This window comes from Cydia amplana, chromosome 14 (assembly GCF_948474715.1).
Source record: "Cydia amplana chromosome 14, ilCydAmpl1.1, whole genome shotgun sequence".
In the NCBI taxonomy this organism is placed as follows: Eukaryota; Metazoa; Arthropoda; class Insecta; order Lepidoptera; family Tortricidae; genus Cydia; species Cydia amplana.
This window is the reverse complement of record NC_086082.1, coordinates 14932211-15053727: the sequence shown is the minus strand read 5'-3', so window position 1 is coordinate 15053727 and position 121517 is coordinate 14932211. Positions and strand designations below refer to the sequence as shown.

The 121517-nt window shown below is 37.8% G+C and overlaps 2 protein-coding genes across 2 annotated transcripts; one reads left to right on the top strand and one right to left on the bottom strand.

Annotated features, from left to right (window-relative positions):
- Positions 1–1317: 1317 nt before the first annotated feature.
- LOC134654230 (protein bicaudal C homolog 1) lies at positions 1318–25957 on the bottom strand. Its single transcript, XM_063509700.1, has 22 exons — positions 25694–25957; positions 24841–24982; positions 24724–24767; positions 24581–24650; positions 24076–24155; positions 22847–22909; positions 22274–22423; positions 21257–21370; positions 19808–19933; positions 18667–18885; positions 17662–17830; positions 16175–16253; positions 13168–13316; positions 11612–11755; positions 10947–11032; positions 9689–9791; positions 9197–9289; positions 8146–8279; positions 4857–4973; positions 3302–3452; positions 2176–2295; positions 1318–1436 (listed from the first exon to the last, which is right to left on the bottom strand). Exons 1-22 carry the CDS (start codon positions 25772–25774, stop codon positions 1333–1335), a joined length of 2538 nt encoding a protein of 845 aa, XP_063365770.1. The 5' UTR covers positions 25775–25957; the 3' UTR covers positions 1318–1332.
- Positions 25958–36005: 10048 nt separating this feature from the next.
- Positions 36006–112011, top strand: LOC134654368 (sialin). Its single transcript, XM_063509832.1, has 11 exons — positions 36006–36082; positions 62672–62844; positions 66255–66385; positions 71006–71208; positions 84445–84531; positions 84975–85111; positions 88280–88429; positions 109219–109366; positions 110114–110254; positions 110965–111050; positions 111841–112011. Exons 1-11 carry the CDS (start codon positions 36043–36045, stop codon positions 112009–112011), a joined length of 1467 nt encoding a protein of 488 aa, XP_063365902.1. The 5' UTR covers positions 36006–36042.
- The last annotated feature ends 9506 nt before the right edge of the window (positions 112012–121517 follow it).

The window sequence follows — 121517 nt, the reverse complement described above, 5'->3', positions numbered from 1 at the left end:
CGTCTAAAAATATAAGGAACTCTGAAAGACTAATTAATAATTTAAATGAAGCATTGCTGATCGTACGAAAACTTATGTTAGATATTTTTGGACGTTTTCTTGTGAAATACGCACTGCTTTTACACCCATTTGACGACAATTTATATAAGTAAACTTAGTTTTTCAGTTGCATATATCCGTGGACGTATTTTGAAGCATTTTCGCATTGACCAAAACAATAGACAATGCAACCAATTTTATCGGTGTCCAAGAAAATGCTTGAAAAATACATCCTTTAGAGTCTGGCCTGCCACCGTGACACGGTCTAGTGTAGGATATGTCTATGAGACACCGTCTGCGGACCCCAGGCAGTTTGGGGTTAGGTCTTGTCATTTTGTAAGCACTTTTCTAAACTTAACGTCCAGCGTCAGTCTATAGTATCCAATACTATCAATATCCATACTCACCGGAGTGGAACGAGGGTTATTTTCCTTTATGAATAAAAACTGAGACTATTTTATAACGGAATTACCTACCTTTACCTATTTTTTGCTTTATAATATCAAAAGTTATCTGTATTTAATGATATAGAGCTAAAAATCTACACAAAATTGGCATTATGTGCAGGATCTGCTATGGTTTCAGATTAAAACATTAAGAGTTAACGATGATGAGAGACATTATAAATTGTCGTCCTTTGAGAAATAAATAAACTTTTGACCATTAATAGAGCTTATCTCGTCACAATAAGGTTTACTAATAGTCATTTACTGGTGAAGAGGTCAGTTACCAAGGCATAAATAAAGGAATTTGTAATCAATCCAGTCCATTCAATTTTATTGCTAAGTGAACTGTCTTGATTACTGGCCCCGTGTAAAAGGACTACCATGATCTTGGGGTCGTGATCCTAAATGGCAAAAATGTGTTAAGATGATTATACTAAACACACAAAGAGATATCTTTTAATTAAATACATTTTATCTTATCTTATTACATTTCCCCTTGGGACTAAGCACAAAATCGCGAAAAAAAAAACTAATAGACACCGCGAAGGCCCAAAGTACACGAAACTGGCCCAGAGGTATATTTTTCAGTTTCATACCGGTCCCATGGAAAACCTAGTTCAGAATGAGCATCTTAAACAATTTTGATTGAGATCACGACTCCAAAATCATGCAGTTATTGGTTTCATGTGTAGGCTTAGCGGACTGTCTGGATTACTGGCCCTGTGTGAAAGGGCTATAATGGGAGTGTCTTGGTAGCTGGCCTCGTGTATAGCCCCCTCCAGACTATGTGCGTGAATCGCGGCGCGAACGCGAGTGTGGAGGGGGCTTATGGTCCGTACTGTGTGAGCTACCACTTGTCCTGTGTGAGGACCGTGGTGTTGTATGGCGGGGAGTTGATGAGTTTGCGCTCGGCGCCGGGCGCTTTGAACACGCTCGCTTGTTGTTGCAGCTCTGTTGAATAAATACAATGGATCATATGTCGTAAACGAACTTTAACTAATTTAAACAAAAAAGTGATCACACACACACAAACATCTTTCTGAGAGCAAATGCACGAGTAACTAGAATATATGCACCCCTTCCTTCATTGCATAGGTTACTCATCACTGTAGGTCTCTAGGGAACAACTTGCCCTGTCGCAACCTTTTTCTATCTGCTACCCAGCCCAGGGGGCCAACCGCGAAAACCGAAATTCGCAAATTGCGGGGATCTTTCTCGTTTACTCTAATGAAGGTGTAACAACAGTGACGGAGAAAGATGCTCGAAATTTGCGTACTTCAATTTTCGCGGTTATAGGCCAGTGCAGCGCAGTATCCGGAGCTGAGGGAATTTGGTCAGACCGTCGCATTGGGTTTCTTTCTAAAGCCTGACCAGTAATATATGATATTGTAAAGGCGCTGTTATTCTCATGTATAGGGTGACAGTTCAGTATAGTATGGAAAAATTAGTTCCAGTGAATAAAATCCGCAACATGGCGCGTGATCATATATTCCTGGTCAGGCTTTACCTATGGCGGTTTTAACATTGGATGCGGATTCGCACGCCGCTCTTTAATGCCAGCGGGACATCGCTATACATAGGTATACACATACATAGCATACTTTGGTCGATCACTATCGACTTTTACCAATGATGACCACTTCGATATACCCAGAAGCCCATATGTCATATGTAAGATAAATATATGTACCTGCGATGATTAGCAGCATCTTCCTGCGAGCTCCGAAAGCCGTTACGCCTATCTCCGTGAGGTCCGCCTCGTTTAGCGACGCGAACGTAGACATGTCTAGCTCATGCTTCTTGAATAGATCTGTGGAACAATACATATATATATATCAGGGATCGGAACCGGTTTTTTGCAAAAACATAGAAATAACCATATTTTTCGAATTATTTTATACTCCAAATGTAGCACTCAGTTGTGTTTTTAGGTTACGACTTCGTATTATTAGATTGCCCAATTAGAAATGAAGTAATTAGCAAAGAACGAAAAAATACCGTTTCCGTTCCCATACAAAAAATACCGGTATCCGATCCCTGATATATATATATATATATATATATATATATATATATAGTTGGTCAAACCAAAGTCAGTAAAAAGAACAAAAAAAAAACTATACTGATCCTTTTCTTTTGGGTGCTAGTACTAGTGGAAGCCAAAGATAGTATTATTGTCTCTTTAAAATGAGACAGTCCTTTGACAAACTATATGTATTTTTTTTTCTATGTTTTGGCTTTTGTTAGGTTAGCCAAAGTCAAGTTGTGAAGGTATTAAAAGTTAGGGAAAACTATATGTATTCTTTGGCATAAAATCATCAAGAAATCAAAGAAGCTAAATTAATTTTGACGTCAGCCTCACAAGTTAGAAACGAACTTCCAACTTCATTAACAAATGGCTTTGAGAGTTTTGACGTTCCTTAAGCATGCGTGCCTATTGTATCCGTAGTCCCTTAGGTAGGTACACTTCATCACAAGAACCCTCGTTTATTGGCTCAATTTAAAATATAAATTCTCGGTTTAGGACACAAGATAACAGAGGGCCTACCGCGAATCACGCAAATAGAATTTTCGCTATGTGCTAAGCACTCTTGCATATTCGAGCGATAGAGGCAGAAAACGAAATTTATGTAATAGCTGCCTCACTACAAATACACTTCGTTTGGTGTCTACAATACAACCACATTTGACATATGTGTACCTTGTATACTTATAATAGTTATAATGTTGTAAGTACATGATTGCAATGAATAAATTATTTCAAAACAATTTATGGCCACTACGGTCGTAAAGTAGACAGCCAACAAGGGACTTACCAATGTATTTATGCAGTCCTATCTCGCGAAGCAGCTCATACAATTGCTGGTAACGGCAAGGTTTTCCCGAAGCCTGTGCAGCTTGAGGCGGCGAGGGTTTCTCCACGATGTTGGGGCGCACGAGTTCCGACCTGTTCCAGCCTTTTTCGGGCTGAAAACGGACAACAATTTAAGTCACTTGCACCAACCCACTAACCCGGGGTTAACCGGTTAAATTTAGAGATGCACCGGATATCCGGTTACTATCCGGTATCCGGCCTATCCGGCCATTATTTTAGTATCCGGCCGGACACCGGATAGTGGCCTACTATCCGGCCGGATACCGGATAGTAATATTAACACATTTTGGGGTAAAAAATGGAATCTACAAAACAGTCACGGTCATAATGCTAACGACACAGTAGATAGAAATGAATACGTAACCAATGTCACACAATACACTTATTTGTTTACACAAAAATACGCGCGCGCACTTGTAACTATAAACGAACTTGCTACGTAATGACATAATAAAACTCGTTACGATCCTAGAAATGTGTCCGCGCGAACGTTCACTACGAAACAGGTCGAAAAGTGCACGACGCGCACCTGCAAAACTCAAAATATAGGTATAGTTCCGCTGGCCGAATATCCGGCGGCCGGATACCGGATATTCGGCCAGTGTCCAGGCCGGATATCCGGTATCCGGCCAAATAACTATCCGTTGCATCTCTAGTTAAATTGTTAACCCAGTGTTAAATTGTACTGGTGACCATGGTAACTCCAGGTTTAACCGGTTAACCCTGGGTTAGTGAATGGTGCAAGTGGCCCTTACGGAACGGAATACACACTCGTATTAGACGAGGCGATTAAAGAGAAAAATAGCGAACGTATTTTTTCAACATTTTCACACTCGCTTCCGCTAATCAGTTTGATCTTCACAAGAGTTAGAACCTGCAAGATAAAACTAAGAAATATCACCAAGATACACTCACAACATAGTACAAAGACTCAATGAATTGTTGATTGACAAACATAGAATGGGAAATGTAGGTATCTTATACCTTAAAACGAACAATTCTTGTATATACTTATATATATTTATATATTTCGGGGATCTCGGAAACGGCCCAAACGATTTCGATGAAATTAACTATATTGGTTTTCGGGGGTGCAAAATTGATCTAGCTAGGTGCGCTTTTTCCAAAAGCGCATTTTTGAGTTTTTATATGTTATGTCTCCCAGATATTACTTAATATAAACAGGGCTCGGAACCAGTTTTTTTGTAAAACCCAAAATAGCCCAGTATTTTTTATTATTTTATGCTCTTTACATAGGCATGAATCATGTATATAGGTAACACCTTCGTATTCTTAGATTGTCCCATTAAAAATGAAATAATAAACCAAAGAACGAAAAAGAACGAGATAATACCGGTATTTTTTGTATGAAGAAAAAACCGGTTCCGAGTCTTGAATATAAATTTAGAAATACAACGGTACGCGCCTTGCATAGTCACGCAGATGTTGTATTGTATTCTTTACTTGTAGGTATTAAAGGTATGTATAATACTTACAGTAGTGGCCATCTCTTCCTTCAAATTGATAGGTCCAGGGGAGGTGTGGCTAAAATAGTACCCCGACCAGCGCGGCGTCGGCATTCGGTAGTTGCTACCCACTTTTTCTTGCATGGCCTAAGCAAAAATATACTTATTTAGATCATTAAAAATTATTTAGAAATAATTTTAATAATTTTATTTTTAGAAATAATTTTAATCTTGTAAGATTTTTATTATTGTATGTATGTTAGTTTGTAAGGTATGGGTATCTAATGGGCCTTAGTTGCCTGACAATAAATGATATTTGGATTTTTTTTTATTAATACTCGTATAATCCTAAAGTAATGGTCGTTGGAAAGTTTCCGAAATTGTGAAATTTCCACATGGAAAAATTTCGGTATCTTCTCATATGTGGCTTTCCATTACAAAAGAGTCCTTATGCTTATTGTAAATGAAGCATAAGAATTCTTCTCTAGTGGAAAGACACATATTTTTGTATGGGAATCGAAATTTACCATTTCATAAATGAAAGTTGCATTTGAAGTTGTCCTGAAGTTCCCGAGACCTTTATCAATTTTTAGAAAACTTTCCGTAACTTGCACATCTGTAATCCTAACGGCCATCACAGAAACTTCTAAATTCAGAGGCTAATTAAATGGTCTCTGGTCACAGAAATTCGTCATAAGAACTATTCTATACCTATTTTAATTAATAACAAGCAGAAATGTCTGCGACCGATGCTATAAGCTTAGAATAAATTTAAAAGTGGAAAAATTACCGTCTTGGGCGAGCCCTAGACCCATAATATGGTGGAAAGATTATTAGGCTATGGATGAGGTCTTGGTGGCTCAGATGGCAGACCGCTGGAATATGTAGACCAGCGGTTCTCAATCTTTTTTTTTGACGGAACCCTTTTGGAAAGCGAAATACTTGATGGAACCCTACAATAAAACAATAGTTTTTAGAAGTGTATTTTTTTATTAATAAGCAGGGCCGGATTAAGCATGTCGGGGCCCCTAGGCAGTGCAATGCTCGGGGCCCCCTTAGGCCCTTACAGTCAATTCTGCATACATAATGTTCATTTTTCAGTTCAGGGAAGTAAGTTTGTGGTTTTAATTTCAACCTTCAGGTGTCGGTTGAGCCGATCCGAACATGCCGAGCGATGTCTTTTTCGCTCTTATTGCGTGGACATAAAGCTTTTTCCTATCAGTTTTTGCCGATTCCTTTTTGCGTCAAGTGTGGGGAGAGCCCTTTTTTTCTCAATAGGTAGGTAGTTAAATATTGTGCGAGGCTGAACAGCGATTGTCCGACCATAATACCATACTCCGAGCCACATGCATGATTAAAATTAACGTAATAATGAAGATATTCCATAGGTTTAAATTACTATTCATTCACCAGTCAAGTTAGCATGTAGATACAGGGCCAACCAGAAAAGCAGCAAAAAAACGCGAGCGCAGCGAGCGCGAAATTTTTTGTAAAAAAATGGTAAAAACGTGTTAAAAAGGCCGGGCCGGGCCTAAAAATCCGAAGTTCCCCAGTGAGCAGAGCTTTCATGCGAGGTCAAAGCCGTGCTTCAGGATAAGCTCAGCTAGAGCACAGACGCCAACCAATGTCCATTGTATTAAAAAGCGAGACCGCAGGCCGAGCTTGGCGCAGCGAGGCCAAAGGCTAAGCTGAATAAGAGGAGATTTGGAAGACAAACCAAAAATGGAGGTAAAAAGTGAGGCTGAAGGTCGAGCTCAGCAATCTCCACATTACTTAACAAGCCCGAAGCGTACTTATAACCAGCGCGGTGAGCTTTCATGCGAGGCAAAAGGCCAAGCTTCTGAAATCAATGTTTATATTTGTTAAAAAGCGACGCCGAAGGTCGACCTGTAAGAAAGCAGCGCTCTGATACGAACCAATCGTCAAATGTTACTCGACAATAATATAATGTCTTAAGCAAGAGTTACTCGGAGATGAGGTATTAGGCCCTCGGGAGCCTGAAAATCGAGCTCGATATTACAGACTTTAAATCTATAAAATAACATAATTTATCTACACACATGTCATTAGTGCTCTATAATGCGTTCAGAAACCGTAGGAAATGACAAGCTTTATTACAACCAATTTTACTATGAGAACTTTCTTATCTGTGGTAGTAGGAAAATTTGTACTTTAATGTACGAGTACATAGGTAACGTTATAGATTTTTGTAAGGTTATGAGTTTAAATTTGGAACAGCAGTCAAAACTCAAGTGGGTCTCTATTCTAGTATCCATAGATATTAAAACAGTTATCGATACGAAACGTCAATTTAGTATGTTTTTTTAATATAAACCCATAGAAGGTAGCATCCTATAGAAGTGGTCTACGCGTGCCTCCGTGAGGGACAAAACATATAAATTCGACCAATCATAGCGTCGCATTGCGCCGCTATGATTGGTTGAATTTATTTGTTATGGTGGGCAACAAATGAAGTCGACCAATCACAGTAGTCAATTTACGGTGGGGAATAAAACAAGATGTGAGACTGTGACAAGGACAAACAATAATAGCGCTTTCGCTGCTACTCCTACTGAAAGATACATAAGACTATCCCGTTCTGTCAGTTATCCCCACCACTCATGCCCAATCCAGTTATACTAGATTCATGTATAAACCGCACGATATTTGATCTCGAGTGACATGAGAATAGGGACTTCATTCTTTTGTCTAGGAATTAAAAAAACTACGGATATGTGACATGCGTCAAAAAAGTTTTCATTCACGGCCATTTGACGTACAGTTTATCTTTTAGTTAGTTTTAAGTATGTGTTTAGATAAAGTAGTGTATGTAACTGTACATAATTAGGCATTAAAATACGAGTGTGGGTTTAAGAAACGAACGTTAGTGAGATCACACGAGTCTCATTATGTAGCAGTCACATAAACTACTATTACATAATCATCTAATGATTGTGTATCTGAGAAACTGACATTGGACATGTAAGTAGGTATAAATATTTAGGTACAATAAAAACAATATTTATGAATTTTGGCCATATGAAACAAATATTGTTTTTGGCGCGCGCGGGGCCCCCTAGCCGAGGCGGGGCCCATAGGCAGTTGCCTACTCTGACTTAGGGTTAATCCGGCCCTGTTAATAAGCATAATAATTATGCTTATTTTATTATTCTAAATTATTCTAAATTCTTGCGGAACCCATGCAGGGGTGTCGCGGAACCCTAGGGTTCCGCGGAACACACTTTGAGAATGGCTGATGTAGACAGTAATTTTTCCACTTTTAAATTGATTCTGAGATTATTCTATATTTATTTTGTACCTTGCTAGCTTCGGCCTTCATTTTGCGGTACTCGGTGAGCGGCGACAGTTTGCCGAGTGTCTCGAGGGTTTTCTTCTCGCAGCCTGGCGCGCGGCGCTCCGACAGAGGCAGGTCGGAGATTATGCTCGCTATTTCTGAAAGATAACGGTATAAAATTAACACATTCATTGCCACCCGGCCAAACAAAACATCCGCACCAGAGGGCCGATTTTTGAATTTCGATCGCTCGATTTCGTCACTCGAAAATCGGTGGAAAACGGTGGTATCGACCACTCGTTTTCAATTCTATTAGTAGAATTTATATGCCTAGTAGTGGAGATATTACTGAACGAAATACACTAAATCGAGCGATCGAAATTCAAAAATTGGCCCCCAGGCCACAAACATTTCTTCATATAAAGGTGTTGTACCACGATCCCGACTATCGGGTCGTTCGGCGTGGGAACGAAATCATAAAATACCCGATAGTCGGGTTTTCGGCACTGAACTGAACGTGTTAATATAACATGTCTAGCACAAACACGATCGATACAGTCTCTTTCATAGTTCGTAGCTCTTATAAAACGATGGTTGATCGATATGTCGTTGAAATTGCATGTATAATTACTTAATACGTACATAACGCATGTACGAGTGCTGGAAGATTCTACTTTGACTTGCTCTATTTCTAGTTTTGAAATGAGATGCAAATAGGTCGTATATGACATGCTATTTCAATCAACCTCAGTACTTTACCTGTACCTACCTGGACCTGTATGCACTACCTGTGTAATGTACATACAATAAAGTTATACTACTACTAACTACTACTACTTTTTGTACAGAGTCAGACTGAAATAGTAAGACACGTTCGTACGTTTGCGTGAAAATACGAAGGATAATAATTAATATTATGTATAATTATGCACTACATCTGTAACTAAAAGTGGCCGAAAAATCGATTGCAAGATTTGAAGGTCCATACATACATATGTATATACAAAGAATTTAGGTATATACGGGGTCAAGCTAAATAAAACCGTTTAAAAACATACATATTTGAATTGAATACCTTGTTGAGAGCGATCCGTGTCGGAAGGCGCGGGGCTGTGCCCCTTGCTGATAGGAGACACGGACGGAGACGCGATATTGCTGCCATCGCCACCTGACAACATACATCAATTTTAATCTATTTTACAATTTGCCTACTATTAAAGCTGTAGCTTGGTCATAGAGAAATATAGTAAGACAAGAGTGCTCATTCCATACATCAGTTCAGACTATTAATTTCAGTGTCTACATCTAGCATCGAGTAGCGGAACTATCAGTACTGCTGCTTGACAATAGATGTAGCACCGACCGGAAAATCTTATCTCAACAGCATAAGACTTTCCGGTCGGTGCTACATCTATTGTCAAGTAGCAGTACTGATAGTTCCGCTACTCGATGCTGATAGTTCCGCTACTCGATGCTAGATGCTAATAGTCTTTTTGGTACTAAAACTGATGTATGGAGTGAGCACTCTATGTATTTTTTTCTCTATGGCTTGGTTTGCGCAACTTACCGGAAATGTTCTGCGTATCCAAGGACACGGAGCTTCCGGTGAAGTTGCTCTGGTATCCGCTGCTCGCCTGCGAGCTAGAGTTCAGCAACTGGCTCAGCGTAGTCTGTGGATCAATAAATAAATAAATAATAAAAACCGGCCAAGTGCGAGTCGGACTCGCGCACGGAGGGTTCCGCACCATCAACAAATAATAGAGCAAAACAAGCAAAAAAAACAAGCAAAAAAACGGTCACCCATCCAAGTACTGACCCCGCCCGACGTTGCTTAACTTCGGTCAAAAATCACGTTTGTTGTATGGGAGCCCCACTTAAATCTTTATTTTATTCTGTTTTTAGTATTTGTTGCTATAGCGGCAACAGAAATACATCATCTGTGAAAATTTCAACTGTCTAGCTATCACGGTTCGTGAGATACATCCTGGTGACAGACGGACGGACGGACGGACGGACGGACGGACGGACGGACAACGGAGTCTTAGTAATAGGGTCCCGTTGTCCCCTTTGGGTACGGAACCCTAAAAAAGCATTATATTTCTTACAAAAAAAATTACACACTTAAATAAACCAATTACTACAAAACATTTCTACGTTCTAACATCGCTTTAAAATTTATAATAATATAATAATGTAAGAACTCCTCGCTACTCGAAGGTGTGGATCCATATTATATCCATTAAACTATTGGCTGTGGCTATATTTTTAGGCATGTGGTGGAAACTAGAGGCGATTCCCCAAAATTGTGAAATTTAGACCCTTGGGGCTCAAAAAGTGAACAACTACTGAACAACTTAATAGCTAAACCTTGTTTTTATATTTCAAATAATAAAATGATAGGTCGATTGAATGAATTTGCCCAACCATTTTTAGGGTTCCGTACCCAAAGGGTAAAAACGGGACCCTATTACTAAGACTCCGCTGTCCGTCCGTCCGTCCGTCTGTCACCAGGCTGTATCTCACGAACCGTGATAGCTAGACAGTTGAAATTTTCACAGATGATGTATTTCTGTTGCCGCTATAACAACAAATACTAAAAACAGAATAAAATAAGGATTTAAGTGGGGCTCCCATACAACAAACGTGATTTTTGACCGAAGTTAAGCAACGTCGGGCGGGGTCAGTACTTGGATGGGTGACCGTTTTTTTGCTTGTTTTGCTCTATTTTCTGTTGATGGTGCGGAACCCTCCGTGCGCGAGTCCGACTCGCACTTGGCCGGTTTTTCAATTTAGTTCAACACGGGTTTTGTGTACTAAAAACTTACATGTCTACCCTCTGGCATTTGCTGATATGTGGGTTGCAATATCATTGGTGGCTGCATGCTGCCCATGTCCGGACCGTTTGACATAGCTGCGAATAAAGTTTTATTATCATAATTTAATAAGACTACCTTCTACAATGAATAAACAAGCCCCCCCAAAAAAGGTAGTTGCTAAACCAGCGGTCGGCAATCTGCGGCCGGCCCGTGAACTGTCACTTGCGGCCCGCGAGCCTCCCTGGCAATTTAGTATGTAATATTGACAAACGACAATGTCTGATATAGTCATAAATATTAACAAAAGTACGGCCCGCGTCAACTTCGTGACTGCTAAAATGTTGCCGACCACTGACCTAAACTATCCTATAATGTCAAACGTCTTGCGCGGCATTAAAATGTTTGACGTTGTCAAACTGCGCACTGTACAGTCGCCATCATATATATCGGAGCGGCCAAGGTGTTCACAATATCTGAACACGCACTTTAACGCCTTGATAATAGAGGCGTGTTCAGATATTTGTGAGCACCTTGACCGCTTCGATAAATCTAATGGCGACTGTACAGTTGAAAAGTTGAAATCGCTCGCGGCTTTATACACGTGGGGTATTTTTGAGCTCTAATGGTCAGGCATCTATAGGTTAGTTATTCTAGTTTATTGGTTAGGTACTCACGGTTCCAAGCGTTATTCTTGTACACATTGACCATGTTAGGGTAATGGAACTGCCCGGGCCGGGGTTGAGGGGACGGTATCAGCCAGGTGTTCGGGTAGACTGGTGGAGTGATCGCCACCGGCGACAATGGGCTGGGGTAGCCTCCTGTTAAATTTAAATTTAGATTAGGTACACTAGAGAGGAAAATAATAGAGATATAAATATGTAATCTAAAATCTAGAAAAAAAGTTTAAAAAAAAACTACGCACTGCTTGTCAAAAAAGGCACAGTTAACTGTGTTGTGTACTCGCGAAGTCTGACGTGGATTTTATATGATATTTTGACAGTTTAGTACCATCACGCTCCGCGATTGTTAACACATTTCGGGTTCTAGCTAAATTGGACAATCCATAGTGTAAGTATAGAATAGAACAACCAATTTAGTTAGGACCCTAAATAGCTTAACAATTCCGTTTGGTGACTGTACAAATCTCGCGGCAGCTCTTATCAATCTACCGAGGGTCTTCCTTAGAGAACATGTAAGTACGTGATTAAAAAACCTAAAATTTGCAACGAAAGAATTCGTCCCCAGGATACAACTTGACTAATCTAACACAGCCCTTTTACCGCCAAAGATATCAACCGCTACATAGACGTGGCGTTCAAAGAAAGTGGTGTTGATGGCCAGGCCTTCAGCAATCCCGCTCTTCGCTAACTTTGTTGGCAGGGATCACATGCGGCCCGCGAACCGAACTTTGAAGGTCCTGTACTATTTGAGAATGGTGATTTTCCCGCCCGATAGGAACTATAGGAAGGCAAGCAGATTTGTGTGTAAGTATTGTCACAGAATAAGTAGATAATAGTACTATCGGAAAGGACACTTCTTACAAAACCGAAGTTTGACAGCGATTCAGGGTCGAATTGTGATAGCCTTTTCGGCTATTTAGGGTTGTCAAAATTCAAATCATTATCTTGTCTGTTCTCCGGAGCAATGCTGAGCCGAACGGAGCCGAGTTTGCCCGAAGTCAGGAGTGTCTCCCCACTGGTGTTGTGTGTAGAGATGCACCGGATATCCGGTTACTATCCGGTATCCGGCCTATCCGGCCGTTATTTTAGTATCCGGCCGGATACCGGATAGTGACCTACTATCCGGCCGGATACCGGATAGTAAAATTAACACATTTTGGGGTAAAAAATGGAATCTAAAAAACAGTCACGGTCATAATGCTAACGATACAGTAGATAGAAATGAATACGTAACCAATGTCACACAGTACACTTATTTTTTTACACAAAAATACGCGCGCGCACTTGTAACTATAAACGAACTAACTACGTAATGACATGATAAAACTCGTTACGATCCTAGAAATGTGTCCGCGCGAACGTTCACTACGAAACAGGTCGAAACCTGCACGACGCGCACCTGCAAAACTCAAAATATAGGTATAGTTCCGCCGGCCGAATATCCGGCGGCCGGATACCGGATATTCGGCCAGTGTCCAGGCCGGATATCCGGTATCCGGTATCCGGCCAAACCACTATCCGTTGTATCTCTAGTTGTGTGTCTCTCTTACCAGGGGTGGGTGTCTGGAACATGGGGCTAGCGTAGTTGGTCATCTCGGATAGCTGCAGGTTGTATGGCGAGCACGGGGAGTTGGTGACGGTCGGGTGCGACGGCGAGAACGACGTGTACACGAACGGCATGGATGACAAGGCCGGAATGCTGTATAAAAAAGTTACTATTTGCAAGAAATTATGTCTTTAACATTAAAAATTACAATTCTTAAGAGTTTCGTTGTTAACCAGAAGCTTCTATATTTTTTTGTATACAACGTCGGATGTAAAGTTGTAATTTATCTTCAATAACTTCATTTTTCGATTTTTCGCTTTTGTGATCTGACAGATGGGCCATATGGCAAATTGGCAATCCTTGCACATGCGTTTAATTAAGTCGCTTTTGTCTGGTATTGTTTATATTATGCTGGCCACATACGTAACGATAAATCGTTGCGATAAAACTGTACAGTCCGACTGTGCAGATAAATCGAACCGTGTGTATGACAAATCGTACGATAAATCGTTGATCGGTGGCAGTTGCAAATTATATTAGAAAAATCGTTGTCGATGCGTTTGCACAGTTTTATCGTTGCGTGTGGATGGCGATCGGTCATTTCGGCAGTACTTCATGTAGCTTGCTTGTGTGCGCACGTTCGTTCCTCAAGTAAATAATGAAAAATATAAAAATGAATCCATATTTCTCTTGGTCACGGCATCACGCGTGAACGGCTGGACCAATTTCGCTAATTCTTTTTGTCTTAAAATTGGTCAAGCAGATCTTGTCAGTAGAAAAAGGCGGCAAATTTGAAAAATGTAGGCGCAAAGGGACTTCGTCTCATAGAAAATTTGAATTTCGCGCCTTTTTCTACTGAATAGATTTGCTTTACTGTCTATATGTTAGTTATTGTCAGGAGAAGTTTCTTATAACAGAAAAAAAAATAAGAAAGTTGCGCGGAACATTAGAAAATTTAAGAAAACTTAACTACCATATTAACTTTCATGACATGGATAACATGTTTCTTGCGTGAGCTTCTGCGGAGAACTGACGATCGACGCCGATATCGGAGGCGTGTGGAGGCACTAGGAACGTTCGATTTATCTGCACAGTCGGACTGCACAGTTTAATCGCTACGATTTATAGTTACGTGTGTAGCCGGCATTAGTGATCATGATTCCACTTAGTAGGTATATGTTGCAACTTACAACCTCATTTCGTAGTTTATCATAGAGAACCATCAACGGGATTTTATATATGTCATTTCTGACTTTACATTATTGTCAACGTATATAAATAGTCTATTAAATATATATTAATGCTTAAATAACTAATTTACATCAGTATACTTAGGCAGTACCGCAGTATACAATAGGGTTATAATCCAGCGGAGCGGAGTAAGTAGAATTAGTAGTAGTAAACTCTTTATTGTATACAAAGACATATTGAAAATAACATACAATTAGTAAGAAGTACAAAGGCGAACTTATCCCTTTGAGGGATCTCTTCCAGTTAACCTTTGAGTAGATAGATAGATAGATAGATAGATAGATCATTTATTGATAAAAATATAAAAAGATTTACATGTCATTTTCTTATCCTATAAGTACTATACATTATTATTAATTAGGTACACTGGTAATATCACAAATTACAATAACATGCAATGCGGGTGTTTCCACTACTTAAAATAGGTAATTTATTTAATAATTGTGTAGATGGGTCAGTGACTTGTAGCAGTTAACGAATTCGTCAATACTGTAGCACGCCATGTCCAACAATATCTGCTTTAGTTTTTTCTCGAATATCGAGTCAGAAGTAGCTTTTAACTGTTCGTCTGGAGTATTGTAAAGTTTTATGCCTACTATGTGTAAGGATTTTTTAGACTTTGCTAGACGTCTCGGGGGCACGTATAGGAGGTTGCGTCTACGCGTTACAGTCTGGAGTTTTTGGTGATTAGAGGGGATCCACTCGAGATTGCGTCGTATGTACTTGCATGCTTCGAGTACGTATACAGAAGGTAACGTGAGAATTTTCAGCTGCTTAAACAACTCCTTAGCATGGTAGTCTGAGGGTTTTTTAGCCATTATACGGATTGCACGTTTTTGTAGTTTAAAAACTTTTTCACGTTCCGCACATGTTGCCCATAGGTCCACACCGTAGACTAATATCGAATGAAAGTACCCAAAGTATGCTGTTTTTAGATTGTCTTCAGATACGCTGTGGGTAAGTCTAGACAAGGCAAAACATGCTGAAGAGAGTTTTTTGCAGATTGCTTCTATGTGGGGAGACCATGTTAGACCAGCATCAATTTTGAACCCCAGGTATTTAACCTCACTTACTTGAGGTACAGGCGTGTCATTTATTGTAATATTGAATCGCTCTTTCAAGTTATTTTTGAGTTGGAAGTACATTATGTTTGTTTTTTCGATATTAAGGAGCATGCCATTTGCTGTAAACCAGTCTGTGATATTCTGCATGGTTCGCGAGAGTTTAGATTCTAAATTACTAGAATTTTCTGCAGTGACTATGATGCACGTGTCGTCAGCAAACATAACGTACTCCGCATCGTCGGAGGCGGAGGTGATGTCATTGACAAGAATTAGAAACAGGTTGTTTCCTGTCACCGATCCCTGGGGCACAGCACTGTCACCTATTTCTTCAACATCGGATTTATGCGCTTGAACATACGTGCTTTGTTTCCGCCCGTTTAGAAAGGACTTGATTGTACGAGCGAACGAACCGTTTATACCGTACTGTGACAGCTTCAAGAGAAGGAGTGTGTGGTCTACCATTTCGAAGGCACGCGACAAGTCACAGAAAATTGCTAGATGAGAAGAGAAAGTGAAAAGAGGGTGACAAATGCAGCAAAATGTACAAGGTACCAGAAAGATAAAGGATATAAATACATACGAAATTTATAGGATAGATTAAGTATTGGTTGATTCCCGCACGTCTCCTCTCTTCCAACTTACGTGTACTAAAAGCTTCTGAATGGTAAGCAGACATTAGGCACATAAAATCCTCACCTGTAGGATTCCGGGATCTCTGCTGTGATGACGGACTCCTTACCGCCGAGTAGTTCTCTGCGTGCTTCGTACAGGTCACCTAGCAGAAAATACGATATTGTCAATGACAATAATAATGTTGTTGTAATGATATTTAGTCCCTGGTGCAGACTTAATTATACGGCAAATGCATGATGATGATGGAATTTCCTTTTGCAGAGTTGCTCCTTTTGACTCACAGATTGATTTAGGAAGGGGAGCCAATCGAATTTTTGATGCAAAATTTTGACTTCAGGGGGGGTGCCCCCCGAAATTTGTAAAAAATAAAGTTTTGCTATTTGGTCAAGTTTGGTATCATTTTCGTGTAACTCAAGGATGCTAAATTCATTTTTGATATTTAATTTATATGGTTTCATATAAATAATTTGAAAAAAAAAATAAAAAATGAAAATTTGCTATTTTTTTTCGGAATAAATGCTAAAATTTTCCTTATTTTAATATATACACAAAAAATATAAATTTTATGAAATAGCCCTACTGTTCCTCGTTATAAAAAGTATACACATGGCATATTTATTTCTAAAAAATGTGAAAAAAAAAAAATGTAGACCTACTTTCGTTTCGACCACAAGCTCGACGAAGAGTATACAACGATGTATGTTACAGCTATTAGAATGGGGTGCCATTTTACGGTACCTATGATTCCTGTAGCATAACTAAGCTTGGTTGATTGGTGAGAACAAAACGGTATTTTACCTGCACATCTCTCGATGTCCTTGATGACGACAGACGCGATTCCCTGCTTCGGTTTGCGGCGGATGTTGATGTACACGTTGTATTTGTACATCAGTGTAACAGCACCATCATGATCTAGCCTCTACTGTTTCAGGTACCTATGATTCCTGTAGCATACTAAGCTTGGTGGGAACAAGACGGTATTTTACCTGCACATCTCTCGATGCCCTTGATGACGACAGACGCGATGCCCTGCTTCGGTTTGCGACGGATGTTGATGTACACGTTGTATTTGTGCATCAGTGTAACAGCACCATCATGATCTAGCATCTATTGTTACAGGTACCTATGATTCCTGTAGCATATTAAGCTCGGTGGGAACAATACGGTATTTTACCTGCACATCTCTCGATGCCCTTGATGACGACAGACGCGATGCCCTGCTTCGGTTTGCGGCGGATGTTGATGTACACGTTGTATTTGTGCATCAGTGTAACAGCACCATCATGATCTAGCATCTACTGTTACAGGTACCTATGATTCCTGTAGCATACTAAGCTTGGTGGGAACAAAACGGTATTTTACCTGCACATCTCTCGATGCCCTTGATGACGACAGACGCGATGCCCTGCTTCGGTTTGCGACGGATGTTGATGTACACGTTGTATTTGTGCATCAGTGTAACAGCACCATCATGATCTAGCATCTATTGTTACAGGTACCTATGATTCCTGTAGCATATTAAGCTCGGTGGGAACAAAACGGTATTTTACCTGCACATCTCTCGATGCCCTTGATGACGACAGACGCGATTCCCTGCTTCGGTTTGCGACGGATGTTGATGTACACGTTGTATTTGTGCATCAGTTTGACAGCAGCGTCGGGGTCCAGGCGGCAAGCTTCCTCGGGGACGTCGAATATTACTACCAGCGGGAGGCTTCCCTGTTGAGAAATGAAGGTTATAAAAGAACGTTTTAGCAAATGGAAACATGAAAAAATTGTAAACGGTCAACCATAGTTATAATAACCGGTTGACTGATGTCATTGTGTGACAACTCTACGTACGCGGTAATAGAAGAGTCATGACAAAGTGCGGGTATAGTTGCAAATTCGCGCTAGAAACGTGAACTTAGCTAACAAATGAAAATTTTGGTAAAATTTGAGTGTACCTAATATTACACAGTTGAATTCTGTGTCGGTGTAGTCCCTAGTGTGTTACGTGGAACTGTGCGTGGAACTTAGAGTCTGTGCGGAAAGAGAAAAGTCGTGAAATGTATCGGGCCCAATACATTCCTCGACTCTTCTCCTTCCGAAAAGACTGACACCCTTTTACACCTGCGCTGCCCCAGACTGTCCCTTATTCACTAGGGCCACAGAATTTAAGTAGGTGTTTAATGATTTCACAATGACCTACTTTGACCTTACCTTTAGTGCGGGGTGAGGGTAATCTAAACTCAGCACAAGCTCCTGTCCAGTAATAGTGACGCAACTCTTCTTAATCACAGGTATGTTGGCATCATCAGCGTCAGGGACCATGATTTGTGTGTTGGTTGATTTATGATGACCTTGAGCTTGACATTGACCTTCTATTTGACCTTTACTTACCACAAGCTGCTGCCTCGCCGTGTAAACATCCTTAATCTGTCCAGTAATAGTGACGCAAGTCTTCTTATCTCAGGTATGTCGCGATCATCAGCGTCAGGGAACATGATAAGTGTGTTGCTTTCTTTATGATGACCTTGAGTTTGACCTTGACCTTCTATTTGACCTTTACTTACCACAAGCTGCTGCCTCGCCGTGTAAACATCCTTAATCTGTCCAGTAATAGTGACACAACTCTTCTTAATCACAGGTATATTAGGATCATCAGCATCAGGGAACATGATTTGTGTGTTGGTTCCTTTCATGATGACCTTGAGTTGTTCGGCGCCGAGGCCTACGACCACGCTGTGGTGGATTGGAGAGATTTCTAGCGACATTTGGACATGGGTTTGGCTCTGTAAAAAGGGTATTAACTAAGTATTTATCTAAAAGGCATATTTAGAGACAACGATAATGTGAAGATGGGACATTCCACAGGGTCTAATTTATCGGAGACGCGACGTGTATGGCAACTACACCTACCCCACACTTTTCTTGAATGTCCCATGCCCCATGGGTACATACTAGGCACTTTATTAAAGGCTCATATCGTCATGTGTCAACCAAAAATTAATTTCAACAAAATGTGAAACAAAAATTGTGATTGTCACCTAACAAGCATTCTGAAACGGAAAACAGTTTTTGAAGACCCCTCTTATTTTGGACAGACCTACACAGGACAAATGATGTTGGAAATGTATGGCCTTTTTTTATTTATTTAATAAAATACAGTGTTACTCTTTACTCCTTAAGAAAGGCCAGGTCAAGAGCACCCTAAACCGGCGAGCGTGTATGAGGAATGTTAAGAAAGTAACGGAAGCGAAAGAGGTATCGTAAGATGTCAGGATCGTAGCAAGTGGAAATCCGTGGTCTCTGCCTACCCCTCCGGGAAATAGGCGTGATTATTATGTATGTCTATAATTATATGTATGCACTCTATTTATTTAATCGTATGGCATAAATACAAAAAATAGGCAATTTTGTACAATAATATACAAAAGAAAAAAAAATTTAAAACGAAAATTTAAACGTCAACATTCAGGGTGCTGAGCCAAACAACTGCGTCTGGTGTGAGATGCAGCAGATCTTCTGGTGGCCCTTGGTATGAATGGAGGGGGCCTTGTATGCACTCTTGAATCTATATTCATAGCCCCGCAAAACTCAACAATGAGTTTGACCGAGTGTGGGGTCATCATCAGCCTCTATATAGGTAGTTATGTAACTTAAAGTAACTTATAGTAGGTAATTAATTACTACAATATATGATGGTAACTTTACCGCAAGCTGACCGCACATGTAGTTCATGAGCAGCCCCGTAGCTTCCATGGTGGCCTGAACCTCCCATTGTACTCCCTTTACCACTAGAAGATTTGCGTGGAGCTTGGGACGGTTGCGGAGCATGACCTGGTAAAAAAAAACAACGGGATGCACTCCGGGAGTGCTGGCAGAAGTGAAAACTCAATTACTATTGCAAAATGTCTGCAGCACTATGTATAATTGAGGTTAACGCCATCTAGCGTTATTTCGTCGCATTACTTGAAACCACTAAGCACATCACTGTTAGTACTCGAGTTATATTAATATCAGTTAGATGGAAACTCACTAACAAAATGCATTTAAATGAATAAAGAAAAACTCAAAATGACATTGTAACAGTTTTTTCTGTCCGTCTTACGGTCACGTGATCTGTCGCGTTAACATTTTTTCCCTTGGAGGATATAATCAAACGGAGACGCCATGTCTGTAATTTTCTGTACAAAACAGTCTGCCGATTTTTGCGGGGGAGGGGAACGTCAAATGTATGCGTAACGTAAAAATAGCCATGTCAGATAAACGTCAGTCCATACATTGTGTATGACCGTTGGCCGCCTATTTTCGACAGAGGGGAAAGCCTGTTAATGGCTACTCCGTTTAGTTGTATCCTCCAAGTTTTTTCCCCATCTCAAAAAGTGCACAGCGCCGCTAAAGAAGTTTTCACTTCAAAAAAGTTTTTATTTCGTCACATTTTATCTAATCTAGCCTCGTGTTCTCCCTTTAATATCTCCAATACTAGACATTAAAAGTCTACGAATAGAATTGAAAACGAGTGGTCAATACCACTAGATTTTTAATTAAAACCACAGGGGTTCAGGGGGGCGATTTTTGAATTTCGAGCGCTCGATTTCGTTACTTTAAAATCTGTGGAAAATGGCGAAAATTGAAATACGAGCGATATACATTTTATTTGAGATGAAGGTTCGCAGTCGCTCGCAGGTTGAACATAATAATGGGTTGCAACTTGCAACTACATACGTTAGTACAGTAAGTAAAATATATTGTATACACATATAATATATATTGATATACCCCAAGTTTGTTTTTGAAGAACCCTTTGAACCTTCGATATAGATGCCGTAGGTATTCTTAGAAACTTGAAGCTACATTTCCTTGGGAGTACTTAATTCATAATAATAAAAAATTGCATTAATTTTTTTCACAGGCACTATTTTTCACTCACACACACGAAACACAGCTCATCAGGAATAGGCATTTCATGCAGCTTGTGCGTTTCGTTCTAAGAATCTTTAGTTGTGTAAGAACTAAGAAAGAAAGAGACTGCTATGCCATTATAGTGGAATTCACTCGCCTTAAGGCGGCCATTTTGAAGTTCGACCTGTAGAGGAGAACGGAAGCCAAAGCTGAAAGAAAGACCTTCGCTCTAGCACGGTCAATAAATAGATGAGTTACCTGCACATTATATTGTTCTTGTATCTGCTGCACGTATGGGGAGTTGATGTCGGGCAGCGGCTGAGATGGCGCCACTATCGGCAGCTCGAAACAGAATACCAGTGGAGTCAGCGCCTGATGAAAAAAAACAAAGGTCAATAAATTTGCAATGGGTTGCCATACGATCAACCTTTTATTATATCAAGACCGGGCACTGAAGATATTTGACAAACGAATTTGAACCGTAATTAGCTACTATATGCTACTATTAAGGTTGAGCAAACAAAGCAATATACAAACAAATGGGACCAGTGAGAGGATAGTCGAACGGAGTGTGTCGTAAGTGTAACCTATACATTTTTATTTATTATATAGATGTATATCTTTCATGTGAAAGAAAAGGAGAAACACCGTTAAGTCATCTCTCACTCGGCCCCTTTTTCGCATAAGTGCACGGTCTTGATATAATAAAAGGTCTTTGCATACGATAAATAAAATAAGTTGCAAAGGATATTTTTGTAGGCGCAAAGGATTTTTTCTGCTTTTCCGGAATACCGGACAGGTCATTGGTCCTCAAGACCCAAGTTTTAATATACACAGACATCAACAGTCTGTCCATAAGCCGCCAGGGCGGCGCCACAGGCATGCACTTACCCGAACGCGAGCCCTGGCTCTCTCGACGCGTTCCATATCGCCGGCGATAGAAACTTGGTTGCTCTTCTTGATGGCGCTGGTCCGATTTGAATCCGGGAAGTGGATATAGCAGCCGGTCTCCATCGCTTTACTGTTAGTAACTACGTATATTGATGACTGTACCTATGCTCTACGTGCAGCCCTAAGTGTAAGGCCTGAGTGGACGCTCGAAGCGGAGCGTTCGGCGGGGCGTGCAGCGTGGCGTCGGGCTCACAAGTGATTTGAGCAGCGTGCACTAAGGCCGCTCCTATACGCGTGCATTTGTTTAACATGCACGCCGCACGCCCCGCCCCGCTGCACGCCCAACTCGAGCGTCCACTCAGGCCTTACACTAAGTGTACTTACCCGAACGCGAGCCCTGGCCCTCTCGACGCGCTCCATATCGCCGGCGATAGAAACTTGGTTGCTTTTCTCGATGGCACTGGTCCGATTTGAATCCGGGAAGTGGATATGGCATCCGGTTTCCTCCATCACGCGCTTTATTGTTAGTCCTCCCTGGAAATGGTCCATAATTGAGTAAAAATGTCGCCATGTACCACAACACCTCGTACACCGAGCGTAGAATAGAATCACGCGTACCAGATCCACACATCCACTTTTTCAAACTAGATTGCTATTAGTATTTCACAATGGTACTTAGTATTTCACAGTGTTATATAGGTACTAGTAAAGATTGTTAGTCATTTGAAAGGGACGGGTAGTCTATCACGCGCACGACACTGTGACGGTGCACTCGCTAAGATCACAAATAAATACATGTCCTTTGAAAACAAACTACTCATAGATGAAAGTTTTTACAGGTTATAACACACTCGTTTGTAACAAAAAACACGTCGACATACGTGGGGGAACCCTAGTACGTGATTTTTGGATACGACAAATGGGGGTCAATCCATGAATTAATTATTAATTTATTACCTTTCCGATGATGTGCGAGTGGTCCGTGTAGCTGACGTCGATCTTCATCGTCACACGGTTGCTCTGCCGACAACGTACGTATACATAATTACTAGTAGACTTAATTAATCAGAAAATATGCATATTGAACGTTACAAGACCCCCCACCCCTTCCCCTACTTGGCCCCTGCCGGGCTAGCACATGATTGGCGCGACAGTACCTCGCGGCGAGATAGAATACCCGTCCCTCTTTTATTAACGTAGTTAGAAAAAGACGGGTAGTCTATCTCGCCGCAAGGTAGTGTCGCGCCAATCATGTGCTAGGTATACTGGGAGGAGGAAGACGCGGGCACGGCTAGACCGGCTAGTCAAGCTAGACACTAGAGTCAGGCTAAAGGTGACAGTCCATTTCCAACCGCAGCTGCACTACTGTTCATTTTACTATGGAAATTGACAGTAAAACACTACTAGATAACTAGACAGTACTAGTAGTGCAGCTGCGGTCAGAAATGGAATGTTACCCTAAGCCTCTGCAGCGTATTACTATTTGATAGCACAGAGTCTGCGAGTGCTATTTCAAACGTCATAATTGCATAGAAGTTTGACGTTTATGTTGACACTTCCACGCTCTATGCTTTCAAATACGGTGCAGAGTTAGAGTAAGCTCTTCAACCCCTACCTACGTACCTATTATTTAATTACCTATAACGTGCCTATAACATAACTTACATAACTCTAATGGAATAACTTAATAAATAGGTACACACCTATAAATAACGGCTGCCGTAATGAACTTTTAATAAAGTTTACGAAGTCAACGATGGCTAGTATACGTTGATGACCTTGGAATTAGGACTATCTAACTAACGCCTTCTTAAACAACGACTGACGCGAAACAGTTTGCTAATTGTCAAAAACAATAATAAATCAATACTTACAAATTCCTTTTGCAATTGATGTGTTTACAATTCGCACAGCTTAATATTAGGCTATAGTCGCTAATGTTACTATTTGTTAAATTAAGTACAGTCCTGTACGGCATTACATTAAATATTTATGCTTTCGCAGTATATAAAAGGGCAATTAAATAAATGGACGCTTAGCATACTAGATTATTAACCATTAGATCGACCAACCTGCGAACTGCAATGCAAGTACCTATCAAACATCATCATCAAACATCTATTCAGCAAATTGGCCACAGGGGCACTTTTACTATTAATCACATAGTTAAAATTAAAATAACTTACCCGCGTATCCAGCAACTGCATAATCTTTTCTCTCGCTAATTTCACATCATCGACCCTGCCAGCCACTCTCACATGAGGATCTAAACCACAAATATAGTATCACTATCAGGACAAACAACATTAAGGTTAAATATAGGTACAACAATTATTACCAAAAAAATCACTAAAATTATTATCACGAATTTTTCTAATAAGATTATACAATAATTCATCACTATTCTCTATAGAAACCATGATAACTTCATTTAAAAACCTATAAAATAATAAATTGATTGCTAATTTTGGTTTTATGTAACGGACGCTTTAATATTTTCAAACTTAATGCAAAGTGAGCCGTCCTGGCGCCGTTGCGTCGAGACTTTTTGGCGCCGCCGCGCGCGCCAAATTTTGAGCTCGCTGATAGGCCAACCGAAATTTTGAGCTTTACGCTGCGTTCAAAAATAGGATACTTTCACTCCGCGCTAAGTTGTCGTTCTGATTTTTATTTAGAAAAAGTGTGACTAACCTTTTTTTGAGCGCGCTCCGATTTTTAAACGCGTTGGCCAGTTTATCAATGTGTTAGTGTCATTCATTATCTGAAAAAATAATTTTATATAAACAATTGAACTGTTGACTTTGTTTAATTAATTTGAACGTAAAAATAATTACCCGGTGAAAGAAAGCTTGTGCCGTTTGAGATTCGTCCAAATTATCTGGAATGTAAAGAAGAAAGTAAAAACTTTGGCTGCAACAATAAAAAAAAAAGTTTTTTCTGTAAAATCTTACCAGCCAGCATTGTCTCCAACCGGCGTCTGTCAACACGGAATCGTTCTTGGTATACATCTTCGACACTATTCAAGCCGAGAATCACAGCGAGTTTTTGGAGGTCTTCAGCTGACGTAGAATTGCTCGTGCCGCTTTCTGACGCCTGTAATAATTAATTACACGACATTCATGTATAACTTAATATCTACACGGTCTATACCCTTACTTACAGCATGTGGTTACTACGTACACTAATGTTTTATATTACGACGGAGGCAAATAAGCAAACCTCCAGCTTGATGGGAAGCGATTACCGTAGGAAGTGTGTACTTGTGTAGCAAGTGTGGGGCCCACACTTGCTTGTTTGCACACTGTGGGTGTTACTATGTATAATTGTATATATAATTATATACACGTCACCGTCCTTCAAAAACTTGTACACTCCTTTTTTTAGGGACATACATACACATTACCCTAGCCTAGACTAGAATCTATAATAGTCTACTATTTTTTTTGATTACTTTTAGGTTGAACTGGATCTGTTCAGTATCATTAAATTATTATTAAGAGTATCAGGATTTAGGATCAAGCTACAAGAATATTTGTCTGTGAAGAAACTTTGCAAATTGGAAAAAAAAACCTTTTTTCTGGTAAGCGGTCCATTCCAAGCTTTTATGTTTACGTTTAAAAATAAAAGTGAATTAGATTTTTATATTTAAATTATGTAACTAAACATAAAATCGTTATGTAAAAAATATGAATCACTTTATGAGTCATGCCGTTAAATCTTAAAATGGCGGATGGTTACGATGTTCCAATCAGGAATACTTATTAATATCTAAACAAAAAAATACGTGTATTGCAGATCACTTACCTCACTTATTGTATCCTTGTCCGAATTATTTTTAAACTCCGATAAATGAGTTTTAACAGTTAAAAAATTACCTGAGGCCATGATTATAAAAAAATATAGATTCTTGAATGTTATTAATAGCCGTCAAATAACAAAACACATATATTATTCGCTATAAATAATTTTGAATAAATACATTATTATAATAAATAATTCCTTGATTAAAATTTAGATATATTAGAACGACTGCACGTATTGCTTTGCTGGACCTAACTACTTCTACAAAAAAAGGTCAAGATGTCCATAAAGATATCTTATTTCAAAATGAGGGTAGATATTTTATTCAGTTGTTGTTTCATTTCAAATTCAAAATTTATAGCAGTAACGTTTTCAAAAATATGACTCATAACGACGCTCGTACTCACATAATTTTTAGCAATATTTTTTTTGCTTGTATAGAGCATGGCATGCAACATGCATTATTCATGTTTTTTTACAAGGACTTAGTTACTCCTTTTTTGTACCACATCGCTTTTATAGACAAGAAATTGTAGAAAATTATTGAGGGCGCTACTTCCTACGTAACTGTCACATGGAAATATTTTAGTTCCATTTTATTTAATTTCTACTATTTTATGTCGCACTATAGGTATAGCAGTAATGAGGTTTACAAACTTATCATTATAGATCTTGTCTGTGGAGGCCCGGCATTGCTCAGCCAATCACAGCGCGTCCCGCCACAGGATGTAACCATCGCGATGGCGCCAAGATAATTAACAAATGACGACGTCGAGAACGTTCTCGGAGAACGTATCAATTATATTCATAAATTCAATTATGTAATGTATTACGAAAGCCTAGTTATATTAAAAATATTTTTTAAATAAAGCGTGACTGATCAACGTACATAACTTTGAAATAGCTATCAAAAGTACAAATTTATTTTTTAACATTGACGCACAGTTTATACATAAACATAATATAATATAATACCTAGGTCTACTACTCAAATTGCGAGTTGTAAATTGTACGTATAGAAGCAAAGTATGAACGAAGTCAATATTGGTTTTGTCGGATTAGCTGAAAATGTGGCATAAAACTTTTATCGGAGTCATTGAAACAGAACGCAGCGCGCTCCCACCTTTGAATTGAAAATAAACTATCTATAATCGCCACATGAGGTCGCGCCAGTCGGGTTTCTGCGCTTGTTGGTGAAGGGTGTGCGTGCTTCTCGGCTCTAGAATTTTCGTATTTCGTTTTAATTTTATAATTACAATTTAAGTTATCTTCGCTATATTAAAGTTTATTTGTGTGATCGCTCTTAAGTGTTGTAAAGTTAAGTGTGTTAATTAATTGATCGTAGTGTTTTAAGGTGAGTTGATCGGAAAGTTAGTGTCATTAAATATGTCAGTTTCACTTGTTACAAAAGTTTGTAAGATTAGTATGTGGGTAATTAAAGTGGGGTTTGTTACATGTCGTAAGATATTAATAAAATAGTGTGTGGAGTGAACAGCTGTTGGTTTAGGTTTAGGTTAAAGCGGCCGGCCGGGCAGCCGCAGCCGCCGCGTATTGTTACAAAATTACCTGCCGGTGCTTCGGTACATGTCTGCTGTGTCTGCAATGCGAGAACGATGTCCAATTTCGTTATAAGATTTATTCAAAATTCATAGTATTCAAGTTCATACAGCTAGCATCAGGCCAGACGAGACGAGAGACGATCAAATTGTCAATTTGATCAGAAATTAAATCGGCGTCAATCTCATCTAGCGTCCACACTTACAAAAATTTATCACCAAATTTTAAATACAAGGCATTTGTTGTAAGGTCTATTTGCGTTTAGTTTTTGAAAATTTCATTTTTGTCTAGCTAGCTAATCGTATCCGATGCGATAGTTACGACTTTCGACTTCGTAATTTATTAAATTTACATCAGTTTAGCTATTATACTTGCATAACTTATGTTTATTTCGAACCTACCAATTTTCTGAAGCAATTCGAAATTTCGAACCAAACACCAACATGTCGACAACTAAGGGGTCTAAGGGTGGGTTCCACAATTTCCACATGTCCAATTTAGTGGTCTAATGTGAGTTGCGTCTCACTCTCTCAATAAGCAAAAATTGAGACGCAAATACACATTGGACCAAGTAATTGAACAGGTGGAATACCATCCTAATGTAGTACTTAATTCTAAATCGTGGAGGTATTTATAAAGTATAGGTATTTTATAAAAAAAATATGTTTATGTCAGTGTTTATAGGCCTAAAAAATGTAATTCAATCATTGATCATTCCTTTCTAAATTTGCTTAACGTCAAAATTCATATCAACACCTGTTTTGAAGTTTAGAACATAACGCGACGTCTTGATCCTTGGGAAATTTATTGGCATATCTCGTATTAAGTCGTAGGTAGGTATTTTAAGTTCACGACATGTCAAGCTATCAAGAAGACCCTCGGCAATTTAAATGCAACGAATTTGCATACGTATATTATGTACGCCGTTTTTATTGTTCTGCGTGGTAATATGTAATAATAAAACAGATTCTTAAGAATGTAGGTGAACAATGCGATATACCTCTGTGGTCCTATAGTATCTTTAATGGGTTATGTAGTGACGAAACGTTTAAATTAGAGATGCCCCGAATAGTGGTTATGGCCGAATACCGAATATTCGGCCCCTTACTCGGCAGAATACCGAATATTCGGCATGACATGCGAACAATTTGAGTCACAATTATGTATTATGAAAACTGATCGCTAACAAAGCTCAACGTTAGCTAAGATAATTATATTTTTGTTGAACATCATTAATGAATAGAGTCAAACAAAACAGACTCATGATAAAAATAAAATGTTTTTTAATCAACAAATGCTCAAAAAAGGGTTTTCGTATTTAACAACTTCCCAAGAACACATTATAAATATACCTACATAGTTTTTGGTTATTTTTATTGTGCAATTTTTAAGTAGGTGCAACAGATATTCGGTATTCGGCCGAATAGTAGGCAACATTCGGCCGAATACCGAAAATTCGGCAAAGTGGTCGAATACCGAATAGTTGCCGAATATTCGTGGCATCTCTAGTTTAAATTATCTGTGGCTTAAACGCGAAATGCGCATTCTGGTCATAATTGAATGTTAAGTTTCAAAAATAACGTGTTGAAATTAATGAGAGTAATAAAATACAATACAATACTCTTTATTGCACACCTCACATAGTTTATTGAATTGCACAAAAAAATGAACTAAACAAATGAATTTTCATTCCTACCCTTTGAGGTGTACCTCAGCCCTATTATAGGTACATAAATGTATGTAAAGTAATAATTATAGGCGAAGTAAACAAAAAAAACGCAGGATACTGATTTATAACTTTCTTTTTATACGACTAACCCAATAAAAATACCGCCATATTATTACAAGTTGATATATCATTATTACTACAGATTTATTAAATAACATCGGTTTGTTGGTAATGGTAATGGTAATCTTGAACCGCGTGAGACGCGGAAAAGCTCGAAAGTTTGCCGCAAGGAAGTTCGGAAGTTCTCAAGGAAGGTTGTGTCGTGTTGTTTTTGTTGCGCCACGTATTTTGTTTGAGAACGCTACCATTGCCATTGCTACCAACAATCGTAATAAATAAACACTATTGATTGATTGATTTAGTGAAATGCAAATATTCAGGCATTGTTGCGTGTGTGAGCGTCACGCTACTAGCGTGTTTACTCTCAGGAGTCTCAGGCATTTGAGGAACGTTAAGTATTCAATATTGAATACTATATATGGGCGTCTCGCCACCGATAAAAAAAATCCAGCAGTTTTTTTTAATGATAAACTGCACTAAACACTAAGCTATACACCAGGGATGTTGCGAACATCCGCATCCGCATCCGCAACCGCGGAACTTCCGCATTATTTTCAACATCCGCATCTGCATCCGCATCCGCATAAAATCGATGCGGAGTTTATGCGGATGCGGATGTCGAACAAGTCGGTACAGGAACGTCTTAGCGGCGGCGTAAGTGCTAGGTAATTTCGTCATTACCTACAACGAAATCGTCTAGATCCAGAAAAGTCGGCCAAGTTACTGTTTATTAAATATAACGCACTTATATTCTTGCTCAAATACAAAAATAAAAATTTTAAATAAAAAAATACTAAAAATGTAATATTTGACGTTTTCTAAGTACCTAATCTTGACATCCGCATCCGCATCCGCGGATGTGAGCCTTTAAATATCCGCATCCGCATCCGCGGATGTCAAAAAATCTGCATCCGCAACATCCCTGCTATACACACAGACTTCTTTGTCTAACTCTATTTTGTTTATTATTGTCAGTCCATTAGCGGTATTTTTTTTATCACATAGTTGACATGATTAACTTAATAACGTCGCTGCTACAATAATAGTGAAAAAGCCTCCAGTAGAGCTGGGTCGTTTCGAGTTTTCCGTGAAACGAAACGTAACCGTTTCTTTAAATCACGTAACTGTTTTCAAAAACAGTTTCTAAAATAACTGGATTCCCAGTGTGTGTCGAACGAAACGAAACGAAATCGCATTGAATTTACAAACGTACGTACTAGTTTTTAAAACAAAATTATACAATCAACTTCCCTTCGTACTTTGTTCAGGCTTAGGACTGACTGCAATTCATGACATGTTTTGCACTCGGCTTTGTAATCATCACGTTTTTCAAAAAAGTCCCATACTTCGCTAGAATTTTTTCTTGGCGCCATTTTTACACTTTTATACAATCAAGTTTACGAACACAATCTAATGATAACTAAAAACGTGCTAAAAACTAACCTAACCTAGGAAATGTTTTCTAACACTAAACTATTTACGAGTAGATATTTACAAAGTTTTACGTAGGTTCTCTACACTTCACAAGTTTATATACACATGTATCTAAAAAGGTCAATATTTTTGAATAAAAACAAAACTATCACAATACTCAAACTCGAGTAACTCGACAAATACAATCACATTAGTTTGTTATTGTCACGAATTCCCGCCAAGTCGCGAAACCAAAACTAAAACGATCTGCAATTCACATTTCAAAAAAACCTAATTTGCATCGTCTCACAAATGTCTAATATAACTTGACCCCTAACTTCAGTACTTTATAAAGATAAATCGATAGGTCACACATAAAATGGCCCCTAAATTCGTGATGCTAGCGAGTGTTTGTTAAGCGTCGTGAATTATTTTTAAAGTAGTCCAACTGGCGCCAATTTCGCTACTTGCTTAAATTTTACGCATTAAAAGATTCCTTAATTTAAACCCTAATGCTTAGAAAATAGAGCACTTATTTATCTAACGAACATTGAAGTTTTTGAATATAATGCCTGCTAAAAAGCGCGATTAGCGTCTACCTGACAAAGCTCAATACGTTTCGTTTCGTTTTTATCTCTATCTCGCTCTTTCGTTAGCCGATAACCTATAACTGTCCCTGCTCATCGGAAAACGAATAAAACAGTTTTAGAGCTGCATTTTGCTTTGCGATAGTTGCGTCCGTTATGCGTGGTTATGAGCGACTATGTTATCGTATGCCGCCGCCTCTTTGTCATCGTTTTTATAAAAACAGTTTGTCGTTCCTACCACAAACTGTTATTTCGTTACAGCACAAGAAAGTGTTTTTAAAAACACTTACGGAAAAAAACGCTCAGCTCTAGCCTCCAGCCCAATTTCCCATACGCGAAAAGTGTCAATGCGAAAACCGTGTTTGATCAATTATTTAACGGGCTTTGACGTAAGATATGTAACCTCGGCATACGACCACAGACTTGTCATTCTCGCGCTCGCGCTTGACAGACAGCTGAAGTGTGCGAAAGGGAAGCCATCACGTATATGAACATCGCATGAGTGCGAAAGAGTCAGACTACAAATGAGAAAACGTGACCATTTTTGAGTTTGACGACGGCCGCGGACGGCCAAGAGCGTATCACCGTAATTTTCAATTTGAAAAATATACACAAATTCGGAAGAAAACTATTTGATAAAGTAATACAATGAAGATAGTGTCTTGTAGTGTACCGGATTTCAGTGTCACGGGGCCAAATAAACCTAGCAAATACTCATTTCAGAGGAATAATGATATTCCGAGCGAAATTTTCTTAACGATATTTTGTCAAATTAACAGCATAAAAAGTGTAAGAAGCCGGTTTATACAGTTGATTATAAGTTTTTCTTCCTTTGTGTGCTAATATTTTATCATATTACTCAATAATTTAAAATATTTTGTGTAAAAACATAAACTGTTACTTTACGCTAGGGCTTGAAAAAATGTTCAGATGACAGTATCGATAACTTGTCGGTATATTAATAACTATGTAATCATTTCTTCACAAGACATAATTAAGATATTAACCTTTATAACCGACTTCAAATAATAACGATTGTTATACCCTTTTTGAAGGTGCAGATGTTTAGCAGTAAATTTAAACTTCACTTTCTAACACAGTAAGAGTTAGACTAAGATAAGGCTGTAACGATTTTGATAGCACACGCAGTGCAGGGGGCCGATTTTTGAATTTCGATCGCTCGATTTCGTCACTCGAAAATCGGTGGAAAACGGCGAAATGCAGATTTTTGAAATACGACCGATAGAAATTGGAAATCTAGTGGTATTGACCCATGAATCTAGTATAACTGGATTGGGCATGAGTGGTGGGGATAACTGACAGAACGGGATAGTCTTATGTATCATTCAGTAGGACTAGCAGCGAAAGCGCTATTATTGTTTGTCCTTGTCACAGTCTCACATCTTGTTTTATTCCCCACCGTAAATTGACCACCGTGATTGGTCGAATTCATTTGTTGCCCACCATAATGCGACGCTATGATTGGTCGAATTTATATGTTTTGTCCCTCACGGAGGCACGCGTAGACCACTTCTATAGGATGCTACCTTCTATGTATTGACCACTCGTTTTCAATTCTATTAGTAGAATTTACATGCCTAGTAGTGGAGATATTACTGAACGAAATCACACGAAATCGAGCGGTCGAATTTCAAAAATCGGCCCCCTGGTGTTATTTTATACATCATAATGTCGTGGAATTTTAACGTTTAAAATAACACATTTGAAAAAGTAGTCGATAAAGCAATCAAACACCGACAGATTATGAATATGTTGTAACATGGCATCACTATTTTTGATCTCACATAGACAATTTACGCACACACTTGCATTTCCTTTTTGGTCGCTCTTTTGAAGATTGACAGTTGTTCTTGTCTATTCTAATTCTATGCATACGACTGAAATAGATAAATCTGCGATTTATGCGCTTTAGTTTCAGTCATAGAATTAGAATAGACAAGAACAACTGTCAATCTTCAAAAGTGCGACCAAAAATGAAATGCAAGTGTGTGCGTAACTTGTCTATGTGAGATCAAAAATAGTGATGTCATGTTATAACATATTAATAATCTGTCGGTGTTTGATTGCTTTATCGACTACTTTTTCAAATGTGTTATTTTAAACGTTAAAATTCTACGACAATATGATGTATAAAATAACACCAGACTGCGTGTGCTATCAAAATCGTTACAGCCTTATCTTAGTCTAACTCTGTGTTGGAAAGTGAAGTTTAAATTTACTGCTAAACATCTGCACCTTCAAAAAGGTATAGCAATCATTATTTGAAGGCGGTTATAAAGGTTAATATCTTAATTGGGAGAATCAACTTTTTCTTGTCACTCGTTGCCATGGTTACGTTCCCCTGGCTCACTCTTTAAAACCTGATTTTTAGGCATTTAAATTCTCCAAACACGCTTTATTGTGAAACTTATAAACCCTTTCCATTGAGGGTCGTCTACCAAGCGTGTCAGAAGAAGGTGGTGGACAATGTCTTCTAATCTAACAAACTATGCTACTATTGTGTCTTGGGTGACCGGACAGAATAACAACAAGAAATAGTTGATCCACCCAATTATGTCTTGTGAAGAAATGATTACATAGGTAGCTATTAATATACCGACAAGTTATCGATACTGTCATCTGAACATTTTGTCAAGCCCTAGCGTAAAGTAACAGTTTATGTTTTTACACAAAATATTTTAAATTATTGAGTAATATGATAAAATATTAGCACACAAAGGAAGAAAAACTTATAATCAACTGTATAAACCGGCTTCTTACACTTTTTATTTTATTTAATTTGACAAAATATCGTTAAGAAAATTTCGTTAGGAATATCATTATTCCTCTGAAATGAATATTTGCTAGGTTTATTTGGCCCCGTGACACTGAAATCCGGTACACTACAAGACACTATCTTCATTGTATTAGTTTATCAAATAGTTTTCTTCCGAATTTGTGTATATTTTTCAAATTGAAAATTACGGTGATACGCTCTTGGCCGTCCGCGGCCGTCGTCAAACTCAAAAATGGTCACGTTTTCTCATTTGTAGTCTCACTCTTTCGCACTCATGCGATGTTCATATACGTGATGGCTTCCCTTTCGCACACTTCAGCTGTCTGTCAAGCGCGAGCGCGACAATGACAGGTCTGTGGTTTCAGTTGAATTCAGTACTTTTACTTAGAAAGTATTTTCTCGAAAACAATAAATACTTATGTAGTCTGTATAAAATACATTTTGATTATACAACCTGTCAATGTGTCAAATGATTGTAAAATTTGTAACCTAGAAACCCTTGTTTACCAAATTAACCAAAACCTTATTTACTGATAATTTCTTCTCAAGCATCTAAAAATATTTCTCATAATATAAGATAACTATGTAATAAATACACAAATAACAGCAAAAAATACACTGGTTTACTCGCTCGTAACATCCAGTTTAGCAGTGAATTTACGATGGGCGGCATTTTTTATCAGTAAACATGACAAGGTACAAATTGCACATCGAATTATCGTTCTACTTAATTAACTTAAACACCTTACTATGAATGATTGAAAAACCGGCACGAAAAAAAGGACTTTCCTGCTCTTAACCTCATTGTCGGTCGATTCACTGACAGCCTTTATTCATTTCCGTTGCAACGTTTTATTTTTTTGCATTGAACCGTAAAAGGAGAATCCGTTACCGGCGCCAATCGATGTCTCCGTTTAACGGTGTATTATGTAATGCTAATACGAGAAAAAACATTTAAAAATTTAAGTAATACTAATGTCTTCGTGACATTGTATAATTCGAATGCCCATATCGAATCGATTTGAGTTCCCCTCCGAACTTGGGCCCCTTTCGTGCTCGCCCTATCCCAATACTACTATAATCCCTACCTATCTACCTGTTTCTATAAGCAAAGCGTGCTTGAGTACCAAGATTTAGTTGAAAGTAATCGGAATATGTCCTCTCTAGTAGTGTTGAGTCGCTCACTCGTGAGGCACCTCATTTGTACCACTCATTTTGTTAATTTGTCGCAGTACTTCGTACCGCAAAAATGTCTTACTTCACTCCTCTATTCATTTTACTTGATTCTAAAATTATCTTTCTCCTAAAAGTTCTATTCTTAACCTCCAGAATTGCACTCCAATTAAATGTTACTATTTATTTATTTATAAAGGAAGTGATGAATACATAAATATGTATATACATTAAATATTTTTGTCGCCGTTGGAATTAATGGAATAGTCGACGCTGAAAATATGCTAGTACCTCACCTCATTTGAAGTAAGACATTGTAACACCTCATTTTAGAAAATGAGGTACTCATACAAACTCATTTTAAATTGATGTCCTACCCATCACTACTCTCTAGCCTACATTTTTGCAAGATTTTTCTTCATTCACGCTTCAGTAGTACATATCAGTAAATGGAACATGCAAATTGCTCGTTCGGCCTCACACCCGCATGCTACATTCATGATCTTTAGCAAGTAAACCATTTTCGCTTTGTTACTACGAAATAAGGTTCAAAAATGTATAAATGATTATGACTGTGACTGTAACTGTAATAATCGCGATATTCGCCTATTAACTGTCACATTTAAACTTTCTCGTCACAAATACAAGTACCGAATTTTAAGTGTCTAATAACTAGACAAACGTACTAGTCTCGAAGCATCTATAGTCAGGCTAATTAGTATTTACTCGTTATTCTCGTTAAGCTGATGAGTAGGTCGAATTGTCAAATCGTTAATGAGTAAATAACTGTCGCATTGAGGTTACCAAGGGAAAGTAAACGCATTTTTTGCGATACATGTCGGTGAATGTGAATAATATTTTTAGCCGATCGTTATCGTACGGTGGCCAATATCTGTCCTGCAAACATTTATAGAACTTCAGGCCCAGTTCGAAAACTTAATGCTTCATTTTAAATACATAATTTTAAATAGGTAGTTACTTACATAATTAACGTTAACTTTTTCTTTGCAGATTCGTAACTCATTCCAAAGGCAGCATGTCTAAAACAGAGAAGTCATTTCCGAGAAACTTCACAGGTAAGTCTTTTCGACTATAGATTACTTAAACCACCCATAAACTTGTCAGAGCTAACTGGTAATCGATTTATGATACTATTAGGAAATATAAGTAATGTTTTAAATAATTGACAATGGCTAGACTTACCAGTGACGGCAGTGACGGTTGGCTTTAGTGACGTATGGCAGACATGTTGGCATTCAGCCACGTGCCTGGTTAAAAATAGCGTGCGAATCTGCTCGGTGTAATCGCACTTCCGGCGCTGTTATCCGTTAGAAAATCGCAAATTTATGTCCAGTGATGTAATTTTAAACGTTTGAAAGGTTTCTTAGTCTAATTACTTCGTTTAAGAATTTAAATAACATCGTTTTAGCGTATTAACTCTGTAAATAACTATTTACAGGCTACACCGCGTTTCTTTACACAATTTATTAAGTAGGTATATAAATGATTTCTAATTAATCAATTTATCAAATAAACTTGATTTATAATTTCAACGCAAATCGTGCACAAAGCTATTGGTAGCTACTTATTATGTACATTATTTTTTTATAGGATTTACGTTAACTATTCTCACTGCAAGGCATAAATATAGTACGGCCCTTCTGAGGTGAACTTTTCGCTTCAAACCTTAATCTTTCAAACAAAGGCCATTGTCTCTATTATCGCAAAACCGCTAGCTCCAGACTTAGCACGTGCCAGTACAACATTCATATTGAAAAACAACCGGTATCGTCATAGTATTAAGGTTGAAATTTAATGTCACTGATATTCTAGATATTACGTTTTGGTAGTGTAGGACGATAGACCGCCCCGAAGCGATACGGCACTCATATTATTTTGATACTTAGTGTGGTGTTAAAAATGAAACACGGTTATTTATGATAAAGCGTTGTATATTTGTTATATAACAAAATCTAAGGTAACAATGTAAATTTAACATTAATAAGTTTAACATAGGTATAATCAACATTTTTCCGTGTAGGTATACAGTGTGTAAATCCAATACGGGCGAATGTTTAAACGGTGGTTAGCATAGGACCTAAAAAGTATATTGAGATAGATTTTACTTAGAAATGCATTGAAAATTATAACCATACAAAATAATTCGGCCCGCAATGTAATACACCACACACGTTACGGGATACGAGCTTTTTAAAGTAACTGTCAACGCTTGTTGGCAGTTACTATGAAAAGCTCGTATCTCGTAATGTCATTATCATCTTGTTTCTTAATGTTTACAGTACATTGCTGCTTGGTACATGTGGAAAAAATTAATCACGGGGTCATAATTAAGTGTAACTTAAAAAAACATCTTAATTAATGATAAGACGGGTAAATTCTATATCTGGTTTAATTTATTGCCCGTATTTGACTTACACACTGTATAAACAGTTATACGTACTACTAGATAAAATCGTGTCATAAAAAATCAGATATAATCAATTTCTTTCTTATAATAAAATTATAAACCTTCAATAATCAAAAATAATATATTACAAGTGAAAATGATTTTTGTTGCAAATAAAGTTGGGATAGCAAGAAAAAGACAGCTAAATTAGTCGTTATTCAACTCTCTCAGTCGCACAGAAAATCCAAACAGTATGCAATCATAATCCAGGGTCACGTAAGCAGGTCGTAAAGTTTTTAACAATATCGGGCAGAGTACTTATATAAATAACACGAAGCACACGGTTACGATATTAGAAACCGACTAAAGCCTCATTTAGGGTCGCTAAATGATAAAATAATGTGCCCCACTTCTCATGCACACGGATCTTGCACACCGCTCTTCTCATAAACCTATTGTATTTAGGTATGCAAAACAATAGTGGTCAGGTCGCAAATCCTTATCAGTGTTTTTATTGTCACTATGCGTCGGCATCATGTCAGAGGTGCTAATTTCACAGTATTTTAAAGATAGGAAAAAATAACAATGCTTGCAGCTGCATCTTTGTAAATTATTACATTTACCACCGCAAGCTAATAATTTAAATAAAACAATATAATAAATAACCACGTTTCATTTTTAACACCACACTAAGTATCAAAATAATATGAGTGCCATATCGCTTCGGGGCGGTCTATCGTCCTACACTACCAAAACGTAATATCTAGAATATCAGTGACATTAAATTTGAACCTTAATACTATGACGATACCGGTTGTTTTTCAATATGAATGTTGTACTGGCACGTGCTAAGTCTGGAGCTAGCGGTTTTGCGATAATAGAGACAATGGCCTTTGTTTCAAAGATTAAGGTTTGAAGCGAAAAGTTCACCTCAGAAGGGCCGTACTATACATAATTATTGATTAGTTACGGCTTACTAGCGAGTGCTTTGCATAATTGGTTATGTACAATTGTACACAAAACTGCGTAATTTAATTACCACCACACCTAGTCTAGTTTTAACGTTTTTATTAATTTCATGATAATTCTCTATATTCAACCGAATAAGTTTCATTATTAGTTTATTATATCTTTGTACTAAATACGATATAAGCATATAAGTTATCGTATTATGAGTACATTAACGAATATTAAATATAAATTAAGTAGTATAATTAAATAAATAATTTCAAGTATCAAAATGTTTTTAGCGTCACACTAGCAGTGTAACATTAGTAGGTATAGGTATATGACAGTTAGAGAGTGCGAAAATCATGTCACTTTTTTCTTTGACATCCGATCAAGAAACCCCATAGAAAGTGGCTAAACCAGATATCAAATCCTTACGCTAAGTAAATTAAAAACATGACAGTTTTTTTGCATCGTGAATGAGGTTAGCTTACACGCTTCATTCGGTGGCAGATTGTTTATCGCCGCAAAAAATGCAAAACCAGTCTGCTCGTTAGTAATTAGAAGGGCTGTCACTGTCAGTAAGATTGAAAATGTGTTTGTAAATTTATCCCCCTTAACATCTTATAAAACAAAGTCCCCTACCGTGTTTTCCTGTCTTTATGTTCGTGATAAACTCAAAAACGACTGAACAGATTTTCATGCGGTTTTCACCTATCAATAGAGTGATTGTTGAGGAAGGTTGAGGTGTATAATTTGTTAAGGTTTACCCGTGCGAAGCTGGGGCGGGTCCCTAGTTCAGTAATAAAATCTAGCAACATTTTACGTACCTCTGTTAAATCTTGTTTATTTCTAACAAACAGAAATGTCAAAATGTAACGACAAACGATTATCAACGATTTGTTAGATTTGACAAACGTTTATGAATAAAGCCATACGATTGTATAGAATTATAGATACACTTTAATGACGGTATTTAAACACCTGTCAATTCTAACATTCCATTGATAATTATCCTTATCCGTAATTTTATGAATAATGGGATATGTCCTTCGGTACGTCGTCGGTGTTGTCGCATTTTTTTCCCTTCATGAACATAGCATTATCGCTCGAATTTGCAGGAGTTTACAGTTTACCGTTAGAGAGGCAGGTAACGAAATTTCGATTTTCGTGTTGGTAGGCTCTCAGGCTATAACTATTTGTCAATTAAATTTAGCCAGTTATATCAAAACGCCGTGTATTATTTATTTCCCAATTAAACGTATAGACCGTTGACACCCACGCAACCTGACAGCTTGTCTCATTATTACCCCATAAAGCTGGAGAAAGTAATCCACAATTGCAATTCAGATTTCTATGCAATCGAGCGGCTGTGTATAGATTGCTTAAGCTCATTGAACATTTTGGGGCAATATTGGTAAAATTAGTGTGTGTATGTATTAGCTATTGCAACATAGATGTTTATTCAATTCAATTAAATTCAATTATTTATTTAAATCGAATCCATAATTGATCCATAATAATTGTTAGTACTTACAACAAATCTTATAATTAATTCAGTTCTGAACTGAACTCAGAATTCATAGGGCTATGTCGACTAGGGCTTGCAAATATTCGAAACTTTCAGATATTCGAATATTCGACTTTTTCTGACGACGTATTCGAATATTATAAAAAATAAGAAAAGGAACGAGAAATCGGTTTATTATCGTTTTATTCAAAAGCTTTTTTCACATATTGCTAAAACTAAGGATATTTGGCAGAAATCCACTTAATTGACTTGATTTTATCATCCTACTATTTATAAGATGCCCACATTTATAAAAACAAGTAAAACGCCAAAATTAGACGTATTGAATATTTCTAGATAAAACTTATTATAAATGCGTCGTTGCGTGAAATAATATAACTTTAACCATCCAAACCAAACACCTAGGTATGTAAGATATTTTTTTTTGTAGGTAATTATTTTCCGATTTAAATTAACTTGTAATCACTCAGAGGCCTGTAAAAAGGCCTTTAATTTCATTGTATTTTGAATCTTTATTGACTTTATTTGTTTTGGCAAGTTATTATTCCTAATGGTCGGCTAATTATATAATATTGGAATATTTAAGGGAAAAAGTTAGTTGAGTACTGGGTGGATTATTCGTCAGCTAAAGGTGCATGGTTAGATTACCAAGTTGGGCAGGTTTGGTATGATTAAATTTGAGAATTGCGATAAGTGGCAAGGTTTAGACTTCAAAAATTCGCTTAACGTACGCTTGTACTGAATAAACAGAATGACCCTTTAACTTAAAACTTACGCACCGTAAAAATAACATACTTTTTGATTTTGTTTTCTTTTAAATTGAGTTAGGTTTCACTGTATTCACGAAGTCTATCGAGAGGAATACAGTAAAAATATGATTTCCTTCGTTCCTCATTCATTGTAAATACTCGTAAAACACACAGAAACTGTAACTACAGCGGACGACATAGATTTTTTTTATAGTAATAAAAAATATTCGAATATTCGAAACCTGAGCGGCCGAATATTCGAATATCAAAACAGGTCGAATATTCGACAAATTCGAATATTCGAATTGCAAGCCCTAATGTCGACTAAATAACACTTGCGCAGTCTGTGATATTAAAATCGCTACCGACATAGCTTCGTCTAACTCTACAGGCGTATCTAACGCCCCTTATTTTAAGACTGACATGTATTTGGCTAGCCTAAAATGGATCTATTTTCCGGGCTGTAAATTATTTTGCGTACTATAAAATGAATTAAACTGAAATATTGCTCTCCTAAGTTTTTTTTGGTTTCTTACTGAGCCCTGGGTGCCTAGCCAAGATGCCAATCTTTTGCTCTGTAGCGAACGATTAGTGCGACAGAGACAGTTGTGTTTCCTTTGCATTATTTAAAAGACTTAAAATACTTACATTGCCATGTTTGTATATATACGAAATGGCCAATTTTGTAAATACAAACCACAACCTGTTTAGTAAGTTTAAAAGTGTTCGCCTACAAAACAAACTAAAGTCTATGCAAAAAGTACCAAGTAAAACGGCATTTTTACAAAAAAGCATTCTTGGAATGGCTCACAAAATATATAACAAGTTACCGGCGAATATAATAGCATGTAAGGACAAGGATAATGTTTTTAAAAGAAACCTAAAAGCTTTTCTTACCGAGAAAGCATACTACTCTATAACAGAATTTTTGACTGATTTGTAAATTAAAATGTATTGACACTGAATCCTGACCACTATTATCACATAATATTAAGATTATTTATATTAAGATTTACTGCATGAGATAACCCTGTTTTGAGTTTTGACTATTATTGTTTATCTGTGATAATTATGATTAGAGTGTGTATTTTTATTGAATTTGTATGCCAATAGGCACGACATAGTGATACTGAAACATTTATTTAACATCTTGTAACTTACCTATGTTGAACAAATAAAATCTTTGAATCTTTGAATCTTTTTAATCTTTACGGAGCGTAAACGATTGGCATCTTGACTACGCACCCTGAACTCCAAGTACTCCGAAATCTAAACATTTGAAGCAAAATCTCCCAAAAAGATCATTAGTTCGGGAATACCGACATTCTGTGATAGTGCCAATAAGTACCAATTATATTTAGCGAACTATGCCAAGAATGTTTACGCGCAATAGAATCATAATAGAACCACAAGAACATAATTTACTGCGCACACGTTGAACTATTCTTCCAGTTCATGAGCACGAGTGTAGTATTGGTTTTACTTCTGTAATCTAATCTGATCCTAGTATACTATACTTAGCTGTACGGTCACCATGAGTTGACACTTGACGTTTACGACTGCGTGAACTCGATCGCAGTCCATTTCGCTCGCAAGGTTATCTTGGTGCGATCGAGAGGGAAAGCGAGTTTAAGCACTTACTAGCATAAAAATATCAAATGCCAACTCATGCTACGGCTACAGGTTAGACTTAGAATGTAATGCTGGAAGTAGGTACTTCTTCAAAGATTTCTAGAATATACCGTGAAACAATGTCGAAACGTCTTGTCTATAGATTTTTTATTCTAATCAGCAGATTGATAAATTGCGGTCCGTGTTGTGTGCGTTTAATGAAAAGTAACATTTTGTCCTTACATTATAAAAATAAAAAGAAAGTGTGGCCAAATCATAAGTCACGCACAATGTCTCAATGTCTCAAATGTCACAGACGAGGGCCGAAAGTCACGAAAAATGTGACTTTTGTGACCATCTGGCAACACTGATTGCGGTGAATTGTGTAGCTTATGAAGGAACCTTATTTAATGACATGACTCCAAAATCTCAATCTTTATTGATTCAACCCAAGTATCAAGACTGTTTAATCCTTCCCAAACGTCAGAATTAATTCCGATATTTAGGATTTAGCGAATCAAATGCCAATTTCATGAGGTTACACTTACAGGATAATAAACAACCTTGTCCTCAGAACGTGTCGCTTACATATAAAATTTGTATGTGTGCGTCAGTTACATTTACATATTATGTTTTATATGTGTATATGTACACATTGAGCCGGCATGAGTAAGGAAATGGTTAATAAATCCCTGGCATGTCATTTATGCATTGATGCAATAGTTCCATGACCCGCGCTGAGTTATTTCAATTGTAAATGACAGGTATACAGAAGTGGTCCTCAAGGATAGTAGGTAGGTACCCGTTGTACTATGTATGACAAATTAAATGTAATTTTAATCTCGTTTTTTGTGTATCAGTGGCTGTTGCTACCAGATAAAATAACAAAAAAACAATCGATAAAATAAAATATGCCTATAAAAGATTACTCTATAAAATGCTAAGGCTACTTTCAATGTTACGACCATTACGATCGATACAAGAACTGTGGGATACATTTTTTATCAATGATTTGCAAACTGAAAAGCCGATGGTAATTATAATAAAATTCGGCACTATGTTGTAATGCAATTTACATAGGTAATCATCTCTCATCCGCGACGATCCTTTTATGATCCGTGTTTATTGAACCAATTGTATGCCTTTAAGTCACTACTATCCGTCTTTATTGAACCAATTTTATGTACTATCCGGTTTTATTGAACCAATTTGCCTGTCGTAAGCGGATGCTCAAGACTTGTTAGTCCTAGCAATTTATCAAATGGCTTGTAGCATTATGATACCAATATAAAAGATAGATGTAGGTATGCTAATATGAAGTCAGCGACAGGGCTGCCAGATCGTAGAATTGGATACGAAATTCGTATAATGGAATTTTTTTCGTGTCTAGTACGTATAGGTGGTCAATCGGTATAATTGGATACGAAGAAAAACACCGATGTCAAACTACTGACAATACTTCAAACACAGTGTGTCAATACTGTTATATACAATTGAATGGAACCGTACGTCAACGTCAGGGCTATAATTGCAAAAATCGAAGATAGCAAATTGCGGGCGTCCCTCTCCGTCACTATTATTACGCCTTCATAGGAGTAAAAGAGAAAGACCCCCGCAATTTGCGAATTTAGGCCTTTGCAGTAAGACCCCAGTTTTTCAAAATATCGATTTAATATTAACCGATTTTTTTTTAATTGTGTTCTCGTACAATCCAATCGAATTTCGTATAATTGTAGTCACTGGATCGTATAATCAAAAATTATGTACTGGCAGCCCTGTTCAGCGACGAAATATACAGACGAAACTCTCAATACATTGTATGATTTGGAAAAACTATCCATATGATATGACCACAGACCAGTTTTCTGTGGATATGACTGAATCCTTTTCGCACATATTATTAAAAGTTATCTCTTCTCCATAGATGTACCCCGCTCGTAGCTTTGAATATTACCCAATACACAATTTTCTGCTATTAAAAAAAGGAGTGAATGGTCAATAAAAAAATTGATTGGCTAAGATAAACGACTTGCTCGCCTTTGACTTCCTTAAGAACTGGTCGGAAACAGCGCTAAATCTGGAGTTTAGGAGAACCAGGGGCTCTCCCCTGGAAAAGGCCAAGGCTCGAAAGGCCTCTGCGTTTGACTTTTCCTGAGAACAACTGTTGCCATCCAATTCACCATGCGAACTATTCCTCTTTTATTACCATTGGGCAATAAATTATTGCGATTATGACTGACTTTATTTATCTGTTCTTTACGTTATCTATGGATTAGCCTGTACACACATCTTAACAGCTAACGGTAGAGCCGGTTCCACGGGTTGTTGGACGAACTATGGTTTTCTAAAAATAGGGATCATGTTTTTCAAGCGGTGATACGTGACGTCAGTAGATTAGGAAATTCTGTTCTATTATTATCATTATGACGACAGTCTACTATGCAACGTAATGCAAATAACGGAAGTGGATTTCATAATTTATTATAATGAGTCGTCTCAGTCAGTCCCCTTTATGTACTGACTGAAATGGTAATGGTAATCTGGCATAAGACAAGATGACCATCGTACATGGACAAACACCAAAAGAAAACAAAAAAACCGGCCAAGTGCGAGTCGGACTCGCGCACGGAGGGTTCCGCACCATCAACAAAAAATAGAGCAAAACAAGCAAAAAAACGGTCACCCATCCAATTACTGACCCCGCCCGACGTTGCTTAACTTCGGTCAAAAATCACGTTTGTTGTATGGGAGCCCCACTTAAATCTTTATTTTATTCTGTTTTTAGTGTTTGTTGTTATAGCGGCAACAGATATACATCATCTGTGAAAATTTCAACTGTCTAGCTATCACGGTTCGTGAGATACTGCCTGGTGACAGACGGACGGACGGACGGACGGACGGACAGACAGACAGACAGACGGACGGACGGACGGACAGCGGAGTCTTAGTAATAGGGTCCCGTTTTTACCCTTTGGGTACGGAACCCTAAAAACCGGCCAAGAGCTGTTCGGACTCGCCCACCGAGGGTTCCGTACTTTTTAATAAGTACTTGTTGTTTGTTACAGCGGCAACAGAAACACATCATCTGTGAAAATTTCAACTGTATAGCTATCACGGTTCATGAGATACAGCTTGGTGACCGATAGACAGACGGATAGAGGAGTCTTAGTAAAAGGGTCCCGTTTTTACCCTTTGGGTACGGAACCCTAAAAATTATCACCTCATGACAGATTCTACGAAAAGTCACGTAACTATTTCCATATTTCGATTGGCGTTCTCTGTCAACGATTGTCATGGCTCCCCTATTAACTAATTCTTTACATTCATTCCACAGACAATCCAACCTCTATAGACATAGCATAGTCGCGCTACCCCCTCTGCCACACATACGGTAGCGTTACTCCATCTTCGAGTCAATCCCGTGCCGTGAATCACGGCCCGTGATTGGTCCGCGTCTTTGAACGGACCAATCACGGCACGGGATTCGCTCACCTCGTCCCCCCGCACCCCCGTATTTTTAGCAGCATCGGTTTCATGAAAGAATTGGCCTAAGCTCAGTCTAGAGGTTGGATTGTCAGTGCATTCATTCATTTATTCATCCTAATTACTAACAAAGAAGCCAAGTTAAGTTAAGTGGTTTATAAAATATATTAGTGGTTATTAAATAGAAAAAATAAGGTTTGCCCACAGGGTTTACCAATGGCCAGAAGCACGTTGCTGTTTGCCCATATCTTGTCTGTACGCGGTTAATTGCACTGGAGAGGCTAACGGTGGATTTTGTGCTATGCGCTAACTCATTGCACTTCGCTTTGTCGGTACTTTTACTGCTTTTAGTGGTTTTGGCACATTTAAGTGCGAATACATTTGTGACCACTGGCCACGGACGAGCGCGGTATGATATTGAATTTTGTAAGCGTGTACCTACAAATTACAATAACGTCTTGCATAATGAAACCCGCATGATAACTAATAGGTCACACTCACTAAGATACGTCAAAGTACATATTATCACAAGTTTCAAAACTGGAACTGTCCTATCGATAACTCTAAAATCCGGAGTTTAAATTTCCTGGTAATCAGTTATTTTCCAATCAATTTTAGAACGTGTACACGCGTCATGTAGGTACCTATCTGTTACGTATTGTTGACTCGTTCACTTATCGTTGTGGGCTCGTCTGCTGCGTAACTCGGGGGTAAACATACCAGTTTTCGGCCATTTATCCGACTTGCTCACTTACGCCTTAAATTTCATCCTAATGCTGTTCACCTACAGTGTTTATTTTTTTATTATAGCATCCTATGATAGTCTAGTTTATTAAAATGACATGTATGTGGACAAATACCTTGTTAATAAATTATAAAAAAATATTATTTCCAAAACTAGTAAAAACACCGGTTATCGGCCATCTGGTTCAGTTTTCGGCCTTCTGAGCACCATTTATCGGCCGCCTAATTTAGCGCCGAAAAATGGGTCGTATCATTGAGGACGTAGGGTTGATTGTTGTTTGAAAGAAAAACAATTGATTAATTCAATATAAACGGTTTATTTCTTTATATTAGCTTTCCCTACACACCAGCAGGGGGTAACAGGATGGAAAGAAGAAAAAGACAAATAGTATGTCCCTTGTTACTTATTATAACTTCCTAAGACTTCTTTCCTGACACTGTCAGCAGTTTTGCATAGTAGGCACTGGTACGGTTGAATAGCTGCTTGGCTATATGATAAATAATTAAGATTTGTACATTTTAGGTGATACCATCGAATGCATTGATCACAGCCTATATTCTTTTCTCCCTCTTCCTCAGTCTCACTTATGAGGTCACAATCGCAAGATCCACACTTTATATGGGATAGCGTTTCTTCTTTCTTTTTCTTTGTAACATTTCTTTTCTTTCTTTGTGGTTGTTCTTTCTTTTTCTGCTCCCTTTCAAGTTTTCTTTTTTTTATTTGGTTTTCTTTATCTTGCTTTTCTTTTTCTTTTCTTTCATAATGATCTTGCCAGGCTTTTGATGATATAGCACTGGGAAGATGGTCCGATGTACGACCGGGTTTTGTTTTGTTAAGGACAACAGGGAATTTGAGGTGTTTTTCGAATGGATCCACTTCATTGTTGGTGGCTGGGGCGATTATAATATTTTCCAATATTTGAATCGAGGGTTTTTGGATTTGGATTCCATCCGTACCGTAGCAATTTTCAATTGGTATTGGAGCTAGAGTGTCACCTTGATTGTCAATGTCCGAGGCGATTTCAATCGGAATATCAATAATATCTCCATGTATTTCCGACAAATTTAGTTCGTTGAAAATTGATATGTCGTTTAGCGAAACATATGAACCGATCTCTGGAAACTGCATCGGGGTTGACGCAGATTCCAGAGTCGGTCGGTTCATAGGTGTATCATCTGTCGGTTTCACCACTTCAACCATTTGTGGACTCGGACAGGGCTCAGGTTGGGCGACTTGGGCGGAGGTTGAATTTCGAGGAGTCTTGCTTAGTTCGAAAGACTTCGACTGTCGTACTGTTGAACTCGACAACGACGTTCTCGGTGTCTTAGATTTAGACCGTCTGGAAGAATTTGACAAGGAGGTTCTTGGTGTCTTTGATCTCCGTTTTTGCAAATATGTCTCCTTAGTGCGCTCAAGTTCCCGTAAAATAAGGTTGGGGTTTATTCCCATCTTAGTAAGGTTCTGTTCCATAAGGTAAAAAACTTGTTGTGCTATGTCGAAATGCCTTTCAGTAAGACGTTTTTCTGCTTTGGTGTTATCAGCAGCAGCAATTCGCATCTGCGCGTCCCTTACACATTTAGAGAAGTCGACCTGTTCGACATCAAAAGGGTACAAACCGCATTTACGGAACCCGTTCTTGATGGACTGTGCCATGTCTATGTTTAGCGTTTCATTGAAAACGCTGCAGAAGTTTGTTTTTGTTACACATTTGTTGACGTTCGACGCCTGCCATTTTCTTACGGTACGCTTCCACTCTTGTTTCAGTGGCTTGAAAACACTTACATCCGCTGGCTGCAAGATGTGAGTTGTGTTCGGCGGCAAAGCGTATAAGATGATTCCATTGTCTTCGCAGAACTGGCTGAGGGGCATAGACATGTGTGACTTATGACCGTCAACAATGAACAATACCGGCTTTTTAATGTTTTTTTTAATGAGCCAGTCGTTGAACCCGTTAGAAATGTACTCATAAAAGACATCTGCCCTCATCCACCCACTCTCCGATTTACCTAAGATCCAATCAGGTGGCATGTTTTTGGCTATCTTCGGTGGTGGTTTTACGTAAGGAAACACAACTAATGGTGGGCAGATTTCCCCAGAGGCAGAAATGACCATAAGCACAGTTAGATTTTCTTTTTCGTTTCCCTTCTTTACAACGTATACGTTTTTATGGCCTTTTGGGGCGAGAACTTTCCCCGATTTTGGAGCCAGCGCCACTCCAGTTTCATCGGCGTTCAGGATACGGTTCGGATCATTTAAAATGTCTAAAGCATTTTTTTCTGCCAAGAAATCATGTAAATCAGCGAACCATTTCCGAATAGAACATTCCTTAATTGCTTCTCTCGCCTTATTTATTGCTTCAGGCTCTCGAATAGCTATGCTAGGATGGCGTTTCAAAAAATTATGGTACCACCGAATGCCTGGTTTACCTCCGGGAAACCGTTGGCTTATGCCGAGATCTTTGGCTAGGTCAGCCACTGTGTCCAGGAGGTCGCATTTATTAACTGGAATTCCACACTTTGCCATCTTGATTATCCAGTCAACTATTTTTTTTTCCCCTTCGAAGCCAAATATAGGGTCTGGACCAACTTTTACATTATGTTCGGCAACACGACCAGCAAGCCTGTCTTGTACAGTGGCTCTTGGAACCCCATATAATCGGCATGCTTCTCTAATACTCCTGATATCACCACGAATATCTGAAAGAGCCTTAGTAAGAGACTCCTCTGTATATTTAAACCTTCTAAATCGTTCTTTCTTTTTTTCTTTCTTTTTTTCTGTCGTAATCGGTGCCATCTGTAAAAAAAAGACAAGCAAACTTCCAACACCATGCATCCAAACCATAATAAATTAAGGTATTAGCCTTTTTTTCTCAAGAGAATGAAATACCCTTCTCCTTCAGTAAATATGAAAAATCTTTAATTTTACAGAAATAATGAAACAGCATTAATTTAAATCTCCATCAACACCTACTGCCGGAAATAGGTTATATTTTTACCAATTATCGGCAGTCTTTTATTTGGTGGCTGTAAACAGGTTTGACGTTTACTAGTTATCGGCCGCATTTGATTACCTACGGCCGTAAACAGGATTATTTTTTACTTGTTATCGGCCGTCTATTATATCCTACGGCCGGGAACAGGTTCCATAATTACCAGTTGTCGGCCGTCATTTTACACCTATGGCCGAAAAAACATTAAATTTTAACTAATTCTCGGCCGCTAAAAAGTAGATGTTTCAAATGTTCGTATATTTAAAATTGTACGGTATACTGACGGCCGGAATCTGGTTACAAAGTCACAAAGATCATGTTATTTACAAATATAATGCTCTCTATGCTAATGATAATAAGGTGTTCGCAATATAAACAAAAATAATGCACACATTTAAATTTGGTTTTCGGCCACCCGGCCGTAAACTAGATTTTGATGTAAATCGTCAACGTGTTCACCGGCCACCAAAAATATCGTAAGTTATGTTAGTTTGATGAGGTTTAGCAATTAAATATTAATTTTTTATATGTTATATACACACCAACCAAAAATAAACACCAAATAACCAATAAAAACATTATAAAACTCACCTTTGAAAGTCACTGCACTTGATTTTTTTTTTGCTAATTTTCGCACGCGTCCACACAGCAAATTTTGAAATGGCGACTGAGGCTTTGATTCGCCGTTGACAAGGTCAAACTTGCTACTTATGAATCGTGAAGTTCGGTCGGTTGATATGGCGCGAAATTTGAAACGCATTGACGTTTTATAAAGCTATTATTTAAAAAAATGTGCAAAGCGGCCGAAAAGCGGTAGTGGCCGGGAAACCGGTATGTTTACCCTAGTTTGGCCAAGATTAGAGTTACATTGTAAGATTGAAATTTATTTTATTTTTACAAACTTTTTTAATTTAACTTGAAAAGTTTGTTAATGTTCGGGTCAAATCTTGCAAACTAAATTAGACTCGCTTCCCATTATTTGATTGAGGTCACCTGCACAATATTTTGGTGTGTCGGAGTTGATCTGATGATGGGTGTGGCCATGGAAACTCTGTGATAAAACAACGCAACCAAATTTTTTAAAGTCAGTTCTTCCTTGATAATATACATATTATTATCAATATAACTTGATATAAGTAGCCTTACAATTACGATTACATATACCTACTTATTTTACATAGATATATCTCTATATATAAACGTGAAAGACCTGACTGACGACTTAAATCAACGCACAGCCCAAATCGCTGGGACTAGAAAGTCCAAAATTTGGCAAGTAGGTTCCTTATAATGTCTAGGGGTCCACTAAGAAAGGATTTTTCATAATTCATCCCCTATAGTTTGTATGGGTAAAATATACTAATCCACGGGTACGAAGTCGCGGGCAACAGCTAGTCCCAATATAAATTCATTCATTTCATAGTTTTCGTACTCTAGCCAAGCGTTTTTGTCCTATTGTCAGGTAACTCTACTCTCCAGTAGTATTTTTAGTTTATTACGTGCTTTGTTGATTCGCTTCTTGCCAACTTTTTCGCAAATTTCAGCATAGACTACAATAATTGAAGACGAATGTTGTCTTGTAACCTTGATGGTAAAAATATATGTAGGTAGTGCGAAACATCATTCTTAAGAGCCAACAGGAGTGGTCATTTCTCCATACAAACGTACTCGACTGTTTCCTCCGTGGGTTTTGAAGCTAGAGCAATGATTTCTTCAACACAGATTAATATTGTCAATATCTGTGTCGGACCGTTTTGCTTTTTTTGATATTTTTGTTTTTTAAGGCGCTAGAGCCCTTCAAAAATGGGCAAAATTACCTAATTGACTATGCCGCAATGAGAGGCGTGCTTTTCAAAACTGACATCAATTAGTCAAAAAAGCAAAACGGTCCGACACAGATAATGTCATAATCATTTAGATTTCCAAATTTGGTTACGATTGGTTAAGACGAAACAGGAGCTGAGATTTAAATATTTTAGGTAAATGTACCCGTCTCGCTAACGGAAGCGGCTCCTTAAACTAGTGCGATAAGGACAAGGCGAAAAATCCTGCGTTAAAATCTCAAAAATCGAGGTTTCTTACTCGACTGTTTCCTCCTCCAAAACTTAAGCAACCGTAACCAAATTTGGAAATCTAAATGATTATGAAATTATCTGTGTCGGACCGTTTTGCTTTTTTGGCTAATTGATATCAGTTTTGAATACCACGCCTCTCATTGCGGCATAGTCAATTAGGCCATTTTTGAAGGGCTCTAGCGCCTTAAAAAACAAAAATATCAAAAAAAGCAAAACGGTCCGACACAGATATTGACAATATTAATCTGTGTTGAAAAAATCATTGCTCTAGCTTCAAAACCTACGGAGGAAACAGTCGAGTACGTTTGTATGGAGAAATGACCACTCCTGTTGGCTCTTAAGTTTTGGAGGAGGAAACAGTCGAGTACGAAACCTCGATTTTTGATATTTTTACGCATGATTTTTCGCCTTGTCCTTATCGCACTAGTTTTAGGAGCCGCTTCCGTTAGCGAGACGGGTATATTTACCTAAAATATTTAAATCTTAGCTCCTGTTGGCTCTTAAATACGACTGTTGTTAAATATTTTTTAAGTGATAAAAAAATGATAGAAAAAAACCGGCCAAGTGCGAGTCGGACTCGCGCACGGAGGGTTCCGCACCATCAACAAAAAATAGAGCAAAACAAGCAAAAAAACAAGCAAAAAACGGTCACCCATCCAAGTACTGACCCCGCCCGACGTTGCTTAACTTCGGTCAAAAATCACGTTTGTTGTATGGGAGCCCCACTTAAATCTTTATTTTATTCTGTTTTTAGTATTTGTTGTTATAGCGGCAACAGAAATACATCATCTGTAAAAATTTCAACTGTCTAGCTATCACGGTTCGTGAGATACAGCCTGGTGACAGACGGACGGACGGACGGACGGGCAGCGGAGTCTTAGTAATAGGGTGCCGTTTTTACCCTTTGGGTACGGAACCCTAAAAATCACCGCCTTGGGTGAGTAGAAATCGAACTCACGGCCTCCGGGTTACCGGCCCATTCTACCAAATGAATTGTAAAATCAATAAAACTCTCCATACGCTTGACATTTACATACTGCACCGACTCGTCCTTGTATCACATATTAAAATTAGTCTCCAGAGACATATAACCTAAAAAGACCACGCAAAAGCACACAAGCTTCGCTTGATTATGAACGTCCTTTGCAGACGTCATTTCATACAATTTAATTAGTTTTTGCAACGTTCAATAAATTGAGAGTTATAAGAGTTGTGTGAAGTGGGGCTGGGCGGGTCACGTCTGCCGCATGCATCCAGATAGGTGGGCTAGTATAGCCACCAAGTGGATACCGCAAAAAAAGCGCGGACGTGGCAGGCCCAGACAGAGATGGCGGGACGACATAGACGCCTTCATCAGTAACTGGCCGGAAATAGCACAACAACGGGAGCTAATAAAAAAAAAAGAGTTGTGTAGGTACTTTTTCTCGCTACATGCATTTCTTTAGTTATTTGAAATAGTCTGATTCCTGAGAGCATTAATAAAAAATCGTGGTGTGTAAGCTTTGCTCATCGATAAATACTACCCTAGTAACGTTGCAAAAGTTAGCAATACCCGAATTACAACGGATATACGACGCTGCACTGCTCTGACTCTCTGTTTAGTATATTATTAGTGATACTTGAGTTTTTCATAACATTCGAACGTCTAACAAAATTCAACTACATACAACCAAACGCTTAACTGCGGAGCCGTGTTGCATTTACGCGTTACGATTCAGCCTTCAGTAATAACCATGTTTGGGCATCCAAATGAAAACACATGTGGTATCTACAATCTACATTGTATTTAAATACATATGTCTGTGGCCATCACCCTTATCGTATCATTCGTATTCGTAACCGGTATCTTGCATAATTCACATACGATTATTTTCCAAACCTGTTCCAAACAGTGAATAACTATTCCCACGATTATTTAGTCAAGACGAAAGCAGTTTGGTATGGATGTTTACAAAATATCTAAAATATGTCACGTAGGTTTCAGTCTTAGTATTTCGATTTAGTTTTAGTGTATTGCGGTGTCATCGATGTTAATGTTATAGTTTGAAATTTGAAAACCTGTAAGTGTAAGGCCTGAGTGGACGCTCGAGTTGGGCGTGCAGCGGGGCGGGGCGTGCGGCGTGCATGTTAAACAAATGAAAACGTATAGGAGCGGCCTTAGTGCACGCTGCTCAAATTACTCCTGGCCCCGACACCACGCTGCACGCCCCGTCTAACGCTCCGCTTCGAGCGTCTACTCAGGCCTTATACACCTGTAACCTTACCTGTAAGTCCGCTACTATACGCTTGCATTTGTTTAACATGCACGCCGCACGCCCCGCCCCGCTGCACGCGCAACTCGAGCGTCCACTCAGGCCTTACACTTACACAAGACATGAATTCATTGCTCGACTTTTTATTACCCAAGCACTACAGTATAAAATCGAATTAATCTAGTAGGCGTGTTCCGATTTTTATAACAGGTTATGAATTAGATCTGTATTAGTTATGGATCTGATCTGTGTCAAAAGTTACATTTTAAGTACTTATCAAAGATAATATATTAATCACTACAACATCTAAGACTAGCCAAACGCGAAATTAGGCGAAACTTTTGTACTATATTCTGTGACGTCATCCAAAAGAGTGTCATGGGTTTGAAGTTATGAAGACATTTATCTCTTTCGCTATTATAACTAACAACTGTAATAGTGGAGTCAATATAAAGTTAAAGTTACATTAATTGCACAATCAAATGTTTCTACACGGGTGAATTATATATCATATTGAATACCCGGCTGCGAATTAACAACTTGATATCTGTTCCCGTTTTTGAGAAATAACATTTATTTTATTTTATATTTTATACTACCTAAACAGTAATTTCACACTAGAGATTTTTTGAAGAATGGGCTATGAAGCTTACACGACTACACGGTCAGAATTTCTCCCGACAATAATATTAATTATAGATTTAATGAAAAAAACAATAACTTTGTAAGTTTTTCATGACCGAGAATATCCCACACTGAGAGAAAAGTTTACTATTGTGGTTAATAGTATTTGTTTCGATCATGTTTAATTTATCTGCCTGAGGAACTGCTATATTCGCAGAATAGCAGCATGATATTGGAAACAAACAGCAAATAATGTTCTACACAATTAATGGACACTTCTAGTTTTTTGACAGTAACTGTACAAGTTATTGAAGAATAACATACTTATTTTTCTCGCAATTATTAAATCAATTTCCAGCATAAAAAGTCAATGAAGTATGCTGTATTTCCAGGCTTCCACAGAGGCCAAGTCAAACTTTGTTTAAGATGTCAAAAAGATATCATTTTGTTATCATTCGCCCAACCGTCTCGCTCGCACCAATACATATTTCATCTAGTACGAGTGAAATGCACGCGCGAATGATATAAAATGACATCTTTTATAACAAAGTTCGAATTAGCATCAAGGTGTATTAGGAAAATATACCTTATGACTTATGGCATTGCGTTAAGGTTTAATAATTCAATGCATAAAGTGTCTGTGTTTATGTGAAAAATGATAGGTGTCAATTTTTATATCTATTCACAAAACGTTTAGAATACAGGATGCACAGTCAGATATAAATAGACCCTTGAAGTCTTACAACTATCTATGATACTGGATCTCAAGCTTATTTGGTTAGTAAGTACCGTCCACCAAGTTATACTTCGAATAGCCACCCGGACAAATTCCAAAGCTAATTTCGAATTTTATAATTTGACAATTCACGAGAAGAGTAACGTAACGTCAAAGGATATGTTTGTCCCTTTTCAACGATCCTGTCATCCGATGCTTGAGTAGAGTGAAACTAAAAGAAGCAAATGTCAGCAATTCGTAACGCTTAGTTTTTGTTACCGTTAGCGCATCGCGACATGAGAACTAGTATGAGCCTGGCCCTCGATTACGTATAATTGCAAGGAAACTTGGGATCAAGTTATCTTAGTCAATTTAGAGCAGTTGGAATTCAACTCATTGTGAAATTTTTGAACGTTTTCAAATAATTTGTTGGATTAAGTAGTAAAAGTGTTACAGTGTGTTATATATTTGTGATCTACTCACAAGGCCCTTTCATTTGGTACCCCACATGGTATGTTTAAAAGAAAAATGGTAAAAACTTTGCGTCATAGCAACTACCCTCACCACTTTCGCGCTTGTCATCTCATATATTTGTGTTCAGGATGTTATACTGAATGCACTGATACCAAATATACTCATATCCGAGACGACATGAGCGTAAATTTTTCTAGAAGACTTTTCGAGAAAAGGCCAGGCTACAATATCTTTACAGGTTGATTGATACTGAGTGTATTAACACCATGTTCACCCATATCCAAGACGATATGAACGAAAAGTAACCTAAAGCCACCCTACCAACATTTTCGTAACAATGAGAGATTATTTCTTGGAAATAATGTTGTAATATAAACTCCTTGTAGAGCACCTACCTGCGAAGAGATCGTGCTGTCAAAGTTGTTAATGATTTAATATAATATTGTTAATTAACTAAAGTTTTATTAATGCATCATTTCATTTTATACACCGCGGGATTTAATAACCCGAAAGATTTAAATCACGTATTTTTGACGACAGTACGAGTAAATAATGTTATATCAACATGGGTCCAATTATATATTTTAATTAAACTACTATTTCAGTACAAATTAAATCATATTAATTTACCGCTTCTTTGTGAACAAACCTTTATTCAGAGAGTGAGCGAGTTTAATTAATCTCAAGTAGAGAAACAGAGAGCGAGCATGACATTTCATGAATCACTCCGATATCATACGATGCACGGCGAATGCAGTGACATGTATTCCATGACAAGAAGTGTCAAGTTATGTCTAGGATCATGTTTACGTTGAAATTATTTCAATTGATTGGCACCTCAAAATACCACAAATTGTATCAAAACTTTATTAATTACTACAACAGTAGGTATAGTGCAGTTATTATTGTTGAAACTTTGCGATAAAATCTTTTCCTTTGAGTGAGGTAACCAAAGCCATTAACCATGATTATATCCGAAAGAAATCATGCCTCTTATTGTTTTAACTCATACTACAGCTGGAAAGGGATGATTACTTGAATGACCTTTTGTTAAAATATCGATCATGCTTATCAGTACGTATTTTAAATTCTCGGTGTTGATTTATACTGAGTAAAGTAAAATAAACAACTATGTTAAACAATTACGCTTTTTTATTAATTTAATGAATTAGGTTTTCGAAGTGTGTACCACCGTTTTCAGCACAAAGATTTAATTTTAAACGGATTTCATTATTTAGGTTTACAAAAGTGTTCTTTATTTCTTCGGAAGCCGTTCGAATTTTTATTAATAATTCTTCTCCAGAGTTCACTGGTGTTGAGTATTCCTTCCTTATCTTTCAGAGTTCCCCATAGAAAAAAACCAATGGCGTTAAGTCGGGTGACCGGGCGGGCCAGGTTAGGACGTTGCTTCCACGGCCAATCCACCTCTCAGGGTATTGTTCGTCTAGCCAATTTACGAACTTCTAGGCTGAAGTGGGTCCGTCGTGCCGGAAGCACATAGTTCTTCGGGTTTCCAAATCCGTACACAAAGTGAATATCCGCTAAATGAATTTTATTTATTACAGTCAATCAAATTTAAAGATGTTATCTTGCGCATATCTTGTGTGACATATGAAATATGTCATTTTATTGACATCAATTTCGTCATTTTCGTCAAACTATCAGCCAGTTATCGTAAAGGTAAATAGTTTGTACTCTCGTGATTGAGAACAGAACAAAATTTTGGTAGTGAAACCTTTTTGTAGGATATCAAACTTAATTAAGTGACACTGGCTAATAACCATGTATAGTTAGTGCGTCTGCGTGTAAAATTAGTTGGTGGCTACGTCACGCATAAGGGTGTGTTAGAATTGAGATTTTTTTACTTGTGATTTGTTTTAAATAATTAATATCTCTTAAATTAAGGGTTTTTGGACTATGTGTTATATAACTTTATATACTCTAATTAGGCTCTAAAATCGTTGGTTTAAATCTTTCGGGTTATTAAATCCCGCGGTGTATATAACCCTATTACCCTTTGAATGACCTTTTTCACGTTTTCTACAGCAATGCAGTCGACTGCAGCAATTTTGAAGCGCGACATTGCTACCGACTGCATTACTGTGGTAAATGTCAAAATCGAAGTTCCTGTCTGGATTTTGGCGTCAATTAAAAATAAATAATCAAAGGAGGTCATCGATCAAATGGGCCGGAGGACAAGCCATCGTTAACTGGTAGAGAATGCCTTATGGCATTAAGTCCGCCTCTTGTACTATAAGGTTTTTCTTTTGTGCAATAAAGATTAACCACTTTATTCATAAACTTTACGGGCCTGATTTAGTTCAATTATGTTTATCCCTTACTTACAAATACATAAGTTAAAGTGACAGATAAGGACAAACGATTATTACTATTATTAGCTAATTGAGGTTTGTAGCGCGTTTATGAATAACGGGGGTTAAAGAAATAAAATAAATACAGATGATGACAGTAATTATATACGCATTTTATTACGGAAAAAGATTTAATATTGGGTGTAAATGAAACGGGAATTGGAAATATAAAATAAAATGATATTATATTATTCATTTCCGTAAGTCAAACCATCATCTTTATTAGCATTGACATAACGCTCAACTTCGCACAAACCGTATGGTTTTTCACTAAGGAGTGATATATTCTCTTTACGCTAAACTTTATGGTGGGTAGACAAGTCTGTATACTTGTTTGGAACTAACTGCCACAGTCTGTCATAGCCATGTCATAGCCTCATAGCTGACATATGTGACGTATAGGAGATACCGCAATGAATGCATGCATTGCGCGTTTTATAGGAGCTTGGCCTGAGGTGTGTTAAGTAAGCGCGCAACGCATACCGATGAAACTGGGTAAGATAGTCATGGGAGAATTAACGGTCGACCGGATCGCGAACTCTCGGCTGTTGAAGCGGAACAATCGTCTGCCGCGAACATTGAAGTGAGACGGAGATATGGAAGTCGATAAAACGTTCTCTACAGTGAATCAGTACCCGCCATTTAGGGTAATTTAAATAGCTTGGATGATTTAATAATGGTTTTATTCCATACAATATTACATATACGTGGGAGATTTTTTGTTGTTACACTAACATGAGAAAGAGATTTGAGAAAGTGAAAAACAAACCCACTGTCCATTTTCTCGAAGCAACGAAAACATTTTCAAAACAAAAATGGTTAATAGTAATTAAATGGATTAATTTACGTGAGAGATTTTTTTGTAGGATATAGTAAATATACAGAGCTTAATTAACATGTAATTGTTATGTACACATAGTTGTTATTTTTATATAAAAAAATATTTTTAATAAAGAGAATTATTGGGAGCTGGTTTTGGTGTCAAGCTGGGAGAAAATATAAATACATAATGAGTATATGTTTGAGAACTGCATATTAAAAAATCTCGAGTGTCGGATTCATGTTTTGATATATTTTTTCTATTTTAATAATAGTTTGGATTTATTAAAACCATGTGACATATTTTGTGGAGATTTTTTTTTAAATATAGTATTTGCAACATAGGTTATCACATCTCAAAAAATCTCTAGTGTGAGAATTCATGTAGAGCTCTCATACATTATGAACTGTGCTGACCCGCCTATAATAGAAACTTGGGTGAGTCAGTACAATGTTGCAAAATGCGTGTTGTCAACTTCAACGCTCGAAGTAAATTGTGACCTCAAGGTAATTTAGGTGCGCGTTTACTAGGTTTATGGTTGTCCTTATGGCAAAATAGGTATGTACTATCCCTCCATACATCTTGCGCGACTTCAAGTATAGGTAATAATAGGTATACCTAGGTACCCATGGACTCGCGCGCATAACGCAACTCATGCTAGACGGTCAGATTTGAGCGAGATGACATATGATATGACATAAGAGGTTATGTCACGTGCGCGTGCAGCGTTGTAGTATTCAGATCATTATGAGAGACGGCACACCGCTTGCGTGACGTGTGCGTGTGCGGCTCCAACATTTTAGCGCACGCGCACGTGCACGTCACGCACACGCAAGCCGGTGTGCACAGGCCTTTATTAGTCCTGACCCCACGCGTTTGATGACCGTCGCGTCGCGTCGTACCGTAAAAGTAACATAATTACCCGCACATTCACAAATTTAAGAATGAAGTTTTTACCTACAATCAAATACAACTCCAAACACTAACAACAAAGGAACTTCCGCTGTAAACATCCAAATTGCATGTTAATTTCCGACTGTACTAACATCCCAAGTCATTCCAAATCTTATTACCAAGACACAAGGTCCATAAACAAAAATGTGCCATCTAAACGCCGCGGTCGGGTAGTTCGGCGACAAAGTGGGCGATCGATGCAATAGTGACAATGGTTTGACGTAACGTGCCCAAGCAAGCGAAGCTAACAGATTACTTGTTGCTAAGGAAGACGGCTTGCTTTTACTTGTTTAGTTAGAACGAGAGAGAACGTGACATTTGTATCGCTTATTGACGGGACGATTAGCCCTGAATGAATGCTTTTCGACCTTTTCTTGTCTGAAAGCCAGCGTAGGCTACACCCGGATGCCAGTTATGATCCGTCAGACGGATGTGTTTTGCAAAGTGGTTCTAATTCTAACTTTAATCTTTTGAATGATAATTGAACACTTGAAAAATAGACATTTGAAGTTCATAAAAGAGTCACACGTTGTCATTGCAAATCCATGCAGAGTTCGCTCGGTGCGCGGCAATTAGGCACAGATGTGTCAACGGACAAATTTTTCGTAGAATTAGCAATATGAGTTGTTAGTGCAGAAAATATAATCCTTTTAGTAATACGATGTGCATTCATTGTAATGTAATCATCTGCGCGCTGTCAGGCGCTAGAAAAACATTTATTGCTCATCATTTGACTCATTCAAGTATTCAAGTAGTTTATTTGCTTTCATGTTGTACATAAGATCTTATGAAATAAAAGTTTCAAACATGAGCCCCGTAAGGGCATGGCAATTCTTATAAGTAACTTAAGCTAACTTAAACTAATTCTTACATTAATTCTTACATTCTTAATATTGTTATTGTCATTTGATAACGATTAGATAATGTAATTGACACAGTTTTTAAACATCCGTTAAACATTGAACTTGATCTCTGTGGGATTCGCTATTTTTAAAATAAACGTTTTCCCACGATAGTCAATTTACGTAAGGAAGTTGGTGGTTGTGGCGAAGCGATGTCCATTTTTTATTTCTTATTGAATTGACTGTAATTACATAGTTAAAAAGCACATAATGCTGACTTCTTTAGCCAGTGACCCAAAATCTTGGCCTCTGACACAAGAGAACGCCACTCTGCCCTATTTTGCGACATTTCATTGGTACTCGGATGGCGGATAGGTATTTTAGGGCTTCGTTACTCCTGCGGTATAGTTTGTAGCTTTCTAGTAGAGCCCGAAGGCTTATCCTATTGTCTATTGTTCAGTAAAACCGCACGTGCTACTTACCTGCAAAAAAGGGTCCTAATTATTCTATTTGGCACCTGAGCGCGGGCTAGTCCAACGCTCAAAAAACCAGTGTAGGTGCGCTCTCCGATAACGCGCCTTTGTTACGCATCTCGATGACACATTTTAGACTGGTTCTGTAGCGTTCGACTAGCCGGCACTCAGTAACCGAAGTACCGATTTTTTATGCAGGTGGTTGTGGCCAGAGATGGGCAAAATTTATTCGAATGACGAATAACGAATAAGAATAACAAAATTTATCGCGAATGACGAATAAAAATGTCGGATGATTATTCTTATTTGAATAAATTATTCGTCGGATAATTTATCCGCGAATAATTTATTCGTCGAATGAATTGCCACGAATAATTTGTTTATTCGAATACCTTATTAACTTTTCACGGTTTAGAAAGTTTGGCAACTGTAATGTGCAATGCAACTACCTAAATAGTAACTGTAAATATAAATGCGTTGTGAGATTCGCTCTGAAGCAAACAACTGCTAAGAAAATTTGGTGTTCTCACTCTTTTATTATACAGTTATCTCTTTCTAGGTCAGGCCAGAAAGTTACTAACTTTGTGTGTGAGTAATTAATTGTTCACGCTAGTCCTTTTTTTTTTTTTTTTTTCATTTATTTAGGTAAACAAACAGCCACTACAAGTTATACTTATTACACTAATTACCATAATATCTACCATATGTGTGGCCCACGGCGCTTACCACTAATTAGTATGAATAATGTTCATTCAGAGCTAAACTAATCACCGTTAGTCTTAAGGGCTCCCGGTGTCAACGGTTTTTATTATACTACTTGGGCTTAGCTTTTAACCCTTAACAATTTTTAACTTCTGAACAAATATACATTAAAAGAACAAGTCATATGAAACGTGCTATTATTCGTGTTGTTTATTTGAATGGAATAAGCCAAAAAACTTAAATATTCTTCTTTCGAATGAAATAACGAATAAATCATTCGTCATTTGAAAAGTGTTCGAATGATTCATCCTCGGATGAATTATTCGCGAATGAATCACCCGCGAATGAATTATTCGCGAATGAATCATCCGCGAATAAAAAAGTCGTGAATTATTGTTTATTCGAATGATTATTCCGATAAAAGTTTATTCGAATGATGCCCATCTCTGGTTGTGGCACGTGGCACGAGCGGTTTTACTTAACAATAGACAATAGGATTAGCCTTCGGGCTCTATTAGAAAGCTACAAACTATATCTGGAACGCCAGAGGGCCTAGCCAAGATGATGATCGTACAGTTATGAACCGCAATTGTTGAGCCATTTTTAGAGTTCTAGCTAAAATGAGAATTCCATAGCGTAAGGTATTGAACAACCAATTTAGCTAGGACAATCGCGGTTCGCGATGGTACATCGGCAAACGCTAAACTAATAGAAAAAAAACGGAATGACAGATGCTACGAACAGTCACTGCATTATTTCCAGTTCCATACATTATTAAAGTTTCGATTGGCGTCTATCAACGATTGTCACCTTGGCTAGGCTCCCAGGGAGAGTTAATCTTAGTTATATTAATCTTACCAGTTTGGCTCCATTTTAAATCCATTTTCCTTTGTCCACAGGATGTCTAACATGCGTCCAAGTGTTAAACATTATGGTGCTCCTCGGCTTCATGCTGAATTACGCGCTACGAGTAAACCTGACCATCGCCATCGTCGAAATGATCATACCGACCACCAACACTACCAATGTTACCGACACGGTCAATGTTACCGACATGTTCAATGTTACTGAGGTAAGTTACGAGTGAACCTGACCATCGCCATCGTCGAAATGATCATACCGACCACCAACACTACCAATGTTACCGACACGGTCAATGTCGGTAAATGTTCAATGTTACTGCGGTAAGTTTCTTGCTGAACGCGCTGCGAGAGAACCTGTGGGGCTGTGGCCATCATCGAAATGATCACACGGGATTAACGCTACCAACGTCACCAACATGGCTAATGTTATCGATACGAGTATGTTCAATGTTACTGAGGTAAGTTTCTTGCTGAACGCGCTGCGAGAGAATCTATTGCCATCGTCGAAATGCTACTGCTAATGTTACCGACCCGGTCAATGTTACCGACATGTTCCATGTGACAGAAATAAGTACTTCTCATCTTTTTGATCAACTGATGCCTCATGGTTTCATAGAAAAGCATGCCTCTTAGTCCTAAAACAATTCCGTAAAATATTGTCTTGAAGTGACACTTTCAGACACAACAAAAATAATCTATGACCACTCTATGACGAATTCTGAAAAGGCACTTGAAATAGTACATTACTGCAGACGCCGGGAAAGAAGGGCTTGCCGGGTGAGTAGGTATAGCCGGCCGACCGTAGGGAGGCCGGATAGTGATACGAAGCCGGCAAGACCTTTTCACGGCTAGGCATGTATAGTGCTTTTCTCAAACATGCAATGAAATAAAAAAATACACCACTCAAAAAAAAAACAAATTTATAATCTTTATAATAAAAATCTAACTTCACAACAAAAGTTTTTTAATTTTCCTTCCAATCCCGCCATAATTGTTTTTTTTTACGGAAGTCGTCCGTATTTTGCGTGTGTTCGAATAGACCTTATTAGGGCCATTATACACAATCTGATAATAATAATCTCAATTTCTATAAATAAAATAAATGCAGAGGATTTTAAATATTGTCTATGGTCTCTGATGACTTACGTATAGACAAAATTTTAAATTTATTCATCAACACATTGAATCATACAGATTCGTATTCTTAATATCAGTACGTTCGTGTATAACAGGCGTTAACACGGATATTTTGGTCCGATAACGATTCGTTCACTAAAAATATAAAAAAAAAATATAATTCGGCTGTTTAGCCTGTTCATGGACACAGACCCCATGTTTACATTAGAATTAAAAAAAAATTACTTCCCGGCCTAGGCCTTCAATTTCGTATGAAATTCCTTTACAGTTCTCTGGAGTTGCTCCGCCCTAAACGTGATACTTCGAAGCCTGATATAACGCCCGGAGCGACGACATTTCAGTGCATGTTTGAGAAAAGGAGATTTACATTGTGTTAATAGGCTTTAAAAAACTGACATCATGTCTTGTGTAATGTAAGTATTTTCTAGGAAACGCATTTAAAGACAAGTATGTCATTTATCTGGCCACTTCTAAGTAAATAATTCTTAAGAGGAGTGTGTGTTTAAAAGGGCTTATTTCTTTATGAAAAACCATATAAAAATAAGTCTTTGGAAATACACTCCTCTGTTGTTAATAATTAGCCATAATTACCTTAATGTGTTTCTTTCTAAGTGTGTTAAAGATAAACTAATGTGAGTATGAAAATGAATTGTCAAAGTGTCAAACGGTTTCACGCCGAGGGTTCCGCTCGCTCGACCTCTTGGCCACCTGAGCAATAACCGCGAAAATCGAAGTTTGCAAATTGCGGGTATCTTTCTGTCACTCTTCTTACGCCTTCATTGGAGTAAAAGAGAAAGATCTCCCCAATTTGCGAATTATGATTTTCGCGGTAGGCCCCCTGGGCCGCACGGTTTTGGTAGAATTTTTTCAAGTGGTCTAGGCCAGCGGTCGGCAACCTTTTAGCAGCCAAGGGCCACATAGTAGGTAACGAAGTTGACTCGCGCCTCACTTTGTTAACATTTATGACTAGACTAGACATTGTCGTTTGTCAATATTACATACAAAATAGCCAGGGAGGCTCGCGGGCCACAAGTGACAGGTACACGGGCCGCGGGTTGCCGACCGCTGATCTAGGCGTTTGCTGTTCTGCGAATGCAGAAGACGCTGGTCGATTCCTGCCCTGTGGGCGCAGCATGGTTTCACTTTTATCGCTTGTCACTAGCCCGTCACTTTCGCACTTACATACTTGTTAGATCGTGACAGGCATGGTGACAAGCGATAAAAATGCGACCGTGCTACCGCCGCAGGGCACATTTTCATAAAATTAAAAACAATTTCATTTGTTTCCTAATAGAACAACAATTAGGTAAACATGTACTTTTCTGTTTTCAATTTCTATGTTTACATCAGTCGAACGACTCACTCGTTTCAGTTAGCAACAAGTTGATTCACATCTCAACTAGGTTAACTGTTCATGACTCAGAGTTGACTAATTTAATGAATATTCACACGAGAGACATCTAATAAGATGTGGGTGCATTGTTCATTCAAGGATAAATATACCTTATTAGTTATTACTATGCAATAAGATACAAATTTGTACTTATATATATCTATCTAATCTAATACCTTTAAACGAGCAATTCTTGTTTATTTATTTATTTATTTATATATATATATTTCGGGGATCTCGGAAACGGCTCTAACGATTTCGATGAAATTTGCTATACGGGGGTTTTCGGGGGCGAAAAATCGATCTAGCTAGGTCTTATCTCTGGGAAAACGCGCATTTTCGAGTTTGTATATGTTTTCCGAGCGAAGCTCGGTCACCCAGATATTATCTGTAAAACATGCACCTCATAATGCTACATGTATAATGAGGTTTTACAGTTCATCTAACCTTAGTTACAATGGGAGGGTCAAAAACAGAAATATCAAGGAAAACTGGTTACAGATATTCATACCTTGAACTAGCTTTTGATAGGTAGGTAGTTCAGAAATCAAGGTGCCGATTCTTTCATCAATAATTTTTTTTTCTATTGGAAAGAAATGTGCAACAAACTATCGTCTCCACATTGTCTTGCGTTGCCGGTGTGCACAAATCTGGAAGACAAGTTCCAGTCAGTATGTTATTATTATTATGTCGTATGGCTTTACAGAAATGAAATACATATTTACAATTTAATATCTAAATGGAGTAGCCAATCCCTTGCTTCCGGTGTGATTGCTAACAAGTCCTGCATGCTTCCGGTCAGTCAGTATGTAAATAAGTACAACTGATTAAAAATACTTCAACATGCATCAGTACGAGACGTAGGTTTAATTATCCAAGTCTTTTGAGCGTCGGCGTCTAGTTAACGCTATGGAAAATATTGTTGAAATGTTGCGCAAGAAGCAGCCATTGACTAGACGCCGTTGCTCGGAAGACGCTTACCGTGTCTCTAAAAGTTTTGGTGGTCCTCATTTAAGACTATCGCTACGAAAACTAAAAAAAAATACGAGTAACTGAGCAGCATTGTAATACCTACCACTTTTTTTGCAGCATCCGCACAGAGAGCAGACCCGTTACCAATGGGACACGACACAGAAGAACATGCTTCTCGGCTGCTTCTTCTGGGGTTACGTGCTGACAGAACTACCGGGAGGGCGGCTTGCTGAAATCATCGGGGCCAGGTGAGCATCTATTCTTGTTCACGAGGGCTGATTAGGATGCCTTCCAAGTGAGACGGAGATGAAAGGAGACGTGACGTTCCAACCCACATCTCTTCTTGGCTCCGCTGGTTTAAAACCAATGATTTTGGTTGATTCCCGCGCGTCTCTTCTCATCTCTGCACAGCTCTGCTTTAGTAGCAAGGTAGACTTAAGCAACCAACAGATGTGGTCCGCAGTTAGAACCGTATGTCTTTGCTTTTTGATAAATAGGTTACCTGATACGTCTCTTACTCCAGCGCAGTTTTTTCCTCTAATACCTAATGCGACTACCCACTACAATTCCGAGAATGATTTGCAAGTAAAATAATGTCTAAAAAGTTTGCACTTTGACCCATAGGATAGGTATTAAATTACGAGAAAAATCGTTGTTTTGGCCTACATGAGGTCATGTAGCTGTGTTGACTGCATCCTGCGGAATTTTGCGGTATTTTGGTTAGTAATCGTAGGTCCCTACCTACCTCCTCCTATAGTCGTACCTATAGTGCCGGCATACCAAATTGTATGATCTCAGTCGCATATTTAGGTTACGTAACTATCTTTCTTCTTTGTCGTATCCTCATGACTTACGAATGTACGACTGTTGACACTCTTCGCCAATGCTCTCCAAGCCATCTTGTTCCGATGTATGCTAGGCTGTAATGTGGCTTGAATCACTGACTTTATTTTGTCCGCCCATTGGCCATACATCTATCCCTACCAGGCGTGGCTCACTCCGCGATTTCGTCGCGTCCCTACAAGTACCTAAATGTACATGCGGCCCACACCAATTTTGGTGGATAGCCATAGTAGTTGCCGCGTACCGCTACGGAACGGGGGCGCCTGCTCGCGCTTGGCATATCTGTCGTAATAGACGCGTTTTGTTAGAGAGTGAATCTCTGTACCTAGTACTATTATTTATTCTGTGTCCCTACGCCTACGCTTCCTTGTTATGCGGCCAGTGGTCATGAAATTTCTCCAGACTAATCCTGTTCTGCTCGGATGTCCGAAGAAACTAAGTACGCATTGGGTACGTGCAAACAGTGGAGAGCCCCATTTTGATAAGTATAACTATAATTTGTATGTAATTTGGAATAAACACGAAACTTTCCTAATGTTATTAGGTCAGGTTTCCGTTCGGAATATTTTCAAATCATCGTCACTACGGGTCCATTGTCTATTGACACGGCCCGATTGTTGGACCACCCAATTGCATATGATAATTACGTCAAGGAATAAATTAGCTATCGATTCTATTCGGGATTTCCAACTGGGTTCCGAACTAACTTTATGTAATCGTGTAACCACGTAGCAAAGTCACTAGTTTTAGTTTTAAATTGTACCTCTCGCTTATAGAAAATCGAATGGAAAATTTCTCTGTTTTTCTGAATTACTGATGATGAATACTTAGTCTTTTTGCTTCATTTTCAAGCAAAAACAGTGGTTTCCCACCGTCATTAGCTTTTTCTATATCCCAGACAGTGAAACAAAAAGTGCATTTAACCGAAAATCGAGTTCGTTGACCGCCCGTGAAACACCTAATTCATAACTTTTAACAACAACTTAAGATCTAAATCTAATTCCAACCTTACTTAGTCCTCTGAAAGTCTAGATTTATTTGCACAACAAAATCATGCTGTGCAAAACGAAGTTAACCCTTGAAATGCGAATTATGGCCCCGCCACTCGGTTTCGTGGAAGCCGGGGCATTGGCATTTGGCATTGGCAGTGCAATTATCATCGATTACTGAGGGCTGTCAGTCATGACGGTATAGTCACAGTCACGGGTTGACTGTTGACCGGTTTGGATTAGCGTATGGGTACTTTTAAAGGTGTTTTAAAGGTTCTTTTCCACTGAGACGGACATGAGAGATGTGCGGGAATTAACATTTCAATGTATCTATTGGTGGATTCCCGCTCGTCTCTTCTCATCTACGATCATCTTTGTAAGGCAGACTTTTATCAGATAAAGAGGTTTGCAGCAAAATAGCGTTAAGTCTCTGAAGAATTTCAGATAATCACCAATAACAGGAACCTTATTCCATAAAGAGCCCATCAACGTGCACACTAGCGCCACTGCTAAATAATCTTGATTATTTTTTGACGAAATATATTTAAAAAAAGGGGGCCGCTACGTACTGTATCTTGTATTAAAGTACCTTTTGAATATATCAAACTAGTTTATATGTTGCTGGATTCGTCAATCTATGCGTCCAAACTTAAAACGGCCGTTTTTGTTTTGAGTTCGTAGATTGACGAATCCAGCAACATAGAAACCAGTTTGATTATGTTTGAACTAGTATGATTGAAGGTTTGAAAGTGCTATCAATGAGAAATGATCATCATCATTAACTGTCAGCATATTTAGGTCATACCCTACATTCAGACTTGGCAAGCTCAGTTTCTACAAATGACATTATGAATCTACATTGACGCCGAACTTTCTAGAACCAATAGAGGGGTCAGAAAGTCAACGAGCTTATTTCTATATCATATGTACCGACTTGTATGATAATTGATTCCAATGAGATAAAGATAGGTACCTACTTGATGCGCACACGCACAATGCTTCGTTTGTGATCGTTGATTTAATTGACTAGTTTGATTTATGTTGTCATGTTGACAGTCATTTAGGTCATATTATGGTTGCTAACGTCATACGAGTCAATTGAATGTAATACTTGTAATATGTTTATGATTTTACGCTCAGGGGCTCGTCTTTTCTTCTGTGAGATGGTGTTTAGTGTAGGTATAGTATGTATGAATAGAAAAAATGACAGGAGTTCGACGGGAACCGGATTTATTGTCGAAACTGACGCGGAAGGTTCGGTTTTGATCTAGTTTCGGCCGAAACCGCATCACCTTCAGCTGAAGCATGATTTTATGCCAAAAACCTACGAGGAATTGCCGCCAGCATCCTTGGTACAATGCCTCAAGTCTATTTTAGATTTAAAGTAGTACCCCTTTATAATATATCTGTAGTAGGTACCATCCAGTTAGAATCATCCTCACATGAAGGTGTGTCAAGTGATTCATTGTCAATTACTTACTCTAATAAAACAATAAAATACCGCTATCTTCTGATAATGAATCGTATATGTAATTATTAATTAGTTTAGTAGGCATTCTAGCTTACGAATTGATAGTTTTCTTGAACTTATATGGGGCATTATCTATGAAAAGGGACCTTATTGTCGATGGCGCTTACGCCGCACAGGGTCGCGCGGCATTGTATTTATATCGGAGTATCGTTAATAATGGCGTAAGCGCCATCGACAATAAGGTCCCTTTTCATAGATAACGTCACATATTATAAATTGTTCTCTAGTCCCTGCTATCAGTGGGGCAGTCCAATGATGGAAAAAACCCGACCAATGACAAAAACATGACGAAATACATAACTTGTTACTTCCACGGCTGAAATCCAATAAAACTATTTAAAGGAGTCTGCAATTTGACTGGAATAGTGTTCCTAGGTGGTTCCTTCCTGATGGAACACACCTCAAAACGAACTCAAAAACTCAAAACGAAGAACTTACTTAATAGTATGTGAGGTACCTTATTTGATTTTAATTGGCATGCTGAAACATCAGAAATCAGAAAATCGGTTAATCAGTGACATAAAGTAAATAGTAACAGACGAACAGACAGAGTTTTTCGCCACCTTTCGCATCACCCGGAAACTTTGTCTCCTATTAGCTAAGTCTTGCAAATGGAGTCTGAGGGACGGTACTTTTTAGTTATAACTATCAGTAACGTAACAATAGCGATTTCGTTAAAGAGTCATATTAGTAACAATTACAACACACCTGGTAAAACACCAGTTGTCATCAACATTGTCCAAAAGACACGTAAATCATAATTCACAAAAATAATTTATATGTTCTTTATGATCTTGGTAACTTACCATTAAGTTTATACGTATAACTCTCTGAACCATTAGTCTGAATCATGTTTGATAATGCTACTGAAAACCCGTGGAACATTCCAATCGCCCGCATCGCTTATCGCGTCGTGTGTCACTCGTAAAATGTTTGCGTGTTTTTTATGAAAGCGATGTAGGTGGTCAATATTGTTACTGGTTAGTTGCACGCAGCATTTGGTGTTGCTATGCGCAAAATGAAGAAAGGAGTTTAGCTGGGACAGTTGGGACATTGTTTGACGATGAGTTAGCGACTTTTTCGAGAAAAGTATTAGGTGTAGTTACTCCACTGGGTCAAAGTTCAACTGGAAAGGGTCCTAGTTAAACAAGATAAGAGCCCTGACAGAGTAACAAATTGATTCATACGGAACTTATCTATTGTTTGAATATTTGATCGCCTATTAGGAAAACACGGAATCGGAAGCAAAGATTTATTTAGGCTGCCTTTCCGTTGAAGCGGAGATGGTTGATTCCTCTCATCTATACGCTCCTCTGCCTCAGTGGAAATGCAGCCTTTCGTCGCCAAAACAGCATAAGGTAGAGGTCCGAGTGCTCTTCACTGTCCAAATACATATCATCTTTTAAAAACTTAAGTAGAGGTGACAGGATAAGTAAGTTCGGGCTCTAGAAAGTTTACCTTAGTTGGTTATCTGCTTCAAAACTAATACAATAATTTGTTTACAGACGAGTATTCGGCTACAGCACCCTACTAGCCAGCATCCTCACCCTCCTAAGCCCTGCTGCTGCTGCTACGGGCTTTGGATGGATTGTCGCCCTTCGAGTCCTCTTAGGCTTTCTACTAGGAGCTACATGGCCAGCCATCCTGCCTATGGCTTCTAAGTGGATTCCACCAATGGACAGATCCAAGTTCATGTCGAATATGATGGGTAAGTCATAATTCTTTATCGTATTACAGGCCAGAATTCTCATCCTTCTATGTCATGGGGCTGCCGCAGTATTGGACGCTACATGGACTTCTAAATAAATCCCGCTAATGGACAGTTCCAAGTTCATCTCAAACATGATGGGTAATTAATTGTTCAGCAACAGTAAGTATAAACAATTGGGCAGTGTTGTAGCTCTCCTAAGCCCTGGTGCCGTCGCTGGCGTCGCTGCCGGCTTCAATCAAAATACAATTTTTAAAAACAATTGCCAAGCACACGAGCACATGCCGAGCACATGAACCTTAGGCTTTGTTACAGCGTTCATTTAAATAAATAGGGCTGTATTATTAACGGAACAATGTAGTGCGGTTTCTCAGTGTTAAAAATAGCTAACCACACATTTGATGCGTCATTAATACAATCCCAACGCAGTTAGCAACTAATCAAACTACGTTGCAAGATGAGTGACATCAACTGTGCTGTGGACTGTGGACAGCTTGCGGTTTCCGTTTAATGGTCGATAATATTAAATGTGGGCGTAACTGATAATATTAAATACGCTGATTGAATCCTGTCCGTTCATTCCAAGAAACTGACGCGTCAGTCATGCAACTGTAAAACTTGTAATGAATTAGAAGAATCTTATAATCCAGCAGTCTTATTATGTCGTAGTTAATGAAACAAAAACTTCCCTGATTCTAATAGCTTTGTGTTAGGCTAAGGTCTCTTTCTGTTTGATTCGAAACAATATGAAACAGAAAATGAAAATAACAATATCCGTAGGTGTAGTGTAGGTACCTACATATAAAAACATACCATGTACTGTTCCGTTCTTTTCTTCTGACAAGACACAACTTTTGTTTCCAAGTCATAAAGAACTATGACTTCATTCGGTAATTAGTTGATTCTTCACGTGTTTGTATAGTTAACTAACTTTTGCGTATTCAATGTCAGGAGTCAAAGACGACGGATCAATTAAGATGATGAATGATCTATTAACAGGATGACGTGAATTATTCCATTGCGAAATGAAAACAGACAATTTAAGTCGCCAATTGATAATTGTTCGCAATTCTAATAATTTTTGCCTTGACCGCGGGTCTTTATCGAAATAACAATCGATCGACGTCAGCGGTTGTATTTCCTGAAGGCTGGCGAGCATTCGCCTCATCCAATCTTGTAAACACCCGTATACACACACGCCGTTGTGCCAAAGAGCTGGAACCCACGAGTTAATCGTCGCACAAGAAAGGTTTCGATCTTTTAGTTGAATTTCCTCTGACCAAAATTTGTCTTTGAGAACAGCTTTCAACCGAGGACTTCAGGAACTACAGTAGGGTTAGGGTTCTTCAAGAGGGGTTTAGGAAATGACTTCGCAACGCTCATTTATTTTGACTTCCTTGGAATTGCAAGCAATTGTAGCATATGTTAGGCCTAAAAATCTAGAAATCACGCTTTATCTGGCTCACCAAAGGCAAAATACCTCTAAGCATTACGAATAACGGTCTAATTGCGCTTGCGTTTGAATTGTTATCGCGTTCGAAAGTGGCATGGCGGCGTGGAGGCGCGCGCAGGCGTGGTCGCTGACGTCACGGCGTTCGCGCGCGCTGATTGGCCGGCTATAGTTGACCGCGCGATTTAACCCTGCAACAGTTGCTAAGCGGTGTTCCGAGAAACTGCGGGCTATTTTAACCGCACGTGTTACATTACAAGGTTATGACGGGATTTTGTTCCCAGTGTGGGTGGGTCGAAAACCGATCTGTCGTTGACGTTGTTTTATTCTAGATTATTTTTAGGGTTCCGTACCAAAAAGGTTATTTGCGACTCTGTTCACTCTGTCCGTCTGTCTGTCACATCGCTAAATATGTCGAGAACTACTTAAGCTATCGATTTGAAATTTGGAATAGTCATGAATAAGGCTAACCCAGACGCATTAAAATTGTTATTAGGGTTCCGTATTTTTTTACTTGGTGCGATATCCGTCGTCTGATTCGCAGTAATACGTAGTATTAGTTAGGCACAAAAGGGGAAATGTCTCGTATTTTCAGTTAGAAGTAAATATAATTACTTAGATAGTAACCACAGTGTGGCGTTACATTGTTAAACTGAAGGCACGTGTAACTCAGTACAACACGTACCTAGTGTGACGGATAATGAGATAACATGCTTGACTCACCTGCTGTCCTAATCGATTCTATAATTGCTTATAACTGTTTAATGTCTGAGTATTATGCTTTATTGAAATATGAATGCAATATGAAATTAAAAGCGTTTACTAGCGGAAGAGCCTCTGACACAAAATTGGCCTTCTAGAGTCTAGCTAGACAATAACACAAGTAGAATTTATCATACCAATAGCTTGTAATAAATATTAATACCTATCTATATCTAGTGTCTTTGCCTATAGGGCTGCGTCTTTACCTGTTACTGAGAGAACCTCGGCATGACTGCGGGCGTTTACTCAGCATAAAATATAATCGGCGGTTTTGGTTATAAAACCTATTCTTTTCTAGACAAATTGGCCCTGACAGGGTTTCAAGCCTTGGTCAAACGGCTGGTAGACGTCACCTGGGATAAAAGAGCTGGCAGCTTCCTCTCAAACGAATAAACATATAATGCGATTCTGCGAAGAAATGCTGCCAGCATCCTCAGTATCATACCACATCCTATTTTGGAATAAGATTTACTTTATTACTTTATAATTTTTCGGTGCCAAGCTCCCTCGATTTCCAATACAAAATGAACACACCTAGCGTGTTCTTGACAGTGAATGTGTTAAAAACGTACGTTGCACGTTGCGTAGAGAATCAAATTCTACATTTGTTTAAGGAATTTGTCCTACGTCAAGCACATGTTTCAAATTGGCAAGAAACAAGATGCGACATGCAGGTTCTGCCAGGAGTCAGAGGAGACTGCAATGCACATTCTCTGTTCCTGTGGACCACTAATGTCAAAAAGAAGTACCTACTTAGGGCGGCATGTATTGCAACCCTATGAGGTACAGAACGTTACGGCCCAAAGCATCTGTAATTTTCTGGATGCAACGGGCATTAGTAATGAACTTTAAAGGGCCGTCACAATAGATCAATACTTGGTCGACGTGACACTCAAAGGCCCGATACCACCCCAATAATAATAAATAAAATACGTCAAGTGTTTTGTATGACTAACAACAGCTGTCGGGACGCTTGTCTAAGCATGCTTAACATTTTATGACCAATCTGACTTTCAAATAACCCCACACACTATTACAATGACAAAGATCTCGTGACAATAGTCCTTCTTTGCATAATTATTACTGGCGATGCCTAGTCATAGAACATTCTGGAAGTAACGGATAGACAAGTTCCTTATGTCAATGAGGAAGTTTTTGCGAATTTAAATAACAATATATCTCCGTTGAAAGGTACAGGCTATTAGTTGTTTAGAAAATAAAACTGGGATAAGGAATCATTTCCATCAAAGTATGTATACCCAAGGGAAATGAATGAAACGATAGTTTTAACTTCAAGTAGCCTATCAAGCTTCCTTAAGATCGCTCATTTTAAAGACCCATCTACGAAAATGACTTTAAATAATGAATTCTGTAAATAATTCAAAGAAAAAATCTTTACTGGCTATGTATAACTTTAGACTTAAAAATTTAGGGATGTACCAAAATTATGGATTTATAAGTGACAGAAAAACAGGGCAAAAAGTAATAAATAGCACATATTTTCATAAGCTTTTTACCTATTTTACCCAAATTTTTATTTAGGGTGCTTACGAAAACTTGTGTTTGAAATTATTGACCTTGTGGTCGCTTTTTTATGTCCGATTGTGCGGTTGCCGTATGAAATATAAACTTAGGATTTTTTTATTTAATTGTTTAGCGTTACTATATGATAAATAGCGCGACGAAAGGGTAAAACGATTGTTTTTTAGTGCATTTGAACCGAACTTAGACCAAACTAATGATCTGGCCGACTAGCCGACTAGTCGGCCGACTAATCGGCCATCCGAGCGCCGTTTAGTCGGCTAGTCGGCCAAATCAATAGTCGGTACATCACTATTAAAAATGTAAGCCTCTTAATTACAATTTGCTTTTGTATGATTTGCATTTTGTAAATGTACCTATACATATTTGTGTTTGCCATCATCACATATATACGTTACCACTGCTCTCTTTCGACAAAGAAGCTTTATAGATGCATAATCTGATGCAACGAAGGCCCGATAATAATGACGATTGAGTGGCGTAGTACTTGTTTACAGATTTATAACGGAAATATACAAGGCAAATGTTTCTTATCTTAGTACGGTTTGATCGGCATATCGGCGTCTTCAGAATCAGATACCTATATATTTGTAAACTTTGACTCATATCATAGGTCTAATCAATTTTGCTATACCTACTTACAACAGTATGATATCACTAGCAGTGATGGACGTAGCAGGTACAATCGTAGTAAACATGATATAATATCACAGTAATGCCTTTGTGAGTCGGTAATAGTTAAAATAATTATAGTTAAATAATAGTGATAACAAATTTATGTCAGTGGTCAGTGACGTACTTACAATACAATACAAATACTCTTTTACTACAAATGCTTACTGTCCAATTACTGTCAAAAAATTCCACAATATCATAGACATTGCGTCAATAGATAAATTTCATTACAATAGCTCTTTAAACGTCATCTATTGTGCTACAATAGGAGTAAAGGCTTGGCCAGACACAGAGCGCGACGCAGCGACGCGTCCGCGCCGCGCGACCGCGGCACATGCTAACAGGTTACCGACGTCAAACAGACTGCGTCCCGCCGGTATCACGCCCCGCTTCTGTCGCGCCCCGCGCCGCGCTGCGCCGCGCGGACGCGGCGGGACGCGGCGGGCCGCCGCGTCGCGCTGGGTCACATCAGTCGGATCGGACGTTAGGCAGCGAGCGGTGGCGCGCGGCCGCGCCGCGTTCGCGCGCGCGATGAGGGCGTGTTGAGAACGCGGTCCGCGCGCGCCCTGTTTGAACAGTCATCGCGTCGGCATCACGCGGCGCGGACGCGGCGCTGCGTCGCGCTCTGTGTCTGGCCAAGCCTTAAAGACCAGCAAATCTCACCATAAAAACACGGGTCCCTAATCTCTATTGTTTCCCATAAAGTTTTAAGTCACAATGTATTGTTTGTCCGCATTTTCGTTAGTCATAATTTGGTTTTTCTCAGAAACGCATAACTTTTCAGGATTAATTGCCATAAAACAAACCTAACCTATCTATAGGATAACGAAACCTTACGAAAACCCTGAAACGTTAAGGTTTCAGAATTATGACTAATGATAATCTGACAATCATTAGTATCATTACATTATGACTTTCAATAATTATGTCAAACAAAGGGATCCGTACAAGCACCGACCTTGTCACCGAAGTAGGTCTAGGCGTATTTAAGGAAGATTATTCGCATGCATTATCTTTCCATCTCCTTCGGCGTGCGTGCGAATTAGTTTATAAGGAAACAGCCTTCGCATTGAGCGTGAAATTTAGCTGGTTCCTTGATTTACTGTCAAAATGCTTGTACTTGGGTGTTACTTTGTATGCTGTGCTGTTGGTGGTGAAGGTCTCCAGAATTCCTGAGGATACGTTGTACAGATACTATTAGGAAACAACTTAAGGATGACTCACGTTAGACCGGGCCGTGTACGCTTCCGGCGCTTACTTTTCTATGATAGATGACCGTCACGTGATGCTTTCCATAGGAAACGAAGCTCCAGAAGCTCCGGCCCGGACATGGCCCGGTCTAACGTGATCAATCCTTTAAAGCAAGTTTTTAAGGACATACGGTGAAATTGCGCTTTTAAGGTACAGAATTAGGGAACTCTATCAACAGCAAATTAAAAAAACCGGCCAAGTGCGAGTCGGACTCGCGCACGGAGGGTACCGCACCATCAACAAAAAATAGAGCAAAAAAATCGTGTTTGTTGTATGGGAGCCCCCCTTTAATATTTATTTTATTTTATTTTTAGTTTTGTTGTTACAGCGGCAACAGAGATACATCATTTGTGAAAATTTCAACCGTCTAGCTATCACGGTTCATGAGATACAGCCTGGTGACAGACGGACGGACGGACGGACAGCGAAGTCTTAGTAATAGGGTCCCGTTTTTTACCCTTTGGGTACGGAACCCTAATAATGCCCTAATACTTAATATTTGAAGTCAGTTCGTACTTAGTTGTGCTTTGGTATCATATTGTGTACTGTGTATTATTACATAATTATAGTACTTTTAAGAGGCCGAAAAACATAAATTCGTATAATTTAGGAGTTTATTTCATTAAATAATCGCTACATTGATTTCAAACTAAATAAGTTAAAGAACTTTTACCTAATTTTTTACTAATAAATAACGTCATGTTTAAATATGCGCGGAAACATGTTAATTTACCGCAAAATTCAACATTTCCGGTGGTTATTAAAATTTGTGGATATTCGAATGGATTTAATTACTCAATTATAAACTATTGAAGGCCTACACTGAGAATGTTACATTCTATTCTTATGTTTACTCACTAGAATCGTTATTGTATCAAACGTTTATTTTATTATGGTCGTTTTGTCCTTTATGAGGAACTATACTTGTAATGTATCTCGGTCGAATCTAAAACTAAACTACTTTACCAATCTTTTCCGTAAACTAACGTTATATAGGTGATCTCATTAACACTATAGGATTATGTAAAATTTTGCTAGGTATTGAGATAAAACATTTTGGCAGTCCTTCAGAGGTCGGCATTCGTCCACATTTGAAATGTTGCACATGTTCTAAATAAAAAAAAAATATAACCGCTTGACTTTTCACTCGTCGCGTCGTTTTTAATTTGATTCAGCTCAGAATACATTTGCGGCGCTGACCTGAATCTAATTCTCTAAATTTTCTACAAAAAATATAGGACACACTCAAGTCGGGCACTAAGTAGATTGTATCGTAAATTGTAGCCAATGTTGACGTTTGCATGCCCTCCCATTCCGAAGGCCGTATAATTCTTTTTAAATCGATATCATAGATGGCGCTATATGTCACAATCGGCGATAACGAAATTTTTATCTTACAGATTAAGATGTATTAAGAGACATTTAAAGTGTCATAAATTAAAAACATTATAAATGAAATACAAACATTAATAACAACACGAATTCAATGCATTAATTTTCAAAATTTGAAATCACAATTATATCGCGACTGACTACGTTATGAACAACAGCGCAGGACAGTTATGTGGAGCTGTCGAAGTAATATTGAATATTGTCACTAGATGGAGCCACCACGGTTCTAATATGTGGAGTTTGATTTAGAATAATTACATTTGAGTTATGAATTACGAAATTTAGTACATAATGTAAAAAAAATAGATCGGTCAATAAACATGCCTACTCTAAATGAGTACCTATTTTTTTTTAAAGTAGGCCTGACGTTAAAATATAAATTAAAAAAACTCGTAAGCCGATGTTTTTCAAAAGAAATGAATGCTTTGTTTTTAAACACAATGCAAGTTTTTATTTCGCTTGATGTCCAAGTCAAACGCACATTTTACTCCTTTATTGACCGACGCGTTTGCAAAGGTCTCCGTTTTAACTCGGGCCAAATTTCGTTTGAGGAGAACGTTCTCCTCGGTTTAATTCTCAACCGATTCTCATCAAATTTTGTGACCAGATTCTAGGATAAAATAGTTTTTTTTTTTCAATGTGATTATTTCAAAATTGCGGAAACAAATATGTAGTCGTATCAATATTATAAGAGCATTTCTTTTCTTTTTGAGATATATTTACAGTGCTTGGCAAAAATGTAGAAATGTTGTAATGGTATAGGCGGTATTTAGATGTAGGTTTTTACTCGAAAATAAGTAGCCAAATTTCGTCAAATTGGCTAAGTGCTATCATGGCGCAGTTTACAAACAGTTGCTTTGATGCATGGAGGTTCCAAGTTCGAACCCCAGTAAAGTGCGCTGCTAACTTTTTGTAAATGTTTACACTTATATTATTGTATTATGTATTATTATTTGTGCAAAGCACGGGTTAAACGTATTCGTTTCATTTTTCCAATCTTTTATTAAACTTTTTGTTAATTTAGTTTTTCTAAATAATTCTAAACGGCGTACCCATATATTTTTTATTCAGTTTTAAGCTATGCTCGCGAGGTCTACAGTTTATTAATTTCCTTGTTGTAAACGACGATCGGCTTAAACCGCGAAAATCGAAGTTTGTAAACTTCATGAGGTAGAACAAACTAAATTGACAGCGATTTTGATAACACAGACTATGCAAGTGTTCTTTTAATTACATAATCTAATAGAAGTTTGATGTTTAAAATAATCTCTGTCACTCGAATTACAACTTAATGTGAGTAAAAGAGCCCAAAATTTGCAATATTCGGTGTTCGCGGGTCGCGGGGCCTGCCTAGTCGAATTTTTGTTGACGGACAAACTCCGACAATGACTGCACTCATGACTACGACGGGAAGTATGGGGGTGGTCATGATTTGGTCATGGACTGGCCACAATGTGACATGCGAGTTACCCTTGAAAAAAATGCTACCTAGGTGTTCGTATTTCCAATGCAAGGTCATGACCACCATGACTGGTCAAAAGTCGATGTTTCGCTTCTAAAGTGCGCGTTTGCAAACTTGAATTGACAATACGGTGTGTTATATCTATAGGTTTGTATTTATTTTTAATTTAATACGAGTACTTATGTCCTCAATCGCTCCAGCGTCTCAAGGCCGCACAGCGACGTGCACACGCACACTCGGATTAAGTACTAATTGTAAGGTGCGTCTGTGTGCTTACGAAAACTACCATACAACTAGGTACATAGGCGTGAACGAACGCGACAGTCATTCGTGCCGTCCTCTTCTTCTTTCTAATAGGAGCGACAGGGACAGCATGCACGGTTTGAAACTTCTAACAGTTCTAACCATGTTAATAAAAGAGGGACGGGCATACGGGCAATATATCTCGCCGCGAGATACTGTCGTGCCTAATGCCTATCATGGGCTAGCCCGGCTGTAAATATTTGTTTTTAGTGCAAATATTTCCTTTTTGTATTTTAAAATACTACAAAATAAATCGTGTTACTGCCGTTTGTACGAGAATGTAAATTTTTAACATGAAATAAATGTTTAATAAATAAATAAATATTATAGGGACATTCTTACACAAATTGACTAACGATACAAATGTGTAATATACAATTAATACTTAAATACATAGAAAATATCCATAACTCAAGAACAAATATCTGTCTCATTATATAAATAAATTACACTTTATTTTCAATATAAAAAAATCGATCGAGTAGGTAATTCAAGGTCACTTTTTTGTAACGTTGTGGACCTGCTACTTACGGGTTAAACACCCTGACCATGGAAACCGGCATACCCTTATTATTTTCCCTCCTCTTTTTTATTTCCGAGACTTGGTGCGCGACTGACACTATCAATAGCTGGCGCGCTCGAGTAACATTTTTAATAACTAATCCGTTTTGTATATATGTTTTCTTAGGTACAGTCAGCAGCAGAAGTTGCTAAGCGGGCGAGGCGTTCATAATTACCTTGACGCGCTCTTATTCACTTAACAATAAAGTCGCGTCAAGATTATTTTGAACACCTCGCCCGCTTAGCAACTATTGCTGCTGACTGTACATGATAGGACAAGTACGGCTACCATTAATTGACATTTGACTTTTACGCCACCGACTGCGTGAACTCGATCGCACCAATACATCAATGCGAGTGCGAGCGAGATAGACTGCGATCGACTTCATGCAGTCGCTAGCATACCTAAACATCAAATGCCAACTCATGATAGCCGTAGCGAATAAGCTACAAAACTTTTAGTAGCTAAATAAAAAAATGAATAAATCGGAAAACCAATTAGTTTATTTATTAATTTAAAAGCATGGCAAAAAAAACGTTACACACATTTTTTATTGCAATATTACGAAATAGAATGTAAAACACGCAAAGCAACGTACATATATGGGGCATTATCTATGAAAAGGGACCTTATTGTCGATGGCGCTTACGCCGCACAGCGTCGCGCGGCATTGTATTTATATCAGAGCATCGTTAATAACGGCGTAAGCGCCATCGACAATAAGGTCCCTTTTCATAGATAACGTCACATATGCTACTTAGGACGGTGCGCTTTTTTAGTATGGGATTGGCGGATTGGGTAACTGCATGTATGTATGTACTAGTATTTTATGGGGCATTATCTATGAAATGGGACCTTATTGTCGATGGCGCTTACGACGCACGGCGTGGCGCGGCATTGTATTTATACCGGATCGTTGATAACGATGTAGGCGCCATCGACAATAAGGTCCCTTTTCATGGATAACGTCACATATGATCTGTGATCCTTACAAAATACCTACTCCTTCCTTTCCTATATACATGGTCTTTTTAGGGTTCCGTACCCAAAGGGTAAAAACGGGACCCTATTACTAAGACTCCGCTGTCCGTCCGTCCGTCCGTCTGTCACCGTGTCACCAGGCTGTATCTCACGAACCGTGATAGCTAGACAGTTGAAATTTTCACAGATGATGTATTTCTATTGCCGCTATAACAACAAATACTAAAAATAGAATAAAATAAAGATTTAAGTGGAACTCCCATACAACAAACGTGATTTTTGACCGAAGTTAAGCAACGTCGGGCGGGGTCAGTACTTGGATGGGTGACCGTTTTTTTGCTTGTTTTGGCTCGACGATATTTGTTTATGGTGCGGAACCCTCCGTGCGCGAGTCCGACTCGCACTTGGCCGGTTTTTTATTTCATAATAAATCTAAGAAAATACCGCGTAGTATTATATCTATATCTCTAGGTACTAATATGGGGCATTATGTATGAAAAGGGACCTTATTGTTGATGGCGCTTACGCCGCACGGCGTCGCGTGGCCTTTTATTTATATCTGAACATCGTCAATAATGGCGTAAGCGCCATCGAGAATAAGATCCATTTTCATAGATAACGTCACATATAAATTTAGATTTTAATATGCGCATATTTTTTCAAGTTATTACTTTCGATTTTATTTAACGGACGTTAAAAATAGATTGTTTCGTCGGCGCGACATTGGGCTTTGGGCCTCTCAAGGCCATGTGGACGGCACGCGGCAATGCAACGCTTAGCTCCAAGAATTATTTTATTAAAACAGATCATACCGCAATGCCGTGTTCTTTCTGCCCTAATGTGAAGCATAGGTACCTACTAGATACCTTCAAACCAGCATAAGAGTCCTCTTTGATTATGAATTATTATTGTGTATCTCAAAGTCACAGTTATGCTGGTTTACCCGAACGCTTGTCGTGCCGATTTGCCGAAGCAAGGTAAGCGATAAGAATACGACCTGTGATTTGTAACGAAACTTTGACGCCTTCGCCTATACTAAAGTAGGTACCCATTCAAACTTCTATTTACAATACAAAAAAATTAACAAAAAAATTAAAAAGTCAAATTGATTTCATAATCGTAAATTATGATATGTAAATAAATTTCAATTTTGTCGCCGATGGCTGAAACGCCATCTAGTAATGATTGACCTTAAAAATGAATGTGATGTGTAGGTTTAGTGCGTGAAAGCTACAACAGATGTCGCGCGAGAGGTGTTTTGACGCCATTTCAACGCATGTTTGTCGTAAGAGTTTTATTAGCTCCGTGGGGCTCCGTGCGCCATCTAGTTTGTTACTGTGAACTAAAAAATTGCCTACAAGTATTTGCTACTTAGGACGGTGCGCGTTTTTAGTATGGGATTGGGTATCTGTACTAGTATTATATGATCTGTGACGTTTGATTGCTGTTCATGTAACTATGGACCTACCTATATTTAATCGGAACCCAAGCGCTTGTTTTGTTTTTATTTACTTCCAATACATTTGAATGACGCCGAATATCCGAGTCTGAAGACTGAAGACTTTAGCAAATTAGTCCAACATTCTTCTATAGAGTCTGTGTGGAAACTCGGAAAGAGAAGAGCCGTGGAATGTATTTCACACAGACTCTAGCATAGTAGTTCAGAGTCATGAGTCACGCTTGCTCTGATATTGTTAGAACTTGACGACCAAGATGATGATGATCATGAGATTGTAAACAAACAATAGGTATACCTAGAAAAGCGATCTCTTTGGCAAACTTGTATATTTTGGTAATGAAATAAATATCTCCATGTCAACAAGTGAGACAAAACATTTGTTTGGCTTGTTTGACATTGACCGATACGGATCGGCATTTGTTTTGGTGATTGACCGATACGGATCGGCATTTGTTTTGGTCGCTTGCCATAAGCGTATACCGAACTACAACAATAAAAACGGGTTATGAAAAAACATTCATGATTTCAACTCAGGAAAACGTATCATTTAATGATTTCTTTTGCTTTTCTTTATCTTAGATTATAAAAAGCATTCTCCATGTTTAAGAAAGATAATGAATAATCGATATTGTCGGAATAACCCACTCCAAACCAATTAATGATTTATTTATCACTCCATGTGCAACGTGTGTAGGTATAAAATATTTATTGAGAATATTCAAGTGTCATTAGTGCCACTCGTGTGGTACTAATGACACACACAGCACAATTCGCTACGGAAGTTAATCTAACAATGTGATTTTCCGCGTAATTTGAGCTTGTAATTTATTGAAATGAATATGGCTTGCTCTATTGTGATGGATTCAATTTTATTTCATTATTTAATATGTGGAAAACCAACAGCGCTTACATATTTGTGTAGTAAATATACTACACACTCTTAACGATTTCAATTAGTCATCATCACTTGTTGTAAATAGTTTAAAAAACGCGAATTTCTTTTGCCATATGAAAAATGGATTATCCGTATAAAGGTCCGGACATCACCCTAAAATCCTGATATTTCCTGGAGCAGTATTTCAACCTTTTTCATGACGCGACCCCCTTAGTATGTACAAAATGTTTTGCTTATGTATTGCCTTACAGCTGGTAGAAGCTGCGCGACTCACCAGGGGGTCGCGACCCACATTTTGAAAAACACTGTCCTGGAGGGTAATTTCTGCATGCTTCCAGTGGTTAGTTGAAGTTTCTAAAAACCCTGAAAATGACGAAAAATCCTGAATAGTGAGTTGCCATAGTTTGTACATCCTGAATAGTGAGATGCATAACTGAATGATTCAAGTATTAAAGAACCAACTTGTTAAGTATATTAATTAACTTATTGTTTCTTTCTGCAGCGTCTTCTCTCGGTGCGGCTATTACTATGCCGATCTGCGGGTTCCTCATCGCGCATCTGGGGTGGGAATCCTCCTTCTACTTCACTGGTAAGCTACTACTTCTACCTTTAGGTAGCATGTACATTAAGTAATGTTTAATATAGTTGGTGACTACTGACTAGGCACTTTCGACTCGGGTACGAATAAAACTGCAGGTTTTTCAGTCGTTTTTAGATTACAGTAACTTTTAACATAATATTTATGAAGTAATTCTGTAAATATTATTTTCTCTAGTCACCAATGAATCACAATCACAACTTGCTAAAGTAAATTTAATTTCGTTTTGTACTTAAAAGTTAAAAATATAATCTAATGGAAAAGCGTTTTATAGGCCTCCCGAGTACAAAACTTACTAAACACAAAACTTTGTCAGCTTACTCTCTCTGGTCACTTCCATCCATTCTGAACAATTTTCATTAACTTTGACTCTGACATGCATATGATATACAATTTATACATAATTCGTTTAATAATTCTACTACAATTTCCAGGGATAATCGGCGTGATGTGGTCTCTGGCGTGGTTCGCTGTTGTATACGACTCTCCCGCTGAGCACCCCCGCATATCAGACACAGAGAGAAATTACCTCTTGAAAGTACTTCCTCTGGACGAAAACGCGAAGAAAGGAGTAAGTATTACATACTAGTTATTACCCGCTGAGTAGGGCATATCAGACACGGAGAGAAACTACCTCTTGAAAGTTGTTCCTCAAGACGAAAACGCGAAGAAAGGAGTAAGTATTACATACTAGTTAGAATATAATCGACTTGATGTGTCTGGCGTGGTTCACTGTTGTATACGACTCTCCCGCTGAGTATTAGGGCATATCAGACACAGAGAGAAACTACCTCTTGAAAGTTCTTCCTCAGGACGAAAACGCGAAGAAAGGAGTAAGTATTACATACTACAGGGTGGCCAAATAAGAGGTATACACTTTATTTTTGAAATTTTATTCTATAAAACATAAAAAATATTAAGTATTTCTTGTTAAATATAATATGTAGGGTCAGCAATTACACATGGAAAATTAATGTCAGACAAATGTCCACCAGCAGCATGGCAGATGCGAACCCTTTTCATCGCGTTTTTCATCACTTTTTCACACATTTCTGGCGTTATCTCAGCGACAGTGTCTCGAATATTTTGTTTTAATTGCTGAAGGTTCGTTGGCCTATTAGCATAGACACGTCCCTTTAGATAGCCCCACAGAAAAAAGTCAGGAGCTGTTAAATCAGGCGATCTTGGGGGCCAGTCAATGTCACCGTTTCTCGAAATTAATCGACCGGGAAACGTTATTTTTAATGTTTCTATTGTTTTTAATGATTAAAACACGTTGTTCCGTCGTAAAACGCTCCATAATAAATTTGCCGTATCTACACAAACTAATTTTCATGCAATAACTGTCATATTTACCGCCAAAATAAAATGACGGCAAAAAAAAGTTGTATACCTCTAAGTTGGCCACCCTGTAGTTAGAATATAATCGACTTGATGTGTCTGGCGTGGTTCCCTGTTGTATATACGACTCTTCCGCCGAGCACCCCCGCATATCAGACACAGAGAGAAACTACCTCTTAAAAGTTCTTCCTCAGGACGAAAACGCGAAGAAAGGAGTAAGTATTACAAGCGGTGGTGCACTATGTAGTCGTACTTATTAATATTCACACTAGACACACACTACAGGACCACTAACAAGTGAGTCAACTTCTAAAAGACGATTGTATTATTGTTCCGCAAATTACTCGTAGTCTGATGGATCGTGCACGCTAGACTTAAATTTAAATATGTAAATAAATATGGCTAGCAGCTTTGTTAATTTTAATAAAAACTTTATAGAATTAATGTGCATTGTTGCGTTTTTGCGCGTCACGGTACGTCCAATTGTATAAATATGTAATACTAGCTTTTGCCCGCGACTTCGCCCGCGTGGAGTTAGTAATTTGGGTAGCTTATTTTTTATCCAATCTGCTTTTTATCAATTCCCCGTACAAACTTCTACCCCCCCTTTTCACCCAAAAATCATGCTTCGAATGACCCCGTTTCCTCCTACGTCATAGATGGGAAGGATGACTCCTGGAATAAAAACTATCCTATGTCCTTCCCCGGGACTCAAACTATCTCTATGCCTAATTTCAACTAAATCGGTTCAGCGGTTTAAGCGTGAACAGGTAGCAGACGGACAGACACACTTTCGCATTTATAATATTAGTATGAATATTTGCTGCTTGTAATGCTCATAAAATTGTCAAACATAAGTTACATACCTATACAATGCAATTTTTCATGTGACTTTATTTTTATTATTAGGGCTCATTTAGACGATATGAGAACTCGCATGCGAGTTTCATTACATTGCGGGTTTTGATCGGTCGGTTGAATTGGACGTAACCAACAGTCCGCAATGTAACTAAAATCGCATACGAGTTCGCGCGCCGTCTAAATCAGCCCTTACGACGCAATTATTAATTTAATTCATATCCATACAGATACCCACAATTCCATACTTTAATAATTTGCAAAATTCTGCGACGTTTCTTTCAATCTTGGCGAAAACATCGTAAATATTTTTCGCTAATCTATTTTCACGACTTCAAAGCGAGTTTGTCTCATCCTTGAGCCGATGACGTCAGCAACTGTGCCACGCCTTCAAAATGTTTGCCAATATGCAAAACTGTGCAACGTTAGTTTGTATTTACTTACTTGCACTTTGCAAATTGGTAAAGCTTACGATTTGTTGACGTTAGAACGTTGTTTATTTTTTTAATAATCATTTATTTACAAACAAGATATATACAGTGTATTACTAAAAGAAATTAAAAACTAGCTTAAATCTAAAATAGGCCCTTGAGGCATTGTACCAAGGATGCTGGCGACATTTCCTCGCTGTATCGCAATGCTGATACGTTGTGCGAGGTAGCCGCCAGCTCTTCGGTCACCAGTTACGTCAACCAGACGCTTCGCGATTTCTGCGAACAACTTATGCGCGCTGGGACCCCATGGACCTAGAGTTTCAACTCCAAATGGTACAAAATGGTACTCTCTACCGAGGCTCTTATATTTGTTACGTTTTAAAATTTCGGCGCTTTCCGCCGCCCCGCCCGCTTATTTATTTATATTAGGAATAGATTTCGAATATATATGTAAACTGGCACAACGCCAACTTATGTAACAAGTGCAAAAACGGGACCCTATTACTAAGACTCCACTGTCCGTCTGTCTGTATGTCTGTCACCAGGCTGTCATGAACCGTGATAGCTCGACAGTTGACATTTTCACAGATGATGTATTTATGTTGCCGCTATAACAACAAATACTAAAAAGTACGGAACCCTCCTCGGTGGGCGAGTCCGACTTGCACTTGTCCGGTTTTTCTTGATGATGTATTGATGATGATTTTCATGATCCGGATCCACTATGCTGAGATAACGCCACTGTGTGGCAGTGTCTCCCATGTAATTTACTCCTATGTAATTGTGTTTACGAATAAATTTGGAATTGGGGGCTGTTCAAAAATTACGTCATCGATTTTTGACCCCCCCACCCTAAAATCATCCAAAAATCATGCTTCGAATGACCCCGTTTCCTCCCACGTCATGCTACCATCATCCGATGTCCAGACCCCCCCCTCAATTTGAAATGACGTAATTTATGAATAGCCCCTTGGACGTACAGGGACTGGACATGTGGGGAATTGGACGTACAGCGACTGGACATTCGAGTAATTGGACATAAAGGGATTGGACGTTCGGGGAAATGGACATTCGAGTCCACAATCTAAATAACGTATTGTCCACAGCATATGCCGGTACCCTGGTGCCAGATGCTTACCTCTCCTCCCGTCTGGGCTATCATCATCACTCATGCCTGCTCGGTCTTCGGATACTTCACCGTCGTGAACCAACTGCCCACTTATATTGAGAGCATCCTACACTACAGCATCAAACACGTACGTATTTATTTATAGAAAATAGAAATAGAAAAAAAAACAACGGGTTGCACTCAGGGAGTGCCGGCAGAAGTGAAAACTCAATGACTAGTGCAAAATGCACCAGGCGCGGCCCGCCTTAAGGTGCGCTTGTGCGGTGCACTCCCATATATAATCAAAATGAAATTATGGTACCTATTTAATATATTACTATTTAAGATCGATCGTAAAAAACTCAATACCAATTAAATAATAACCTTTATTCATTATAAGTTTATAGACAGCTCACCACTACCTACACGGCGTACTCCTATAATTTCATAGAAATCAAAGGTAACGCGCGAAGCGGAGCGCTTTGGATTGCGCTCCTATGGAAAAAGATTTAGTACATTCGATCAATAGGAAATTCAATAAGAGCGAAAGAGAAGTTTCACTGTGGGTCCGCACGTGAAACGGAAGATTTTCTATGAGGGAAGAGGCAAAATCGGTGCGGCGCTCCGAGCCGAGCCCGGTTGACCTTGCGCGCGCATCCCGCGCGCCATGTTGATGTTGTCACGTGTTTCTAAACAGACCTTAGTCAATTTTAAATTATGTGCGGGAATGCAATTTTGGCTTTTTTTCATTCTAAATAATGAAACAAGAGTTTAAACAGTTAAAGCACATAATCTGTTTGTTGTGAGGTGTTTAAAAATTAATGAATTTAACGTGAGAATGTGAAAAAGTTTACAAAATCGACTCGAGTTAAATTATGGACGACCTTGAACTTTCGTAGCAATGTTAGTCAAAAACAAAAACTTATATATTTTTTAAATCAGATCAATATGCAAAAACACCGTGGTTGTGTTGTGTGAATGTCATAAAAGTAACTAGCTTATTTTGTTTTTCGTGTTATCTAAGTATATGTTTTGTGTTTGGCGCGGGCGCGAGCGACGGCTGCGGCTGTGCGGTGAGTTTGTTTGGAGCGAAACAGGTGTGTTATTAACAATTTAGCACATCTTTTCATAAAATTGAAATAAAAACATTATATCCATTTGTAAAATGAACTGCAGTTGGCGTCTATCGGTCGTCAAGATATTCGTAATACCGAAAATCTATGAGAGAGTTCAATGACCGGGTGGACGGAAACCGACATCTAGGTACTTTGCGACGGTTAATTGAATGTGTAGGTTTAGTTTTTGTTTTTTATTGTGAGTGAACACCCATAATACATAGCTACCGGCCGCCACTGAAATGCACTATGTATAAATGAGGTTAACGCCATCTAGCGTTAGCGTTAATTACTTGAAACCCCTAAGCACATCACTGTTAGTACTCTAGTTATATTAATACCAGTTAGAGCGAAACTCACTAAAGAAAAACTCAATGACATTACATGTAACAGTTTTTCGATCAGGTCACGTGTCCGTCTTACGGTCACGTGATCGTCTTACGCTGTCTCGAGTTTAACATTTTTCCCCACCTCAAAAAGTGCACAGCGCCGCTAAAGAAGTTTTCACTTCAAAAATATTTGGCGTAAAAAAACACACATTAGACAACAGGAAATTAAATAAAGAAAAGTACACCAAATAGGATGCCGCTTAGCATAAGCGGTGTCAGTAAGGACTCGATTATTTAGACGGCGCGCGGACTCGTATACGATTTTAGTTACATTGCGGACCATTGAGGTTACATCAATTCAACCGACCGATCAAATGACGCAATGTAATGAAACTCGCATGCGAGTTCTCGCACCATCTAAATGAGCCCTAAGACACGGCGCTGGTTTTCGGGGCACCCAAAATTAAAAAATAAAACTTAAAACTAATACAGAAACAGAACAGATAGAATCAGAACATTTTTCCTTTTAACTGTACGGATTCCGCTGATACATCGGAGCAGTAGGTCTACCACATGATTGGCGCGACAGTATCTCGCCCGCGATATAGATTACCCGTCTTTTTACCTACTGTAAAACATTGCACGATAAAGTGCGAATAGGTTATTCGCAACTCGTTTCGACTTACAAAACTCCCTTTGGTCGTGTTTTAATCTCTCGCCGCTCGTTGTCAATGTCCTATTTATCGCACTTGTATCGTAATGTACCTACTATTATTTATGACCACAATACTGGTTAACTATAACTATGCTATTAAATTGCAATACTGTAACGGAACAGGAAATAAATGAAAGTAAGAAACAACTCAACTAATAAAAGCCCCGTTAAACGGTTATCAATTGTGACACCTATCCATGTTGCTCATAAAACCGGAAAGCATAATATTATGCACGTTTATTTTACAAGTTTCCGCAATATCAATTAAAACTAATCTATATCCGATTTAACCTACGTACACCAATTTAAACCATGCGTCTTAGACTCCTAAGTCTATATTTGAATACAGCAAAAATAATAGCAAATTCTATTTATTCCCACTATTTGAAAGTCAAGCTTGTAAGCTTATGATTAAAGTCGTTTTTGCGATGTCTAAGGTAATTCAGATGTCACGTCACTAGCCCGCCCGCGAGGCAATAGTGTGACCATGTAAATAGCAAGCGAAAGGACAGGACTTGTTCAAACATGTCGGTTGCGATTCGCTTGGTGACATTGATTTTTATGGTGTGTTGTTAACCCGTATCGTAATAACATGTTTTATTACACACATTTGTTTAATAATATTAAGTAATAATTGATTTCATTCTGCAGATAGGTCACGTTTATGTTAGTGATACGAGTCATTACAAACCTATTAACTATGGGACTAAATTATAAACTAACCAACGAAATTCAATTATAATTGCATCTGGTACTAGTTACGCATTTAAATTATATACGTGCATCATTTTGCACGTGCATACAGTCATTGACTTAAACAGAGATTTCGTTATAAATGACTTTGCGGTCACTATGTCGCATTACTATATTAGTGGAAGATTTTGATTTAGGCCAATGAAACAGTACAGTCGCCTTCAAATTTATTGGAGCGGTCAATGTGATTAAAAATATCTTAACATGCATTTTAACTTTTCTTGATAATAGAGGCTTTGCTCATTCACGAAGACCTTGGCAGCTCCGATATATCCGATGGCGACTGTATTTTGCCCATAGGTGCGTCCAAATATAGATAATTTGTTGCGATGTTAGCGGAGGTTGTGCGCAACGTATGCGTAAGCGCGCAAACTACAGCGAACTAGCATGCGTACTAGCGGCGCATTCTTAGATCTGGACACACCTTAAAGTCCTTGGTTGCATATGGAAAAACGACTATCTGTGTTTGCAACAATTGCCACGTTATATCGGGTTTCAGTACCGCGCAGTAATTTTCCAATATTTAATTGAATTAAGCTCAAATAACTTTTTGTAAAACAGACATTTAAATGTTATTTTTTCTTAACCTTTATAAGTTTGTATTATACCAAGGGTCTGAGATCAAATGTAAAAGTCATTTAACAATTTAAACCTAACTTTGTTCGTAATAAAGCTGAAAATGCAGTATCAATTAGCAGCTGAGCTTTCTGTGTTCTCACAACACGTTCCATATACCTACAACAAACAGTTACGTTACCAGCTTGTTTACTTTGCCTCCACGTGTCCCGCGGTACTCGTATGAAAGGGCGTATGTGTCCAATGACAAAACACACTTAAGGTTTTAGGACTAGACCAGTTAGCGCGCTTACTTTGGATGTAAGTAGTTGAATGAGAGAATGTACAGTTATATTTAGCTGATGATTGATTTATGAACTATTGTGAGAAAATGTTTTGTGTTTATTTAGAGTTAATCCCCAGTTATTGAAACGTAATTCAATTATAAATGCCAGTAACAATAATAACACTGCGGTGATTTCCCTACAATTCAAAGGGAATTGTAATAAATATATTTATAACAAATAGCCATAACTCGTCTAACAAATAGAAAATAAATCATCAGTGATTGTCTTGTTGTCTTACGTCAGTAATCAGTATCTTTTCCATAATTTGACGAATCTTTTGCTTTAAAGGAAGGACCTACATATAGTTACATGACATCCCCACTCACAAATCAGTTGAATAGTCCTTAAGTGTAATTAATTTACTGCCATCGTTAAATAGTCGGTTAGGCACATTTCTGCAAAATATGCAGAAATATCAAACAAGTTACTTATTCAGTTCCATCTATAGAAATACTTCAAAACCTGCCTTAAGTTTTCTAAACTTAAATACTGAATAATCAGCAAGTTTTGATTTAAAGTAAAGACTTACAAATTGAAACCTTTTGGTCCTACACTAACGATTCTAAATCGCTTGAAGACCCTCTTGCATGCAGCAAAGATTGTAAACAAGCATAACGCAATAGGGTGGGTGCTATTGCATCAGCCAAAAGCGGTCCACCTCAGCTTTTATAGCCAGCAGGTTTCCACACCTCGCTAACCAGTGAAATCGATCTAAATTTACTGCCAGTTTTTTTGACAGCCGATTAAGGCCAAAATCATGAAATTTGCTCCGATTATTTGTCATATTGACCTCAAATTGGAATATCATTTTGCAAATTTAAAGGCCAAGGTATCGTCATTAGTCTTAATGATTTTAGATCTTAATCTACCCGAAACCATGTCACATTAAGTTAATGTGTTAAATAAGTTGTATTTTTATGCCATGACTTCTGAGGAATATTCTAAGAATTAATTGATGTATCTTTAAGGGACAAAATATTACATTGATAGTCAGAAAAGGAACTAATGTGTAGGTAATAAAAGTGAGGTTTAAGTAAAAACCTTCACAACGTTGTGTAAAATCCTGTATTCATGCATAACCGCATAAATTGTAGAACAGATATAGACGGTTTAAAACATAACTATGCAGGTGTAAATATTTGAAATAACTGTATCAGGTCAGGGCAGTATACTAATTTATCATACCACCACCAGGCCAGACAACGTTTAGCACGTATTTAAGTACTTACCTAAGTTTTTACAAAAGACGGGAACTACGCCTAGTAGTGCTGGTTATGAATGCCCTGTAGGTACATAAGCTACCGGTTCAAGTGGAAGGCACGCTTCAGCTCGCTAAGATTACCAGAAATAAGATTGAGGGGAATAAGATTTTTAATTTAGGGATTTAGAGTAGTGTCAAGATTGAGATATCTCAAAATTTTAGTTAGATATCTGCTTATTAACCTATTTGTCCAAGAATCATTCAAATGATCGCCTCTTGGTGTAGATTTTAAACTTGATACAAAGAAGCCATTTTTGGTCGAAATACACGGCTATGTACTTTGGGTATCATGTATAAAGAGAAGTGCGACAGATAGAGACACCGTGCACAGAGGGAGCCATTTCTACCAACAATACAACAATATGAATGATTAGAATTGATGACTGTAACTGACAGTCTACAGTGCTTCTGGCAAATATTACACGATAATCTGTGGTCTAATAAGGGCAAATTTCCATATCTTGGCGCCCGATGACATTCTGATGCTTGTGTTAGAGTAGCGGTCGGCAACCCGTGAACCTGTCACTAGCGGCCCGCGAGCCTCCCTGTCTATTTTGTATGTAATATTGAGAAACGACAATGTCTAGTCTAGTCATCAATATTAACAAAGTGCGGCCCGCGTCAACTTCGTTAACTACTATGTGGCCCTTGGCTGCTAAAAGGTTGCCGACCGCTGTGTTAGAGGATTCACCTGATCAAAGTGAAACCAGATGCCCGTCACTTGCATTTAAGACAAAAAATACACCTTAATACCGAAATATGTACATTGTCTAAATGACTATTAATCTGAGGGTAAACGTGTTGCGTCAGTAACTAAATAGTTGTCGGTTGAAATTTGAAAATACCCTACCTAGTAGTGACCGCTTTAGGCAACCTAGCCATAAGATAAATAAATACTTAACTGCCAACGCAGCTCCTAAAATGTCATATTTGATATTATCTATTACATTAGTCTCTATACAAATACTCAAATTTCCGGGAAACTAATATTTTTTGTCAACAAACGTAAAGTTAAATATTTGACACACCATAAATATCTCGCCTAATTTGAGACTGTCTCATTATGACCTCAACATGGTCATATTAGCGGCCATAATAAAGCGCCCGGGTTTACCGTCAATCATATGTCAATTAACATACTTATGCTTTATTTGTCACTGATTATACACATTTGTTTATTTTACACGTAAGTTTCTCTATATATTATAGAAAAATATATTGACATTCCTAAAACGATGGCACTTGAAATGAAGACTAAACTTGTACACTTTTCAGTGTTCCAAAAATGATCTCATCGAAACTGTAAATATGTAGTAACAATCATAACGTTCATGACAAAAAAGCAATGCATAACTCACATTTTTTCCAAGGAACTAATATTTTTTGTCAACAAACGTAAAGTCAAATGTTTGACACACCATAAATATCTCGCCTAATTTGAGACGGTCTCATTATGACCCCAACATGGTCACATTAGCGGCCATATTATAGCGCCCGAGTTTACCGCCAATCATATGTCAATTAGCTAGTTCCTTATTTGTCACTGATTATACACATTTATTTTAGATGTAACGTTGTTAGGTACTAGGCTATATTAACACATTCAGTGCCGAAAACCTGACTATCGGGTATTTTATGATTCCGTTCCCAGGCCGGACGACCCGATAGTCGGGATCGTGGTAGTACAGCTTTATATGAAGACATTTTTGTGGCCTGGCGCGGATGTCTTGTTTGGCTGGGTGGCAATGAATGTGTTAATATGGTCGTTTGATACTTATATTATCTCTATGGAACTTAAGAACATTTTATAGCCCCATAAAATAAGACCTAGACGTCTGGGCTAGACATTTAAACCCAAATGAGGCATTACTGACTTACGCAGCGAGAATTTGCATTTTTAGCGGCATTTACTTTGTCCGGGACGTGATGCGTCTGGCAACTACCTTAATAACATGCAAAAATTATAATATATAGCTGGTCAACCAAATCTTGTCAGTACAAAAAGGCGCGAAATTCAAATTTTCTATGGGACGATATCCCTTCGCGCCTACATTATTCAAATTTGCCGCCTTTTCTACTGTCAAGATCTGGTTGACCAAGTATACCTTTGAATTAGAAGCTAACTTATCAAACGTTATCATGACAAATATCGGCTTATTAGCTTTCAGGGGTAAAATATAACCGCGAAAATCGAAATTGGGGGCATTTTTCTCTGTCACTCTAATTATACGTCTTGATGAGAGTAAAAGAGAAAGATCCCCGCAACTTGCGAAATTATGTTTTCGCGGTAGGCCCCTAGAAGTGTCAAAAAACTAGCGTCACGTACCCGACACTTCTGGAATGCCTCGTTACGTGTCTGGATATGTGAGGAATTTATTTAAGACGCCAAAGGTAAGCATAATCGGTATATTACAATTTGAGCTCTATACTTTTGTCTTACAGTCCATATTTGTTTTACACGTTCTTTTTATTATTAAGTGAGATATAATATGACGGTAGTAATCGGATGAATGCATTGCTAAATTGTATTCCGCATTTTTCTAAAAGAATTCCAATGAAAATTACGCAACATTATAAGAAAACATTGCATTTCAAGAATGCAATAAACAAAGGAATGCAGTAATCTGGCAGTGGAGTATTGCAAACCGTATATACTGACCTGCCTTATATGGGAAACGTTAATTTTGCTGCCATTTTGGAACTTTTAGCCTCTTCACTTGAAAAATTATATGCACGAAGCCATTGTCATGAAATAATTACGGTTACCTATACAGTTCATTGCGCAATAATGACGTGTAAGATATTATCGTCCTTTTTTTAAATATCCTAGTTATGTACTAAAATGTCAGACTGGCCAAGTCTTCAACTCATTCTGCTCAATCCAACTGTAATTTTAGTACAAAATTAATAAAGTGTGACATTTTATATTGTTCGATATTTCCAATATGAATTCCTGTTGCATGGTCACCGTACCAACGGGAAGGTACCGATAACCGTTCACCTACAAACGGGTTTCATTGAACATAAGATAAGTTACATTAACTATGTCCCAGTCCGGTTAGTACATTTGTATTACTACGATTTTGATATGAACTTGATAAAAGCCGGTAGGCCGCAAAAGATTTTACTCAAAATACATAATTATTTAGGAACGTATTAGATAATTATTTTAAAGCCAAGACTATTTCTGTTCACGATTCAGGCAAAAACTAAAGATAAAGATAAGTACCTATGTTTATTTGCAAAAATGTAGTGATGAACATAGGTAGGAACACCTGCGTGCGTGCTGCGTACTAGCGTGGTAACTATTGGATCAATTTAGTCGCGATTTTCACTAAAGTGTAGATTTGCATAAAAACTAAGGCTGCCTTTTCACTGATGAGCGTAGAGATGTGCGGGAATCTAAAAAATGCATTGGTTGTACCATCGCCCACACAGCACACTGTTAACTTACAGTTCGTAAACCTTATTACAAAAGGCATAAAGTCCACCGATGGACAGTTAAGAGTGTTGCTGTTTGTACCTAATCCAGCTGAGCGAGAAGAGATGTGGATTACATAACAACCAATGCTATTGGTTCAATCCCGCTCGTTTCCTCTCATCTTCGCCTCAGTGGAAAGGGAACATTTTAGCGTGATCTGCTTCTATTTGACACTAAAGCGTCATTATATGGAACTTTCTAACTATGTAAACAAAAGTCACTAGTAAATTGACATTCAGAGACGATTTTAATATGGCGTTTTTTTACGTAGAGGTACTCGTAGTTAGCAAGTTCCATAGAATTACACTTTATAGTAAAAGTCACGTGTTTCTGCACAATGCAAAAAGGCCGTTTTCGAATTCCTTTAACCTATATTCAAATTAGCTCTCGTACTTAAATGTTGAAGGTTATATTATAGACCGTAAGCTCGAGGTTGTGTCCCGTCGCCCGCATTCTAATCTATGACGGCCTTTCCTCCCATAGAATATATTATCTATGACAATTTTACTTATAAAATTATAGTATTTTATGCAACCGTTGTTTAAGAGAGGTCAATTCGCCTCAAATTGTTAATAAAGACGCCACGAGTATTTTTTGACTCGGTTAAACAATGTTGCATACAATACTTTTTCTACGACCAAGCACTTACTTTGAAATAAAATTGTAAATTTAACAAATAGTTTTAGTTCAAGAAGTAGCAAAAATGGAGGGTACGGACGGGAAAAGAATGAATGAATGAAATAAAAAAAAACATGTCTATGGTTCACTTATTTGTCAGAGATGACATTTAAAGTAAGGTTGGCAACACTGTATTTCATTCAACATTTTTTAAGTGGTCATTACCATGGACCTAGAATATTACGGACGGACTGTCACCTAAGACAAACTGTGACACTGCAATGGCGGACGGTTTGAATGTGTGCGTGTAGACGAGTGTTACCATGTAACACAAATTCTCCCCTAATGGTGAAACAATTATTTTTAATATCGTCCTTGTTTTCAAATAAAAAAATTAGGACAGTTTTACGTTAGACAATAAAAAAGGTGTGTACGTATCTGATTTTATAGGTCTTGAAAATGCGCAATATTGCACAATTACTTTGTGCAAACATTATTTTCAATACCTAATGATATTTAGCATCGTAATGAAATCAAGTTCGTCCTGTTTTTTAATTTATACATTTAACTTGAAACATATCTGGTTTTCAACAAAAAAATTATAATACATATCAAACAAACGTTAAGTATCGCCCCTTAGTATCGGGAAATTACCATACTGACCTAGTTTGAAATGCACAATCAATAATTTAACCATTTACCTAAGAAATAAATAAATAAATAAAAAGTCATTTATTGTCGCAAAACACAGTAACAAAATAAAACAAACAAGGAAAAAGAAAAAAGACACAATAAGCACATAAGTCCAACACACATAATGATTTAATAAGAAGGGTATCAATTACCCTACTTTCGGGAAATTACCCTATTCATGTTACTGGTCACACTCCTGTTTTGCAGTTTGATAATTTATAAACAACAAATTATCGTGATTTTACGTACTAATTGATAAACTTAAGTATGAAAAGTTATTCCGTGACTTTTTTTCCTTCGATCGGTACAATTCTAGCAGGATTTAACTACGCATGCCGGCATATTTTATATTTTTCTTCGACATGTTTACTTCAATGACGTTTCGATTCGTCTGACGGCAAACTGGTGGATGTGGGCTGTGAATGTGTGTGTGTCACGCGACAAATACTTAGAAACTGGTGGATGTTGGAATCACAGTTGTGTTGTAAGCGAAACTCTGTCCGTAATATTATAGGTTCATGGTCATTACACGAAGTATCGTAAAATCGCCAATAAGATACTGCGTGTAAGCACAAATCCTTTTTTGGGGAATAGACTAAAGACTTGTCTTGACAACTATAAGGTAGGGTTGTGCACGACCCTTTAAATGACAAATAAAAGTACGGGAGTAGAAAAAATAATAAAACACCTCTGTATATAAAGTAGTTGCGTTATAAAGATACTGCAAGTCAAGGCACATCCATGAAAGCGAAATATGAAATAGATTACATAGATATTCTTCAAATATTTTATAAGGAATCATTTTTGGAAATTCACCCTCTAAAAGGGTTAGAACGAGATTGAAAGATTTTTCTACGCGTAGGCTATATTGTTATGGTGCTAATATTCAAAGAACTTTGTTTATTAGGGACACGTCTTTCCTGTAGACACCCAAAAGTTAAGGGCTATAAGGTTAAATTTCTCATTTAACCCTAATCCACATGAAAATGCATGTACTCTTGTTATTTGTATAAGTATGGTAAAATCATTTACATGCCCACACCACAGGCTGTTAACTATTGTCCACAGGAGAGAAAACTTGTGTGTTCAGCATAACTGTATTTGTCCTTTACACAAAAAAATATCGTTCTATTAAAATATTAGCTTACTTAGTCATCTTTTCTAGAATAAAGGAAGGATAACGATCGCTGGAAAATTGCAAGGAAGTAATTATCTCATCAATAAAATACTAGGTTCTAGATCACGACTTATAAAACTACTCCTTATATAATAAGGTTCTTTCCATACAATAAATAGTTCTAAGTAACTTCACACGTCCTAACAACATATGTGCACAATCACACCAGCGATTAATTTTTATCTCTTAGTACGCAATCTAAAACACATAGGTAAATTATAGTCATTATCTTCATGGTGTGTGGATGAACCTAGTTATGGTGTAACATGGGGTAGGATAAGTGGATGGTCGAGTGTTTATCACGATTGTTACAGTCCTATTGACGTCATAAATTAGATAATATATTTGAAGGGTACACGGAAAAAACATGTCTAAGTAGTCACTTTTTTCGGAAAATGAGATTTTCATCTCAAAATGTAGAGCGTTTAATGAACGATTACTTACATGTTTTTTTACCATCGTATAGTAATATTAAACACAACTTTTTCTTTGCAAAGGGTTGTCACTGAATTAACATACATTTTGACATTATTCCAAACTTTAAAAACGCGATTATTCAAAATGTTACTAAAGTGACTAGACATGTTTTTTCCGTGTACCCTTCACTTGTTAAAAATAGTTGAATCTGCTGGAGTGCTTTGGGTTGGAAGTTCAGTCTCTTTCGTAAAACTAGTACCTACTACATCAATTAATGGAATTTAGTGAACCGTCGCAAAAACACCTCTGTTCAGATATTTGTGAGCGCCCTGATGGCGCAAATCCAACATTTCTTCGGTTTCAATGACGGTGCAGCCCTACCTAACCCGTCTACCTCTACCACAGAATAAATAATAGTACTAAGTACAGAAGACTCACTCTCTAACAAAACGCGTCTGTTACGATCAGCACAGATATGGCCGCTAGGTGGCGACAGCGCCACGCGCGGCTTATGGCTTTCCCCAAAATTGGGGCCGAAATTATAGGTACATTTGAGAAATTACTTAACACTCAGAAACTGCGTCAATCTAGCAAGAATGCGAGATTTATGTATGTGTCAGTTAAATTGTGGACATAGCGCGGACCAAGGTCTCCCATGGAATACTAATGATACAGACAATCGAGGAGGTGAACGGACAATGGTACAGGCGAGGAGTCAAATAGTTATAATATACGACGAGGAGTCAAATAGTTATAATAGTGACGAGAAAATCACCAGATTTTCATAGAAAGCGAAGCGCCGCGCCGGAAGCTCCGCCCCGGCCCGGCCCGGTCTAGCGTGAGTTATCCTTAAGCTATTAAGTACAATGATCCCCGTCGTTAGTACAAATTACGCGTTATTTACCGGGTCCTTAATTACACTTGTCTAGTATAATTTCACCTCAGTAGGACGAAAAGTGCAAAAATGTATGGAGCATTTTCTTTTCTTGTAAAAAAACTTTTCTTTGTATAAAAAGGTAAAACTATTATATCATGAATGCATTCCCGGTCCCTTATTTATACGAAAGTAATGCCAAAATTGACATATTAGCTACATATAAGTAGGTAGAACCAGGGCTTTAAATACCGTTAAAAAGTTGGTATCGTTACCACAAGGTGACAGATTTAACGTTAAGTTGTAACTAACGTTAGACCAGGTACCGTTAGTTATACTACTCTTTACCGGTAACAAAATGGTAACGTTAGCAGCTGTCAATTTGAGCTAACGTTAAGTCAAAGGTATCGATACACCATTGTTAACGTTAGTAGGTAACGTTAACAGCTGCTTATTTACCGTTTGATTAACTGATAGGTGCCATCATCGTTGACAATCGAGCGAATGTTCATTCACTGTCAAGCAGAGATGGGCAATTTTAATAACAAAACTTCCGTGAGACAAAGACATATTAAATGGAGATGGGCATTTCGTAATTGATTCCTGGTTCCACGATTACTCGAAATTGCTTTGTAATCTGATTACCGATTCCCAGATTACTTTGTAATCTAACAATACCGAATTACTAATAGTGGAGTCAATATAAAGTTAAAGTTACATTAATTGCACAGTAAAATGTTTCTACACGGGTGAATTATATATCATATTGAATACCCGTCTGCGAATTAACAACTTGATATCTGTTCCCGTTTTTGAGAAATAACATTTTTTTTATTTTATATTTTATACTACCTAAACAGTAATTTCTAACTAGAATTTTTTTGAAGAATGGGCTATGAAGCTTACACGACTACACGGTCAGAATTTCTCCCGACAATAATATTAATTATAGATTTAATGAAAAAAACAATAATTTTGTAAGTTTTCCATGACCGATAATATCCCACACTGAGAGAAAAGTTTACTATTGTGGTTAATTTAATAGTATTTGTTTCGATCATGTTTAATTTATCTGCCCGAGGAACTGCTATATTCGCAGAATAGCAGCATGATTTTGGAAACAAACAGCAAATAATGTTCTACACAATTAATGGACACTTCTAGTTTTTTGGCAGTACATAACTGTACAAGTTATTGAAGACTACATACTTATTTTTCTCGCAATAATTAAATCAATTTCCAGCATAAAAAGTCAATGAAGTATGCTGTATTTCCAGGCTTCCACAGAGGCCAAGTCAAACTTTGTTTAAGATGTCAAAAAGATATCATTTTGTTATCATTCGCCCAACCGTCTCGCTCGCACCAATACATATTTCATCTAGTACGAGTGAAATGCACGCGCGAATGATATAAAATGACATCTTTTATAACAAAGTTCGAATTAGCATCAAGGTATATTAGGAAAATATACCTTATGACTTATGGCATTGCGTTAAGGTTTAATAATTCAATGCGTAAAGTGTCTGTGTTTATGTGAAAAATGATAGGTGTCAATTTTTATATCTATTCACAAAACGTTTAGAATACAGGATGCACAGTCAGATATAAATAGACCCTTGAAGTCTTACAACTATCTATGATACTGGATCTCAAGCTTATTTGGTTAGTAAGTACCGTCCACCAAGTTATACTTCGAATAGCCACCCGGACAAATTCCAAAGCTAATTTCGAATTTTAAAATTTGACAATTCACGAGAAGAGTAACGTAACGTCAAAGGATATGTTTGTCCCTTTTCAACGATCCTGTCATCCGATGCTTGAGTAGAGAAACTAAAAGAAGCAAATGTCAGCAATTCGTAACGCTTAGTTTTTGTTAGCGATAGCGCATCGCGACATGAGAACTAGTATGAGCCTGGCCCTCGATTACGTATAATTGCAAGGAAACTTGGGATCAAGTTATCTTAGTCAATTTAGAGCAGTTGGAAATCAACTCATTGTGAAATTTTTGAACGTTTTCAAATAATTTGTTGGATTAAGTAGTAAAAGTGTTACAGTATGTTATATATTTGTGATCTACTCACAAGGCCCTTTCATTTGGTACCCCACATGGTATGTTTAAAAGAAAAATGGTAAAAACTTTGCATCACAGTAACTACCCTCACCACTTTCGCGCTTGTCATCTCATATATTTGTGTTCAGGATATTATACTGAATGCACTGATACCAAATATACTCATATCCGAGACGACATGAGCGTAAATTTTTCTAGAAGACTTTTTGAGAAAAGGCCAGGCTACAATATCTTTACAGGTTGATTGATACTGAGTGTATTAACACCATGTTCACCCATATCCAAGACGATATGAACGAAAAGTAACCTAAAGCCACCCTACCAACATTTTCGTAACAATGAGAGATTACACTGATTTAAACTTTCACGATTTTTACACATTATTAAATTATACAACGATACGCGATTAAGTCCCGTTGTATAATTTAATAATGAGAGATTATTTCTTGGAAATAATGTTGTAATATAAACTCCTTGTAGAGCACCTACCTGCGAAGAGATCGTGCTGTCAAAGTTGTTAATGATTTAATATAATATTGTTAGTTAACTAAAGTTTTATTAATGCATCATTTCATCTTATACACCGCGGGATTTAATAACCCGAAAGATTTATACCACGTATTTTTGACGACAGTACGAGTAAATAATGTTATATCAACATGGGTCCAATTATATATTTTAATTAAACTACTATTTCAGTACAAATTAAATCATATTAATTTACCGCTTCTTTGTGAACAAACCTTTATTCAGAGAGTGAGCGAGTTTAATTAATCTCAAGTAGAGAAACAGAGAGCGAGCATGACATTTCACGAATCACTCCGATATCATACGATGCACGGCGAATGCAGTGACATGTGTTCCATGACAAGAAGTGTCAAGTTATGTCTAGGATCATGTTTACGTTGAAATTATTTCAATTGATTGGCACCTCAAAATACCACAAATTGTATCAAAACTTTATTAATTACTACAACAGTAGGTACAGTGCAGTTATTATTGTTGAAACTTTGCGATAAAATCTTTTCCTTTGAGTGAGATAACCAAAGCCATTAACCATGATTATATCCGAAAGAAATCATGTCTCTTATTGTTTTAACTCATACTACAGCTGGAAAGGGATGATTACTTTGTTAAAATCAATGAATGACCTTTTGTTAAAATATCGATCATGCTTATCAGTACGTATTTTAAATTCTCGATGTGTTGATTTATACTGAGTAAAGTAAAATAAACAACTATGTTAAACAATTACGCTTTTTTATTAATTTAATGAATTAGGTTTTCACACCTGAGGATGCCGAAGACCGGGCAAAGTGGAGAAGGCTGAGCAGGAAAGCGGACCCTGGCGCTAGACCGGGAAAACGCTAGGTTGAAGAAGAAGAATGAATTAGGTTTTCGAAGTGTGTACCACCGTTTTCAGCACAAAGATTTAATTTTAAACGGATTTCATTATTTAGGTTTACAAAAGTGTTCTTTATTTCTTCGGAAGCCGTTCGAATTTTTATTAATAATTCTTCTCCAGACTTCACTGGTGTTGAGTATTCCTTCCTTATCTTTCAGAGTTCCCCATAGAAAAAAAACCAATGGCGTTAAGTCGGGTGACCGGGCGGGCCAGGTTAGGACGTTGCTTCCACGGCCAATCCACCTCTCAGGGTATTGTTCGTCTAGCCAATTTACGAACTGGGAACGAGGCTGAAGTGGGTCCGTCGTGCCGGAAGCACATAGTTCTTCGGGTTTCCAAATCCGTACACAAAGTGAATATCCGCTAAATGAGCCGGAGGATAATGCGGCATGGCGAATTTTATTTATTACAGTCAATCAAATTTAAAGATTAAAATCTTTAAATTTGCGCATATCTTGACATCAATTTCGTCATTTTCGTCAAACTATCAGCCAGTTATCGTGAAGGTAAATAGTTTGCACTCTCGTGATTGAGAACAGAACAAAATTTCGTTAGAAGTTCGAATTTGGCTAATAACCATGCAGTTAGTGCGTCTGCGTGTAAAATTAGTTGGTGGCTACGTCACGCATAAGGGTGTGTTAGAATTGAGATTTTTTAACTTGTGATTTGTTTTAAATAATTAATATCTCTTAAATTAAGGGTTTTTGGACTATGTGTTATATAACTTTATATACTCTAATTAGGATCTAAAATCGTTGGTTTAAATCTTTCGGGTAATAACCCCCGCGGTGTATATAACCCTATTACCCTTTGAATGACCTTTTTCACGTTTTCTACAGCAATGCAGTCGACTGCAGCAATTTTGAAGCGCGACATTGCTACCGACTGCATTACTGTGGTAAATGTCAAAATCGAAGTTCCTGTCTGGATTTTGGCGTCCATTAAAAATAAATAATCAAAGGAGGTCATCGATCAAATGGCCCGGAGGACAAGCCATCGTTAACTGGTAGAGAATGCCTTATGGCATTAAGTCCGCCTCTTGTACTATAAGGTTTTTCTTTTGTGCAATAAAGATTAACCACTTTATTCATAAACTTTACGGGCCTGATTTAGTTCAATTATGTTTATCCCTTACTTACAAATACATAAGTTAAAGTGACAGATAAGGACAAACGATTATTACTATTATTAGCTAATTGAAGTTTGTAGCGCGTTTATGAATAAGGGGTTAAAGAAATAAAATAAATACAGATGATGACAGTAATTATATACGCATTTTATTACGGAAAAAGATTTAGTATTGGGTGTAAATGAAACGGGAATTGGAAATATAAAATAAAATGATATTATATTATTCATTTCCGTAAGTCAAACCATCATCTTTATTAGCATTGACATAACGCTAAACTTTATGGTGGGTAGACAAGTCTGTATACTTGTTTGGAACTAACTGCCACAGTCTGTCATAGCCATGTCATAGCCTCATAGCCTCATAGCTGACATATGTGACATATAGAAGATACCGCAATGTATGCATGCATTGCGCGTTTTATAGGAGCTTGGCCTGAGGTGTGTTAAGTAAGCGCGCAACGCATACCGATGAAACTGGGTAAGATAGTCATGGGAGAATTAACGGTCGACCGGATCGCGAACTCTCGGCTGTTGAAGCGGAACGATCGTCTGCCGCGAACATTGAAGTGAGACGGAGATATGGAAGTCGATAAAACGTTCTCTACAGTGAATCAGTACCCGCCATTTAGGGTAATTTAAATAGCTTGGATGATTTAATAATGGTTTTATTCCATACAATATGTATTACATATACGTGGGAGATTTTTTGTTGTTACACTAACATGAGAAAGAGATTTGAGAAAGTGAAAAACAAACCCACTGACCATTTTCTCGAAGCAACGGAAACATTTTCAAAACAAAAATGGTTAATAGTAATTAAATGGATTAATTTACGTGAGAGATTTTTTTGTAGGATATAGTAAATACAGAGCTTAATTAACATGTAATTTTTATGTACACATTAGTTGTTATTTTTATGAAAAAAAAATATTTTTAATAAAGAAAATTATTGGGAGCTGGTTTTGGTGTCAAGCTGGGAGAAAATATAAATACATAATGAACTGCATATTAAAAAATCTCGAGTGTCGGATTCATGTTTTGATATATTTTTTGTATTTTAATAATAGTTTGGATTTATTAAAAGAATGTGATATATTTTGTGGAGATTTCTTTTTAAATATAGTATTTGCAACATACGTTATCACATCTCAAAAAATCTCTGGTGTGGGAATTCATGTAGAGCTCTCATACATTATGAACTGTGCTGACCAGACTATTTTACAAGCAAGCAGTAACATCAATAAATAGGTGTCTCATTTAATATAATCCGACTAAATTACATTTCAGCAACACCTCCATATTTCACAAAAAAAATCAAGACATTATCCAACCTATATAATCTTGACGTATATTATATCAAAGACGCCTGTACCTAATATAAACCGACCAAGTAACGAATTAGCTATACCATCATATTTAACAAACTAATTTATGACGTTTTGCAACCTTCTTATTTTGGCAAATATATTCCGACACAGCCGGGTGGTATTTTATCTATCCAATCTCGGTCCATTGTGTATTTGCGTCTCACATTTTGCTTAATGAGAGAGTGAGACGCAATGCATATTGGACAAAGATCTTAAACAAGTAGAATACCACATCTTTCATTTGATAAACATAAAGAATAATGACAAAAGACTATGAACTCTAACTACTAGAATTAAAGTTGAGTTTTACTAACGTACATAATTATCTTTAATGTATTTTGACTGATTCTATTTCAATTTGACAGAAGCCCTGCCGTATTTATGGTCAATAAGGTCTACTGGCCTTAAAATTGTGTATTAAATTACAAGCAAATATCAGCTTAAAGAATGATAGTGTTAACGTTAGTTTGGTAACGTTAGTTTATAATGTGAATTGGGTAACGTTAACAAGCCCTGCAATAAAAAGTAAAATTACCGGTAAAATTAACGTTAACTAGCTAACGTTATAATAATGTTAAGTTATCAAGTATCGTTACCATTTACTACCGGTAATAAGGTATTTTTATGATTTTAACGTTAAGTAACGTTACTTTATAATGTGAATTGGTAACGTTAACAAGCCCTGGGTAGAACTAATTTCTTTAATGATACTCGTAATGTCAGCCTTGCTTGGCGCCAATAAAATGGATTTCTGTTTTACGGTCTAGGCTGAGATTAATCCTCAAGAAAGTTGATGTAAGCCGCTTATAGCCTGATGTGTAGGTAATTAGTCGTTAATTAATTAATCTTCAATTTTAAGGAGAAAAAAATTGATACCATGAGCCAGACATTCTTAGATTGATAGAAAAAAAAACGAACGCATTCAAATATACCATAAATGAATCGCACACAGACAAGCTTTCATACTACCTACTACTTACTAGAGTGTGCACGACTGTACCAGTTATTAGTCAGCTAAATTTGCGCAGGCGGGACACTGCCGACGCCGGCGCCGCGGATCTATCGATCAGCAGCGAAAGGACTCTGTTAGGTTATATCTTTGGTAGGTTTTATATGATATGTAAAACTTTCGCGTTTTGTACACATAGACGGCAACCACGACCAGTGAAACCTGTGTCAAACGTCGGTAAATAAAGGTAATAAAATAAATTCGCGATAGACCCGTCTATAAATATGTGAGTTAGGTAATATAGGTTTTATATGCTACCTCTTTTTAGCTCGGACGCTAAAGATTATCTTTTGCGTAATATTTACTCGTATGTAGTTAGATTAGATACGCTGTGCGCGGCTGTACCAGTCATTAGTCAGCTCAATTTGCGCAGGCGGCAGACTGCCGGCGCCACGGATTGGCGCGGATCCATCGATCAGCAGGCGAGAGTAACCCGTTACATGATGATTGGATGATCTTTGTAGAGTTTATTTTATCCTTTTTTGCCCTCGACGCTAAAAAAGGGGTTAAAATAATAAGGGGGTTTAAAATGCACATGAATTGTAGACATAAGTACGTCTTTGTAGAGAAAAACATCCGGACATACAAAAGTATTTTTTACCTAAGCTGAAACGGAGATCTTCACTTCTCTCGGTCTGCTATGGAAATTTACCCAGTTCAAATCAAATGAAAATACTGAATGTCACCACCACATACCATAACTTGCACTTGCTTGAAACAATTCAAAATTGCCTTTAAATTCTCATTAAATTTTCCTTAAAATCTTAACCACATTGTCCTAGTATGTGTTCTATCTTAGCTAAATAATATCTAATATCATAATCATGAATATCTAATTTATACTTCATGTTGTTCATTCATAACAAAATATCGATGCAACAAGTATGCCACCGTGTTATATCAGTTCAATTACACCTCAAATTAGTGCCGCAGTGACCGAATTTTAACAAACCAGTCCATTGAAATATGTATCTTATTATCCAAGCGAATAGATTCAATTTGCAATAACGGGGGCAGACCTTAATCAGATCTCAAGGCTCGAAAGGCGCCACTACAGGGTGAATGTACCCAGGGAACACTGACCAGAAAAAAGACATCGCGACATATTTAGCGCGCCCGCATGACTAAACAATCGCTTAACCGTCTGGACGAGTTAATGTGACGTGTTTAGCAAAAAGTTGCCGGTTATTCATAAGGGCGACTTTTAACTTTTGAAGAAATGTGAAAGCGCCTTATTGAGAACGGTAGGCGAGTAGGTATAGTTACCACCACATTTTAAAACGGTCGTAGGTACAATTTATAATTTTAAAACGGAACAGAACTGTAACTCTCTCTCTTTAGCCCTTTTCTACCCTTCGGGTGTAGGCCTCCTTCATTTTACGCCACTCGTCACGGTTCTGTGCAACCTGGAGCCACTTCATCCCCGCAGTCCTTTTGATGTCGTCCTCCCAACGCATATTGGGTCTACTTTGAGGACGTTCTTCCCCCCATGGTCGCCACTGGAGTAGTCATTTTTTCCACGAGTTCGAACGGAAGAAGTGTAACTAATACTGATGAAATTATCCTGAGAAAACGATGGTTTCTACTCGCAAGTTTCTTAAAAAATCTATTTGTTACAGAACGGCCTCCTGTCCTCTCTGCCCTACCTGGGCAAGTACCTGTGCGCGCTCGCGTCATCCGTGCTGGCAGACAGCCTTCGCCGAAGCGGCAGGCTGTCCACCACGTCGGCCAGGAAGCTGTTCACCGGCTTCGCTGTCGGACTACCCGGTAAGATGGAACTGACATCTGCATCACCAATATTCTTTATTCCCGAGAAATAAATCCTGAGAATAAAAAGAGTAACAGCACACTAGTATTATCGCTAGTAACGATCAGGCTGTTCACGTTGATGGCAATAGATATGTACCTATAAATCTTATAATACGAGTACTAGCTTGTTAAGAACACACTTATCGCTGTTTGTTTATCTTCAACAATGGACTCAAATTGACTCAATTGACTAAATAATCCTATCTACGTGTGGAACTCAATGTTCAGGTTCTTAGCTGAAGAGATAAATCACCTATATTTATATCCCTTGCCGTAAATATCTAAACTATTTCATTTCAATGGGATAAGTTATTTGCAGCATATTCGACCATTATTCGACATGTACAACTGTCAGATTTCGCGTCCACTTAAACCGCATGTTCATCAAGTGCGGATAGTATCATTTGGTACAACCAATAATGCAACAAATATCAACTTGTTTTATTACTACTTTAAGGTTTATAATGGTTTGGTTTGGTTGTCACCGAACTGTGGATTGCTAATGTCAAATTTTGACACAGGATTTGTTCAGATTCAACGGGAGTTCAACACGATACGTCAAACGTCGCTTGTCGAATAAGGCCCCAGGTTTATGAATTAAATAGGTAACTGTAGACTATGCATCATGCATGATACCTGTCAAAATTTGTACCTAACAAATTGACTTTTTAATTACACAAATAAACAACGTACATTTATTTCCAGGAGTCCTAATGGTCGCGCAAGCGTTCTTCGGCCACGACCGAGTGTGGTCGGTCGCCATCTTCACCATCGCGCTCACCATCAACGGCGCCGTCACCGCCGGCTACCTCGGCAATGGGCTCGACATCGCTCCCAACTTTAGTGGTCAGTACCTACCTACCATTATAACCCACGTCCACGTCATATTTTCGTCCAATAAAAATCCATAATATACGTTCACCTCTTCGCCTGCGCTGCGAAGCGCCACTTGCACCATCCCACTAACCCGGGGTTAACCGGCTAAACCGTTAACCTCAGTGTCAAATTGTACTGGTAACCATGGTAAATTCAGGTTTAACCGGTGGGTTAGTGGGGTGGTGCAAGTGGTGCTAGTTCAGCTGTTAGGCTTATAAAAATTAAAAACTGCAATTTTGACTTTATGACGGAAGGTTTGCTCTAAACCAGCGGTCGGTAACCTTTTAGCAGCCAAGGGCCACATAGTAGGTAACGAAGATGACGCGGGCCGCACTTTGGTAATATTTATGACTAGACTAGACATTGTCGTTTATCAATATTACATACAAAATAGCCAGGGAGGCTCGCGGGCCGCAAGTGACAGGTTCACGGGCCGCATGCGGCCCACGGGCCGCGGGTTGCCGACCGCTGCAGTCTAAACCAATATAGGTTTTTGAGAAAAAGTTTAACCCGCGGGCGCAATTTTTCCAAGAACATACCATTTATACACAGTATAAAGATGTAGGTAGTTAATAATTCAACGCATTGCCTGAGTACAGGAGGCGTCCACGGGTTTTTGACCGGAATATCAACAATTTACAAACACGGTGCATATAAATAACTGTTTTTTATGACCACAGGAACCATTTTCGGGATGGCGAACACGTTGTCTTCGCTCGGCGGGTGGCTGTCTACCTTCATGGTCGGGGAACTTACCAAACAACACGTAAGTGATAGTTTTACAAGGGAGTAAAGTCGTTGTTTAACTCCTAGTGCGTGCTATAGCGAGCAAGTGAAAGATTTCAAATTGACGTACGTGCGGAGCGAGGCACAAGTTTTAGACAAACTTTCCTACCGAATGAAGTTGAACCCACAATTTTCATATCACTTGTAAATCAAATTGTACCAGCCAACATGAGAAATCAACCCAAAAGTTGCATCGAATTACTTTGTCTCTCTTGTGGATTTTTATTTTTGCAACTTGCTATCAGTTTTTGAAGAATAAAGAGATCCTTTATGAGTTGTAGTAATCACTTCATTGTACACAACAAAGGTTTACAAAAATAAATTACAGTACTTAATGGAAGTACAAAGGCGAACTTATTTCTATAAGGGATCTCTTCCAGCTAGCCTCCGAGTAGATGAGTGGAAAACTCTAGTCAGGCGGCCTAGCCAAGGTGACAATCGCTATCGCTTCGCCATCGAATCGCTTTGTGCCTATCATTCTTCCATATTAGTGTGTCAGTGACAGTTGCGTTTCGTTGTTACGGAGCGTTAGCGATTGGCCAGAGGGCCTACCGCGAACCACGTTCGACGTGTTACCTCTCTGTCGCACTTGTAAATCCGTATGTAAGTGTGACAGGGAGGCAACACGTCGAACGTGGTTCGCGGTAGACCCTCAGGTCACATAGACAAACTTACTCTTTATTTTTTAGTTGTACTCGCTGTTTCGTACCTTTCAACTCTTATAAATCTTATAATCCTAAAATTACTAATCCTAATCTTGTCTCCCACAGAACACGTACGCGCAATGGCAGATAGTATTCTTCATCCTAGCGGGCGTGTACGTTGTGGGCGCGCTCAGTTTCATCTGCTTCGGCTCCGGGGAGCTGCAGCCCTGGAACGCGCGCCGGCCTAACACGGAACAGGAACCTCTCAACGACACGGAGAAAGCTGAGAAGGCGTAAGATGGAATATACGGTGTTCTATATACAGGGTGGCGCATTCAGATCGGTCAGTATGGGAAAATCTGAAACTATAAGACATACGACGATCTCTTCTTAGGAACCATGTCATCGATTTTAGTAACAAGAAAAACTGCATTCATACATTTAAAAAAAATGTGTACTCAGCTCGGGAATCGAACTCGGACGTTTTGAAAAAAAAATCTAAAATTATTTCTATTTAGATATCGATTGTGTAGGTCTTAAGCAGTAAATGTTACTATGAAACATGATGTCTGAAATGAATAAAATGCATTGTTTTCATATCCTTTAATTTATTTTAGTATGTTTTCGAAATGGCCACCATTTTTTTCAATACATTTTACATAAAAAAAATTTAAATGTATGAATGCAGTTTTTCTTGTTACTAAAATCGATGACATGGTTCCTAAGAAGAGATCGTCGTATGTCTTATAGTTTCAGATTTTCCCATACTGACCGATCTAAATGCGCCACCCTGTATAGTTTGTAGCTTTCTAGTAGAGCCCGAAGGCTTATCCTATTTTTTTTTTTTCGATCTACCTCCAACATGATCGAAGTCTATGTTAAGCTGTCTCTTTCGTTCCAGTTCTCGCGATTATGCCTTCTATTGTTTACATTTTGTGACCTACTTATGTATAATTCTTTGTTATTAATTTGTACATCTATTTTGCTTATGTTTAAAGTTATTATCTTATCCTATTGTCTATTGTTCAGTAAAACCGCACGTGCTACTTACCTGCAAAAAAGGGTCCTAATTATTCTATTTGGCACCTGAGCGCGGGCTAGTCCAACGCTCAAAAAGCCAGTGTAGGTGCGCTCTCCGATAACGCGCCTTTGTTACGCATCTCGATGACACATTTTAGACTGGTTCTGTAGCGTTCGACTCGCCGGCACTCAGTAACCGAAGTACCGATTTTTTATGCAGGTGGTTGTGGCACGTGGCACGAGCGGTTTTACTTAACAATAGACAATAGGATTAGCCTTCGGGCTCTATTAGAAAGCTACAAACTATACCAGATACTAAAATGAAAATTTGATAGCACGATTAGGCATTTTACTAGGTTTTAGTGCAATTATTGAAGTGAAAACTTCTTTAGCGGCGCTGTGCACTATATGTGATGGGGAAAACAATGTTAAACTCGCGACAGGTCACGTGACCGTAAGATTCGTAAGACGTAAGACGGACACGTGACCTGATCGAAAAACTTACAATGTCATTGAGTTTTCACTTCTGCCGGCACCCCCGGAGTGCAACCCGTTTTTTATCTAAAAGACATCGGTCGGACAAATCAGCGTTTTAGTATCTGGGATATGAAAGGGATTAGGCTGGGGCGAGAAAGTGGTTCATACCAAACATACCAAAATTTTGAGCAATCAAACATCATTTAGAATTCTGCCGTACAAAAATGTATTCGAAATAACTGAGCTCTTTATAAGTTACCTATAAGTAGGTATGTAAAAATATGCAGGTCGATTTTATAAGGTACTTTTGGTTAGTTTGTATTTTTTGTTGGTAGGTATGAGATTTTTGCAAATCACAAAATCATAGCGACCACTGAACACAATTTCATATAGTAAAGGCCTGTGCACACCGGCTTGCGTGTGCGGGACGTGAGCGTGCGCTAAAATGTTGGAGCCGCACACGCACACGTCACGCAAGCGGTGTGCCGTCTCTCGTAAGGATCTGTATACTACAACGCTGCACGCGCACGTGCACGTCACGCACACGCAGCCGGTGTGCACAGGCCTTAAAGCAAGCCTCATGGAGATAAAATGTATACTTTTTTTTTCTCCATACAAAGTAGGACCACTCTAACATACAATATGCATTTTCACCAATGACGCATTTTGACCACCTTACCTGACGAAAGTTTCGCTTAATATACAATTTTCTTACTCCGACAGATGCAATTATCGCTATATTGATCTTAAAAATAAAATTGTACATGAACCACTTTTTCGCTACAACAGATAATGGTATTAAAGGGATTATTTTTATAACTTAGATTGATATTAACGTTTTAAATTTAAACATTAATATTTATCCATCTAAATAGCATTTTTTTTTCAACAATGTCTATTTTTACACTGATTTCTATACTTAAAATATACTAGTTATGTTATTGTAATAATCTCTTTAATTCTAAAGTAAAAAGTAAACGTTTAATGTAAAATTTTGTCCTACCGTTACAAAACATCTATGTACGTTAAAACAAAATTTACTTTAAACTAATTACAAATTCTCGATTATATTTTGTCAAATCAAAATATTCGATCGATTAAAATCAAGCAAAAGAAAATGTTATTACCATTCCACGCAAAAATGGTATGGTTACGTTAGACCAAGACAAGTGTGTAACTATTTTGATAGCACACGCAGTGCAAGTGTTATTTACACGTCATAATTTCATATAAGTTTGACGTTTAAAATAACACTTGCACTTATCTTGGTCTAACTCGTACCGACATTTTCTGAGCTGTATGAAAAAAAAAGAATAAAAAAACTCAAAAAAAGGCTGTTAAGTATAAGAATGTGATGTATTTATTTACTTTCCGGCTAGCGCAGTGAACTACGCATGTTTAGTCCTTTACGCAACCAACGCACGGTCAATATTACTGACAATATTTCTTCAATACTTACTGAAAACTTGAAAAATACTCATGAATGTGTATGACTATATTTATAAGACGCTCGAATCGTAGGGCTCTTAAGTAAGATCTGGACATCATAAAAATTAAATAGTAAAATATTGGATTCGGAATTCTTAAACTTTTATTATAGTGAACTACTTATCAAATGATGTACAAAAAAAAACAACACATAATTATTGCAAATAATAACACAAATTACGTAACGAAACTACATGTTTTTCCCTATAGCATATAGACATTGTATTTTCGTTGTTTTCTTGGTCAATTTATATACTTTTTTATTGTTTATTTTCAAGTAAGACAAGTTTTTTTACTTTGCCTGGTCGCTTAGAGGACACTCGTTCAAATGGAACCCGACTCATTGTAAAAATGATTATTTTAATAGTTATCTAAGGCACGAACAAGTAGTATATTTGCCCTAATACGCATTACCCTCTTCGATGTATCATGGCCGAAAAATTATGCAAATATATTGTAGGTAAGTATACTGATTTGAGTACTTAGTTTGAGTATGTAACTTGAATTGAAATCATTTGCACAACTTTTATGTCTGTAAAAGAAAACTTCCTGAAGTTTGAAAACTTTTTTTCTCATGATATGTCGTATGTTAGTAGGGTTTGCAAATTAGTTCTGTAATAGCAGTTTTCCACTATTTTTTAACTGATTTAATTTTGACACGTCAAAATGAACTGATAGGTTAAAGGAAAGCTGCAGGGACCAAACAGGGCGAACTATGTGCTTGAAATACGAATAATAAGTATTTTTTGTATAAACTAACTATTATTTATTTAGCTGCATTCTGTAAGTTCATAGCTAATGTGGTGTAACTGAGCTTGCTAGCGTTTCTGTGTAACAACAACCCTTTAACCTTTTGAACTCCAAGAATAAGTCATCACGAGTAGTCATAGTCACACCACACCACAGCCACAGTTATGGCGTACACTGTCAATGTAAACCTTCATGCTTTCAGTTAAGGTCTATATTGGCACGCTTGCGTCGATTATTTTGGCGTATGAGTGACGTTTTTAATTTTTTATACAGGAAGTATGGCGGTCAAAAGGTTAAAAAATATATGCATTATGCAATCATTTTCGACATGCGATATCTTGCGGATATATCAAACTTTTATTTTTCCGTAATGCCTCTACATTCTACAAATGCGGCATTTGATGGATCGATTGAATTCGTTGCAAGCAAGTCCCAGTTACACTAACCATAGACAAGTCTCGTTTACTTTTACCGTAAGACGTAGATATAAGATATAAGCCATGTTTGAACTAGCTTTATTACAAGGGACGATGCGTTTGCATTTCGACAGCTGTGATAAAGAGACAGTCTATGGCATATTTTTTCTCTAGAATATTCTGTGCGGTCTCAAGGCCAGTCCAGACGGGACAATTTTTCGACAATCTGATTAAATTGTCAGATCCTAAGTACTTGATTCGATTTTAAGATCGAGGTGAGGTCGCAAGAATGCTAATTTTTGGCGCTAGAGCGCTGGAATGTCACTATAAATCAAAAATTAGTGATTAAATTGTGTTCGTGTGGACGCTAGATAAGATTGACGCCAATTTTGTTTACTGATTAAATCGGTTGATTTAATCATCCTATCTGGACGGGCCTTCAAATATGAACGTACATTTTTTTTCGGTTTTGTAACGGCTACAAGCAGTTCCTAAATTACGATCAGTATTTGGATATGGTTTTAGTCGAATTTTATTTTTCGAATATCGTCTCCATAGACAAGATTCATTCTCCTTCCAACTTTTGCAGGGTAAATAAATCCATAGAGTACATTAAAAACAAAATAGTTATAATAGTATTTTATATTTTGTCTATGGAGATAAGTTGTTTTTAATTTTAAGATCTTTTCTTTTGTAACTAATTTAAATACGTATAAGATAAAATGTAATACTGAATCGTACCATTTTTAATCGAAACATTTCATCCAGTTTTATGGACATTTTGTAACAATTTTAATATTTATATAAATATTCCTAACATTTTTTCAAATGTTGTAGGAATTAGTTTGGTATTTATATAAAATTATTCCATTTCTTATCGTTAATATTTTATTCGAATATGACATGAATGTTTGGCAATAATTCTACATGTATTATTGTAATTAAATAGTTTGTATGTATGTATGCATGTCGACTTCGGCTGGATGTGCATGCTGAAAATACATACCGTATTTATCATATTAGTGCATTTGTCAGATTTTGTATATTGTTTTGTCTTTTATGACAGCTCTGTAATGTCAACCAGTTTATTTGAAAATAAAAGTTCATATAAAAATAAAGTTTTTTTTTCAAGAAATATTAATTTGGTCATATCAGCGGTTGTAAGAATTATTTAATAGAGTTACTAGATATTGGCTGTAGTCTGAATTTGATAGTAGAAACAAGAGCGAAATTCAACATTTTTATTGGACCTAAACCTATTTTTGCCACATCAAAATTGGTTTGCCACTTTGTTTTTAAGCCAATCCAAATAGCGGTTATTTTTATTCCTTTTAATATCCCAAATATTAATTGGAAAGCTACGTATTGCTAGGTATAAATAAAAGAGCGTGTAGGTAACTTAGAATAGTTTATTGAAGAAACATTACAAGTAGCACAGCCTAGCTGCCCCTACGAAGCCACCGCTCCCGCTACCCTACAAGGCATTCTGGTCGCTCCAATCATAACACTTGGGGAACGTTTACTTCAATTTAAATTAATATAATGTACCTTATATCAAATGGGAAAATTCTTTTTCACCACACCAACTGGTAAAGGTTTTCTTGATTGTTCAAAAACTGATAGCAAAGTTGCATTTTATTCACATGCGAGGCAAAGTAATCAAATGCAGATTTTGAGTTGGTTTCTTATGTTTGCTGGTAGAATTGAGTTTTAAATGATTATTTTGAATGGTAAATATTTAATAACATTCATTCCGATCTCATTTGGTTTGGTGTGGTGAAAAAGGTTGTGTTTCACTCGGGGGCAAATTTCGTTTAACCCTCGTGCTTTGAATCCCTCGCAACGCTCAAGATTCCATTTTTCGAATCAGTCGCTACGCTCGCGGTTCAATTTTGGAATCTTTCGCTTGATCAATACTAGCACGAGCGGTTAAACAACAACTTTGCCCCCTTGTAAAACAAATAACTATTACCTCCCTTCACATAGTCAGGCAAAACAGCCACATCTTTTAGATCAGGCATTTATATATTCGTAAATAAGTGAATTAGTAGGCAGTATACATAAGTATAAGAAGTTCTTAGGTGTATCAGTTTGGTAACGATATGTAGTGGTTGGAGCGACCTCTAATGATTCGATAACAAAACGTGACATTAACACTCGTCTTATCACAGGTTTCTCTAATATCAGTAAGTGCAGTTGCGACAATCTTCTTGGTTCTGTAGATTTATTTAGTTGTAACCTACCCTTTTGCGACTTTAGGGCAATGATATTATATAACCATAGATAGGTTATACTCATACTTGAAGAGCACAAAAAATACTTCCATATGTATTTCTGTGCCTACGAAGAAATCTGTTATTTTTGATTAATTTTCTCATTCCATCCATCTTTGTCACACTCGTTGTTAAACATAAGGTCGTCTCTTTCGGTGTGCGGGAGCTTGTTAGCACGTGCACATTTCTCGCTTGTCCAGCCGCGACTAAAGGCAACTTGTCCAATTTGTCACAAGTTAAGCGCTTCAATTTTGGAACGCCTATAACCTATCTTGAGTTATAAATCATTGCTTTAGGGCACATTAGCACATTAGTCAATCATGTGCTATGATTGATGCGGCAGTATCTCGCGTCGAGGTAGACTACTCGTCCCTCGCTCGAGATACTGTCACGCCAATCATGTGCTAGGACTACAGATATAACAACAGATAGGTTGTTTAATATTTTTTCGCTTAAACCATGAAGATTAACACAAACTGTCGGTGACTAAGCAAAATTTCCGTCTTTAAGCTTTTGCCGACTCCGCGACGCAAACAATAATATACCAGACCGCCAAAATGGTGAAGTAATGTTTCAATTAACCGTCATCAAGAGAAAACAGCTTGTTTATGGGTGAATATTTTTATTCTTGTCGCTCGTTACCATGGTTACGTTTTCTTGGGTCACTCTTAAAATTCCAGGATCATATATCATTTTAAATCACTTTACATGCATTTTTTGTGGCAGTTCTAATCCCTATCCATGGATCATCTACTGAGCATGTTGGTAAACATTTCTTCCAACAAACTGTATAACTGTTGACTGATGTCTGAAGGGATATAATAACAACAAGAAATCAACCCTCATACATATTTCTTACTTAATTTTGTTAACAGTTTTGAATGATTCACGGTTAGTTTCACTAGTTTTATATAGACCGGGATATGAACCGTGATTACCTTTAGTATCCCGATATTTTGACGCAGTTATGTACACGCATCTCAATACAGCAGCAGCATATAAATAAACAGCAGGTGCAGTTAAATATCGGGAGCTCGAAAACAATACTAAAGGTAATCACGTTTCATATCCTGGTCTATATGTCTTAATTTTGTTGTTGTGTTGCGGAAGTCAGAAGGCATACAGACGTTAACAAACTTGAAGGCCGATACCCAAGCTCAATCAAAACATGAAACAGTGAACATTGTCGTATTTTTTCAATAAATATCACATGAATGAGTGCATTTAATACTAATATAATTTAATATATGCAAAGCTGTATGTAAAACTGTTTAAATACTATGATACAGTTATTGTTTTATTTAAACTTTATTGCATAAAAGAAAAACTTATCGTACAAAAGGCGGACTTAATGCCAAAAGCATTCTCTACCAGTCCATGTTTATACTTTTTCGATTTATCTCACGCCATTATACAGTTTGATTTTGTAGATAGCATTCAAACTTGAGTCAACTGTCTGAAGTATTTTTGTACTGGATGGTACAAAAACGTTTTTTAACATACTTTCGTAGTAGTAGTAAACACTTTATTGTACAAAAATCAGAACAAAACAGGAAAAATATCATTCGTCATTAGTACAAAGGCGAACTTATCCCTTGCGTCATATTACAATTTGCTTACTATCCTGTATATAAACCAGCTTAGATTTGAAATTCTTAATTCGATCCTCCAACGTCTATTTTTAATTTTAAAGCAAATTCTAACTCTACGTCTACGCGTTGAGCAAAACTAAGGTATCATCTTGGGTCGTCCCATTCGTTTTTCGTCAAGTTCTTAAATTAGTCCTATTCTGCTTTCGTCACTCATTCTACATTCGTCACAATCGTCGGTGGCTTTCAATGTAGAATGAGTGACGAAAGCAGAATAGGACTAATTTAAGAACTTGGCGAAAAACGAATGGGACGACCCAAGATGATACCAAAACTAAGCTTTACCATCACCACAATAAGGTTCAATATCGCGTATTTAAACAGTTCCACGTACAGACGCACCTAACTATTATTATCTAGTAGTTACAAACTAAATAAATACCAACAGCACTGAATTCGATCCTTAAATGTAGCGTTTTGTACTAAGCCTTCCTCCTCTATTCGTATTTGACCTAGGTTTCTATAACATTATATCAAGTAGGTACCCTTTACATAACCTTAGGTAAATCTACAATGTTACAGAAACCTAGCCCTAATTAAGCTATATTGGAGTGTTCAAAATTGAAAACAAGTTGAAGTTTGGATTAAACTTTTTTATAAAATTCATATTAATAAAACTTTATTATTAAGTAAGTACAACGTGAATGAGAGTTCGCTTGAAGCGAAGAGTAAAGCTTAAAAGGGACTGATATTTAAAATATGGCATGTGTGACTACAAAAATGATTGGAGTGCTTTGATTCGCCAGAACAGGTATTGCCTGCCTCTTATTACTAAACGAACTCGCTTAACCTCGGCCGTCATATGATACTCGATATTCTTTTGTTTCTCCGCCTTTTTAGCGATATATTGTTTATATCATTTGAAGGTAGTGCGCGGCGCGTCATTGTGAACCTTATCGGAATGCACGAAGGTTGATATTGGGTTGTAGCCGCGCGCGTCATTTGACGTCTTTGGAGGTCAAAGGTTTAAGGAAATTATTTTCTGTAGTCACACAGACAGGCTGACAGCAAAGGTAATAGTTGGTTACTATATTACAGCGTTAAAGATACTAGTCAACAATGCAAAGCCTTGTTCCCTTCGTTCAACGCAATTCATAAGGAATAGTCACCTTTTACGATTTCACAATGTAAGAGAGAAATGGCGTCTTCAATAAATACGTAGGTATTAGGTATAATGATAATGTAGACATACGTAATACGGTCTTTCGTTGGGATATTATTACATTTAAAAAATAAACTACTAGTTTAACAACAAAATGCCATTTCTCCCCTGCTTTAATAAATATTAAGACTAGAAACAATGAACAACACCAATTAAACAACAACTTGGTCAATTGACAGACATGATTGCCTTACGCTTGTCAAATAATTACATTTGACTGGCGTGTTTAAAATAAGATAACAATAGGGGCCTGCCTCATCAAATAAGATAAATAAAAAAGAATATTATACAGTACAAATCAACATTATTGGATTAAAATAATATCGGACTCATTAGATTTTTATAACATGATATCAATAACTTTATGAATCGATCTTCAATAGTATGAATTAAAAGTGCCTAGGCAACTGACACATTGTTCATATGCGTCAAACGTCCCAGTGTGTTTTCGTCATTTTACTATAGTTTTTTTGAGCATTAGAAAAAATCTTGACTGTCTTTTTATTGAAAAACACTTAAAAAATAAGTAACGGCAAATGGGCTTTTTCTAAAATAAATATCGAAAACC

Excerpts from the sequence above, each read along its gene's own strand:
- LOC134654230 (XM_063509700.1), bottom strand. The coding sequence starts at position 25,774 with ATGGCCTCAGGTAATTTTTTAACTGTTAAAACTCATTTATCGGAGTTT. Across the intron at positions 4,974-8,145 it reads TGAAGGCCGAAGCTAGCAAG|GCCATGCAAGAAAAAGTGGG; the intron begins GTACAAAATAAA and ends ATTTTTGCTTAG. Across the intron at positions 1,437-2,175 it reads GATGCTGCTAATCATCGCAG|AGCTGCAACAACAAGCGAGC; the intron begins GTACATATATTT and ends TTTATTCAACAG.
- LOC134654368 (XM_063509832.1), top strand. The coding sequence starts at position 36,043 with ATGTCTAAAACAGAGAAGTCATTTCCGAGAAACTTCACAG. Across the intron at positions 66,386-71,005 it reads GCTGAAATCATCGGGGCCAG|ACGAGTATTCGGCTACAGCA; the intron begins GTGAGCATCTAT and ends ATTTGTTTACAG. Across the intron at positions 109,367-110,113 it reads CTTCGCTGTCGGACTACCCG|GAGTCCTAATGGTCGCGCAA; the intron begins GTAAGATGGAAC and ends ATTTATTTCCAG.